This window comes from Bacillus rossius, chromosome 15 (genome assembly GCF_032445375.1).
Source record: "Bacillus rossius redtenbacheri isolate Brsri chromosome 15, Brsri_v3, whole genome shotgun sequence".
NCBI classification, from domain to species: Eukaryota; Metazoa; Arthropoda; class Insecta; order Phasmatodea; family Bacillidae; genus Bacillus; species Bacillus rossius.
This window is the reverse complement of record NC_086342.1, coordinates 6,921,323-7,065,501: the sequence shown is the minus strand read 5'-3', so window position 1 is coordinate 7,065,501 and position 144,179 is coordinate 6,921,323. Positions and strand designations below refer to the sequence as shown.

Here is a 144,179-nt window from a genome sequence, read left to right as displayed (position 1 = left end):
CAAATTCAAAGATGAAGATCTAAGTCTTTGTCAAAATCAAAGTCGAACATCACTTAAATATTTGGCTATTTTAAGAAAAATCCATAGATACATTTTTGAATGTTGAGTTGGTGTTAAATTTGCACATTCTTCATACCACACACAATGAAGGCAACATGTAGCAGCTATCAGATTGCCACTGCTTGTAAATAAAACAAAAATTGCATAACCAAAAACAACTTACGTAAAAGCAAGATTAACAGTTGAAGTACTTTTGAAATGAAATTTTTATTGCATATGACAGCATCTTTTCAAATATCTTGAAAACAAGCTGTTGTGCAACTTCTACTATGTCAAGAATTTTCTTTTCTCTGTTAAATTTATAAGTATACAACTTCCAATTAACATAAATAGTCTCAAAATTTGTTATAAATAATTTTAATCTCTCTTTCTGCTATACATACAGCGTTAAACGAGCTAAACAATTTAACATTTACTTGCACTTAATAGAATCTTCCTCTGCTGTATGATCATATAGATAATGCAACTGCTTTCGAATTTTTAACACAAATTTTTCACAGTTCATTGAAAAGGGTACTCTGTTCATTTTGAATTTGAGATTTTGACTTGTAAAATTGGGATCCAACCTATCACTAGTATTTGACAGTTGTGTGTTATCAGTGCATGAATAAAAGAGCTGATCTTTAAATAGTCTCAGGCTGCTCTGAACAAACTACGAAATGAATTGAGGGTCTCAAGGGTCGAGAGTGGTGCGCGTGCGTGCAGTTCATCGACCTGTGCATCATGATGGGGTGCGACTACTGCGACAACATCCGGGGGATCGGCCCCAAGCGCGCCATGGACCTCATAAAGCAGCACCGAAGCCTGGACGCGATCCTCGAGAGCCTGGACACCAGGAAGTACCCCCCGCCGGAGAACTGGATCTACAAGGAGGCCCGCCAGCTGTTCCTGGAGCCGGAGGTCGCGGACCCAGAGTCCGTCGAGGTGAACCCCCGAGGGCCCAGTCGGCTGTATCCCCAGAGAATACTGCTGTTAGGGATGGCAACGGTGTATCGATAGATCGGAAATATCCATACGGCAGGTTCAAAATACTTATAATTAGGTATCAATATTTTAGTGCCGATTTTTTTGGTATCAATATTTTGTTCCCATAAATCAAAATTTTATCAAAATAACATTTTTCAAGTAAAAAAAAAAATATTAAAATTACATATCTGTAAATAAATTGTAAGAGAATAAAAGCTTAGATAACTGAAAAATAAATATACTTCAGAGTTTGACAAAAAAAAAAATAGGAATATATCTATGCGGGCTTCAGTCGATTATAATTCAGTTACCTATAGAAAGTTTTGCTCTTACCAGCAAAATCCAATACAACTAAGTAATTTTTCAATTTTTTTATTATTTATTATATTCTCTTTTCTACTTTTGTTTTGCTTCTTTTTGACTCAACATCTTCAAAATTCTATAACAATAACAATTCATAAATATTACTTAAAAAAGTTTAAAATACATCATAGGAAGCAAAGTGTTTATTTAGATTGTAATTAAAAATTAAAATATGGGTGGGTAGTCAGGGTGACTACCACTATGTTTTTTCGTGAATTTGATTAAGGTACATAGTAGGATATGATTTCAGGGTTGTCCACGTATGGACATTAATTGTATATTCAATGCGTTATCGTTGGGTTGGTTTGATGTAGACGGCTGCAGCACTCCGAGTGACGTATTTTGTTGTGTGCACTCACTTTGGACCACCTGGAATGAGTCGGTTGCATGGTTTTGGGCTTCATTCTTTCCTAATTGATAGAGTTGACATCTCTCTGCGTCGGAAAGTATAGGTGGCTGGTTAGGAATTGGTGTCACTTGATGCTTCTTTGATTTTTTTACTTTTTGTGTGCAGGTATTATTCCTTGCTACTTGCGAAAGAAATATTGTGCAGAAAATTTTGAATTTTTTTTTTTTTTACAAAACTTAGTTTACACTCTTAACATAAAGAATTAAAGTTGTCTTGGAGCAAATCGACCAAGTATTTTCATTGCTAACTCGCTTGCGATTGAATGCGAGCCGCGCCTACTATGCGTTTTAGCGTTCCTTGCCGCACGGTTGCGTCATTGCGGGGGATGAGTGGCGGGGAGCGTCGGCGCCAGCAGTTCCCGTTGCCATCAGTGGGGATTTACGATGGTATAGTTATAAATAGCCTCAAGTGTGTAGTTCGGCCATAGTGGACGTTTCAAAGTATCCTATTTCCGTGTCACCAAGACTCTTGTCATGAACCCCCCCCCCCCCCCCCCCCCCACACACACTCCCGTACAAAACATAAGACGTTCATCGTAATTCACTTCAAAATTAATGTACGTGTTTAGGTAATTTAATGTTGATTGCTATAAGGGATGATATCCAGTTTTATCTTGACTTGCTACTTTCATTAAACACATGAACAGTGTCGTGCGGTCTGTACTGTTGAACAGCTGAAGTGGGTCGATCCGGACGAAGAAGGCCTGGTGAAGTACCTGTGCGGGGACAAAGCCTTCAACGAGGACCGGGTGCGCAACGGGGCCAAGAAACTGGCCAAGGCCAGGACCGGCACCACGCAAGGTCGGCTGGACTCCTTCTTCAAAGTGCTGCCAACCAACAACGCAGCCAACAAGCGCAAGGTAATGTTCTGTCGCTATGCAGTACTTCCTGTGATATAATTCTGTTCAAGTATATTTTTGTCTAGCACTGTTTGTAAAAAGAAAACACTTAATAGTTTTAAATTGAGGGTTTTTCTTCACTTTTTTTTTTGTCTCTCCCCAGGTGGAAGAGAAGAAAGGCACCAACAAGAAAGCTAAGACTGGCGGAAAATTCAAAAAGCCCAAGTGAAGTGTGGTGAGACATTTGTTTCAATTTTTATTTTTAACATGTACAGTTTCTTTCTTTACAAAAAATAATTCAGTGTGAAATACATTTTTTTAAATAAATAATTTAAAAAAGATAATTTGATTATTTATGATTCCAAGGACAATAGTTGTTTTGAAATGAAAAATTATTTTCATTCCTCCCTCCATTTCTCTGTGATTAATATATATATATTTTTTTTTGGTTAGTATAGTTGATTGTGTAGAGTACCAAAGACAACTTGGTTCCTAATTGGACAATCACAACAAATCTAAATTACAGATTAAACGTTCAGCAAGATCAAGAGTTGACTAATGTAACATATCATCGCTTAAGAAACAGCACTGCCTAAGTGACTTTGTTTTTAAATTTTTTTTCTCCGTGGAAACGTAAGCATTTAGCATCATCTCACGAAATGAATTTGCCGTAAATCCAATAGAATGCGCTGCTGTGGTCTTTTTTGTAACACCGGCTATCGGTCAGCTCCAGCATTGCGCATAAAGTTAATAAGCTATCCTGAAAATTTTACTTTTTGTCACATAGGCGGCGATGACATGTTCATTCCTACCATTTTTCAATTATTACTAGCATAGCACAATAAATTAACTATAGTTCTAAAGAGAACTGGTTTGGATGTACAATGATAATGAGTTCCTGTAATATGTTAATTATATTATAATTTAACTTTAAAAGTCCAAAAGTAACAATAAGCATAACAAACTCAAACCAATAAGTTTTAAAAAATTGCTGAAGAAAACATATTTTTAATTTTACTTTGTTCAAAACATATGAAATAGGAATTTAAAAAAAAAAAAACTTCTATTGACCATGTGTATAACTATGGGGAAATACAAAGAGCAGATTTTTGTTTTGTATTTTTTATTTGTTCAGTGACACAAAAGTTCTTAGAAACGTTTCAAGTTTGTAAAGTGTCTTTTCAACACTGGCATCAATGCACATACTGCATTGCCAAAGCCCTCAGGAAGCGAGATTTTCTTATGTTGGCAGCTTCCCTCTGTATTTCTTCGTTGTTGTTTGCATTCAGCTCCAGCAGTCCAATCACCTTCATCTGCAAAGAAAAAAAAAATTATATAAAGGTATACGTCAAGATTTATAGATAGATCGCCAAGAGAGCTGAAACCATCACAAGCCACATCACATAACAACAGAGTAATCAAGTCAATTGTGAGCTAAGATAAATACTTTACCATTACTTAAGTATTTTATAGTAGTATACAAATGGTTGACCGGCACCAGGTTTTAAGGCTTTGAGATAGTGGAGCTGACCCTCCATCTTTGATTGTGATGTCATGGTGGCTGGCCATCTTGGAATCAAAAATGACTCAAAATTTCTAATAATGTCATTATTTCGAGTAAAAATTTCCAGTTTTGTTCCTGAAGAATTCAGAATACAAAAACCTCAAAAGACTTTTGCCTTAAAAAGATCCAAAATTCCTCAAAGTGGCTTAAGACTCCTAAAAGAAAGCTGCCCCTAAAATTCAAATTCTTTAATTTTGAACCAAAAAAATTCAAAAAAAATATATATATATTTTAAAAAATTGTTTACATATCAGGTGTTGGTGTTAATAAAGAACTCTGTCGCTTTGACCCCACATTCTCGCCGATGCGAATCGAAAGAAGCCGATTTTGCCAATATTTAGTTGAATCTATGTTTCTGCCTTTCATGACATGCTTGTTAATTTTTGTCCGATATTATTGAAAAATTATAAGTGCCTGTCAACCTAAAAATACTTTTTGTAATACTACATACTTAGAACTTGCATCAGTTCTTAACTACGTGTGCCAGCCGTACATACCAAAACATAGTATGTTTTATTAACGTTCTTGAATATAAATCATTGTAAATTAATGTATCATTAACACATTAAAGTTAGGTAAGAACAAAAAAAAACCGTAAACTGCTACTACTGCTTGAAATGCAAAGAAATGTTTGTGATATTGTGATAGAAACATTTTTAATTAACTTACATAAAGATTTTACAATTGAAAAAAAAATAGTAACCAAGTAATATAGTACTTCACATAACGTAAATTACATTTACTGTTTCCAGTGCAAAGTGACCACATTAAACACATTTCCGCCTAAATGTTTGGTACAGTAAATGGCATTGGAATTCCCTTTCTTTACAATATGTATCTTGCAATTTTGCACATTTTGAATTAATTTTTTTTAACTTCGTATTTGGTAAATCAATAAATTTTATAGTTGCCTATTAATAAATAAATTTTCCAGCCTCCATTAGTACATTCATTTTTCCATAAGCAACTAACGGGACGGTAACAAAGAAATGCAAACGAGCTATTAATACGAATTCAAAATAGGAGAGGTTATGCTCAATTTACAAACCAAAATGCATCTGCATTGCAAGCTTTTCTTAGAATGAGTTATTTTGTGTGATTTAATAAATTAAAAAAAAATATATATATTTTTTTAACCAAAATGTGTTTTCTCCTGTATCGGTATAGCTCTAATCCACACTATTAATTATCTTAGATTTGTATGTGTCTGTCTGTTAAAAATGGCTATGTTTTAAAGGCAGAAACATTTTACAGCTTGCGAATAAGTTAATTACGATTGGTAAGTGGCCTATCTAGTGATGAAATTCATAACAAAACATCAAAACAAAAATTGCATTTGAGTGACATGAAATGACGAACGTGACCTAGAAGAGGATAAGTGTTGGTGGGGGGAGTGGGGGGGGGGGGGGGGGGGGGGGGGGGGGGAGGGAAAGAGAGAGAGAGAAAGAAAGAGAACGAAAGAGAGAGAGAGAGACACACACACACACACACACGAGACGACAACTGAACGACCCAGCTCGAGCGAGCGGACACGCTCACCGGGCGGCCGGGCGAGACTCACCACCTGCTTCCTGCGCTCCTGCTCGCCCCGCTTGGTGTGCAGGTGGACCAGGTACTCCAGTATCGTCGTGTCCCAGATGCACGGGTAGTAGGCGTCCATGGCGTCGCTGCACGAGCTGCTCTTCATCTCGCCGAGGCTCTTGAAGGCCGTGGCGTAGTCCACGTCCTCCAGGAACTGGCACAGGACGGCCGCCTGGCGACAAGCCCACAGCTCGCGGTGTTTCACGGTCGATGGATGAGCGGGTTGCGGGACCCGCCCGTCTGAGCCAGCGATTACACGCGTGACGCTCTCCGGTGCTTCTAGCAGTGGACTGGCACGCAGAGGGAAACTACGAGATCTGAGCGGAGACCATAACATTACACGGCAGAGAAATGAAGATAAAGATGTACCAGGTGGTTCATGCCTAACATTTAATCTGAAAACATGAGTTTTAGCAGTTTTCACTCTTCTAAAATTACGGTTAAAAAACTAAATCGGGCAACAAAATTGCTCATCTGCCCCTCAGCGTGTTATTAAATGCTTTTCGTAGAAGGACCACACTAGTATGATATGAAAAATTTCCGAATTACATGGTTTCTTACGAAGCCAAGCAAACTCTATGTGTGCCCAGGTAGGCTAGGTCCTTAAGGGATGATGTGTGAAATGAGTTTGGAGCAGCACCAAAATTACTGGGAGGGGGAGACAGTAGTATTTCTAGAAAAACCACCAGCTCATGGGATCATACACCACAAATTCCACTTGCAAAAATAGTCCAAGTCTGAACCCGAAATGTCTTAGTGGGAGGCCCATTACCTGACCATTCGACCAGTATGGCCAATTTCTTGCGATGATTACTTCTCACAAGCTAGGTTGCATGGGTGTGTACAAACAGCAAGTACAGCTCTAACACAGTGATGGGCAGGGTCCGCAAAAAAAAATAGTGAAACAGATGATTTGCGAAAAACTACATAATTCACTGGAAGTGTTAGTAGGTATTTGAAGTTTAATCGAGTACGAACGGTTCATTATTCGTATTAGAAAATTTGAATATTCGCACAGGGTAATAATTACAGATTATAAGTTGCATATAAAATCAATGTATGTATCATAATGCATAAAATAAAATTCTCAATAATTTTTTTTTAGCTTATACATGTAACATTTTTTCATTTTTTCAATTAAGCTTTTTTTTTGTGAATGAGCCCTATTTGGTGATGAATATTTAGACAAACATTCCCTTTGGAATGTAGTATTTGGACTCAAACGCTCGCAGCCCCTAGCGCTGACCTGCGTGTGGGCCTGCAGGTGGGTGCAGCACTTGATCATGCGGCGGTACACGTGGTCGTCGACCACCGCGCGGGGCATGGGCTGGCTGAAGTAGTCGCTCGCCACGATGCCCGCCTCCAGGTAGAACTGCAAGGCCTTGGCCCAGAACCCCAGGACTGCAAGACCACAACGCACCAGCCCCCTTACAGACGTCGCGACAGTGTTTCCAAGGGTTCAAAAGTAGTGATGGATCAAATCGCAATTTTCTCAAATCCAAATCTCGAAACTGAATCCCAGGTAGTACCTCCAATATACCCCTTTGAATCTGAATCTAGGTGTCAAGTGTAAAAAATAAAATAATGTACAATAAATGAAAAATTTTACTATGGTAATGATACTACATCCTAGTCTTTAAATGGTTGTTCCACAAACTAAGTTTCCAGAATCAACACATTATTTTTTTTATTTATATAATTAAATTTTGAAAATTACAAAATTTTAGGAAATGGTAACAGCATAAGCAGGGTGGAAAAAAAAAATTGATGTAAACTTGAGAGGTTATCAGTGTTGAATTTTTTATAGTTTACTTTATTTCCTCTAATATTTTTTTTTCAAATATTGAATTTTTCGAAATCATACTAAGGATTTGATTGGCCCATCCTAAAGCATTATATAAACACTATAATAAACTAGTTTGAAAATAGTGTGTATAAATTTATTAAAATTTTAAGTTGCGGACATCAATGTGACTAGTAAGTTATATATATATAGTCTTGTTATGAGAGTGAATTTTTACAGTAAAAAAAAGGCTACATAAAAATAATTATTACATATGTACTTTAAAAACTTATACTTTAGTGATTTTGAATAGTGGAACATGTAACTAAAAAAAAATCTTTATTGTGAATATTAATGATAGAAGTTTTCAAGTGTATTTATTAATAGACAGTGAACAATGTCTCTTATCTAAAGTTATCTAAAACGGTGCCTGATGAGAGGGGGGGAAAAAACTTACCAAAGTTAATATCGCCCATTAGCTTCAACCAGGAAATGTTTGTAGGATGGTACTTCAAGGCTATCTGCACCAGCTGGGAAAGTATCTCTGCTACCCCTCGCGTGTGGTACGAGTTGGCACTGGAACAGAACACACACCGCTTTCAAACACTCGTTTCCAAAAAAAAAAAAAAAAAAAAAAAAAAACGCTTGGAGTCACAGAACCAAAACAATTGATATAAAGTCAAGTACAATTCATTATCTCGCTCTCTAAATGACCTACGAGATGATAACAGTGGAACCTCATCAAAACGTACCTGAAAAAAACCCACCTTCTTGTAACTTTATGACAATTCTTTTATACTGAACTGTTACTAAATGTAAAACATCTCATTGGGACCTGAAGATATATTATATTTTAAAGTGAGAAATCCTTTACAGTGAGGTAGTTTTTAATGTGATTTCACTGTAGTCCCTTAGGTACTTATTCATAAATAAATTTAAAAAAAATCATGTGAGAGTTTGAGCACCAGTGTGTATGATTTGGACACTAAGAAATATGACTCAAAAAAGATTTTAAAAAAAATATTATTTCCCTATAGTGTCTTCCAGCTAAACTCAGCATTTTAAATTAGGCTTCGAAAGTCATTCATGGCAAAACAAATTCTCTAAAACTGAACTAAAACATAGTCTCTCTTACACATGTGCCAACTAACCTATGAAAAGAAAGTAAATTAATTTTTCAATGTCTCCATGTAGGCATATGAGAAAATTTATAATCTTAAATATCAAGACTAGACCTATGCAAATATTAAAAATTTAAATACCAAAAGAAATATTTTATATTCACAATAAATTGATTCAATTTCAAAAACTGATACTTTGAAATAGTAAATACTGCCTTATATCCAAAGTGTAGTAATGTGAAAACTTGACACTGTCACAGCCAACAAATAGAAGGCACATGATGTGTCAAGAGTATCATTAGGGTATTTGTTTAAAATAGTGTCACTTCTTGTATCTACGTAATATGAGAACTGTTTGATATTGGTCTTCAGCATATCAGTAGGAAACACAATTTTATGGTGAACTGTTATAAAACAAAAAATGACACTAAAACATAAAATTGAAAAAAAAATGTATGTAGTGGCCCGGGGACCAGGGACCGGGGACTCACATGCTGACGACGGCCCGGGGAACGGGGACTCACTTGCTGACGACGGCCCGGGGAACGGGGACTCACTTGCTGACGATGGCCCGGGGACTGGGGACCGGGGACTCACTTGCTGACGGCCCGGGGACTGGGGACCGGGACTCACTTGCTGACGACGGCCCGGGGACTGGGGACCGGGGACCGGGGACTCACATGCTGACGACGGCCCAGGGACCGGGGACCAGGGACCCACTTGCTGACGACGGCCCGGGGACTGGGGACCGGGGACTCACTTGCTAACGACGGCCCGGGGACCGGGGACCAGGGACCCACTTGCTGACGACGGCCCGGGGACTGGGGACCGGGGACCAGGGACCGGGGACTCACTTGCTGACGACGGCCCGGGGACTGGGGACCGGGACTCACTTGCTAACGACGGCCCGGGGACTGGGGACCGGGGACTCACTTGCTGACGGCCCGGGGACTGGGGACCGGGACTCACTTGCTGACGACGGCCCGGGGACCGGGGACCGGGGACCAGGGACCGGGGACTCACTTGGTGACGACGGCCCGGGGACCGGGGACTGGGGACCGGGGACTCACTTGCTGACGACGGCCCGGGGACTGGGGACCGGGACTCACTTGCTGACGGCCCGGGGACTGGGGACCGGGACTCACTTGCTGACGACGGCCCGGGGACTGGGGACCAGGGACCGGGGACTCACTTGGTGACGACGGCCCGGGGACTGGGGACCAGGGACCGGGGACTCACTTGGTGACGACGGCCCGGGGACCGGGGACTGGGGACCGGGGACTCACTTGCTGACGACGGCCCGGGGACTGGGGACCGGGGACTCACTTGCTGACGGCCCGGGGACTGGGGACCGGGACTCACTTGCTGACGACGGCCCGGGGACCGGGGACCGGGGACCAGGGACCGGGGACTCACTTGGTGACGACGGCCCGGGGACTGGGGACCGGGACTCACTTGCTGACGACGGCCCGGGGACTGGGGACCAGGGACCGGGGACTCACTTGGTGACGACGGCCCGGGGACCGGGGACTGGGGACCGGGGACTCACTTGCTGACGACGGCGGGCCAGAGCGCGACGTGCTCCACGCACAGCTCGAGCGCCGGCTCGTCGCGCAGCACGTTGTGCAGCCGCGCCAGCAGCGAGACGACGACCGCCAGCACGGCCGCGTCGCGCAGCCGGTCCAGGAACTGCAGCAGCGAGGCGCGGCTCTGCGCGGAGCCGAATCCCGTGGGCGAGTCCCGCTGCACCAGGGACACTGCCCCGGAGCTGCTGCGCTTCTGCTGCCCGCCCGACCCGAACACCGGTAGCACTGCGGCCAACGTCACGCGTCTAGGCTCCCGGCGCACGGCGCTTGGTAGCATTAACTTCGTACAAGCGAAACGGAAGTCAGTGAACGGAAATCGACACAAAGATGGCGGACCGACGTGTGGCAACATAAACCCATTTATACTCACTTTTGTAAACATTAGGGTACATTAAACATATTGGTGTGCCAAATGAAACTTAATGTTGATTTAACTACCCTGGAATATATATTTGGTAAACTAAAATAGGTCATAGTAAAAAATTAAAAGTAATCACAAAATTTTCTCTTTTTGCTCTTTTCCAAAATATAACAATTTGTAACGAGCGTAACTAAATACTCGCAACAATGCAAATAAACCAGCACGTAATTGCGCATTACAAAAATGTTCCAATGTCATAAATGTAAAGTTGAGTTAATAAGAACAATTAAAAGATTAACAAAAAAATAAAAAATCTATTTACTAGTTCAATTTGGTGATTTCAATGAAATTTTTAATTCAAATTGCTGATTACTCGACGATTTCCGCTGCGTTTCTTTGTTTTGGTTTCATCGCGGTTCACGAAGTGATCGTGTGTCTAGCGATGGTGCAAGTTGTGACTCAAAACAGATAATGCGGAGCACGACGACGACAATACAGATTACGTACGCGTGGATTCAACTACGAAATTACACAATACTCTGAGAAAATAACGATGGCAACACAGGCTGACAAAGTATGTAGGTTTCTTGAGACACAGCATTCATAAACATTTTCGGGAACAGAGAAGTGTGCACCCGTCCCCAGGCGCGCACACACAAACTGACAGAGAGGGCGCAGAGTCGGCATCCCCGCGAGCTCACCCAGGTCCCAGGCACACACAGACTGACAGAGGGCACAGAGAACATCCCCGCTAGCTCACCCAGGTCCCAGGCACACACAGACTGACAGAGGGCACAGAGAACATCCCCGCGAGCTCGCCCAGGTCCCAGGCACACACAGACTGACAGAGGGCACAGAGAACATCTCCGCGAGCTCACCCAGGTCCCAGGCGCGCACACAGACTGACAGAGAGGGCACAGAGAAATCCCCGCGAGCTCACCCAGGTCCCAGGCACACACAGACTGACAGAGAGGGCACAGAGAACATCCCCGCGAGCTCACCCAGGTCCCAGGCACACACAGACTGACAGAGAGGGCACAGAGAACATCCCCGCGAGCTCACCCAGGTCCCAGGCACACACAGACTGACAGAGAGGGCACAGAGAACATCCCCGCGAGCTCGCCCAGGTCCCAGGCACACACAGACTGACAGAGAGGGCACAGAGAACATCCCCGCGAGCTCGCCCAGGTCCCAGGCACACACAGACTGACAGAGGGCACAGAGAACATCCCCGCGAGCTCACCCAGGTCCCAGGCACACACAGACTGACAGAGGGCACAGAGAACATCCCCGCGACCTCGCCCAGGTCCCAGGCACACACAGACTGACAGAGGGCACAGAGAACATCCCCGCGAGCTCGCCCAGGTCCCAGGCACACACAGACTGACAGAGGGCACAGAGAACATCCCCGCGAGCTCGCCCAGGTCCCAGGCACACACAGACTGACAGAGGGCACAGAGAACATCCCAGCGAGCTCACCCAGGTCCCAGGCACACACAGACTGACAGAGGGCACAGAGATCATCTCCGCGAGCTCGCCCAGGTCCCAGGCGCGCACACAGACTGACAGAGGGCACAGAGAACATCCCAGCGTTCTCACCCAGGTCCCAGGCACACACAGACTGACAGAGGGCACAGAGAACATCCCGCGAGCTCACCCAGGTTCAGGCACTCTCAGACTGACAGAGGGCACAGAGAACATCCCGCGAGCTCACCCAGGTCCCAGGCACACACAGACTGACAGAGGGCACTGAGAACATCCCGCGAGCTCACCCAGGTCCCAGGCACACAGACTGACAGAGGGCACAGAGAACATCCCGCGAGCTCACCCAGGTCCCAGGCACACACAGACTGACAGAGGGCATAGAGAACATCTCCGCGAGCTCACCCAGGTCCCAGGCACACACAGACTGACAGAGAGGGCACAGAGAACATCCCCGCGAGCTCACCCAGGTCCCAGGCGTCCTTGCATGCCTTCTTGCTGCCCTTGTGCCTGGCGACGTCGGCGCAGGCGCGCGCGACGGCCGCCGTCAGCTCGAAGTAGTTCCAGCGCTTGTCCAGGCCGGCCAGGAAGTCCCACTCGCCGAGGTTCAGCAGGCACGCGGCGCACTGCTCGCTCACCTCCACCCGCGGCAGGACCTGCTCCCCGGACTTGAGCGCAGACAGGCAGGCCTTGCAGTCCGCCGCCACGCCCTGCCGGTCTGACCGCATACGCACGTCACCAGCCACACTCGCTCGGCACCGCAAACAAACCAACCTCAATCGGACGTGGTTGTGCGAAAAGGAACCAACCCACAATGAAACCTATTCCGAGAAATTTTGAAGTTAAAACTTAATCATAAATTGTAATTCTCAATATTGATAACATAATGTGGGTATAATTTTGATGGTCAATGTATAAATACCGATATTATAATAATAGCAACGACGGTACGATCGACCTTGTTGTACTATTTTAATTTATTTTCAAAATAAAATATAACAAAATTATGGGTTGGTTCCTTTTTTGCATAACTACGTCTAATTTTGCATGCAAATATTTAATATAAATAAAATAATAAAAGGACTGGAATGTTATATACATATAAGTATAAATTAAAATTAAATAAAAAAATATAGATTCAGTGGTCAATATTATATATATATATATATATATATATATTAAATAATAATGTAATAATTTACAATGCGCTGACAACACCCGCTCCGGCAGCCCTTGGTACACATCGTATTATACTAGGTCGACGAGGAACAACAAAGTGACAAACAAAAGAACCCTAACAATGATTCAAAACAGATCATATGGAGCACGACGACAATACAAATGATGTACACGTGGATTCAACTACGAAGTTACACAATACTCTGAGAAAATAACGATGACAACTCAGACTGACAAAGTAGGTAGGTTTCTTAAGACACAACATTCATAAACATTTTTGGGAACAGTAAATCTGCACCCATCCCCAGGCAAACACACAGACTGATAAGAGGGCACTGAAAATGGAGGGGGGGGGGGGGGAGGGGGTGTTTGTGTGTACCCCGTCAAAGCAATGTAAAAAAATTATAAAAAAATTATCCTATCTGGACCAGGGGTTGGCAGACTTTCGAGTGAGATGAGCTAAATACATATTAAGTAAACAGATTCTCCAATTTTTTTTTTTTTAGAAAGCTGCAACATGTATTCAGTGACGTAGCTGAGGTGACTGGCGCCACTGGCCAGAATTGAAAATGGCAACCCCTCTGGATTAAAAAAAAAGGAGGGGGGGCGAGGTCAGTAACGCGAAACCGTCGTGGCGCCCCCCCCCCCCCCCCCTTGCTGCACCGTCGCCCCTGGCGGGGGTCATCCCTGCCACCCGCTTGCTACGCCACTGACTGTATTTTCTCTGCATCTGCATAGAATTTTTAAAATGGCCAGTCACTGTCCCCAGGTACTCGCACAGGCCCACCGCGTCGGCGCCACTCACTGATCTTGGGGCACGGCCACTCGGCCAGCAGCTGCGTGACCCTGATGAGCAGGCCCTCCCAGCCCAGCAGCTTGGTGAGCTTGTAGAGCGCGCCGCTGGGCACGCCCGCCGCGCCCTTCGCGCGGGCCTCCACCGCGCCCAGCATCGCCTGGGCCGCATCGAAGTCCTGCGCCAGCGACAAAACCCGTACACGAGCACAGTACATACTTCCAATCGTGCAGCATTGTTGAACGTGCATCCGTCGACATACAACTAGGGACGTAGCCCAGAGGGGAGGTCCGTTGGGTCCGAATCCCACCCTTACAGGATTTTTCAATAATAATAATAATAATAATAATAATAATAATAATAATAATAATAATAAAATCCTAAAAAAAATTACAGCAATGTAAGATACATAAGATTACAGAGATATTATTTAATATTTTGGATTTTTTTTTGCCTTAGTGGTCTACATTAATGTACACCTATTTTTCACTTAGCACGACTAATTTGTTCCTAAGAATACTCGTGTTTTTCAAAATTGTGTATTCTGAAGCCATAGTTTCCATGAATAGCAAGGCTAATTTTTTAAAATATGTTCCAAAATTGTGCAGGAATATACTTTTATGTAATATAAATGCGTTGAGTAACACTCGACTATAGATATGTCACACCGTTTATCTTTATATGCCTCCCATCGCACTTTGTACGACAAATACCGACACTGCGTAACGGGAGATACGTGGTTATGTACTTTATCGTCAGTCGGCTGGCTGGCTTGCCCGCCCGGGCGTGACCTTCAACTCACGTCGCGTACTTTTCCAAACCATCCTTTTTCTGACAGTGAAACCGATATTACTGTCGGGATAGTTATAATTTAATTTTTCAAAAATTGAAGTGCTTATTTGTGTATCACCACCTGGTTCACACCAATCCTTTCAAGCCAATTTTTTTATTCAATTCAACATTCATTTAACAACCTTTTCCACGTGAATAATCTGTTCATTTCTGTTTCGGTATCTAATGTCAAATATATTCCCGCTAGTACAAACAACAGCATCAGACTTATATAATCTTTTGGTAAGAGTCCTTATTTTATACGATTGTGCGCACAGTTGACTTGCTTAAAACTAAAGTGCGACCAACATCAGCGTGGTCTTCATGACAATCTGTAATACTTCTAGTTTTGTCTCAAATACTAAACACGATGCATTATGAGTGATCAAGCACGTACAGTTACCGACAGCTGAATGGGCAAACGTTGAATTTTTTTGAGTGAATTCTCTGCCACTGGCTAGACTGAGTTCACGGCCCGGTCTGTGGCCAGGCGACAATGGTACGGCACAGCGGCATACGCGCGGACATAAAAACATTAGGTACTTTACATTCCATAGCCGCAATTTAACTTGCCACAGCTGATGTTTGTACAACAGCCGATAGCGTAGACAGTCCTGCATGCGATTCTCTCTCTCTCTCTCTCTCCCCCCCCCCCCCCCTTGTTTGGCTAAATGTATCCCACATCACATGTTCACAGAAGTTGAAACAGACTTTGTGTCATCGTGCTCGACTTTTTTTTTTTTGCCTACCGAGATTTCGTGCTAACTGAGGTTTACAGAAGTGCCATTTAGGACTGGGGCAGTAAAATTAAAATCGCGCTAAATGAATTTGCACAATCTGAAGCCGTGCTAAGTGAGGGATAGGTGTATATCCTCCCCAATATAGCCAGACATGCCTCACACACACAAAAGCGGCTGGTATTGTGTTTCCAAGTAGTCTATGTTTAATTACGATTTGCACATTTTTATACGCATTTCTTTCATACAAACGTGACATGAGTGTTTCATGTATTCAACAACACACACGCACGCGCCTATGCATGCACACATGCACACATTCTGGAAAATTTTCTGCAAAAATGGAATAATATTTAGGTAAATTATACTTTCACAGAAACACACAATACTAAATGTAAAACAGTTTTATACAAATGTAGCAAAATTACCATTATTAGGTGGTAAAGAAAGACAAAATATACCATACACATGTGCATATTCAACCATTCTATACCGTAGTTTACCGTTACTATAATATAATGATAATGTTATTTTTTACAAATAGTTTAAAAAGTTTATACGTACTTTGAATGGTTCTTGCAATGGAAAAAAATTATTTAAGAATTTTTTTTTTTTACTGTACGTCATAAGAAACTTCAATAACAGACAGAAACAAACATTTACCTTCAACGCGGTGAGCTCCCGAGACTTTGCCAGCAGGAGGTACACAAAGTCTTGCAGGAACCCTCGCGGCAGACTCATGACGACACTTTGCAATGGAATCGGCAGCTCCCACTGCGTCAACATACAATGTCAAATATTATCATCTGTTGTTTGCTAAAGAAATGGATGATCCCACACATAACAAATGTTATATAATATATTTTACAGCTTATCTGTAATATTATTAGCCTACAATTAGTCAGAAGTAATCTGGCAAAGAAACACAATATGATGGCCAAAAAAAGATCCGAATGTAACTGGTTAAAACAGGCTACTACGTATATAAAAATATTTCTGTAAAAAAATAATAACCACCCTACATAAACACTTCCAGCTTGTAGGCATGATTTATAAAGTGAGTAAAGATGCAATTAAATTGAGATGCTAATCCATCATTCATAAAGAAAGAACTGATTGGCATAAACAACTAACTTTTCACCATCACATTGGTGAATTTGCAGGCCTAGCTAATTTATTGCGAGTGGTAATCATATAATCATATATGACCAATGTGTTGAAGTGATTTTACCAAGCAATTCACCTTATTATTTATCCTCCACTGAACTTTCATGGGATTTGCTGGGCAAATTCTTTTCAGGAGTGCTTCGATTTCATCTGTGTCGTAACTGAGAATGAGTTTCTGTTCAAGGCTGCCATTTTGCAGCTGCTGATTCTCTGGATAAGAAACAAAAATCAATCAGGTGTGTTAGATTTTGCTCATTCAAAAATTATAAAATTACGGCTGTCCTATTTCAAATTTCAATGGTGAATGATACATGGTCCAAAATTGGCCAAAAAAAAGAAGAGAAATATAGGAGGGAATAAAGAAAAGATAAAAAATGAATAATGGGAGAAGCGAGGTTAGATCAGATAATATTTAAAAAAGGAAAAGGTAATAACTGGAGACCTGCAAAATTCGCAGATTCATTCGGTGATAGGCTAGAATTCAAACACATATACCTCTTAGATAATTTTGCTATTGGCTTACTGTTCATCTGGACGAATCTCAACCAGTTATAAACCCTCAACCAAAGAAGGATCGAATCACAGACAAACCAGCTGAGACGACTTACTAGTCGGAAGCCAATGAACTTGCGTTATTTGCCCGAGTGTACAGGGGTATGTGCAGTCTATCCTGAAGGCCATCGAAACCGCGAATTTTGCATGTCTCTAGTAATAACAAATAATAACAAAGCAAAAGATAGGGGAGGGAGAGGTACACTAGACATGAAGAGAATAATGATAGATACAAGAAAAAGATGAAGAGAGATGGTTTATAAAAATTTTAAGAGCAGAGGTTTTATTTTCATCGACAGTACATCTGAATCTACTCTCTAATCCTAAAAAGAACTACCCGAACGCAATCCCACCTTGCAGTAAACTTTCCGGAATATCCCAGTCTGAGGTGAGAAGCAACTGCGGAATGTCTTCCTCCGGGGCTTTGGCGGTCCTCTTGGAAAACGTGTGGAGCTCCTCCGCGTCGAACAGGTTCCGGAGCTCGGGCGTGGACAACACCCGCTCCGGCAGCCCCTGGTAGACGTCGTACTCCACCAGGTCGACGAGGAACATCTTGACTCTCTGCTTCTCTGCGTCCGTCGCCACAGACAGCACCGGCTTGAGAGCCTGCGCGCGACCACAAAGCAGTTACCACCCCCGACAGACAGCAGACCTCCTCGTGCGAGGTTGAAAACCCTCGTTTAAGGGGAAACCACCCGATTCTCTCTGGTGTAGCCAGCCATACATCCTTCTGAGGAACTAACACACTCACTACTTATCCGACATCAACAGACCGGTAGAAACTCAGAAAATGTCGGATAACAGGGAAGTGTTTATAAAAATATGTTATAATTTTAACACATTACAAACCAAATAATCGTGCTTCACAACGAAACTGCAGAAAAAAATTAAGTGAAGAAGGAGTGAGTAAGGGTGGGGTGAACGTGACACACAGAGTCATAGCGCACAAGGGCACGCCACTGTACAGTCAGGGTAACTAATTAGTGCAGCGGAGTCAGGAGCAACAAAAAAAAATAGATTGCGCTCACACTTGCGAATCGCAGTTCTTGTTCCCAATTTAAGAGTTTATTTTGCGTTGGAACATCGGATAAAAATGAATAGCAAAAAGAGCTGTGACTGATTGGCTCCGGCCCGGCGGGAACAGGGGACAGGGGGACAGGAGGCCGGCCACTCACGCTGACGAGCGCGTCGAGGGCCCTGGGCGCCGGCAGGGCGGGGCGGCGGCCGCTAACGCTGCTCCAGTCCACGGCGCCCGTCACCACGCGGTTCACGGCGTTGAGCGTGGTCACCTGCAGGGGCAGGTCGCGAGCCACCGTGAACTTGCCGCTGGACATGGCCCCCTGGATGTCCAGCTCCAGGATGTCGCGGTGCACCTGCGGGATCTCGTGCTTCAGGTTGTCCTGCTGCAGCACCTGGATGATCCCCTGGGAACCACCCCCCGCCACGCCTCCGCTGTTCACCCGGCACCGGTGCCTCGCGTCGGCCGATACTCGGGCCGATCTGTTATCCTGCTTTTCTTGAGCTTTCAACTACTACTACCTTAACCAGGGGCACAACTAAATTTCCAAAGGGAGGGGGGGGGGGAATATACCTTTTTATAAAGAATCATCGATCCCCCCCTATAGAAGCGGGGGGTCCGGGGATCCTCCCCCGGGAAATTTTTTATTTCAAGGTGGAAAATGGTGCTATTTAAGCAGTTTTATTATATAAAAATTGATCACACAGCACTTTCTTTGCCCCCGTTTGCCCCCACTTCAAGGTTTCAGAGGGGGGGCAAAATACCCTTCCCCCCCCCCCCCCTTTGTTGCACCCCTGACTTTAACTATTGCTCAATTTGAAAATAATCTACGAGTACATTAGAATCCCGCTAATCCCAACTCAACCCAATCCGAATCACCAAAAGTGCGGATTGCCTTAAAACACACGTAACACTAGTTTTAAAAGGGTAGAAAACTATAAAAATATATTTTTTTTATATAAATAAAACTTTGAGTTTTAATACTACGTACTGTATAGTTAACCTACAAACTGAAGTACTGAGATTAACATCAATAATTTGATTGTACAGTACAAAAAAAACTGAGTAAGTTTCTGTAAAACAATATTAAATTAGTAAAACATACTTTTTTTTTTTTTTGTTTTAATCCAGATGTCTGGACGCGTATGATCCGGATAAGCGGAACTCTAGTGTATTAATAAAGTAATCATTTATCAGTTCCTAAGATAAAACTTAAATTCTAAATAGGGTCAAACTTTGTTTCAAAAAAACCATAGATAGCAGAAAAAAAATTTAAATCAAAAAGGGGTTTTACAATTAACAATAATTAATAATATAAATCACATGTATTTGACAAGAGTCATTAGAATGCATTAATATAAAAATGCAGTGTTTAATGAAAATGATTCCGTTATAACATAATTTAACAGCGTTATTATATATCTTAGGCTTCAGTTCTTTAAATTTTACTTTGCCTGTAAAAATGATCTTTACACACGCCTAATTTCCAGGTTAGTTCCTAATCAAGCTTGACTGACTATGGACCAGTTCACAGTCGATCAGTAGGGGCGTGCAGATTTCGCGAAAAGATCTGAACACTTACCGGACTGCAACAAGGTGTACCCGCGCCTGCTGGTTTCTTCCTTGTGATCGGCAGGCCGTCTGGCGAGAGAAGTCGTTGCCTTGTCTGACCGGGGCCACTCGGGGACCGCGTTTACGCCCGCAAGGAATCACCGTGATCCGTGTTCGTAACAATCGACGTGTACCTTTGGAGTAACTCGCCCAATCACGAGAAACACAGACGGTGCTACGGTGTTTTGACTTTCAGCTGGTCTCGGAATCTTTCCGCGGAATCTGCACGCCCCTGCCGATCAGCGCTGGAGACGAGACGCAGAGACGTCCAGGGGAGGACCACCACCCGAGGCTACGCCGCAACTCACGGTGTACTGGTCCCTGATGCAGCGGTGCATCTGGTAGAGCAGGTTCTCCGACGGGGCGGGCGGCACGATGTCGCAGGCCTTGCCGTAGCCGTCCAGCTCGCCCGGGGACACCACGCAGTAGCACAGCCGGCCCGGGTCCAGCTCCCGGTACAGCTCCACCGCCGTGCGGAAGTGCTCGCTCGCCGGCCCGTACTCCGCCCGGTAGAAGTGGAACCTGCCCAGGTCGAACAGCAGCTGGAACGGAACCGGATCGAGCTTGATGTCACGTCTGCATCGACAAGGACATGAGATACGAGTGAACTCTCCTGACTGCTCCACTATCCTATACATGGTAGAGTAGCTGACCGAACTCTCCTGACTGCTCCACTATCCTATACATGGTAGAGTAGCAGACCGAACTCTCCTGACTGCTCCACTATCCTATACATGGTAGAGTAGCTGACCGAACTCTCCTGACTGCTCCACTATCCTATACATGGTAGAGTAGCAGACCGAACTCTCCTGACTGCTCCACTATCCTATACATGGTAGAGTAGCAGACCGAACTCTCCTGACTGCTCCAATATCCTATACATGGTAGAGTAGCAGACCGAACTCTCCTGACTGCTCCACTATCCTATACATGGTAGAGTAGCTGACCGAACTCTCCTGACTGCTCCACTATCCTATACATGGTAGAGTAGCAGACCGAACTCTCCTGACTGCTCCACTATCCTATACATGGTAGAGTAGCTGACCGAACTCTCCTGACTGCTCCACTATCCTATACATGGTAGAGTAGCAGACCGAACTCTCCTGACTGCTCCACTATCCTATACATGGTAGAGTAGCAGACCGAACTCTCCTGACTGCTCCACTATCCTATACATGGTAGAGTAGCAGACCGAACTCTCCTGACTGCTTCACTATCCTATACATGGTAGAGTAGCTGTCCACACACAGAATTCCAAAATGGCATGGTTCCGTACGGAAGTGGCTTCCAGCATACAATGCGCAATCACGTTAGTCATCGCGCTCTCGGAAAATATTTGAATATTTGCACAAAAGCATTGTTGCAAGGGGGTACGGGAATCTTTAGAAAAGCACAGATGGGAGGAAATAATGTTCAGTTAGGTAAACCGTTAAATGTTCCATGCACATTTATTTCTGTGGTACAATTCTACAAAAGTAGCTTGGATCCTGGGTTATAACCACGTCAATTGGCGAACAATTCACCGACGTTTCGGTCGACATTGCAGTCGCCGTCATCAGGGAGCAGTTGCGTACCTACTGCGAACATTATTAACAATTCTACGAATTTAACAGTTTCTGCCTCTGACCACCTCAATCTTCTCCAGCAAACTGAACACCACTTGTTTGTGAAATAACTTGCCAGCTTTTACTAGTCTGCGTCATTGCAGGCTGGTGAGCCGTGTTGTGGAAAATGAGCACACGCATTTGGCCGGTGGGGAGGGGGGGGGGGGGGGTTCGAATGCCGGGATGGGGAGCGACATATCGGGCTCAGAGGGGTGCGCCCCGGGACGACAGTCATCCCGGAACCGCCCGACAAACGTTCCGAGCAGGCGCGGTCACCTGGCAGTGGAACTCGGCGAGCGACACGGGCAGGCACCGGCCCCACTCCTGGCAGTCGTCCGGGCCATGCTCGCGCGGCACCACGAAGGAGTCTAAGGACGGGACCCGGGCGGGCCGGCCCGAGACAACCACTCGCCCCAGCACCTCGAGGCTGGCCTCCGCCTGGCCCTCCAGGCTCAGCAGGAGCTCGTCAGTCACGCTGGGCGGCACGAACATGGGGTCCTGCAGGCCGGGTCTGCAAGCACACTTTCCCCATGTCCCCCCGCATCTCTGCAGCCTAGCCACCAGCACCTTTCGTCACACATTATTTTTTTTTCCCCTGTGTTTTAAATAAAAAAAATTTAATTTTACTTTAAAATTCAAATGAAATATTTACATAAAGTTTTTTATAAATTATAGTTTCTTTAAAAAATAAAAATTTTTTTTTAAAAATCTTGCAGTACACCTACAGAGAGTTCACAGCATACTAGTGTAACTGTGTGGCAGCACAGTGGTTGGAAAATACTGAGGCACACGCCACACGAAGATTCCCAAAACATTTTTCGACTGTGACCTGAAACCCGAAATCTTATATTAGCCTTGTGTGCAGGAGTGACCTCTCCTCATGATTCAGTAAAAAATTATTAATTTTTTTTTCACCCGAGCCTTAAGCTGAGACACAATATCACATCATGTGCACCAAAAAAAAATCAAGCAAAACATTTCTCCTCAACAACCAGCTAGGCAACCCGTTAACTGAATGAGTTAAATAAACGACAGATGTACCTACGTTAAACAGCTTACGCAGAACTACTAAGCCTACCTCGTGAAGAAAAATCCTCGAAGGTATAATTGCTAGGTAACATCTGTCAGGGGCATAGCCGAGGGGAGGGGGGGGGGTGGTTAGGGGTTCAACCCCCCCCCCCCCCCCTTAGCATCAAATCTTTAATTAATTTCTTATTCATACCTCAAACAAATTTCATATTAAAAATTAATAAAAAAATTTACCATTACAATATTTAAATTTAAGTACCGAAAAACTGCTAAAATAGCACTATTTTACACCTTAAAATCCAAATTTTTCCGGGGGGGGGGGGGGGGGGGAGGACTCCCGGAAACCCCCTGCTTTAATACGTTGAGCGGAGGGGGGAGGGGGGAGGGGCATGCTTCTTAACAACCCTCCCCCAAGACACAAATCCTGGCTACGCCACTGACATCTGTACATTCATATAAAAAATGGATGTGTTGGGTCACGGACAATCGAGGTTCTGCTGTATTAAGAAAGTAAAATATCACGTTTCCGACTGAGCCGTGGGTGTTGAAGGACGTGCGGACGCTGGTCTGGAGGTGATGACCAGCGCGACTCACATGGCGACGAAGGCGGGCCGGGGCTGGCGGGCGGCCAGGCGGTTGTACATGAGCGCCCGCAGCACCCACGTGTGGTACAGGGCGACCGCGAAGAGGGCGTGCCCCGGCAGCGTGCCGAGGTCCAGCCCCGGGTGCTGGGCCGGGTCCGCCTCTCGCTCCAAGGCCACCTGCAGGAGCGCCTGCATCAGGGCCACCTGCATCGGCAGCGGCAGCCTGCCACGGGACGCTCACGGTCACCCATCCACGTACACCAGGGACAAGGCTTTCACAACTTTTATTTCTCATGTGTTATGTGTTATGGTCAGGGCCCCCACATGGCCGATGCTACCGTTGCTACGGCAACGGGGCCCGTGGGTCTAGGGGGCCTGCGTAGGAAAGAAAAAAAAACTTAAAACAAAAAAAAAGTAGACAGTTTTAAATAAATCATAGAAAAAAAATTAAACAGTAAGGCCTGAATTTAGTTACCGATGAAATATTACACCAGAGTAATATTATTCGGAATATGCTGTGTGTACAGAACGTGTCTGAATCTACAACTGCGAGTAAAAAAAAACCACCACCAATTGTAGTGACACCATGTTGACAGTGCAGAACATTTACACTCATTTATTTGCCATTATTCAAAATCAATTTACGTTGACAATCGAAACACTGACTTAAAACTAATTTTAATGTGTTTTTAAAATAATTGTGAAAAGGTTAAAAAAAATATATAATTAAAACAATGTACATAAAGAAAAAAAAACTTTTTTTAAATCTCTGTTATAAAAAAAAAAGGGGGGGGGGGGGGGCATGATGACTTCTAGCAACGGGGCCTGGTTATGGTTCTTTAACCTTTGATAGTGTTTTGTCTGTTCTGTTGTTATATCACTGCTAGTGTGTGTGGTACTCTTGCTCTCGTCTGCTGGCCATCTGTAGATGTTTCCCTCCCATGGTACCGACGGAGGTGGGAGTCCATGCACTGGTAGTGATAACTGTGTTCCTGTTACTGCATGTAGTGCCCGCCACTAAAGTCTATGACTGTTGGTGGGCATGTGACAAATTACAAATAAAAAAAAATATAACATATTCAACAAATATGACGCTCAAATGTTTCATGATATTTATTTTACAAAAACAGTGTGTCATTTTGACTGACACGTGATGCACATTTACAATATAATAATTTGTAATAAGCATGTCTAGGAGAGATCTACTCGGGAATAAATATAAATCGCCAAGTACCTATTTGTTGTTTGAACAGCGTAACGATGTCGTAATGTAAAAATCAGTTACAAAGAACGATCTACTTACTGCATACATTTTGGTACAAACTTCATTCTGAATAAATTACATTTTATTGTGTTTACTATTATATTATAATATTAGCTTTTTGTGAGCTGAGTTAATTTTTGGTTATAAATGTTCAATAGTTTCATGATTTTTAGGTGCATTTTGGTGCTTTATGGTGTACGGACATGCTTTCCAGTGTTATTTATGGTTAATCAAAATTCACCATATAATCTTGTCCCTAGTTGTAAGTCAGCTTGCATGAAGGTCAAAACTATTTCTAGAAGATGAAATCCAGTGTAGCGGTCAGGTCCGCTACCATCAAACTTCGCACATCAGCACATCTTCACCCCCTCCTTCCCCCCTCCTAGTGTGTGTTTGATTTCTCCTCGCCTCCCCTCCTGGGGTTGGCGCATGCGCGCTGTGACGCACCGATTTAATATAAGCTGCTGTCAGGTTGTAATTCGGTCCTGCTCCCAAACACCTACCGCAGTCCCAGCCATGTTATGGCCCTCCTCGCATCTAAGCTTATAGGCTTTCACCAGAAAGAAAGAAAAATATATGTAAAGAAAACCTTACAATTTAATTTAAATTTTCAGCTTGAACTGTTTTATTTTCAGACTGCAACAATAAAAAAAAAAAACTGTATGAAAATAAAATTGAATTTTCCTACCTATTATTGTTTTTGTCACCATTAAAGCCTCCGGACTAGGTAGCAGGCCTCTTAAACTGTAACTGCTCACCTCGGACATGCATACAGGTATTTTATGGCATAACATCAGCACCAGCAAATCAAGTATCCAAATTATTCTTAACAACGCACGACTAATCGCCACACACTAAATACTTACTTGCTCTCTATAATGGTCAGATTCCATCTTAGGTGTGCCGCAACCTTGAGTGACAAAATTTTCAGGGCCAAACATTTTCGGTTCGGTTTCACAGCGGTTTCTTCGATTTTAACAGTGTCTACTGAGTCCAGGGCTTCAGTTAACTTCACCTCGTCTTTGCGATCCAGGACGATGGAGAGGAACTTCACAATCAAGTCTGTGGGAGCAGGATCTACAAAGAAAAAGTCCAAAACATAACAAATGTAGTAAACTAACCACAAAAAATTTTTAAAATAAGTAGCCATTACCAATTTTTGATTACTTCATATGCTTATTTAATGATTGTATTAATTAAACACAATTTGAAAACATTCTAGATGTCATGTCAACACCAAAAACTAAAAAAACTGAAAATTATTTTGACATAATGTCAAGCAAAAAAAAAAATACAGTTAATAATGTCTGGTGCTGAGACATTCTTAAATTACAAAATAATGAATGAAAAATATTTGTGGGATTAAGAGGTTTTTTGAAGGCAAAAATAAATAAAATAGAATTTTGAGAATGGTCTAATTGGGTGCTGTTGATATGTATCAATTATTACACAAAAGCACAATTTAAATTTGGATTTTTTTCCTCACCTCCATAATACACCAGTTATAATCACAAATCCTGACATTCTGCTTCACGAAGAATTAGAAATAATTGTTTTACTTGTTTTCTAAAAGGTAAGAGTGGAAAAGATGGAAACAAAAAAATCTTGCAATCGAGCATTATCTTGGTGGCAAGGAGATTCCACCTCAAATAAATTCCTGAAATATCCATTTAAACTCTCCTAACACACTCCCTCATGCCTCATCATGAAAGAATGCCTCTCTCTGTCTTTCTGACCTGCTACAAACCATTTGGAGTTTCCACCTAAGGTCCCTCTTTTCCCTCTACGTCCCTACCTCCGCAGTCTGTTTCCCAGCCCTCCTCATATTCCCTTACACCTGACCTCCCACTCTGCCGCATTCCACACCACGGGTCTGCAACCACCGGACCATCTGTTCATCTTCCCCTCCCCTTCCTCCTGACCACGCTGCATTTCCTCTAACTAACACACTTCCGTCACCAAACACAGGTCCCATACTGCAGCCACATATTGGCCTAACTGGCATGTGTATTCCCTCCCATGCTCACCCCTTGAAGACCTCCCTTACCTGGTAACCCATATGGTATGCATAGCTATTAGAAAAATGATGCGGTTTGAAAATTGCTCTACATATTAAAGTGGAGTCTGTTTACTAAAACAATTTAATACCCTGATGGGGATGAGTAGTTCTGTTTCCGTAATTCCTTTCAAAACTGTATTTTGGAAGAGTGAAAATAGCTGAAACGCAAGATTTCTGCTCAATTTTTAGGCATGAAATATTGATTACAAATACTTAAAAGCACTCAAGGGAATTGCATTCTACACATTTATCTTCATTTCTCTGCCATATTGTTATGGTTATCGCTCGAATCTTATAGTTGCCCTATGTACGATGAGAAGAGTTGCCGGCACCAGCGAGCACCTAGAAGCACCAGCGAGCGTCGCACTTATAATCCCACATCACCAACACAAGTACCCCAAAAAAGAACACCTTAAAGGGTTCCTTACAAGCAGTCCAAGAGCAACATACCCCTTCTACACCATCCTGTGTACTTGCTTCCCCCAAACGAGATCCATCCGCAAAGACAAACACCTGCACCACCTTCCCATATTTATAATAATACGTCTTTCCTGTGTCCTTTTCCTTTGTTTTTACAAAACAGCTCCAACCCCAAAAACAATCATTTAATATCATAATGTGCATGACCCATACAATAATCAAATAATCAACTCAAAAGGTAAATAAATGAGTTATTTGTAGAAAAACTACCTGGGTTCTGCTTAGATAAGTGTTTTTCCAGCAACGCTGGATCAAGGAGAAATTCAAACCACAGCAGAGTATCCGGTGAAATGGGAACTGTTCCTGGTCTTAACAACTCCACTTCCATTTTTAAATTGTAGTTTATGCAGTATTTAAAGAAAACGCTGCACAATTTAAGTTTTGTTTATAACCACCCCGCATATGACATACGACATAACGCAGGTTATGTTTAATATTTATTTACAACAACAACAAACTATAGACACTAAATAAAATAGGTGACACTTTGAACCAAAGATTGTATCCGAAACAGCAAATGCAGAACGTTCCAAAATATTATTTGGGTTTGGTGAGAACATCACAAATGGATAGCTTACATTATTAAATTTTACTTTCACTAATTTAAATAATTCATATCACTGGAATTTTTAAGACTAATGAAAAATGTGACTTGCAGTCTCATTGCCTTCGGTTATCTTTATCACCGTTTTTTAACATAGTTGCTCAACAAATTAAAATATTTGTGATGGTAAGTGAGCAGCGAACAGTTCATTAACTAACTCTTTATTTATGTATTAATTGACACAAATCGCCATGGAACTATTAAATATGCATACCAACGATTGTCGTAACTGTAACCCTCATGCTCTGCAAGTACGCAGGGATGTGTTCTGACACCGAAAATTAACGAGATGCGTGTTGGTGTAGCACAATCTACAGGTACTTTCGTGTAATAAATCAACATCGTCTCACAGTTTTCCTGTTCCATTCAATCGCTGTTGTCTTCAGGAACTCTTCTTGGGATCATGCCGGGCATAAAAACCAATAATCACAATGAAACAGCCCATACGACGACAAATGGCGCCCAACTAGTGTGGCGTCGAACTGTAGTTCAAATTCGAAACTCGAAATTTTTTTCTTCAAAATTTTAGCAGTTTTCAAAAGTCTCAATAATGCAGTGGAAGCTCATGTATGCACAGGTGCAGTGCAAGTGAGGGAGCTGGTGCGTTAGGATGGCATGGGATCATGTCACCTGGCACCTTGTAAATAGTAACTTAACTTTAGGAACAGTTAACATGTTAGGGGCATTAACGACAAGTGCATATGGCAAGATGAAGTATGGCAATCTTTCATGTCCAGATGGCATTTTTGCATTTTTATGTGGGTGTATATTGTGACCAGTGGCGAGGCGTGAGGTGTTTACATGAGGGGAAGCAACAACTCCGTTCACATCAAAATATGAGGGTGGCGGGGCTCCGGAGGCCCTCCCCCGGGAAAATATGGATTTCAAGGTACAAAATGGTGCTATTTAAGTAGTTTTCTTAACTGAACATTGACTATTCCACAGGTAGAAAAATTGACATTTTTTTTATATAAATTATTTTTGAAAAATAATGTTTGACTTACATTATTCTGATAGTAAAATACCTACTCTACATTACTTATATACTAAGTGGGAGTGTAGTATCATCGATATCTGGTACAAAATATATAAACAGACAACACATGGCAAAGTAAGTACTTAAAATAAAGGGAAGAACCTCATAAAAATGTACTAGAATAGTAAAAATTAAATATTGGTATTTTTCGTACCAACACAAAAGAAATTATCTTCATACGTGATCAGAAACTCTGTTAACTGTGACGTCGTCCGTCCGAAGGCCATAAAGCCCGGCCTCCACCCGCCAGTATTAAACCCCGCTAACGGAACGCAATCCTAGTCCAGGTCACGTGAGTCAAGCGAGCCGATGACGTCGGTGAGTGTTTAAATAGATTACGCCCGTATGCCAACTCCACCAAACAACTCTTATGCTTCATTAATTACGGGGAGTGATTAAGTGATTTTTAATTATAAAAACAACCCTTAAGAGTGAAAGTGCGTCGTAGGGGTGCAGCGGTTTTCCCCGTGGGAAACCGCAATTAATAAACGTTCGGAACATCCCTTGCGGCCTTCCGCCAATAATTAACAACAGCATAAATCAACCTAATTAACCTCCCCGTTTTCACCTGCAAATAGCCACTGGAGTAGTCAACAAGTGACAGACAGTCTCCAGCTTGACTTTCTATTTTCAAATATTATTAATCTCAATTTTATTATGTATTATTATTATAGGCCTTCCGCCAATTAATTCAGACAGATGTCATTAAATTACGAGGGTCCTAGAAATAAAAATGTCTAATTATAATTATAAATTTGGAATAATGGCACATTAGAAAGTTCGGCGCGTCATGACGCTTCCTCCCCCCCCCAAGCCGGCACAAAGCGGCAGTAGAGTTTTACTCACGGGCCGGGGCGGACACGTGATCCCGCGGGGAGACTTCAACTTTTGTGCTACTGATCTCTTCATGCTGGTAAATATTATAATTCATTAAAACCTCCTTTTTCCTCTCCCCGCGTGCCCCCGTGCCCTTTTCCGGTGCAGGGCTTAACCCGGCCGCGTTAATTTTTGCTCGTCGCGCAACAACGGTTCGCGACGCAGTCACCTTACGGTCCGGGCCGACTCCCGCGAACAGAACTTAATTTAATTCGTCGAGCAGACGCCTGCCGGCTACAAACGTAAAGACTTTTCTTTTAATATTACTTTCGTGGGCCCGCGACTCACACAGGTGAGCCCGGGCACGAAGCTAATTCCAGTTTATCACGGGAGTGGCCGTTAACCCACTCAAACTCTGCGACGACCCCCAAGCCCATGTAGGAATCTTATTCGCAAGTGCCGCAACGTAACACGTATTTAATTATTCAGTGCGAGTGTGTGTAGTGTCAGCGTATTTGTCCAGTGTAATTGTATAACTTGTGCCCATCCACACTTTGTGAGATGCGGGATTAAAAACCAGCACCTAATTAACGTGTTCTTTATTTCGTAGACGTCCCCTGAACAGTTAGGAGACAGTCCTCTACACTGTTTAGGGCCAGTGAGTATTAAAAGCAGGGACTCCCTCCCACCATCAACAGCCGCCGATCCTAGTGGAACACGCAGGGGCAAAAACCCACGACCACCTCGGTTAATACTCAAATTAACCTGGCGCCCGCCGGAGATTTCATTAAGAGCCACTAAAACCACTAGGACCGCCCCGAGTCTCGATCACGAGACCGCGGGTGACGGCAACTGGTACGTGTACCAAGAAACTGGCACGTCAATCATTCCTGAAACGCCACGATTTTTTTCCCTAGCCTAAATTATTCTAAGTGTGTAAGGGGAGGGTCCAGGTTAGGGGAAGACATAAGTGTGTTTTAGGCCGAAGCCTATACACTCTACCATGCGGGTTTTTAACCATGTGGGACAAGGGCGCGTGCATCGTGTGCTATTGAGGTTTACTGCGGCCAGCCATGGCTGCGATTGGCGCCATGACTGACGCTCCATTGGTCGCCTAGCTTAAAAGCTAGCTAATGTGACCCAGGTAAAACCTGCATAGACACAGGGAAAACCCTGGGCTGGGTCATGCGGGGATCAATTAACATGCATTAAGCAAGCAGGTAACTACTGGACAAGAGGGAAGAAGGGTCCAGGTAAGAAGAGTTGGAGGGGCTGAAAAATCAACCATGCTGGAGTTGGGTGCTTGGGCCTTGCAGCCCGCATTTAAATGTTGGGTACTCCTGGGTTATTATTAACCAGGGGCGCATGCGCCCCCAGGGGCGGGTGACTTCACTCGTCAGCCCAGCCCAGCTGACCAGGCAGCTACAGTTAAACCAGATGTGGGCAGACGAGCCAGTAAACCGGCTCGAACTTCGGGCGCACGGGGCGAAAGGCAGCCTGACATTGTACCATCTTCATCTTCCTTCTTCCAGTTAACAGCCAACAACCTTTCAAGCCAGGGTGGGAGTAAGTCGTTTAGGCGAATTAAGTATCTTGCGAGTCGGAACCTCTTGTCCTCCAAAATCTCGGGACGGTTGAAGGTCGCGCCGCCCAGGCTACCACTGGCTCCAACAGGGCCCCAACTTAAAGGCGCCACCATCTCTTCCTTCAGAGTTACGATGCTGTTCAGTTCCGTTGCGCGCGCGGCAGTTCACAGCTCCGCAATTTCCAGCCCGCTGTTCGTATACACTTCGCATCTAGGGCACATCGAGCTCTCCTGCGGTACCTTCGCCGACGGAACTGCTTTCTGCCACACGCCGAGCTGCATTCAGGCTACCTTTCACCCCGATAGCCCTAATAACGACTCCACAGGTCGGCCATTGGTCCGCGGACTGCTATTGGTTATTCACAGTCACCCCAGCGAAATAGCAACTCTCGAGCTAGGCCGCCTCCCGTACGCCCACAAATCCCCCACGCACTGCCAGCCAACAGCCCGCGAGAGAGATGCGCACGCCCCGAGAGACGACCGCCGACTGAAACGAAACCTCGCCACCTGCCCTGCCAAACTGTAGCAGACATAGCCGAAGCAGTCGGTGGAAGAATTCCACCGTCTGCTTCGGCCATGTTCGCTTCAGTTTGGCAAGAATGCGCTACCTTCGTAGCTTCTACCACGTGTTTATACAGCCAATCCCCTCCCTGAACCTTTGTACCATGCCACCCCCCCTTCCGAAAGGAAACTACTGCGGCAGCCTTCCTGCTGAAAGCGGTCCTACCAGCGCTTCTAAACCTAGCAACGATTCTAAAACAGCATGTTTTGTGTGTCAACGAGTTCTTTTCTTATAGCGCACAGTATTGGGTCCCAAGAAGATTGTGTAAAAAATACATACACCTAACTGCACGAGCCAAAGTAAAATAATATTCTGAATAAAATATTTATTTAAAAAATACAATGTCTGGAAACTGCCTGGGCAAGCACTGCTTGCCTTGCTTGCCATGACGAGACGCCACTGATTGTGACCCAGACTTCAATGATTAGGCATCAGTCATCAAGATGTTCTCTACTGTTTCGTCTTTGCAGGGCCACCATTTAGGCAAAACGCAAAATCTATTCTTTTCAATTAATACGGCTCGAGGACTTTCGAGGCCCACCCACATCTTGTTCCAACCACATGGCGAAGTTCTTATCTTATGGTGTTATGCCATGACGTCGTACCGACCATGGCCTTTAAGCCCGTGCTCCGCACCGCCAGTACCGTATCCCGTTTTCGGAGCGCGCCCCTTGCCCAGCCGGATTGAGTCAGGCGAGCGCCTCGGGCGTGACCCCAATAGACAACAAACCTCATTAACAGTCACCGCGGTCACTGGCCTTAATTAAAATGCCCATGACTATGATCAAGTCAGAATAGGAGAAATCCCTCTAAAACAATTCACAGTGGGACAATATGTTAGTAAATTTACAGTCGCCAACTTGATGTCACAATTTAAATAATTAAATACATTAAAACCATTGTTAAGCCTTAAGCACCCAATTACCAGGTGCTACATTTTAATTGGGCACCTGGAACATGTTTTAACTGGTCATAGAGTAAATTCAATTAATATAAGTTTTTTTGACGCCGACTCACAAAGAAGAGAAAGTTTCTCTTCCTTGCGAGGCGGCCATGTCCGGCAGTCTCCAACCACTCCGCGCCGGGAACAGACGTGTGTCCGTGGGCAGCATCCAAGTTTTCTTTCTTTGATTATTTTATTCTGTACTAAATCTTTAAATTTAAAACCTCTTATTAATTCATCGCTGCCCACGTCGACTCGGCGCGTATTTTACGGAACCGGGCCTATCCCGACTGTCTTCATCGTGATACCGCGCTGCGGATCGTATCACTCACGTAAGTGTTTCACCGAACTTAGGAGCCCGCTCATCGACCCCCCCCCCCCCCTGCACCCGTTAACTTTCGGCGCTGGCTGTCTCCAGCGAGCATCGACCCACGTCCCGCGAGACTGCCGCGGTAACCATTGTCACGTAGTGTTGTGTTTAGTGTTGGTGAGAATTTTTGTAGCGGGACTGAACCGCGGAGCGGACTTGTAGAGTGTACCGTGTACCCACATGGACCCCCGGTGAAACTCCCAAATTAAATGTATTCTCGCCAACTCGTATATCATTTTCTGTAATTCCCCATCCTCCACACGGCCGAGCGGCCTTCACAGTCAAGGTAGAACCATTCAGGTTACATTCAAGCCGTGTACCTGGCGAGGCACGCGGGGGCAGAGTACTCACGACCCCACACCAACGGCCTAGCAGCTCGCTAGCCTGGCGCCCCTCCGGACAACAAGAGCATCGCGACGCCCGTAGCGCCCGTCAGGTACCCCCCGGACCTTTCACAGAGGTCGGGTGACGGCAGCCACTGCATTTTTTCTGTTAAATATATAATACTAGTAGCCCACGTGTCAAGTGGTTATTTTGTATGTCCTTAGTGTTCAAGGATTTTTGTCTTTGTTGTAGCCAACACTTGCTTCCTGCTGGCCACGTGGTGATGTCATGCATTGAAAAAAGGTAGTCTCTAGTGCACTGTGAACTAGCACACTGATATAACTGCTAGTTAATGCCTAAGGCAACCAACATCATTTCGATCATCGTTTCCTCGGCAGAAGGTGGCAGGTCGACAACTTTCGTTCTCCTTGACCCTTTCACAACTGCACCTGGCAAAACCATACTCAATTTTTCTCATTTCTCCATTAGTCCAGAACATCAGAATCCGACACTACCCTCCAAAGGATAGTGGTTCGACAAATGATTGGATGATATTATTAAAGTTATAGAAATTTATTAATCAAAGAACCCCATTGTTCCACACGAAAAAAATATAAGTCACAACAAAACAGGCTGCAACTTCAGGCACTTCAGGTAGACAAAGAAATTACGTGTTCTACCTTCTCCCTCAAAAAATTCAAAAAATCAACAATAAATAATAAAAATATCTTATGACCTCTAAAAATTTAATCTAATTATATACTCGACACATAAATTGATCCTCGGACTCTATGGTTATGTGCAAGAAGGTTACATAAAAAAAAATATATTGGGGGTGGGAGTCGAAGGGTTTACGTTGGGAGGGAGTCTGGGAGACTGAAAATATTGATGACTGCATTGTATGCGGTTAGCTAGAACAGTAGTTTTGAAGAGAGTTCGTTTAACGTATTTATCCGCGTTTATGTCTATTGTCGACCTTACTCATATGCAACGTTTTCGATTACGTTTGCAGGTAAGTCTGACATCGTCAATGTTTTTATATTCTTAATATAATTAGGATGATGATAGTTGATAAGTGCCGCGCTGTCATCCGTCCGCGAAGTCCAGTTCGAATCCTGACCGTGACAAAACCGAGGGAAAATGTTTGCATGTGTTTCCTTTGATTCTACAAATACATTTTCAGTTCCTTCTTGTATTTTCACATATTACACTCCTCTATTATTTCCACAGATAGGCTGTTGTATTGCCATATACCTTGGCCAAATATTTCCTGCTTTATTTGCAATCAACAAATGAAATGTCACTAGAATTCTGAGGTATTTTTCAGCTTTATCAAAATTAATTAAATGAATCAGTTCTAAGATGATATAAAATTTACACAGGTATTATACATTAACCATTTTAAAAGTTTCAGCATAACTGATATGTTTTCGTAATTATCACTGCCTGTCAAAATTCTCATTTTATTTTGGAGCTTCTGCAAATTTACAACAATGTTCCATAAACCTAAGAACAAAACTGTAGAACATTATATTAAATGTGATAATACTTTTCAGTTAATATGCTATAGCCAGGCATTTGTTAATATTCGTATGTCGCTGCTATTCAATAAATAACAAATCACAAAATTATTTTTTTGAAAACTGTTTACCTTGAAAGCAGCATTTCTAAATTCCTACTGGTTTTTGAGAAATCACCATTTTTAGTTAACATTACAATTCACATGAATTGTGCAGCTGTCACCATTTTTTTTAATGTTGTTATTCATGGAGAATCACAGGATCGGCAAACCTAACATTCACAACAGTCCATTCCGAGGCAGCGTTCGTGTATGTTCGGTATAAATATTACAAATTTGTGACATTGTGAGAATGGTCGATTATTGTTCTCTAAAACGTATACACACAGACCCAAATGGGACAGCAACAAATGGTGGCAGCCACGTCATATAATTCAACAAAGTCATATGTATGTATGTATGTATATATATGTGTATATGTGTGTGTATATATATATATATATATATATATATATATATATATATATATATATATATATATTAGGTATGGACTACAGTTTTCTTAACTTATCGTACACATGTGCAGATGATCTTCAATTTGTTAATGCCACAGCACATTAAACCTGCTGACGCAAACAAACAACCTCATCTCAGTAGAGTAGGCAGAATTCCATTGCCCTCTGTTTATTTTCCAATTCTTTTGTGTTTTTGGTAGAAATAATTGTTTTCGTAAGATTGTTAGGATTTTTGGGGGTTAAAATCATATTCTCTTTAGGGACAATTTTTTGAATTACTTTGTTCGAATAGAGAACCAACAAGGTATTAATTTTTTTTTCCATTATCTTTTTGAGAACATAATTCAAAATTTATAATATAAAAATAAGTAATTGGAATTTTTGCATGTATTAAATAATTTAAATCTTGTTTTTCTTGTAATTACTAGAAATTTTATGTATAATACAACTATAATTTTTTATGATTTTAAGTAATTTTTCGAGCACTAATTAGTAGCTAATACTGATTTTTTTTCTAGTGCTATAATTACTAAATTGAAAATAATAAAAAAAAAGTTTTTACGATAGGAGGTAAACTTATCTCTGATGCATTTTTCATTTAATTTGTGCTCAAATTGAGGTGTAATAAGATACAATATTGCTCTTGAGAAATAAAATTATAAAACATCACCAATCATAGGATTTATTTATAATGATAACATTCATTGGCTTATTGTTTGGTAAAGTTGCTGTGTAATTAACTTACATTAAAATTTTTTAAATTTCTTTTTAAGTTATATATTACTACTAGCTATTACCTGCCTACTTGGCTAGGGATAAATTAGACTTAAGAAATAATTGAATTTTGTTTATGTTTTCTATTCTATAAATTTCATGATAATAAAATTACGAGGGATACAAAACTATTAAAATAAAATAAATACCAAAAAAAGATCATTAAAATTTGTAAAAAATTATCATTAATTTCAATACATCTTGGTATACAATATTATACTATATACTATATTAGGCAAACACTTGCAAATTTTTAGGACTTTATTCTGTAGAACTACCTACGTAGTGTGACATGGTGACCCAAATGTAGACCAGCTGCTTTCAGTGTTTGGCCTTGTGACTTATTGTCATTGAAAATGCTAACTTTAGAGGAAACTGTAACATTTTGAACTGAAATGGTAGATTGTTATTGAAATTATTAGGATGTGAGAAATTAAAACTTCATTTCTTTTCGCTGTACCAGTGAGAATAGGGGCCTTGATTATGTAAATTTCTTCCTAGCTCTTTAATTTGTATTCTTGTACCATTGCATGACCTTGGGGCATGTAAGTTAGGCAACAGAACTGGGACACCAACTTTGGACTCCAGTTTTGTGAAACAGTATGTACTTCTAATAACTCCAAGGAGTTAAAAAAATTCAATTATTTAAAGTAATTAAAATGAGCTCATATGAATAACTTAGTTTTTATTGTTTGTTTTATTTTATTTTGTGAAAGATAATTTTACAAATGTCAAACTTTATGTTTTATAACTGAGTACATGTGATAGAAGTGGAGTTTCTTTGGCAATTCAAACCTCAACTTGTAAGTATCTCTCTTCGGCCAAATACCTATAACAAAATGTTTTTGGTATCTGTGCAGCCTTTTGAGCCTGATTGAGGAACAAACATTCAAACAAACATAATTTTAGCAAATTGCATTAGGATTAGGATTATAAGAAGTATCCTATGTCCCACGGCCGTAGCCATAGCTTTCACATGACGGGTGTCCGCGGGTAAAAGCTAAAAATTTAAATGCTCAAATCATAGTCATTTAACAATTACTTAAACATGAAATGGGTACACACTAGTTCAGCTACATACAATTAAGCTACATACAAACAATAGTTACTTTAATTACATTAAAATAAAATTTGTAAGTAATGTCCGTAAAGAATTCATTTTACTATAATAAAAGTAACAAAGTAGAAGAAAGATAACATAAACATTTTATTGTATATCAATAGTTTTTTTTAACTACATAGGTATTTTTATTCTATCTTTGTTTGTGATGCTTTGTCTTTTATTTATTTCCGTATTGCTCAATCAACATAAAACATTTTGACATAAATAATACTACAATCGTTTAAAACATTTGGCATAAAAAAAACCTTCAAAATAAAATAATAAATTAGAGGTAAAAAGTTAAAAAATTGAAAACTTCAAAGTATTAAATTTAGCCTTTTACGTCTTATGCCAACATATTTATGATTTAATCTGAATCCAGTTCAGAAACTATGTCACGATGAACGCTCATCAACGCAAGCCCAGTTAGTCGTTCATCTCCCATGCTGTTTCTCAAGTAGTTTTTTTAACCTCTTTAGGGTTGAAAAACATATTTCTGGGGTTGCTGTGGACACTGAGAGTGTGGCCAAAATAGTGAGCAGCTTTTTTATAGTAGGAAAAAATTGATTCTCGCACTGATCTAGACTTTCTAGTGTGGTGGATGGTTTTTTCGCCATATGTTCCCAATGATTCTGCCATATTTCATACTCACTTGAAAAATTATTTGCCTCAGTTCCTCCCAAAAATAATAGTGCTATTTTTTTAAGCCTTTCTCTTATCCTAGATCCTTATTGATCTTCTCAGGCAGAAACATTTGAATCCCTTCTGTTGTTTTTTCATGTGGTTTAAAGCTTGCATCAAGTTTTGTAATCACATGGTCAATGAAAGGGTAAAATACATTTCGACAATAATATATCTCAGCAGTTTATCCTGGAACATTACTGCACTGAGTTTGCCTTCCAGACGTTCTTGGAACATTTATGTCGTTTAAACTGATATTCTTTGCTTGCTCGAAAAGGATCGCGAACTCGTTTTCATTCCGAATATTTTGTAAAGTATTTTTTATTGTTTTTACATAACTGCAAATATTGGTCAAATCGACATTGAACTTTTGCATTGCCTTATTTAGATTTACTGTATATGAAAATACTTTTCTCAGTACAACTAATGACACGATGAATTGGCTGTTTTCCATAGCTGTTTGCAGTTGGTATGCTTCAGTGCTGACATTTATATTAGCAGAATCCTGATGTGTTTCAAGTGCTGTGCGTGCTACTGGAAGCATTTCTGCGAATCTCTCAACAGCCACATGTTTTTCTGTCCATCGGTCTCGCAAAGAGAGATAAGCATTGAATGAGATGAGTTATTTTGATCCGCAATTTTCTTCATAAGACTGTCTCTAAGTGGAGATTGACGAAAAAAAGTTTACTATACTTTTTATGGTTCCGATACAGTTTCTTATCATAGGTACCTCACTTGAATGCGCTAGAACCAAATTCAGAACGTGAGCCACACAGTGTACGAATTGCGCTTTTGGGTATTGTTCTGCGATAATTGTTCTCACGTCTCGTAAGCGACCACTCATAACTGTAGCACCATCAAACCCTTGCCCAATAAATTTATCCATGTCCAAATTATAGCTTAAGAGATGCGTTATAATAGTCTTTGCTAACGCTTGAGCTGAAACATCTTCTACGTTGATGAATTCTAGAAAATCTTCTCGGATGACAGATTTTCCAGTCGAACAGTCAGTCTACTTCTTCAAGGTGGGATTTCACTCTCTCCTTTTTTTCAAAAAAATCCAAAAGTGATACTTGGTTTGATGACCGTTTCATAATAAATTTTTATTCAAGAGTAGATATTTAAAAACAACAAAAGATGGCTTGAAAAAACATGTTGGATGGCGATGGCGCGTGGTTCCATCAAGGTCGCGAGACTCGACTGTTGTGCGCATGCGCAGTAAGTGCGTCGCGCAGAAGGCGGGTGCGGCGCATGCGCAGTATGAATGGTGCGCAGAAGTCGGGAGGGGGGATGTGCAAGGCGCAGTGTCCACGTAGCATATATAGGTAGTTCATTGTTGTGACGCGTACTCATATTTTGTGGCACAGATTATATATCCGTCATCAATATTCTGCTAATTTTAATTATGTCGTATGCTAAGGGGGGGGGGGGGGTCTAGACCCCCTGAACCTCCCCCCCCCCCCCTTATATACGCCCATGCTATGTCCTATTCCACGATGTAATTAGAATCCATGCAGCCTGTTTGAGCCTGATTGAGGGACAAACATTTAAACAAACATACTTTCACATTTCACATTAGGATTAGCATTATAAAAAGTATCCTGTGTCCTATTCCAGGACGTAATTGACTTCTATACCAAATTTCATTAGAATATGGATGAACATTTAAAAAACATACGTTCACATTTATAATATTACTAGGATTTTTACTACTTTAACATTTCTATCTGATCTCTAACCGTGGGCTACTTCTTATCAGATTATCTTTTCCAGCGATACAGGTGTGTCATAGCATGATGGATTGGCCTGGCTTATGCCTTATCTCGGCTGTGCATTTGTGGTAGCTGACGTGTTAGTCAGCCTGGCTCTACTCACCCCACTGCCCGTGTGTAGTATACTGCTGTATGGGTACAGTTTGTGGGCTGTATAACATGTATAGTGCATGATGTTTACCCCATGAAGTGTATTGTACCATTACCATTAGACGCGCTGGAATTTTGTGGGTTCATTTATGTATTTGTGAGGTTGACTTTTGCATCGTGCCAATGACTGGACCGTTAGATTCGGTGGTTGTGGTTTTCTAGTGGGTGGGTCAGAGGCATGAGATTTGATTCCCTGCCGGGTTAAATAATTATATGTTTAAAATATTCCTTTCCAAAGCTGAGGAATGCTTGTTGAGATATAATTTTGTTTTCATTCTTGATGATAGTTTATTCATTTATTTATTTGTAAATTCCATTAACCCTTTGAAGATGGTAGGTACCATAAGGCTATGGAACAAGTCATTTGTACATGAAGCATTGTAATATTTACAGTTTACATTTCCAAAAGCATTCTAACACAAAGTAAAACAAAACTGCAATATACATTAGAAACAAAATGATGTATACATACCTTTAAAATATAAAAAGTTTCAGAATTGTTTATATTTTGTATATATTAAAAAAAATGGTTTTTTTTCAGGGTCGATACATGTTATAAATTTATGCATGTTTAATCTTAGCAGAATTTATTATGTATGAACTAAAAACAAGTATAATATAATTACTGTTTACTTATATACTATGGAAATATATTTTGACATTACCTTTTGAAGTCATAAGCCTGCAATGACAAGCTGTCATATAAGACAAAATCACAGGAGCTCACAGGAACAAATAACAAAAATTTTGTGAGAAAATATCGGCCACTGATGAAGGAAAATTGATGTATTTTTTAGAGATGATTGGGAATTTCAGCTTCTCACTGAATTAATCTGCAAAACTTTCAGTTATTTACTAATTTGTGTTTTACACGGAAATCTAAATGAAAATGACAAGCTTGATGATAGCAGACCCAAGTCAAGTTTCCTTCAGTTGGTGCGCGAGTCAGCGTAACCCATTTTGATAACTTCCTCGACGGTAGAAACTCCCTTCTACAGACTTCATCAGCGGTGGTCGAGCATTTATTCTGTTTTGTTTCGTTTGTGTCGACGTCTGACGGAACTGTCGGTGCAGGTAGTTTCCCCCGGGAGAGCTCTTGCCGTGCGTGGCGGTCTGGCGGGGGCCTAGCGATCCCGTAGCCAGGCTCCGGGACTGGGCGTGAAGGGGGCGATGTAGCCTCCGGGGCCGGCCCCTGACGCGCACGCCTGGGGAAGATGCCCTCTGGCCTGCGCCACATCGCCACGGAACCAGCCAGCCTCAGCGGCCGCTACTTCAGCATGGACAAGAAGAGGAGCCCCCAGCCCAGGAGCAAGACAAAGTCCGTCGCCGGGGCGGGCTCCGACTCGGTGAGCAGTCCGCGGAGATCGCAGAGTTGCCTCCCTAGTGCCTGCCCCCCCCCCCCCCTCCTTCCCGCACGGCCTGACGAACCACTCCACTGGTCCAACTGTGCCCCTGCACAGTGACATGTATTGCAAACATTCGGCTACCAACTACTATCTCAAATAAAGTTTGTTCACACAACCTACCGTTATTCTTTTTTTTAAATTTTTGTGGGTTTTTACCTCTATAAAGAAAATACAATCATCACCGACTTCATTTGGAACATTTAAAGATTATATAACCAAAGCAAAATCAAAAATGAGTATTAAATAACCATTTGGTATAAATAGGTAATCATTGTTATGTAATTTAGATTGACTTTATTTCTATAACATTGGCTCAAATAATGTTAATTTTCACTATTATATGTCACGTGCTTATACTAAAAATTAACTAAGTAAAGATAAGAAAAAAACAAATGTAATTGATTAAATATTATTCCCTTGTAGAATAAAAATTATGCTAATATGTATTTAATGAAGGGGTTACTATAATAGGTAAGATTATAATTTAAATATTTATAATAATCTAGCCAAATCACAAAAAAAAAAATTTATAGAAACATGTCTGGTTTGTGTGTCACATCTCATTGTGCATTTACATTTTACAGTTATACTCTGAATTAGCTGTAATCAAAGTTGTAATGTTACTATGGCTCTTTCCCTAATTACTGTGTAGAACTTTATTAATCATGTATTGGAAGTTTGTAATATTTTGTTGTTCAGAACTTATTCGGCAAAACAGGCTCAAATGTTTGAAGAATGGCATAAAGCATGAATGGGGTTTTCCTCCCCTACTTCTCCTCTAATCCTTCCTCACCTCTGTGTAAATTACCTTCACTACTTGTTGCAACAACAGTAGCAACTCTTTTATTTGCTTGGAGAGAGAAGTTTCCATGTAGCAACTATTGAGGCTAGTAATTTAAATGGTTTGAATGAATGGATGAATGAATGAATGAATGAATTAATGAATTGAATTAACGAATGTTAGAATGGATGTTCATAGTGACAAGGGGGATGAGATGAGACTGGAGAATCGTTGGAATGAATGGCTGGAGTAAACAGAAGCACTCTGAGAAAATCCACCGGCTCAAAAGAAACGTCCGCAACGTTTCCTACTAACATATCCCGTTTCAACCCTGACGGGAATCAAACCCAGACAACAGGGGCGGGAGACAACTCGACCATCGTGATCATATTTGTTTTGAATGGGTGAATTTTGGTGACTTGTTTATTTGATGTAAATTAAGTTTTATTTTACGTTGTATGTCTGTTGTAATTTACAAAAATGTCAAAATATTGTAATAGGGTGGTGGTAACTATTTTAGCATCAGGAATAAATGTGATTTTTTGCTATAAATACACTACACCCCGCAGTTCATGACAAAAAGTATTGTTTTTATTAATACTTTTTGTGATTCATATGGGCTCAGAGATGATGAGTAAGAATGAATGGAACTTTTTTGAATTAATCTTTCAGCAAGATACTGGCAGCTTCCAACATTTACATAGGTTAAAGATTTTTTTTTCCACGACGAAAGATATTTACACCAAATTCTAGTCGCCTACATGAAATTTTGAACAATAAAGAACGACCTAAAAATGACAAAATCAAAGACTGCGATGAAACACTTGAAGCTGACATGATCGAAAAATTTGATGACACTTCTGAGGCTGACACGATCGAAGACTGTGATGAAGCACCTAAAGCCTTCGTTGGATCATCCTTTTTGTATTGATAACAAGCAGACTAGCTCAGTATACAAAAAAACCATATGTAAAAAGATATTAGATGAAAGTTAGAAAAAAATTAAATCACCATGTATAAAAAGGACAATATACTCAGTAAAAAAAATTAATTTGGGTTTTTAGCAACTTAAAAAAACTTTTCGGAATGCTCTTAGAATCTTTTAAGTGATCCTGTTGGCAGCCCTGGAGACTTAATGTAGGGGTTGTCGGGCCACACTCATATCATAGCGTTATGCCCCGGTGTTAAGGCACTGAACTCATATTTCGGAGGACTAGGGTTTGAGTCCCAGCCCAACTATCCTGATTTTGATTTTACGTGTTTTCATGCAATAACTCCAGGGAAAAATTTTGGGATTTATTCTCCGATAGCCTAATTTGTGTCGCAGTTATACCAGCTGTAATTACCTTTCTGTCAACAGGATGTTAAACTCAATAAAAAAAAAGATCTGTAGTGTATCTAGAAATGATTTTAAGAATGGGAGGGTTCTAAAAATCAAGAAATCATTCTTCTGGGGTCTAAGAGCCCTTTTGCTCGGGCAACTGCTGAGTGATTTTCTTGATAGGGAATTCCTGAATTCCTGTTGAGCGTTCACACGGGAAACACTTTTCAACTGTCGGACAACTCTTTAGTGACAAAAAGAATGTGTTACGAAATTTATGGACTTTTACAGTATTTTCAATTGACTTTTAATTGGTTATTTATTATCAAGGACAAGATCATATGGTGAATTGCAATGAAACCGAAATAATACTAAAAAAACATGTCAAAACACAGAATAACACCAAAATGAAAGTTCATTCACCATATGATACAGTACCAAAATGCAAATTATATTATGGAAATAAGTAAAATTTTACCAAAACTCAATTCAAATCATTAAAAAAAAAGTTATCTTTTAATTTTCGAAATCCGGACAAAAAAATTTACCCAAGTGCATGGATCAGAATAAATTAATTTCATTTGTTTTATTGTGCATCTCTTATTGAATTACTTTCAAACAAATGCTTGCTAATTTATTTTTATTGTTCTGAATGCATCTGGAAATAATAACTTTTATATTGGTTTTGTTTTATGATTTTTATAGTAATCAAGACTAAGTAAAAAAAAAAACTTTTAAATGGTTCATGTATTCACTTGTCGGTTTGAGAAATTACTGTCTGTGGAAATGTGATAAAAGTAGAAGTGACTTCCAATTTCGAAGGAGCCAGATTTAAAGTGGATTTAATCTGAATGTGGGTATCAACGTGAGTGTGATAAGTGGGATGTGGAAACAGAGGAGCTATCTCATGACAGGAGAGATTCTTGCGAATCCACAAGCCTGGCTGCTGTCTTTGATATGAGGGGTGCATGTGGTTACAAGGTGCCGTCAGTTGTCAGCTGCAACGCTTGCTGTCAGCCGTCTTCGAGAACTTAAGTTGTAGTCCAGTTTACGGCACCCCATCGTAGGTCTTTTTTTTTGTTTGTACGGATATCGGACATGCCAATTGGTGCATAAATACAATGATAGAATGACAAGGAATCAAATAAAGAATATTATTTTGACTTCATTTTTTTCCTTTAACTATGAATGGCTTGGTAGTGAGTGTAAGCAACCTTCATATGTCGGAAGAAAAAAAAAAGGAGAGAAAATATCAGTTAAACAGCTAAATTTATAAATGCTTTTGTATACTTATTGATTATAACACAAATATTGAATGACGGAATAGAAGGAATGAGTAAACAGGAGGTGTTGAGTGGCATTAGCCGTGGCAGTGTGGGGTACAGAGGCTGATGGATGGGGGAACACCTTGGCTCTGTCACGGTCATTATGCGAGGATTCGGTGCAATGGAGAAGGGTGCTGGAAGATGCACCACAGCGGCCAGGTCGCAGTTTCGTCGCCTGTGCCAGCTGTGACATCTGGTGGTCGATTCAACCACGTCGAGGCCAGTTCAACCATCATGGGCGTCGCAACCGGGGGGATGGGGGGGACACGTCCTCCCCAATAATAAAAGTCTTCAATTTCGTCCCCTCCAATAATATATTTAGTTTCGTAGTTTCGTAGTTTCTCCTGATGTTTAAATTAATGATTTTGTGTGGATATAGCACCAGCAGATATGTTAACTGTGTTTTTACAAATTTGTTCTCTGAAAATATTTTTTATAAAAAATAAACTATATATTGCAACCAACTATAATTAGAATATTTAGGAAAGAAAAATGCCTAAAGACCACCTTTCTGCACCTTCAAACCCCAAATTTTTCCGGGGGAGGACCCCCGGACATCCGCTTTTTTTTCCAGGGGATGGATATTCCTCAAACAACTAAATCAATTGAAGTCCCCCCCAAAAAATATATCCTTGCGACGCCCATGCAACTACGTCCTGTCCCAACTCTCATGGTAGAGTTTGCTTCGGCTCTCGAGCGTTAACAGTCTCTTTGACACTGCAAACTCGTGAAAACGGCGAAGATGGCGATGCGAGATTTTGTCTGTGCTAGTGAGTGTAACACGTGGAAAATCCTGATTCCTTTGTGACGTGAGTAATGCAGTTGTTTCTTTGCAGGTTGTAAATGAAATAGCAGGGTAAAAGAGCAAGTAAGGTATTTTGAATGTCAGGTGTTATTGGAGTTTGCTGTTTGGTGTTCGTAGTTCCCATTAATAAATGAATAAATAGAGCCTTATTTAACGCCAATCGACAGATTTAAGTTTTCATTCCTGATAGATTTAGAATGAATAGTTTGGGTGACAATTTTGATTAAAAAGTGCATGTGTAATCTAATATTTGAATACCATTGTGATTTTCTTGGCCGTGATAAGGGTGTGGTATCTATTATGTCCAACATTATTTCCAGCAAGACCTGGGAAAATTAACTACATGGGTGATTCGTGTGATAACTGATTGTATTGGTACATAAATACCAAATATTTACTTGTAAAAATACTAAGCCCTATGATAGTGAGCTGTGTATTCCTGTGTGTTATTTATAGTGTGTTTTTGTATATACATATATGTCAGGTTTGTGTATTTAGTGTGATTTTTTTGTAGCTGCTATTGCTGTGTGCATGTATGGGTGAATGTGTGTGTGTGTGTGTGTGCGTCAGTTCTTACATTTCAGCCATTCACCAAATTTAGGGTGCAGATCAAACTTTTGTAGTTTATAGCTAAATCTATTTTAATTCTTTGTTCTTTTTTTTTTTAATTTATGTTTTTTTAAAAAAAATGGAAGTGGCGTATCTTATTTCAGTAGCTGCTTAACCTTAGAACAGATTAGTGTAACAAACTTGTAATGCAGATGGAGGGAAACAATATGAAATATTTGCTGTTGTAATATGGTTGTCCTTTACTGGTGTCCAATTGTAGCTTGTACGTGACTTATCTGCATTTAGGGAACTTCGAATTTCTTCACTGCTGCAAGCCGTATATAATTTTTTTTGTCGATAAATTAAAGTTTAAAATGCTGTAGCTGTTGTGGGGCCAAAACCTAAAAAGTCATGATATGGATATGTTTTTCAAACGTATCATTCTTTGAATGATTATTGCAATGAGGGAGACTGATTTAAATCATTAATTTGGACATACGCCATTGCCAGATTGAACTGTATGTTTTAAAGGAAACCCGAATAATGGACAAAGAAAGATAAGTACACAAATACACAAAAAAAAAAAAAAAACAAGTAAAAATGAGCCCGTGTGAAATGTTAAATGTAAAGAAAGCACAGAAAATTCCTTGGGAGGAATTAGTCAGAACAACATCAATATCATAGCACCGACGAACGATGTGGACTGACAACGACGAGACAGTTGAGGCAAAAAACATCGAGTACAGACGAGCAACAACATTGGACAACACAGGAATGGACAGATGAACCCAAAGAAAGATGATTACAAACAGATAATCTGGAAAAAAAAAACATCGACAATACAGCGAGGCACATGCGAACCCATCGGTGAATTTAAACAGGTATTCTGACTGCACAACGTCAGCACAGATGAACACAAAAGGCTTTCCACGTTTACAACATCGTTGAACATATATGTTTTTGGAGAAAACTTCTATTTTGATTGCAATAGCCGAAGCTTTAACTTGGGTTTATGTCTTCTAATACTGTCTGGCAATGAATTCCTAGTGCTAGCTTACAGTGAATTGGAGGTACATGAAATTGCATCAGCCTTGTGCTAATTGTTTCACAGGCAGTTCAGTGAGAAGAACTTAATGAAACAAGGTTAAATTTAGTGTTACCGAAATTAACAGCTGTGGTTGATAACGTGTTTGTACAGATCAAAAGGTTTCAGTTTCGAATGTCTGGAAAACAGTGGTTGGATGTGTGCTAATTTTAGGTATAAGGTTATGTCAGAAAATTTTACTTATTTCCCCCACTAATTAACCTCCTGGGATAAAACAGGGATATTAATAATCCTAACTTAATATAATCAAACAAATATACTGTACTGTCACTGGTTTAATCCTACAGCTACATTGTTTTTTCCTGTAAGAAGCATAGTAACATGGTGTTTATTTAGTGTATAAAAAAAATGTTTTCATTGCCTAAGTAAATCAGTTGTTTGTCTGTTAATACAGTACTTTAGGCGTAGTTGTAATTACAATACCCTTTAGTGATACATAACTCTGCCTTATTAACAAATGTTTTATGGGGTTTATTTGGATAAAGTTTGAAGAAATAATAATTTTGGTATTTCGGTCAAAATTGCAGTCGCTGTCTTAATGGTAGCAGTTCCAGTGTCGACAGAAACTTAGGAGATTATTTCTTCAAACTTTACATCACAAAAATTCACAAGCTATGCTTATTCAAACAATTTTTTTTTTTTGTGGCTGGTGTGAACAGATTGTTGGTAGTCGGCATGGGCATGACGTTGGGTTTCTCTCTATGTGGAACTTTCAGGAGATGAGCGTGGAAAGCAACAGTCTCTCCGCAGAATCCAATAATGACTTGGTTCCTAAAACTCCGCCCAAAGACAAGGAGACAGTCGGTATGTAAAGTTCCGCTTGAACCCACATTGCAGTTAAACTGTTTTGTTCTTAAGGCTCTGTCGCACAACGTGTTTTTTTTTGTTTTCTTCTCATTACTATATTTGAAGGTACTCCTGTCACTTTATCTCGATAGCTCTCTTGCAGTTTATTTATTTATTTATTTATTTATTTATTTATTTTTTCCCAGGTTTGGCCACCAGAAATTAAGTAAACATGTTTATTTATTCCCAGATATACAGCTGCTATACATCAATTTTACCCAGGATAAAAGCATAATTTATATTAACATTAAACACTAGGTTTTCTCGTTTTAGCAGTGGTTGCATACTCGCTTGCTTGTGTAAGTAAAATAGTTATTGCTCTGTCAAAAGTGAGGTTTTATGTAAAACATGTTTTAACAAGCTTAATCCTTTTGAAGCTCCACCAATGAATGAAATTTTGCAGTGCACATTTCAGTATTTTAAGAATATTGAACCTAAAGGAAAACTTTACAAAATAAAAATATTTTTTGAAATTTTACCTAATTAGATTCACAAATTAATTATTCCGTGTTATACCATCTATGCTGCGAAAAGAAAGGCATTGTTCGTAATTGTGTGACTTTTTACAGGTTGCAAATCTATATAAATAAAAATGTAAATGTTCGTTAAGAATCTTAAATCTCTGAAAGTTCTTCACTGATTGGTTTGAAATTTTGACACATCTTTGCATTTGAATACACACACATTTTTATGTACCTACATCACAGGTAAAAAGATAGATAAATATGTAGATGAATGTTTTGTGTGTTCGTTTTATATTTTGTAAAGATAAAGATATAGAAAGGAAGATATAGACATAGATGTATAGAGAGATAGAGGGAGATATACAGATATAGAGAGATAGAACAAGGGAATTAAATATAGTTATATATAGAGATTTAGAAAGATATAGATAGGGAGATGGATTGAGATATAGATAGAAACATAGATACATAGAGAGATATGGATATATAATATATAGTGATATATATGTATATATTTATAGAGAGAAATATAGTGAACTTTATATAGGGACATATATAGAGAGATGCTTTGTATATGTGTACCTACTTCAAAAAAATTACAAAAAAAAATGAAAGAGGCATAGCAATGCATGCTGGCATTAGCTAGTGTTTAATAAATATCTGCTAACGAAATATGTGACCAAACAACAAATTCAGTATAGCTATCATGGTAAATTCACAAGAATAGCCATTAAATTATAGTACAGCCGAGTTTCGATTAACAGAGGTTTCGTTTGAAACATTTGCTTTAGGACTTAGTAAATGATCTAACCCTTGTTGAAAGCCTCACTAAAATTAACTTCAGTGATGCAATTTAAGCGAATCTTACAGTGACATGAAATAATTTACACTGAAGCAAAGCTGGAAAAATGCTACTCTGAAAATCAGTACATTTGCCCAACTGAAAACGGTGATAATTTTCTAAACATGTACATTTTATACGAGACTGCTCATCCAATGTCCACATTTACTCTGTTTATCAAGACTCCATTTTAATGCCAAGAACAGTATATAATCAATGTTGCGAGTGAGACTGGGCCTTAGTAACATGACTAAATGTGTGTTTTCAGCCCTGCCTGATACACCTAAATTTGAATTCCTGTTTAGCAATTTAAAAAAAAATGTTCTGTGTGTTCAGATTGTAAGTGCACTAAACTAACATGTGCATTTTTCCGCCTGAGGCAAGGTTTTAATCGATGGAATGGGGCTGATACAGGCTGAAAAGACTAAATTATGTTAGATGGAAATCTGTTCAGGAAAACAGTGCAAATAAGTTCTATAAACAACAACATGTTAACTTTTGACTATATAAGATATTTCATAAAGCTACTGACAAGTAATTTAATAACTTTTTTATAGCCCTAAAAAGGATTTAAAAAAAAAAACTTAATTTTAAGAAATGTTTGTATTAATTTGACAGACAATACAGGCTGTAAAAGTAGTAAAACTACAATTTTTCAGTAATTTTTTTTTTTAAATATTTGTGGCATTGGAAATTTATTCTTTAGCTGCAAGACTGCTACAAAATAATATATTAAAGTAACATTAAATTTTGGAATCCTATTTAGATATGGAAGTTTGGTACTGTGTTGTTAAAAGTACGTAGTTTAGTAACATGCACAACTTCCCCCCCCCCCCTTTTTTTTTAATTGCTCCTTAAAATATAAGGAAAACTACTTCAAGTCTTGTAGAAGACAAATGACTATATGCCAGTTCAGTTCACAAGGCATCAGATTCATAAACCAACGTAGCTCTTACAGATTCAGTGCTTCTGTATGTCAAAGAAGTGCACAATACTGAAACCTCAACCTTACAGCAAAGCCACAGTCCTAATGAATTACTAAATATTTAAAGAAAACTGACATTAAGTTAGATGTACATTATGCGTATTTATATATTGCTGTGTTCAGAATTTGCAAGGGAAACAATATGTTACAGCTTGTTTCTAACAAGTTTTGTCGTAGTTTGGAGTGAGGATGCAACAGTTGTTCGGCACAGCGAACCTATGGTTAACATACAGTTGCTTTGCCCCGGGACCAGTGATGGTCAACAAGAGAACCGCCCGTCGAGGCTCGGAGTGGGAGATTCTCGAGGGGCTGAAGGAAGGACAGCGTTACGAGAAGAAGCCTGACATGTTCACCGGCTACCTTCACAAGAAGAGGAAATGGCCTCTCAAAGGTTGGCACAAGGTAAGAGCTAGTCTTCGACTTCCCACGCTTCATTTACATTCCAGCATGATTTCGTACGTGGGATTGGCTTAGGTCGTGAAGTTTATTATGCGTCACCTGATGTAAAGTTCAGTATTTACTGAATGATTAAAGTATATGGTTGTGAGCACCTCTAGATAACCTAAGCTAAAATGTGAATCTTTTTGTCTTCCGTTAAATTCAGAATTCCCGGTTATTACTGATATGTTACTGACTTCAAAGATAGAGTTTTTGCTTTTGACGAAAGCCCAGAAGGGGGAACTGCATTTTTCCGCCAAAGATATTATTTTTGTGTCAGGGAAACGGAATCTGACCATCACAAAATTTTTCCATGCAATTGGACGGACTGAACGCTCACCGGAACAAGCTGTCAGTTGGTCAGTTGACTGGAGGGAGCCGAGTTCCCGGGGCTGGGCCCCAGGACTGGTCACTTACAGCAGTTAGTCCTTCAGACATGACTCGTGGAAAACTGAGTTGTAAACTGAGCATGTATGGAGCCTTTAAGGTCGACCCTGTTTGTTGTTGAGCACTTGTGTTTATGTGTTTATTTATGAGTGCTTGCTTTTACTCTCGTGTATATTTTTTTTGCTACATTGATAAATTTTTTTTCCACAGCGGTATTTTGTGCTGGACAAGGGCCTCTTGATCTACGCCAAAAGCCCTGGTGACATTGCGAGAGGGAAGATACATGGCTCCCTCGACATTGGACTGTCTGTCATATCGACTAAAGAGAAACGTCGACGTCTTGACATAGACGCTGAAGAGTTCATTTATCATTTGAAAGTAAGTAGATGTTTACAATCTTTTATTATGTTTTAATGATTGTGTTAGATAATAGTAAATTATTTTCGTATTCCCATTTTAAGGACCGAACCATGTTTTTATATGTAATGCTTTTTTTTAAAGTGATATTAGTTTTTTTCCTGACTTAAATATAATTATCTTTTTTATCTCAAGTAATTTTAACTAGCTTACCAATTCAAGAATTTTTTTAATAATATTTTTAATTATTATTTACATACTCATCGTTTAAAATTTAATCTGTTTCTATAAAGTGCACAATGTCATACAATTCTACTTAAATTTTAGGGGCATTTTGTGATGTATGAGTGCATTTTGATTATTCTCGGTATGTCAACCGTACTTTTTGTGCAAGTTTACAAAATTTACTGTGTGTAGAATTTTTACCGTGCACATAATGAAGGTATTTTTTTCGACAGATTACACTATCAAATGGGATGAATGTCCTGTTTGTTTACGGTGGTTCTGATAGTGTTTACCATTTGCACGGCACAGTTCCTTTGTTCGCACGGAAACAATCTCGTTTTGACCGGATGACCGCGCATTAACTTGCAATGTAGTTCATCATGTCTATTAGATTGTCCACTCAGGAGCCACCACAATAGTCCCGAATCTCGCAGCCAGAATTGTGTGCACAGCACAACGTTGCAAACCACATGTTCCGCAGCTCAAAAGTTTAATTTGTTGATTCATCCCATTTCCACCTAGTTTACAGTGTATATACACAACAACAATAGATTAGTTAAAAATTTTTTTAAATATTTTGAGAACGAATGAATTCCATCACATACTTCAATCTCATGATGTGATCATTCACTTTTGATGAATTACTTTCAAAATTTTTGTGTTTTTTTTTTTCTATCCAGGCAAAAACGTTAGAAACATTTACCAAATGGGTGGAACAATTGAAGCATCACCGTCTCTACCGTCAACACATACTGACTTTCGGCAACAGAGATGCGGCATCTATCTGCGCTCAGCGAGCTACGAGAGGAGAAGACAGTCCGTCTGCCCTTCATGGCAGTGAGTGTCCTTTCTTGACATTTTCGGAAAAAAAATTGTTTAAAGAATGTGTGGTACTGCTCTTGTACTGGTTATGTAGAAAAAAAACTTTCCAGGGGAGCCACGTATATGTAGTGCTTAAAGCAAAAGCCTTTAACGAAGTGGCTTGAGCTGGAATCTAGGCAGATTTAAGCTCTCTGTTTTTATTTTAAGTTGGTTCGTGCTGAAATGAGCAATTATCTCCCTCCTTAGCAAATATTATATTGCATTTTAATATTTTTTTTTTATTAAAACACTTATCCCTATATGTTGTCTATTGGAACGGGTGCATGCCTGGCTACATTCAAGTAGATATTATTTTATACGTTTTTACACAGATAAGTGAATTACAAGCATTCAGATTTATGTGAATGCAATTTTTTTTCTTCGGAAATTTGTTTGACATTGCCTTCATTGGTTGGATACTCTATGCGTGTGCTATTTGAATCATAGTTTATATACATGTGCTTGTACGTGTCCTCCTGTTTGTGTGAATGTATCACGTGTTATAATAGCATAATCTTTTAGTTAGAAACAACACAAGGAATTTTTTTTTTCTTATCTAGGATTAAGTAATGGTATGATGAAGTGTGTCTGCATCTTAAGAAAATGAAGTATATAATATATGTAGTTGACCAATATACAAAAAGAAATTTGCTATGTTTACATAGTGAAATATTCATAGGGTTTGTAAGAAAACAGAAGTAATAACATGAATGAATTTGCAATCAATAACCCAACTGTGTTTTTCTGTTATCATTTTTGTGTTTACTGTTCTTGTTGCTACTGTTTTGTTAGTCTGTGCTGTAATTTTTTTCTGACTAAGTACTTTCCGCGGAATTCTCCGTGTTGTCCTGGCATGTGATAATTGATGTCCAATGATATCGGCTCGTTCTCCGTGCGGTGATGTGTTCGTCTGAGGTTTCTTCTGTGACGACCAGCATAAAGCAGCTTTGGCGTACGTCCAAGATATCATCATGAATCGGTGTTGGCAGTTGCGGGAACCGTGGGAAGAGCGTAGAGCGGGTGACGCCGTGTGTCGCAGAGATCCCGCTGACGCCCCCCGACCTGACGCCCAGCCGGGACGGCTCTCTGCCGCGCACCAAGCCGTGCGCTTCGCTGGGGGCCTCCGGAGGGGGCGGGCGCCTCGCCGCGTGGGTGGCGGACTCCTCCCCGGCGCTCGACTCGCTCGCCAGGGAGCTGGGCCAGGCGTCCCAGAACCTGCAGCAGCTGGGACGCATCCTGGAGCAGATCGAGGCCCTGCCCTCCGCGGAGGTCGAGGTGGGCCCCGCTCGCTGGCTCTGGTCCCGTCGGGTGGTGAAGTCACGTTCGCGGCGGAACTAGCTCCAGGGGTGAAGCCTCTTTCTTTCTGCTAGCCAGCGCAGTTTGAGTAATTTTTTTATATACACCAGAAATTGGGCCAGTCAAATACCATCAAAATCTTCAGTATTCGAAGGATTCGATATCCGAGAGAAAAGATTATAGAAGAAAATTACCACAGGAAATCAAGTAAATTAAAAAAAATTTCGACACTGATAAACCTCTGAAGTTTACTAGCTCAAATTTTTTTTTTGTTCGTACCTATCCAGTTACCGATTCCCCCAAAATATTGTACTTTTTTTAAAATTTATATGTATTGATTCTGGACACTTAGTTTACCATTTAAAGGGTAGAATGTTTCAACACAATAGTTAATATTTTTCATCTATTTTACATTATTTTATTTTTTACCCTTGAAACCTAGGCGTGGATTAAGGCATTAAGGGGTATATTCAAGGTACTCTGTGGGATTCGATTTTAAGATTCGGATTCGAGAATACTGGGATTCGACCCATCACGAGGATTTATGCATTCAGCTTGTTGGAATGTTTACAAGAACAATAAATTTATCAGTATAATTTTCGTAGAACAAGCTGGCAAGATGCAGGAAAGTGTGCAACGTAACATACTCAGAGTATATGAGCAGTACCTTTTGAATGCCACATGAATGGACCGTTAGGGTGTGCCTTCGAGGTTTATCTTGGTCGTGTGGTCCTACCAAAATTCTCGACTGAGCAGTGCGGAAAATTAACTGCATGTGTTATTCACCTGATGTTTGCCTTTGCATTATTGCAACTAATTAATTTTTAATTTTTAGTTAAAGTCCTTGAATGAAATGATTCATTTCTTCATTTCCAAAAAGAAAATTTATTTTTTCCTAAAAAATCTTTGATTTTCAATTGTTTTGGTTCAAAGGTTAAAAAATTAAAGCTTTGTTTATCATTTTATTAGCATGGATCAGTTTTCTATGCTGATCCTTGGAAGAACTATGAGTAAATATTGCTCTGTAAATAAAACAACATTAAATTATTTTTAAATCCATGACATTATTAAATTGGTGGGGCTAGTTCTATTCTAACCAGGTCCATCCAAACATTCTAAATTCTTACAATTTATTTAGTTTGGACATGAAGATAGTTAATTGAATGGGATTTTTTAAAAATATTTTACTGCATTTTCTGAGAAGATCTGTTTTTTTCTGGTACAGATATTTTCTGTAGGCACCTGGAGTATAGTTAGATTTAATTGATGACTTCACCACTTACTGTACGGTTATGATTCAGGCTTTTACCTTAACATATTTAAACACTACTGAATGTGGAGCTTCAGTTCATTTGCTATTTCTTCTAAGCTAAGCTTAGCTTTTCACACATTTGTTTACTGGCATAGAGTATTGGTAAAGACTTGTAGACATATTCTTCTAGTAACGTTACTATCTTTTCCTTCTTTTCCACTCGAATAACAATGTGACTGTCTTTACTTGTGTAAAAAAAAAAAAAAAACTGCATGCATACTTTTTTACCTATCACTTGATTTTGTGTCTTGCGGTTTGCTAGATAACGTCTGAAGGTTTTTCTCCCAATGTGAAGAAAGACCGTAAGAAATTTGGCCTTCGCAAAAAGAAGAGTTCGAAAGGCAGCTCGGTAGATCTGTCCGGCTCGAGCCCGAGCAAGAACACCGAGCCAGAAAATGCATCTCCCCTCTCTGTAAGTCTCCCCTGCGGGGGTGTGAGCGCTCCCCCTCATCCCCCAAGTTTTGAAAACCCTTTTGGAATGTTGTGTCCTGTTGAGTTTTTTTTTTCTTCTTTTCATTTTGCAACATTGCACCTCTTCCATTTGAAACCCTAGCAGAAAATTACTACAGTACTACATTCTGCTTGTATCCTTAGACTAGAGAATTGATTTTTTTCCACGTATTTCGTCTTAATATTTTACTGAGTGCATATTTGATGATGAGTAAAAAGAAAAAAAAATCAATTTAAAGTTTTTTTTACATTAATAAAATGGATATAGTGATCATATTGCAGAATATTTTTAGCTTAAACAGTTTATTATTAAATATGATGACAAAAATTATTTTTCTATTGGTACATACATTCTAGCAAAAAACATATCACTTGCTTTCACTTTTTTTTTACTAAAGGGAAGGAAACAATTAATTATATAATTCACCCCAGCCATATGCTTTGTTTGTTGTGTACTCCAGATTCAAGAATTAAATTAACTGTATGAAGTTAATTCAAGAAGTTTTGTAATATCATGTTAGTTGAAGTTTCAATTTTGTTTTAACATTCATGGGTTAGATAGTTCAACGTTTAGGACTTCCAATGTTTTTAATATTTTATAACTTCGTATTTTATCTTGAATATTTTTTTCTTTTCCCATTTGCATTTTGTATTATTTTCTGTTGTCTGTTTCGCAGCATTTCTCTTGTTGCTATTGTGTTCTTTACTTGTTATTTTTCCATTAAGTCCCATATGGGCATTTCAGTTCACTATCTTTTATCTTTGCTGAGGGCTGAACTTCTTTCTCCTGATAAAGCAGTTACTGCTTTTCACCACTGTCTGATGCTAATACAGCTGTCTGCTCTCTGCCTGTGTTGTATCGGGTTATCGTTGGTTTAAAACTTTTGAAATTAACATTCTTAAAACATCTGTAACAGTATCTGCAAATAATTCTAAGTACAATAGAACCTTCATGTTATTACCCTCATTTACACCTTCCCCTTAATCTGATTTTCTCATTCTCCAACTCGCTCCCTTTTCTTGCCAGGGTTGTTGCATAACCATCCCCCTGGCATTCGCAAGGCGGGCAAACAACCAATCGCAGCAGTGTGTTACCTACCCTAGAAATGTGCTGGTATTTCTGATCCATTTTTAACATCATGGTTCTCTACCCCGGTTAAAAGGCATTTAGCCCAGCACCACGGATGCTATTTGTGGCCTCAAGCAAGGGTGGCAGTTTTGGCATATTCCACTCTAAGAAAAGATCTTTGGAATCTAAAGAGTTTTTTAAATTTTTTTCCAAAGTTGAAGAATTTTAGTCTTTGATTCGACTGGGACACACCCCTAATAGTTTGACGTTTGATATGTTTTCCTAAATAGTACCTTAATTTTATCGGAAATTTTTTCTGATAAGCGAGACATATACCAACTGTAGGAATTACGCTCAGTAGTCATCATTTTGTGTAGGTGGCGCTGCAAGCGAGAAAACAACAAAACAGTACTCACGCACGCGCATATCTGAAACTGTTTGAGTTACTCTGTAATTGTGACCTTGAACCAGCACACTACAATGTGTGCAGTTGATACCATTAAATTTTTACTGTGACATTCTTTAATGGACACTTCACAGGTACAGACACGCAATGATTTTTTTGAAGACCAAATCTGTGTTTTTTAAAATTTCTATAGAGGATCTTATTACAACTGGTTTTGAATACGTATTATTGAACTGTATATTAATATTTCTGTGGTATTATCGTTATAACTATATTGACGTTTGATAATCTGACAAAATCGCTTAACTGATAAGGCCGTGAGATAGAACTTGTAAAATTAATGACGGTATATTCTGTGCACCTTGTTACCTACTCATGTCTTCGTTTTATACCTGCATGTGTGTTGTGTTTGCTTGTTGTGTTGTGCATTTCAAGTTCCTAATGCACTATCCTGAGTTTTCTGATCTGAGAATTATAATTTATTGGATAACCATTTCATAATCGTATTGATTAGAGATTTTGTAAGTGCTTTGTAAGCTTTAAATGTTTTCAGCTGTTAGAATATACCTACACACACTAACTCAAGTTTAACTACTCTAAAGCTTTGTCACTAACATATTACATTCTTAAAACTATATTTATTTTTCTTCAAATATGTATATAGTCTGATATACTTGTCCGTTGATAAGTTCAGGAAATATAAATGCTTATCTTGCTTATAATGTGTTTCTTAAATGTTGTACAATTGATAGAATCACATGTCCATAACATTAATAGAGCATCATACAGCATATTGTGAACAGTTAATTGCATTAACGGGATGTCAAAACTCAAAATAGGCCAGTACAGCAGTAGTTCGTGATGCACATTAAATTAAAAATTTATGTTTTTTATACCCATTTCGACATTGCCAGTTATTGCAGTTTACGTTAAAACTCTAGAAAACGGTGACCTAATTGGTTACGGCCTGTGGTAAAGACTTAAGGATGCATCCTAGCTTTTTTCCCTGAGATGAAGCCTGGAAAATGGAAATCAGGATGACTGTACCTGGTTTGAGCCTGACTAAGTCTGCTTGAATTGTTTTACCTTTGGTCATATCACTCAGTAAGTCAGTATGGCCTGATTTGATTCGTGTTTTAGCTTCCCTTATCGATGTTGATAGTTGTAGCTGGGAAGCATGCAAATTTTCTGTGGAAGTTGATTTAGGCTTACAACTAGAAGTTTGGTGCATTTTATTATATATTCATTTTCATTGAGTTGTTTCTTATGCTTAAGTTGTGACTTTCGCTTTTGTTGTCTTTGATGCATGTCCGGTGAATGTTGTAAGGGCTATTACTTAATTTTTTTTTCATTTATGTCTTTTCTGCACTCTCATCCATTTTTTTCCCCTCTCCTCCATTTCCTCCTTTCTCAATATGTAACAGTAACTTTGTCTATAATAAGGTATTCATATATCATGGAGCACAAGGTATGTATTGCTGACCAGTGTGTCATTTATTTTAGTGTAGATAATGTTTTAAGTTAAAATTGTTAATTATACTGGATTAATAATGTGTTTCTGAAATCAACTAGAGATGTCAGTAGGAAAATTTTATTTTTAGGTAATTTCTGGAAATAGTTCAACCACATATTTTACTGAAAATTTTTCCTTTTTTCTATTACCAACATAGATTTTCATAATTTAAGATAGGTTAATGTACATTATACATTAATTTATTTTCTGTAGATTGGGAGGTACTTTGTAAACAACTTTTTTTTTGGTTCCTATCTGTTGGTAGAGGGTAGATTGGGTCCTATGCAAATTTAAAATGTTAAATGAGACATTATGTTGTAAAGAAAGACAAAATTAATGTTTTTTTTATAAAAAAAAGTTGATAAAATTTAATTTTTTGGGTTTTTGTGAAACTATAACTCAATGGAAAATTTTCAGGTTTTGCAGAAAAAATTTTCTAGTAGATTATCGAAAAATTTTCTCAAATACACTTTCTGGAAAACTAACATCTCTAGTACCAACTAGAAGTTTAGGTTCACTTTCTGCATTCTTGTTGCAGAGCAAGGAACAGTGGGTTATTGCCCAACCCAATATGTGACTGATATCCATTTGAGACTCCAGTGTTTGCATTAAGTTGACTTGGAATATTACTATATAGATATACATATAGTTTTATAGTCTTGAAGGTCAGATCACATTGTGCATTTCCCCATGTAACCAATTTGACGTAATACCGTGCCTGGAAATTAAACTAGAAAAGAAGACAATTTTTTTTTTTTTTTTAGTTTATTGGCTTTTTAAACACTTAAAATGCAACCAGTTCAATTTTAGTTTCTTTTATTTGTAAAGTAAAATCAAGGTACATACTTGGCTGTATGATACAGTAAAAACATGAAAAATTTCTGAAAGGCTTCAAAAAATTTAGTAAAATTTTTTTTTTTTGATGGATAAAAAATATGTATTTATTTGTGAAGATACAGTTTTTGTACTTAGGTACTTTTGTACTTTTGTACTTTGTACTTAATTTTATCAGACTGCTTTCATGCCATAAATTTGGCTGCGCTCTTGTGTTAACACTGAAATTACCTTGACTATGGAGGTCACCTCTTCTAGAGGGACAGACATTGTGGTAGTAAATAGGTTTTTTCACCACACGCAAATATTGAAATGTTTGGGGTATTGATGATTAAGTCGATCAAGGGATCCCCATGCCCGGTGACCTTCTTATCGAGTGCTGGGTTCGTGATGGTCGAGTGGTTGATTGACTTTCCTTCCACCAAGGCAATCCAGGTTTAGTCTGAATCTTATCTCAGGGATGGATCTAGACTTTCGTCCGGGGCAGAAATTGGGATTTGCAGATTAGCACCCCTTTTACCTCCCCTCTCCCCCCTTAAACAGCAATAAATTTATTGGGTATAATTTTTTTTTGCGTCCGTGTACATTATATCTAAAATTATTTTAAGTTTAATATTTATCAAGCCTCGTGTACTTACAATTTTATTTCAAGTTCTGTATTTATCCTATTTATATCAGTAGTGTAGTGTTTAAAGGACTCTGTCCATCACAAGATGCGATAAAGTACCATCTATAATTTCGGCACCTATGCGTCGCACCTTACCTTTCCTTTTACAGATGCCACTGCCCGATGTTCTAGAAACATTTCAAACACACTATGGATCGTATACAAAAATTTATAGTTTTTGAAAATAACATTTGAATGAAACAACAAAACAATGTAAAATCACACTTATGTAAATAAAACCTAGCAGGAAAAGTGAAAACCATTAAAAAAAAAAATAGTCTAAACGTTTTTCCAAAAAAAAAATATATATATATCGGTGATAAAATATAACTAGGTCACTATGACCTTGAACTTGCGTAACCAGTTCAACCTTGTAAAGACGAAACATAATGTTCGTTCCTTCAAAGTTGCTCCTGGAAGCTGGGGAGGGCAGGGTGTTGGTTGGTTGGTTGGTTGGTTGGTTGGTTGGTTGGTCGGTCCGTCCACTCGGTGGCTGAGGCCAGGGTGCCGTGCCGTGCGCAGACGTGCTCGTTCAGCGGGCTGTCGCTGTCGCCGCCGCCGGCCGTGCTGAGCTGCAGCAACCCCTCGCTGCCGGCGGCGCGCCCCCAGAGCCTGCCAAACTCGGACCACCTGCCCGTGTGCACGCTCGACGCCCGCCTCTCCAGCACCCCGGACAACCAGCTGCGGGAGGACTACGCCATCCTCGCCAAGGACGGTAGGCGTGCCTGGAAACACCCCCCCAGTGATAGCGATTTTAGGGGTAAAATTACCGTGCTCCAGCCCGTAATGCCCCCGAGCTGTGCGGATTTTCCGTTACTATTACTGGGTTTGGATGTCCTGTTACAGAACTACGGGATTGTTATTTATTCACATGATCTCCACGTCCTTGGAAAGTCAGGGAAAGTTGAAATTTGTAAGCGAAAGTCAAGAAGTACACTTTTAACACCTGGAAATTTTTTTGGAATTCTTCAGCGATGGTAATTTGAGGGGGGGGATGTGTCAGGCTCTACTAGTTTGTGCGGACACCCTGAATTTCATTACGTAAACAGATTGTGTTCATACCAGAGTTTCGTACTGTGAACATCGCTAGCTCATCCAGCTCACGTAAACAAAATATGATTCCCAAAATAAATTTGTTTTTGCAAAAATATGTAATTTTGAAATTGTTGAATGAATAGACCTGCTTGTTACTGTGTAGGAGTGGGTGTTGATTATTTTGAAGAGTGCAGTATCGGCGTAAACTTAGTAACTTCTGTTTTAATGCCGGTTATTGTATGCATAAATAATGTGACTACCGAAGGGTGTGCCTGGGAGCTGGCAGTGCTGAGTCTGCCATCACTCAGACTGTAAACATTTTTTTTCCCCTAATTGATGTGCTTGGTCTAAATTGGCGTTAGCAAGGTTCTGTTAGAATGTTAGAAATAAACTGGAGAGAGAACTGGGCCAGCCACGGGGATGTTAGGTGCTGGATTTTCTTTTTTTTTTTTTCTAGTGATGGGTCAAATACTAACTTTCTCGAATTCAAATCCCAGAGTGTACCTTAAATTTACCCCTTGAATCAGAATCTAGGATCAAGGGTAAAAAATAAAATAATGTACAATAAAGGGAAAAATATTAACTATGGTTTTGAAACATTCTACCCTTTAAATGTTTCTTTCACAAATTAAATTTCAAGAATCAATACATTCTGTAATTTTATTTATATAGTTACATGTTAAAAGTACAGTATCCTAAAATTTTAACAGGATGAAGGGGGGAAAAAAACCAAGTAAACTTAAGAGGTTATTAGTGTTGAATATTTTTTAATCTACTTTATTTCCTTTTTAATATTATCCATCAAATCTTTGAATTATATGGTAATAATTTTTGATGTTATTTGAGGATTTGATTGACCCATCCCTATTTCTTTCTGATTATTGCAAAAAAGTCAGAAAATTTTGAAATTTTTGATGAGGGAAAGTCAGAGAAATTATATTACAGTGTTGTGCTGAACGTGGTTGTGGTTGCAGTCCACAACAGCTTGAAGCAGACCATGCAGGCCCTGAGCACGGAGCGTGACCGCTTGAAGACGGCGCTCGAGTCGGACGCCAGCGCGGCGCCCAGCGTGGGCCCTGCCTCGGGCGCCGTGACTGCCGTGCTGCGCGGCTCCCTCGCGCACGCCCTGCAGCAGAACGCTGACCTCAAGGCGCGGCTGGCACGCATCCACGACACCGCGGACCTGAGCGACCTGTCGTCCGTGGGCCCGGCGTCGGAGGTGGTGAGTCGTCTGTCCGTGTCGGGGCGAGTCGTCTGTTCGTGTCGGGGCGAGTCGTCTGTTCGTGTCGGGGCGAGTTCACTCTTCCTTTGTTTGTGTGCGTGCAAGAAACAATGTTGAATAGTCAACATTCTGAACCATCATTTCAAACTCCCTGTCATCTCGAAACATGTTCATTTATACTTCAGTTTATACAGGATGTGTTTGTAACATATTTGAGTGCGTGTGTGGTGCATAGGGAGTTTACGAGTGTGAAGAATTTATTTCTGGCATGTTGGTATAGTAAGTAAATCAGGAACGGAAGTAACAGTAACAAGTCGAATATGAAGTGAAAATTATTTGATGAGTCTTTAACTTATTTGGAACTACCTGGGACAAGTAAAATGCAATGAAATGTCTTAAATCCTGTAATCTATTGTTTCGCACATTGTGTAATCTCGCACTAATTGAGACAATCACATTCATATATTTTTTTTTTTCAGGTTGATTCCACATGCTGCTTGTTTTGCATTACCGTATTTTTAGTTCGCTCAGAGTTTATAGTTACCTTTTATATCAGTACCGATTTTTTTTTCTGTTTTCTAGCGTGTCTCATTTCACATTTTCACATTGGGTGTTCCTTTTAAAAGAATGTTGATGTTTGATGATCCAGCACGATCTCTAATCCGGCTTGGCCTAAAGTCCTGAGCATGTCGTACTAAAGGCCTTCACAGTAGCGGGAGGACGTGGACGGGACGGTGTACGTGGTCCCACAGATGCAGAAGCCCCTGCACGCGTCGCTCTCGTACAGCTCGTCCTGCCTGAGCGCGTCGGAGTTCTTCGACGCGGAGGAGTACCAGGATCTGGAGCGGGGCAACGCGCGCGAGGGCCACAGCGAGACGTCCTCGGAGGCGGGCAGCCTCACCAGCGAGGAGGGCAGCGTGAGCAGCGAGAACAGCGAAGTGGGCACCGAGTACACCCCTGCGCAGAGCTGTGAGTGCCTGTTCTCGCCCGCCCCGACACTTACACGGCCCGTGTTACCATCTCAAAAAATAATTATTTCAATTCTACATTCGTCACCTGATTGGCAAAAGGACGAATGTTACAAAATCGTAATTTTACAGGAGGAACAAAAAACTGTTAAAATATTAACAAATACAATACAGGCAATAAAAGAGACATCGGAATAAAAACACCAGTTTACTTTTTATGTAGGTAGTCCCTTTAGCCAAGATGTGTATTAAATTTTAAAGAATTTTACCAACATAAAACTAAAAATCGTAAAAAAATGTAACATTCGCCCTTTTGCCAATCAGGTGACGATATGTTTCGACTATGAACTGTGCACACCATCTTCTCGACGGAATGACTTAATGTGGCGGCGTGACAACAGTTTGTGCTTCTGTAGCTAGTATGGTGGGAAATTCAAGTTTACACACAGTCTTTGTACATACAGAGTTGGATTGGAATGGATTGCAATGGATTTCATGGTATTATGCAGTTTGCAACAATTTTCTGAATCAATATGTAAAGTAGCAGGCTGGGGAAAATAAGGCAAATAGGAAGTGAAATGAAAGGTTTGGTAGGGTGGTTGGTTAGTTTAAGTTATGTTAGCTGCTTAATCAAAAACACAATTATTTCATAATTTAAATAATTTTCAACAGACATTTTACATATAATTATTGTAGATAACTGCACTTAACCAACCTTCACTTTAGTATTATTTGTCTAATTTTCCAGAAGTTGTTACATGACGTAAAAAAATGTTTTTTAGTGGGATTATAATTCTCATTCTTACTATTCAAATTAAAAACTGATATTCACAAAGGCCCATTAATTTGTTTTCAGCTCTGATGTAACCAACATAATTATCTAAGTTACATGTATTTTTAACTTATTAACATGTTATGAAATTTCTTAGAAAACCTTAAAAATCTTGGGAATATCCTAGAATTTGGTTCTGCCAATAGAGTGGCTGTCCTGAACCAGCTCCCAGCAACGTCTACCATGTTTCCAGCATTACTATCGAATCAAGTTTCATGAATTCACTTTCCTATGTGATACTGCAGATACCACACTATATCATTGTATCAGTGGTGTTGAAAGGTGTTTGTCTACGGACCACGAAATACAAGAACTGGACATATAAGTCATGAAATAGTCCGTAAATAAACAATAATGCTGCCATATTTTTTTGCTAACTTGGACTTTGTTTTTTGACAAATCACATCAGTTTGTAGTTAAACTAAATTTAAATGTGTATTTGAGAGTTACCCACTTAAATCATGCGAAAATTATCTCTAAAAGGTTTTTAAGTAAAAATCTACTTGTAGCTACTAATAGTAGATCTGTGTGGTGTTATTATTAAGTTAAAAATAGTTAAAATTAAAATAGTTTATAATTGAATTATTTTTTTATTGAATTTCTAAATTATTATTATTAAATATTTAAATAATTGTTTGTTTTGTTTGAGTATTTCTTTGTAACTACTGGACCGATGTTGATGAAACATTTTGCATTTGAAATAGTGATGGCCCGATATCCAAATCCCGATACCGATACAGATTCCGATATTTCCAAATTTACCGATCCGATACCCGATACTCGATATTCCGATTATAGGCCTATCTCATTTCTAATACTGATTCTATAAAACTGTGGTTCTGGAGTATTGTTAGAGACAATAATGAAAAATGTTAAATATTAATAAAACATACTTATGTGAATGTATATTATTTTTATTAATTGTAAAATATTGCAAATTCACATTAAATGAAAGCTAATAATGAAATTATCATAATGGCTTACAAATAACAAATAAGCTCTCTAAATTCAAATTCACGAGTCACTGCCTGTACTTAGTCCAGTGTCTCAACTGTAATCTAAGAAAAATACCGTCCGAAAAACATCAAACTTTTGTACCCTTTGTATAATTTCATCAATGTAAACGACATGCTAGAATGGAAGGTCTTCAATTAGCAAATTTTGTGACCATTGTTCAAGTGTATCACTCCATTTATTGGTGGGAAAACATGTTAAAAATACGTGAAAAGTAATTTCAATGCAACTTTGAAACGTACTGCAGATATTATAAAACCACACATCTTTATTTATGTTATTGGCACTGCACTCAATATAGCCAACATAATACCTTTGCTGCAACTTGCCCTACTTAAACACTTTTCATATTTTAGCTTTTGTAAAACTTACGTAACGTTATTGTATAGAACAGCAGTTGGCGACCATGAAACGACACGCAAAGAAAATGCCTGTTATCAAGCAGCAACTTTATTCTTCTTCATGTTTACTTACGGCTACATCACTTATTAAATTAAATATCGTAATTATTTTCGTTTATGTTTTCAATATATGTACTCTCAGTGAACTTCGAAAATTCATCAAGCGAAAACATTTTGCGAATATCTGAAACGCATAAATATGCACTAATGACTGGGATTTGTGTACACATGGAAGAATTGTACCGTCGGGATGCATTGCAGTATCAGAAAGAAGAAATAGGCTTGAAATTGTTTCAGTGGAAAATATGCTTGGAATTACTAGGTAATATGGTGACGTGAAGAAAGATAAATTACGCCCGCGGAAAATAAGCTTGGAATTACGGTTAAGGTTATGTGAGAAGTATTATTGGCGAGAGCAAACATCGGTTATCAAAATATCGCAAGTATTTACCGATGTCCGATATTGAAAAATGTGCCGATATTACCGATCTCCGATATTGAATATTGAATATTGGGCCATCACTAATTTGAAAGCTTATGATCAGCCTTAAAAGCTGGTGTATGTTTTATCTCTCTACGATGATGGGAGCCGGAGATAGATATAACAATAAAACCACATTTTTTTTTTTTCCACAACCAGGTGCCACATGTATGTGAGCTACCATTTCTACAAACACCACACTATACGAATACTTCCATGTACCACATACAGTGGCGTAGCCAGGATTTGTGTATGGGGGGTGTTAAGAAGCATGGCCCCCCTGTATTAAAGTGGGTGGTCCGGGGGTCCTTCCCCGGAAAAATTAGGATTTTAACATTTTAAGGTGTAAAATAGTGCTATTTTAGCAGTTTTCAGTTCTTAAATTTAAATATTGTAATGGTAAAAATTTTATTAATTTCAATATGAAATTTGTTTGAGTGATGAATAAGAAATTAATTAAAGATTTGGTGCTAGGGGGGGGGGGGGGGGGTGTTTGAACCCCTAAACCCCTCCCTCCTCCCCGGCTACGCCCCTGACCACATACATACTTAATCTGATTTAATTATTCTATCACAATTTACAATTGATAATTTTTTTTATTATGTGGTGTGAAAAATAAAGGGAAAAAAACCTGAAATTATTTGCACGAGGACGCAAACTAGTCATACATAGAATAATATATTTGAAGGCTGTGGGAAAGAAATGAAGTGAGATTGGTTGTTGACGTGTGCAGCGGTGGTGTGCGCGGGGGGCAGCATGAAGTGCATGACGGGGCGGCGCACCAAGCTCCCGGTGCCGCGCCCGGACACCGAGGGCCTGTCCTTGTGGAACCTGCTGTGCAAGAACATCGGCAAGGACCTGTCCCAGGTGTCCATGCCCGTCACGCTCAACGAGCCCCTCAACATGCTGCAGGTGCGGCGCCGTCTCTCTCTGTCTCCCTCTCTCACTCCCTCCCTCTCTCCCTCCCTCTCTCTCGCTCTCTTACTCTCACTCTCGCTCTCTCTTGCTCTCTCTCGCTCTCACTCTCTCTCCCTCTCCCTCTCTCGCTCTCTCACGCTCTCTCCCTCTCTCCCTCTCTTGCTCTCTCTCTCTTGCTCTCTCTCCCTCTCCCTCTCCCTCTACCCTCCTTTGCTGTCGTGCTCGTTCTTGCTCTCTTGAGATCGCTCCAGGCAGCGGTTTCTCACTACAGCGTGGCCGATTCCTATCACTATTATCTGGTCTGTGTCATCAAGCACAAGATCTTACGGTTTTATTTTCAGGTCTATTTCTTTTTTATGCATTGTTTTCATTCATGAAAATGTCGCAAAGAGGTTAACAAGGGGATGAGTAGGCGTCAGTTGTCGCTAGCTAGGGTAGTGGCGAGAGACGGCGAGTCACGGGAGGCACGGGTGCGGAGAACACTTCCCCCGCCCATGTCTCGTGCAGGGTTCTTATTGAGGCAGGGGTTCCACACCAAGATAGGCCGCTAGCAGCACCAGTGGGAGTCCCACTTATCATCCCGCCTCACTAACATGAACAAACACAGCCCGCTGGCTAGGCGGGCCCTGTAAGCACCAGTTCATTCATTCAGTCCAGTCATTCATTCATCCATCCATCCATCCATCCATCCATCCATTCATCCATGCATTCATGCATCCATCTATCCATGCATCCATTCATCCATTCATCCATGCATCCATTCATCCATCCATCCATGCATCCATCCATCCATGCATCCATGCATCCATGCATCCATCCATCCACATTGCGTTGTGACGTTGGGTTCCAGCGCATGTGCGAGGAGCTGGAGTACAGCGAGCTGCTGGACAAGGCGGCCGAGCTGGACGACCCGTACGAGCGGATGGTGTACGTCGCGGCCTTCGCCGTGTCCAGCTACAGCTCGTCGTACTTCCGCGCCGGCAGCAAGCCCTTCAACCCGCTGCTGGGCGAGACCTACGAGTGCATACGTGAGGACATGGGGTTCCGGTTCGTCGCCGAGCAGGTAACTTCCCTGTTTTGTCTTGTCGAGGCTCGGCGTCTCCCACTTCGTTGGTTTAGTGTTCGTGCATTTCCACTTCATTAATCATTACCAAAGGTCTCAAGATTAATTCCTAATTTTAACAAATTACAAAACCTGTTAAATTAACTGAATAAGCATTATCTATAAAATTTCAGTTGATGTTTTTACTAACTTATTTATCGTAGCCTTTTATTAACTTTGTATTTATCTTGCTTTCTTAATAATCTTGCGTATATTCACTCATTAATTTTAATTCTTTCATTTCCTTTGATTGGCATTAATATGGTGTAAATGTTTTTATTTATAATTTTAATTTAATCATTGTAGTATTTATCTCTGGGTGTTTTGTCCTGGTTTGTCCTTTGTCCTTGTTATTAATTTTATTAGTATATAGTGTTTGTGTTTGTTGTGCCTATCAAATAAGGTATTCTTAAACTGTAGATACGTTTGTTACAATTAAATAAATAATTAAATAAAAATGATTTTATGGTTTTATTTTTAGCACAATTACATTTTTAAAACAGAAAATTTAGGTGTTTGTGTTTTTATCTTTATACATTGTATATGAATATAATTTAAATGTAGAAAAAATATTCATATAACCAACGTGGGTGGAACAGCAAATGAGGGCTAGTGTTGTCGGCAGGTGAGCCACCATCCTCCGGTCAGCGTCTGCTACGCTGAGTCGAGGAACTTCGTGTTTTGGCAGGACGTCAGAATCAAAACCAAGTTCTGGGGCAAGTCCATGGAATTCCAGCCAACAGGTGAACTATCCTTGTTCCATTCCGTTCCACTCTGTAGTCAACATAAAACTCTCAGTATTTATTTCATTTTAGTGTTAAGTTCGATATTATCAACTTTGTAAATCTGTACTGATTTTTAAATTTTGTAAATTATCTTTGGTTATAATGGTTATTGAAAGATAACATGTCGCCCGGCAAGTAAAGAGCCGGCAGTAAAGATTTTACATCACATGCTAGTAAGATTTTCTGCCATTCACTACATACTGGGTTGCGTTTCTTGAATGCCAGAATTATAATCAGAATTTTATTATGTGTTGATAGACATGTAGTCAATTAATAAAAGGCAGCCAACTTTTGAAGGTCTAGGAACCGCAACCTGCGACATTAACATTGTTCCTGATGAAGAAGTATGATTTAATTAACGCACATTTTGCTTAACGGTCAATTTCCGGAAACGTAACCTGTCCGTTAATCGAGGATTTATTGTATTTTTATGTATGTTGCATTAACAAAACAATTTGCAAATTTAACATTTTCTGGTTTAAGAAAATGATTGCCAGGTTTTTTTTATTTCTCACATTTTATGCATCTCTGTATTATGGTTTCATGTTTATATTACTGTCTTTTATTTAATTTTTCATTAATCTATCTTGGACTCCAGTGAAATGTGAAAAAAAAGTAGGTTTCTTGTATGGTAAACATTAATCGGACGTAGTTATGCAAAAAGACACCATCCCACAATTTTGTTATATTTTATTTGAAAATAAATTAAAATAGTTCAAGGTTAATCGTACCGTCATTGCTGTTATCGTATCAGTATTTATACTAGACCATTGAAATTATACCCACATTGTGTTATCAATACGAGAATTACAATTTATAATTAACTTTACCTTCAAAATACTCAGAATGGGATTTCTTGTGGGTTGGTTCCTTTTTGCATAACTACGTCCAATTATAATAAATACTTGATATTGGGAATGATCTTATATTTGATGATAATGAAAGCACGTGAGTTGGCGGAAGCCCGGCGGCCGTGTGTGTCACGGGGCGGGGCGGGTGTTTGCGCAGGCACGGTGAACGTCCGCCTGCCGAAGCACGGCGACCAGTACCAGTGGAACAAGGTGACGACGTGCGTGCACAACCTGTTTGCCGGGCAGCGCTGGGTCGACCAGTACGGGGAGCTGAAGATCACCAGCAGCAGCAACATCAGCTGCAAGCTCACGTTCGTCAAGGTACTGACAGCGCCTTGTCTTCCTAGGCCAGACGCGGAGGTGCTATCGTCGTCATGTTACAGATACTTGATGTAGGCACCGATTGTCTAGCCCCTGAGAGAGCAGTGGCGTAGCCAGGATTTGTGTATGGGGGGTGTTAAGAAGCATGGTCCCTCGTATTAAAGCGGGAGGTCCGGGAAAATTTGGATTTTAAGGTGTAAAATAGTGCTATTTTAGTAGTTTTCGGTACTTAAATTGCAATATTGTAATGGTAAAAATTTAATTAATTTTAATATTAAATTTGAGTGATGAATAAGAAATTAAATAAAAATTTGGTGCTAAGGAGGGGGGGTTTGAACCCCTAAACCCCCCCCCCCCCTGGCTACGCCCCTGTGAGAGAGTAAGGTTTCTGAAAAACCATTTCTAAAGCATTGTACTGCAACGTGGTGTGAACGAAGAAAATGACAAAACACCAAACTATTCACACCAAGTTACACAAGGTGCTCATATGAGTAGAAGTGTAGAATTCACCCTTTCTATTAAGGGTACCTAGCAGAGAGTGTCTTGTAAAAACAATATATAATATTAATATAGAACAAGAATAATACGTTTAATTGAATTGTCTTCCTTTTAATAATGTTTTCCATAAACGTTCACAAAATACATGCAAAATACAAAATGAGATTATGCCGGTCCACAAGGACACAAAAAGAGGACAATAATTCAGACATTTGCTTCACCAACATATGCTCCATTAAGGCCGCAGCCAAAGTTCAATTAGTATGTAACAAATTCGTGATGCGACCTCAATACTCATGACTCATGAGCTTAAACTGTCATTCATTTTACGCAACAATTTGCGTTAAATAAGTTACATAACATGTTTTTGAATAAATACAACAAACGTGTGCGTTGCCCAATAATTAGACACCTGCGAGTACTCGAAATTCGAGTTTCGAGTCGAGTTTTTTAGTAATACTCGAACTCGAGCTCGTGGTTTTCAACAACTCGAAATTCGAGCGAGCTTTTCTTGCACTCTACCTATAGAAAAAAAAACTCTCATTATATCAGAATAAAAGTCTTACAACACTATTATCCTTTACTTTATAATGTAACATGATCGACCGTATACATGAACACATCATTTTTACGTACCCGGGATTTACGAATTTCCGTGATTAATTTTTTTTACTTCTATAATTTTCCGCATAGCATTAATGTATCACTTTCCTGCTTTATGCGGAAGTATTTCCCGCTTTATGCGGAAACATTTCCCGCATTTTACTGTAAAAAGCGTTTAAATTGTCCGGGGTCTCATCATTTACGCCATTAAATGTGTGATATAAAGTCCCGTTTAAAAATTTTATGAAAGTTCCTGCCAGTAATGGCGCACGTAAATATAAATATGAAGAAAAGACAAATGAACAACAACTTACGAAGAAATATGGATGATGTACCATAACTGCAGTACAATTCCAATAGTTATCTTAAGATAATTACCATAAAAAGAACTAAAGATTCTTTGTAGATACCATAACTACTGCAGAAGCATGATAGTTACCACATTTGCACTATAGTTGCCGTAATAACCGAGAAGTGTATTTACCGTGATGGTAATGTATTTATTTAGGACATATTAAAATTAAAGAACATTATTGAAAAAAAAAGGATGTTAAATCTTGATATGTACGGTTGGCACATGTTGCTAAGAAATAATGTGATCTGAAAGAATGCAGTACTACTACGAAAAGTGAAAAGGGTACTCGTGGATTTTTAGGTTATGGCAGTCTCTCTTTCGTTTTTCAGTAATATCGGCCGAAAATTAACAAGAGTATTGGAAGTTGGCAGAAATGCCGATTCAACTAAATATTGGCAAAATCGGCTTCTTCAGTACAGCTCTACATTTGATGACATGAGTAAACATATTTCAGACTACAGGACATTGAAAAAGACTTTAATTTCCATGTAGGTTTATTGTGCGTAAGTTTTTTTTGCAAGTGTAAATTGAATTAAGTAAAATGCTTCTATTTTTATTACTTTAAATTGATTAAACTTAATGACAAGTTACAGATATTTGACACTAATTTTGAGGTTAAACAATTTGGTAAATATGTAGAGTAACGGTATATGCGAAAAAAAATGCTAAAAATCTATGCTCTTTCACTTCCTCTTTTCAAATCAACCGGCGGAGATAAGAAATTCCAAATACTTTAGGAGATATAGAATTTTTTAATTTTGCAATACAACACCTGTACAACCATTAGACCGACGCCATTTTTGTTATTTTGCCGTATGTTCGTGAATGCTTAATAAATAAAATGGTCGATTAGGTCTGGTCAGTTACATTATTAATACTTTCAAACTAAGCGGACATAAAAAATGTGAATTAATTTCAATGGTTCTTTAGTTTTAAAGTATTTATAATGTAACTGACCTGACCTAACAAACCCGGACAAATGATGAACATTAACAACTCACGTAAAATATTTTTGTTACTTATTACTTGCGCAACAATATCCAAATAAAAAATAAGACTTTAAAATTAGAAACGTTAAAAACCCACCTAAGTTGGAGGCGGGTACATTTCCTTTGCCATTAGAAGGAAATGATGTAGTCGTTCACCTACGTCGCGATACCTCCGACGGAACATTAATAAATAAATAAATAATCACGTAAGGTTCATTTGAATACTGGCCAATCACGGAACTGTCACGTGACAAAATTGTCCAATAAGAAACATAATAGATACTCGTAAACCAGAAACAATGGTGATCGCCGCATGAATACCCAGGTATTGTGATGAAAATTAAAAAATTCGATATTCCTAAAGTATTTGGAATTTCTTATCTCCGCCGGTTGATTTGAAAAGAGGAAGTGAAAGAGCATAGAATAAAAGTATTTTCGGAATTTTAGCATTTTTTTCCCGCATATACCGCGACTCTACATATTTACCAACAATTTTACTAAAGCATTCCAGCCACACAGGTTGCCAGCGAGAAATGCTTCTCATCTGCTGTAAACACCATCTCCAATCGTAGAGCTAATTTAACTCCTGAACGTGCAGAACAAATTATTTTTCTGCATGATAGATTGAAGAACAGAATTTAATACTCTATGACAATCTCTCTCAGAATTTTTGTGCTGAAAAGTGGAAATGTTGAAACAATGTGAATGTACTTTTCAAACAACATGATTTTTGGTGCTCAGTTAGTTGAAGCTCAGTAAGGACTCCAGAAAAATTGACAAGGATGAAATTATTCCAAAGATATGTTACATTTACACAAACATATACGTACTTGTAAACTGTGGTTATGTTAGTTGGATGATATCAGTTGCTAATGAACCAATGGAAACAGGTTAGATTCAATGGAAAACATGTTTTTTTTCCTAGCAGTGCAAATTATAAAAGCACTCTGTAAATAGTTACCCAAAATTAATAAGCCCACTTCATTTTAATACTTTATTCAAACATTATACCTACTAAGTTTAAGGTAAAAATAATTTCCCAAAAGTGTAACTGTATCACAAAAGCTCAAGCTTCGAGAACTTTCAAGTAAGCTCACTCGAGCTTGGCTCAAAGTAAAATTCTTAGGCTTGCAGACCTCTAATGTAGGTCTATCTATTTAGTAGGCTAACAATGATAATGGTTTCTTTTTTTATTTCCATGTTTTTCTCAAAAGTTCTCACATTTTATTACTCCATCACAGTAAATTTATGTGCAATAAACTTTAAAAAAAAACTCGAACTCGACTCGATACTCGCGAGTATTTTAGCAAACTCGCTCGAGCTCGACTCAAAGTGAAAATCTTCTGCTCGCAGAAGCCTACCAATAATGAATACTATCTCTAACATGATACAAGCTACGTGCATATGAAGCACCCATACATGATACAGGACAGAAATTTAGGTTTACTTTTGAAATTGTACGAGCATTTAACAAAATATTACATAGAGTACCTCGTGCTCCGTGCGGAGCTATAACAAGCAAGTTACAAAAGAAAATATTTAAAAAAATGTAATATTTAAAGAATTGTAACATGTAGACTAGATATCAAGGCCGGCATGGCCGTTTACAGGTTCCTACGAACAACGAGCTCTCCATACGTAACAAGTGCAAGGCCCGAAGGAGCACTTACCCTAGACGTGGCGAGAAACAGATAGGAAAGACAAAAGCAAGGTAAAGTCACTCAGGCAGGCAACTCGTGACACCGGCACTTATGGTGCTTAAAAAATAAGGGACAACGACATCAGGAGACAATAGGCATGAACGGACGGCAATGCAAACCGCGGCATGAAAGAGAGAAAAGAACCTGGAATAGATGAACCATCGAGGTCCCAGCAGCCATACCAAGACAAACTTGCATGATGGCAAACAATTACCTTACTTTAAACGCTGGGATCCTCGGAGCAACTGTAGCTACTGTACCACACGGCCATCTCGTGCGAACAAAAAAAAAATCAAACCACAGCAGTCTCTCCCTTGGCGCCGTCACTGCCTAACAAACTGACTGATCACATGCTTATCACAGCTCAAAGTATGCTAAGCTAAAGAGGCCGAGGCACAGCCGACGGCTGCTTATAAAGCCTCGCATAGAGCGCGCTGCGGTCGGAGCAACGCTGGGGAAGCTGAAAAAAGGAGGGGGGAAACAAACTCACAAGGAAGAGAGGAGAGAGGGGTGGGAAGGCTGTGACGTAGCGACATACGAGGCGGCGGGCCGCTTCAGTACATCATTTTACTTGCTGTGTTTTTTTTTTATAAAAATCTATATTAATTATATGTTTTATTCCCAACTTCTAAATGTTTTATTTTAAAACTAGCTGAGCCAGTGACTTTTATTTTCTTGGACAGAATTATTCGCACTGGTTATTTAAATAGAAAATATGGACGATTATTGTTCATTTATACGCACTAAAGTTTAAGGTAGGTTATAGCCATCTTATTTGGGTTTCTAAATACGAAAGAAAAAAATTGCTACTTACCAAAATGGGGGTACATAAGTTCAGCGGGAGTATTGATAATGTGATAATTTAAAAATCAAAGACACACACATTGAATTTATTTATTTGGCTTTATTATGTGTTTTATCAGCATGCACACAGTAAATATAAAATTATAGTATGCAGTGAAATTATAACTCCTAGCTTTAAATTCTTTTTATGTATAGTTAAAATATTTTTAGAACAGTTTTAGATATTAAAATTGAATGACATAATTAATCCTTAAGTTATTATCTAACTTTTTTTTTTTAATTTCAAGTCAATGACTTGTTTTTGGGGGGTATAACATTTTGTACGTACAGTAAAATAAATTTTTTTTTAACGTTAGATTTGATTATGGTGTCTAATTTGGTGACAGGAAAAAGATATTTAATAATTAATAACCCGAAAATCACAAACACTTAGATTTTATTTGTTTAGTGTTGATTGTAGTTCATGTAATTTGGAACACGAGCCTGTCTCGCGTGATGTGCAGGCCAGCTATTGGTCGGCGAAGAGGCACGAGGTGTTTGGCGTTGTCACCAACTCGGAGGGCAGAGCCGTCCGCAACTTGTTCGGCAAGTGGAGCGAGGCCCTGTACTGTGGCGTCGCGCCGTCCGCGCGCTGCATTTGGAGGCAAGGTTAGCATTGCTCGCTCGCTCGTAAGCAACTCCAATCCGAATTGTTTATGTTCGTTTTCTGTCCATCAAGAGTTTGAACCCCTGGATGTAAAAGTCACAAAAAAAAGTAAGGAAACTGAAGGACTGGTAACGAAGGTCATGAGAGTGTCCCGATGTAAACAGCTGCAGTGCTTTAAGTTACAAATTTTAAATCTTCAGCAGCCTTTTGCTGACTTGAATGTTTGTCTGTCCATTAGGCCTATGGGAATACTAGATGTGAAGTGAATATCAAATTGAATCCTAAAAATATTCACAAAGTCAAATCAAACACAATTGGTTAGTGATTAGGTGTTGAATCAAAGAATTTTTTTTGTTATATTACTAAAACTTACAGGTAAGAAAAAAAATAAGCAATATAACAAAACCTCAAAAATTAATTTTAAATCTTAAATTAATATAGTCAAACATATGTAGTATATGAAATACAACTGATTCACTATTGGAAATTGGTAAAATGATGCTGGTGCTCTTAAATTTGAAGTGAAAGTAATTGAGCATCCTTGGATCTAATGCTTTTTGTGTTTCACACTTTGCCAAGTTTTGCATAAAGTTCAGTACTTCAAATGAAACATATAGCAGTTTTTCCTTGCAAAGCTAAATTATATATCTTAAACAGCTTCTGTTAGATTCACTTAGTCGCTTGAAGCTTTCAGCAAGCCTACCATCCACTCCACGTTAGGTGTTGAATGTATTCCTGACTGGAATGTCACTAAGCTAGTATAGGTTTATTTTTTTATTTTTTTGTTTTAGGTACAATGCCCGAGGAGTATGAACTGTATTATGGGTTCACAAGATTTGCCATGGAGTTGAATGAATTAGACGAAGACATGTCTAAATACTTGCCTATCACAGATACCAGATTTCGGCCAGACCAGAGGTAAGTGTTTGATGTCAACACCTTAAGTAGACAAACACTGTATTCCTGAGGGTAATACCTGTACTGATTTGACTGTATTTTTTTATCAAAAGAAAATAAAGATTGCTGGAACCCTTCAATTAAGTTTGACTGAAAGGGGAAAAAAAATATATATTTTTTTTAGCTATTATACAGTTTAAATTGTGAGCAAAAAAGAACAGGGATTTGAAAAAATACAGTATGTGCATTGACTGACTCTGGAAACATATATTAATTTAATACCTGTAACTTTTACAGCTTTGAATGGTTCATTCTAACTTATGATTAATTTTTCATCTCGTACTTATTTTTAGGAAACACTTTAAATGATCCGTCTCGTCCGTCCATCCATCACCTGTCCGTACGTCAATGAACCGAGCGATTCACATTGATCCCCATGACCATCTAATACTTTCCAATTTAATATTGCCAAAAGACTATAAATCTTGAATACAGCTAAATATTGATATGTATTGTATAGATATATTGATGATCGTAACAGTTAAGCACTCTATAAATCATTAAATTCAATTTTTTTTTTCTCTGATATTTATTAAAATATTTTCAGTTGTTAAAAATAGTATGTTCAAACTTAAGTTAATAACATTTAATGGAAGCAGCTAAACATGACAAAAATGCTTAAAAAACCTTTTAAGATAGTAAAGGTTTGCCGGCAATAGGTATCTTGCTGATGTTTTGGAGGTTATTTCATCTGTCCATCCGTCGAAAGTTGAAGCTTGGTAAGTGTTTGACGGGCGGACGGACGGGCCGGATGATCGTGGAGGGACGGGTGATTGTGCTTGTCCCAGGATGCTGGAGGAGGGGAACCTGGTGGGGGCGGAGAACATGAAGCTGTACCTGGAGCAGGCCCAGCGCGACCGCCGCAAGAGGAAGGAGCAGGAGAGCTCGCAGCACCAGCCGCTGTGGTTCAGGTGAGGCGGCCGCAGGCTCTCCGAGTGTCGTCTTTGAAAGATTTGTGCGATGGGAGTGCATGACTTGATGTGAGCTTTTGGACATACGCCATTGCTATGCTCATGTATGTCTGTAGAAGAAAACTAAAAAAAAAAAATACCAAAAAGACAAAATGACACAATGTCATTTGTGTTTTTTGTAGTTCTCTTCTACAGACATACATGAGCATAGCAATGGCGTATGTCCAAAAGCCTAGATCAAGTCACACAGTGTTGTAACACTGCCAGACTAGGGATGTGCGAGAACTACACAAGTATTACACATTCATGAATAATTCGGTATTCAATCCAACATTTCAAAATGTGTTTATATATTTTTGAAATTATTCCTTCTTGAGGCACATTGATAAGAGTGGATTTTTACAATTCGCGCGCACCATGCAACGAAATTTTCACAGGAAGATGGCGGACCCACGTGTATGAACATAAACTTATACATAGTAAATTTCAAAGAAATTAGGGTGCATATCAAACATATTGGTGTGCCAATTGAAACTTCATGATAGTGAAACCACCCTGAAATATATTTGGTAAACTAAAATAGTCATTGTAAAGAGTAATTTCAAGTTTTAAAAAAAGTAAGGATTCTGGTATTACAGCAATTAGGTATAGTACATATTTTTCTTATACTCTTCTGTCAGGCTTAGAAGCGCAGTAGTTATAGCTATAAAAACGTGGTTCAAAGCCCTGCAGTAATTTTTTTCTTTTACTTTTTTAGTTTCACATTACTCGATTATACAAATTTTGCTTTAAGCAAATATTTATGAATGCATTTTATTTGTTTATCGTATAGCTATAATATTAAATACATAGCTCAGGCCACTGGATTGATTATTTCATACTAGGTAGGCATATATCCTCTATTTTTACTTAAAGTAATGTTAAATTAACTACGTTTGTTAGGAAATGAATTTCCATGAATTCGCACAGCTAAAAAAAAATAAAACAACGATAGTAAAACTATTCTTTAATACTTAATTATGTTCATCTAACATGCGGAAACTATATAGAATTAACTTAAGAATGAATTTTAAAAATGTGGGCAGTATTTTAGTAAAATTCCTTGTTAAAAATCAAGTCCAGGCTGGGGTTTCGTATTTTTTCAAGTCTCTTTCGTTTTTATCGGAGACATTTCATTATGTAGTTTAACCTTTCACTCTGCAAATCGAATGATTCGATATTTGACGTAGCTGTTCCGGTAGCGAATTCTAGTGGCAGGTGTGGAACTACGTGTGTGTCATGTTTAAAGATTTAGGGATTGATATTGAATACTAGTTGATATAATTTAAAACATTTATTGTGTTCAAAAACATTTTGATATGTACTTTCAAGTTGTATTAATATAAGTGAGGTTATGTTCCCGTATGTTTAATTTATTAGCATTATATATTATAACATTATTATTTAATAAATAATTAACACTAATAAATTATTATATACTTAAACATATTTTTTGATTTTAGTTATAATTAAAATTTATCTCTATTTTACTAAATTAATTTTATACACATATTTATATATTTTATATTAATATTGAGTACTGAGTCTTTATTTAATTAATTTTGTTACAGTAAATATCAAAATAGTTCAGTGTCTTAAATCAAAAAGAACTTTAATTTTTAATGTAGGGCCTATATAATACATAAGTAAACACTTTTTTTTCTAACGTGATGTGGGACTCATTCATAAAAAAAAATATTGAAAAAAATGTAACCTGTTGCTAAGATGATTTATTGAGAAATATACGTTTAATTTTTGCAACATTGTGCACATATTGCTTTTAAATATTTAAAAAAAATCAAAGTCCATGATTTAAGATTATAAATAATACTTATATATAATTAAAATTATTTTGAAACGTAAATGCATTTACGGTTTTCTTTAATTTGTCTTCATTTAAACCTCTTGGTTATGGTTCCATGTATAGTCCTCTCTTTTTTTTTTTTTACTTCATTTTAAATTAATTTTTCTTGGACTCTTCTGTGAATTGTAAGAAACAAATTCCCTCATGTTAAAATCTGATTAGAAAAATTTACGATATTCGGGAATATTGTGATATTCGATTCACAAATTTAATTTGAATGGAAAAAAAATATAGTAATTGCAGAAGCCTAAGGGAAAAGTCTTAAATCCAGCATGTACGGGAATGTGGCTGTGCCGCTTTAGCGATTTTGCCAGATTCCAGCTATAAAACAGGAAACACTGTTCTGAATTAAAACCTGTAGTATCAATAAACTCTGAGCGAACTGAAAATGCTGGCGGCCAAATCCACCAAAAAAAATTCTGAGTGCGAGTAGCTAAACTGGTTCTACGGGATGTCCGCACTCTGGAAAGTCAGGGAATTTACTACTTTAAAACGTGGAAAAGTCTTGGAAATTCCTGTGAGTGTAATTCGAGGAGAAATGTCATGCTCCAATCTGCCATCACACAGACTTTGAGCACACTTTTTTCCCCAGATGGTGTTTTATTGCGTAGTCACACACACTGTAAAATGCCATATGCATGGTTCTGTTTGAACTTGTTCAGATGTAGGGATGGTGGAGGCTGGAATGTGCAAAATAGGTAGATTATTTCGAACAAATTCGTCAGGGAAATTTGCAAATTTGGGTAGCGGGAAAGACGGGGTAAATTTTCGTACAGAATTTTTGCGTGGACCCCTGTGCCAGATTGCGGAATGTGCCGAAACGTAGAATGTTTGGATCAAAGAGCTTTCGCGGTGCAGCATTGTGGTTTCTTGGCGCGTCCGTCGTGTTCGCGGACTGACGGGTCTCGGTGGGCTGTGTTCCGTGTGTCGCAGCAAGCGGACAACGGGCTCCGGGGAGGAGGTCTGGGAGTACACCCACAAGTACTGGGAGTGCCGCAAGAACCCCGGCTTCGTCAACATGCAGCTGGAAGCTCTGTGGTAGCTGTGGCCCGCTCACCACTTCACACTTCACCTCAACAATTGTTTCCTATGTTTTCTTACAGCAGACCACTATATATATTTTTTTAAAAACAAAAGTGTCGAAAGTTTTTCTGTGTTATTCTACTCAATGCTTGAAGGTGGTACACGTTGTGCAAATTGTACGTAACATTTATTTACGTTAAACTTCATAGTATCGTGGATTTTATATTCAAATCAAGTGCCACTGATTTGGAATGAACGGTTGATTTATTAAAACTACATAATTTGGGTCAAGTATTTAAAATTTACAAATACATATATTAAAATTTTTTAAAAAGTTTGTGTTTTCAACTTTAAAAATAAATTTATTTTTAATATAAATTTTTTGCATAATGCTTGGTAAATTTCAAGTAGATATGTTTGTTTATTTCCCCTGAAGCAAAGAATTTGACCCTTGCCACTTTTGATTTTTTTTTTAATGAAGCTAATGCTTACTCATTTGAATAATTATTTTTTAAACATATTTTTGGTTTTTATAAATTTATGACTATAAATGTAGGAATGCAAATTGTGAATGCAAGGAATTTTCTTTTCTTAAGTTAATGTTTGTATCATCTGTTTCATGAAAACTATTTTTTTTATTACCAATGTAGATAAAATGTAATTCAACACAAAAACCATTCTTGGTAGGTATTGGAAAGTATTACTTATTTTTTTTCCTTTCCATTTTTGAATCTTCAAGCATGGAGTGGTTAGTTATAAGTTTACACTTTATGTTTTTACCATTACTTTATTAGGAAAATATTGGAGTGTCCCTAACATAGAACTGTTAATTATTAACTAATTATAATGCAAGTTATGCTTTGTTCATTTGCCAGATCTTTATTATATAAGTAATATTTTTTTGTGTAATTTTTTATTTTGTTGACGTAGGTACTTGCTATCACAGAATTGTTAACAGACAATTTTTCTCCTGCCTTTGTGGAGTTTCTTAGGGATGAAGTTTGTTGTCCTATGTAAATGCCATGTGGTTTGTGAGGTTATGTCTCATAACTGTGCTTGTGGCATACGCGCCTGCCCCAATCCTGCTCACTTACATTTTTATATACATTTTTAAGTTTTTTGTCTTGTTGGTGTCTCAAATGTGTTGGACTTAGCAATTTGATGTGTTTTTTTTTGTAAATGTTGATTTGCTACCTTTTATTATATTATAATTCTATGTTATTCACCAATTTTAACGTTCCTAAATGTAGTATGTATTTGTGATTTTGCTTTTTAACTATATTGTAGTATTTTTATTCAAGGGTGCTCCTCTTTGTCTACCAGGGATCTTTGAATCTATCAGAGTTGCCACTACCCAAACAAGGATTTATTGTTGCCTTTTGTGTTGTTTTCTCACAAACACCCCACCCAATTACTTTGCACCTTTTTTTATTTTTGTTTGTGCCTATGAATATAATTTTTTTTAATTTTTGTTTGTGCCTATGAATATAATTTATTTTTAATTTACTTGCCACTTGCCATACTAAGAGCTGATGTCTTCAGCTGTTTATCTTATGGTACAACTTCTGCTGTTTTGTTTTGCAATACATGTACATAATGTATCTAATGTACAAATTAACCAGCTGTTGTTAAGTCTGTATATAGGCCATATGTACAGCATAAAAAATTTTATTTTATTTTTTTATTGTTATGGATTCTTGAATATGTATATAGATTCTTATTGCATAGACGTTTAACTGCTAACAAGTTCTATGAATGTGACAATTTTGAAAAGCAAAAGCATTGAAAGATGCTATGCTTTAACAAAATTATCAAATAGCAATGTCTTGTTTTGAAATCAGCCTGCTGGCAGTTTTGATTCGTCGTTAATATGTACTTAAATGTACCTAACTTTGTTCAGTAATAAAGAATTGTGTATAATGATGTATGGAGGATACAGTTCTGGCATCTATATTATGTATCTTTATTGGTAGAATTAGAGGTGTGAATTATGTTTGTTGAAGGAATGTTGTTTGGTGCTGCAATTGTCTGATATTTGTTGCTTATTCATTTGTTTGTTCTTATGCACATTGTCTTGTAAAACTTACCTTAAGTTGATTTTAGAATCAGTTTCATCTTTTAAGTTATTAGCAAGTACTTTACTCCAAGTACAATTTTGCCATATGTACATTTTATTTACCAGTTCTTGGATACTTACAGTTAAATATGTAATACAGGCAGAGCTATACTTACTTAAGAGTTGTTAAATTTTCAGGATTTTTACATAACTCAATAAATTTAGGATTACGGTTGATACACAACCACAATTGAAACTATTTTGACTCTAGAATACAATATTGACTTTTATGTGCTAACATACCTTATATCGTAATATGTTGAATTTAAATTATTTTTAACCCTTAAACTTATAATGGCTTAAAACAACATTCCTAGTACACCCTCCCCTCAAAGTAATGCCCTAATTTGTTTCAGGAAAATAGAGCGCTAATCAAATGTGTTTTTATTTTCCATAAGAGAGCATGTTAATCAAAATAATTTGATGTGTGTTTTCTGACTGCTATTTCAATCATGACAATGCTCCTGTTAAAATCAATAAAGTGTTAAGTATATGTCTAACTGTATTCAAACCAACATTTGAATTATATTTTGAGAATAAAATTCAAAAACTAAATTCCATTGTAAAAAAAATCACTAGCTGAATTGCTCACATACATTGACATAACAACATTATTGAGCTATGAAATAATTATTAATTTAGAAGCTCTGTTGAATGCATAATAGAATTAAATAAGCATAAAAATAATGTTTTCTATTTACAAGAAATTTTATTTAACTTTTAAACGTAATTCTCAACTGTGTTGTTTACGAAATGTGTGACTCCACGTAAATTGCTAGCAACATGACTTTCCACTAGAACAACCTGGTAAATTCAAGCTAAAATGACCCTGACTATTTCTGGACTTTATTGCAAAACTGCTGCTGACATATGAAATGGCGTGAAATAAACATTGTGAAACACACACGGCCATTGAAAATATTTCTGAGAAGTATATATCATTTTACCATATGAATTAGGCTCAAAAATTAAGCAGTGAAGGATGGAAATACCTATTAAATAAAGTTAAACTGTGGTTTTAGAGAGACATTATTATATTAAATTGTTTCATTGTGTTTACTGTTACACGAGTGTCGTTGCACGGAAATTAAAAATTCTCATAAATGAAAATGAGTGCTAGTTTGAATCTATAACCGCACCACTTCAAATCATTCATCATTATATCAAAAACACTCATCTCAAAACAGCGTTACTTCGAGGAGTGGATATTAACAAATCAGTTGAAATATTTTTGTTGTGGTGGACAATTTTAAATTAAGCATATATAGAATATTTATGAGTCACGTTCTTAATTCCAAAATATTTTGTGATTTTTTTGGATAATGATCTTGAGAGTTTAGATTGGTAAGGATGAGTCTCTTTAATTCTATATTGAAGTGGAATGATTTAATAAATAAATCAATCAGTTTTGTGGGAGCATGTACTTAAGATGTTTTACTGCATACTGTTTTATAAATTTTTTCTAGAATTATCTGGTTTCTCTTTTTTCCCAGCTTCAATTTGAAAAAAAATAATTTATGCCTGAATAATTTAGGCATTTAAGTAACTTGATCTTCAGAAGAAGAAAGCTGCAGTGAAATTTGTTTACAATTGTTTAAATCAATACTGCAAAGTGTGTGAGTGTTTTGAAGATATACGTAGAAATGAAAACCTATATCCAATATCACTATCTTTTGTATTAATAAATGCTAATAGTTTTTTTTTACTTGGATATTTGGCCTAGCGTGAGCCTAATTACATTGACCTTTAACTGCTCAGAAGAGGTTTTTCATCTATAGAAAAATATGGTCTTCTAATGATGGTGTAATTGTTTTGACAATCTTGAATGAGATATGAGTAATTGATTAGTTTTTTAGATGAATGTGATTTTTCCAGTTGTGTATTGCAATGTACTCATACTTACACTCATAATAGTATATTGTAAGTACTTGTTTAGAAAAATTACGTAACATACCTAATTGAGTACTTTTGTACAAGTATCTAGACAAGTGTTAAACAATTATTTTCTGGAAAGAATAACTCCGAAGATACAATTCAAACTATAGTACTTCAGTAGATTTTTTTTTTTTTTTTAATGGTTTTGAACAAGTTATGAATGTATTTTATTAGTTAGAAGCAGCAAAAAAAAATAAAAATTTAAGTTAACATAGTCATAGTACAAAAAGGATGTCGAAGTATTATTTTAATTTATTAACTCAAATTGTTGGAATTCCTGCAACAAAATTGTGAATGAAATAGGAAGTATTCTAAAAATGTTTAACATGTAATACATACATAAAATGACTATTGTGAACAAAATTTTGTTCATATCATATTTAATTAAATATGGCCCATGTTTAAAAATCATTGTGATATTTCTGTAGGTATCAATTTTTTAAAAAAAATTGAAATATGAGTTTTGAGTTTTTTTCATTTTTCATTTTATTGAAGTCCTTTTTTTTTTGTCATAAATTAAATAGTTCTTTTTCCACTCTCTCTAAAAATGTGCAGTTTGCAATCTGTTCACTGGTTGGAGATCTCATTAGCCATGATCGCTAATGCAGTTATTTTCATAAAGTTCACTTCCAAACTTCGCCATGACACAATTTATGAACAGCAGGTCACAATTATTTTGGAGCATGGTTTATATAAATATAAGGCGATTTTGTACAAAAACCTGTTGAAACTAACAGTGGGGGGTCGCAATGTAATCGCAAACTTGTAGCTTGCCAATGGGAACAGCTTAGTTGAAAAACTACACGCTCTGCCCGTAAACTGTGTCACGTATGCCACTTTAGCCCGGAGCCTCCTGAACCTCTGCACGGGCGTGACAGATGAGAGGAGAACACTCGGAATGTGGGATGAGGGAGAGAGTGCAAATGTAGTTAAGTCCACGGTTCCTCATGCTTCTCTTCTGAGTGGCTGCTCTACCCCCCTCCCGGACAACACTGCATTCTTTACTTTCTGAGTGGCTGCTTTCCAAATACAGTCATAAAGTCATAAAACTTAAAAAAACGCAGCTTGGCGTTTAATGAGGCAGTTTAAATCGCTCATCTGACGGAAAGTGGCACCAGAAAAGGTTTAATAAATATGAAATAATTTTTTTTTATTTTAAATTATTTAAAGTTCTAAAGACTTGAATTGTGATTTTCACTCCATAAAGTTTCTTCCTTAAACTTGTAATCAAAAAGTGTGGGGTCGCATTATATTCAGAGTCGTGCTATTTTTGGGTCAATACTGTTATTATAGTACATAGTATGTATATGTGTGCAAGTGTTGTAATAATTAACAATTTGTATGCTCTGCTGATTAAGTTAAATGTTATTTAAGAGGCATGTTGGAATCAGAATAGTTAGATTTTTGACTACTTAAAAAAAAAAAATATCTTTTAAGTATTTTTTTTGCAAAGTTTTTTTTTTTTTCCTAATCCATTCCAAGAAATATAGTTAAATGACTTTTTTCCATAACTAACATAGTTTAAGAGACCTTTTTTCAAATCCCAGGTAATAATTGTATTTGTGTACCTTATATGGTTTAAGGCAGAACTTCACCTACCTTCAATGACTAGCCTTAAAATTTTTGTTTTCTTAATAACCATTCTATTTCCAGTGAAAGTCTTCATATGTATGTAATTTAAGAACCATTTCAAATCTTCCTCCTCACACAATAAAAAAAAGCACGCTAAAATTGTATTGCATGAAATTAAGGATAAAAATTACTCAGATATTGTTTTAGACTAGATTTATTTTTGTCACAAACTCATTATAGGAATGTTACAATCAAATAGAAAACTGGCTTCAACATGATGGTTTATAGTAAAAATAGTACAATTGTTGCTTAAATTCCTAGAAAAATTTTTTTTCCTGTTCTTTGTCTCATGGTTATAAGGCTAGGATAGATAAATATTTATCACTTCACCTACTTACATTTACACATTCCTAGCTAAGAGAATTCTTTTATCTTATTTTGAAGCATAACATAATATTTGGTTTGTAAAAGTTTTGAAAATACTTTTATTGTTTTATGACTGATTTCGTTGCAGTCATTTACAGTTTTTAATGTTTGACATTGTTTATTAATGTGGTTTAATCAAACAAATTTTTTTAGTATAATAGCGTAATTTTCTTGCGCATTGTCCACTTGTGTGTGTTTACCAGACTGATAGAATATATTTTGTGTGGAGTAAATCAATTGATATCACGTATGTACTACGTTATTGTTAAATATCCAGCTTTAAGAGTGTTGACGTAGAAACTTTTTTGCGTGTGCTGTTACACCTGTCTTAAATCAGTGCTGTTAAAATATCCTGTGTGAGCTTTCGATTTTGCGCGAACGTTTTGTCTACTAAGCTACACACACACACACACACACACACACACACACACACACACACACACTAAACTGTGAGCAAAGATTTTTCTTATTCGTGCACTGCTGATTGTGTTATGTGTTGTAGGCTATATAGTCGTGAACGTTGTATTTTGCTTTCTGACATGGTGTTTCTCCTATATGTGCTGAACCAGTCTATTTGAGTTTGTGTTGTGTGTTAGAAGTAAGTGCACAGTAGCATTAAACTTGCCATTTGTCACCATCTCCTATTCAGATTTTACTTTGTGGTGTTAGGAACTTTGATTAGACATCTGTGCTTGTACGGGAATTGTCTCTTGCTTCACACTTTTGTGATGTGTTGAGTTGATTTGTTTGGTCCTCTTTCATCCACTGTGCTCATGGAGTTCAAAACTGTTAATTTTTTTGGCTTTAAAAAATTGACAAACTTTTTTTTAAAATTTTAAGTAAATTTTGTTTATAATAATAAATAGCTTATAAAGATTAGGGCCAGTTTAATATTAATTGTCTTAGAGAGACAAAATAAATTAACTTGTTTGTGTCGGTTCTGTAGCTACTGAACATTGAAACTTAAATAACTGTATTTAGTTTTAATAAAAAATAATTTAGATTTATATTTAATTTAGATCTCGTAAAATAAGTTAAAAAAATTTTTTAACTTTACTCTTTGATTGATTGTTTTAAGACTTAATTAGTGTCTATTTACAGTATTATCACAGTAAATTGTTGGATTTAAAAAAAAAAGATGGCATCTTTCAATTATTAATCCTTAGAAGTAAATAGGTAATGAATATCATCAGATGATGCTCTTGATGAAATACAAAAGGAAAATGTATTTTCAGAATTCAAATCCCAAAAGTGTTGAAGCTAGAGATCAATGTGTGTAGTTATTTCTCGTGAGGGTTGTTAGAAATGGAAGTGCTTCTGTACCTAACTGTTAAGCGTAATAGCCTACCGCTTCCAAAGAGTTCTGCATGATGTGAACTCAGCAGTGACAAGTTTCGCTGTGTTTTCTGTTCAGTGTACGACATCACGCCGAGGATGCGACACTTTGTGATACTAGGAACTGCCTACTGTTTTTCCAACCAATGTTTTACTGTACTGTTGATTCCATAACCATATTGTTTGGAAGTGTGCGTTGGGTAGGGCGGGTCAACTTACAAGACGCGGAGGCTTCTCTACTTGTGGTTGTGATAGGATGAGCTTGACAATAATGTGCTCTGTGTTATCGCTATACGTACGTTGACTTGTTATCGTTATATCTCAAGTTTATTTAACTCTTTGCTCGTTTTATGCATGAAAATATTGTTGAAATGCATATGTACAATGTAAATAACATGGTTAAATTTTAAAATTTTTATTAATACGTAATTCAATGTTTAATGGACTGTAATTAGGTCACAACATTGTTATCGAGTTGGAGATTCGCAAAAAGGGTTGAGTGTAGCAGTAATTAGGGTTACTACTCAGATACGGAACACCACAATCAATTTTGACGTAAGTGTTTGATGTTTTTATTCAATTACATTTTGTGTTAGCGTGTGTGTTTTGCTGTGAAATAAACACAAATATCTTTTTGGTGTTTTACATTGCTTGTGTGTCGTTTGTGGCGTCATTAGTTTTGTGAAAGTTACATGAAGCTGTTTTTGACCTGTTCAATCTTCCATATTTTAGGAAAATTGTTAAAATGGTAGTCAGGAGGCTAAAACATAGTACTAAATATATGTATTTGCAAAAAAAAAAGGAAGGTTGTGTAGCACAGTATTATTTTGTTATATTCGTAGTGCCTTATCTTTTACACTCCTTTTCCATATTTACCGGTGTTGTAATAATTCAGTGTGTATTCTGTCCGTTATTTTGGTAATCAATTAACTTATAATATAATACATTCTGATAGTTGTTTTCACTTGTCAATTTATTTGTTGTTTTATAGCTATTCAGCACGTTCTGATTTTCTTACGTAGTGTGTTAGCACGCTACAGTTAATCATTAGTGTTGGAATTTTATAGATTGGTATTATGTATAATTGTACTAAATTACTTGGTTAATCCTTATGGAATTGTAGTTAAGTCTGTAACTAATGTCTGATACTTGTTATCTAACATTTATGAAACCTCAGCTTTGTGTGAAAGTCCATTTAGATGAATAAATATATTATTAAAATTTTGGGAGTTTTATTTTTGTTATAAACATTTACAAAATTTACAATCCTTTACCCCCGGAAGGTACATCCCCTTGGAATTGAGTTTCGTGCCCAGTACATGCATGTAATATCTCCATATTAATTACAATGACTGTTTCCGTAACAAGGATTTGTCATCTAGTATATGAAATACATTTTTGATTCCATGAAATTGTAGTACAAAATTGTATTGAAACAAAAAAGAATTTACTTTTGCAATTCATGTTTAGAAACTTAAAACCATTTTACAAGAAAAAAAATATGTTTATTAGTATTATTATTTATTTTTCTTAATAGGACACTAGACAGTTTTTTTGCTGAACTAATTTTTTGATATCTGATGCTGATGATGCAGCAATTTAAGTTAATTTACCTAATTAATTACAACTCACCAATTCTTTAGTTTTGTCTCGATATTCATCTTTGAGAACCACTTTACCATAGGGGTAGATTCTGCCAAAAAATGGTACTATGATTTTGGAGGTTTCATAGTAAATTGTTAAAATATTTAGTTTAAAATTTATCTTTAAAATGTGCATTACACTGTACTTCAGTAACCTCAGTTTGCAAATTATTTAATGCATCATATACTTTTACTCTGTGGAATGGAAATATTTTTAACTAATTTTAATTGGCTTTGAAATGTTTAAAAGGCTAAACAAACTCTTCCTTTGGATCAGATAGTAAGTTTTACATTCCTGTTTTCAACTTTATTTCAGCCTTTGCACTGGGACAGGAATGGAGGCTGTAAGCGAAAACAATGCTGACAGCTGTTCAGAGCAATAGTTACTGACATCTATAGAACCAAAGTAATTTTTCTGCAATTTGACAGGTTTGAAACTGCTGAAATTTCTGTTTTAGAGATAACCTGTAGAAGTAAGAAGAAAATATTTTAGTTTATAGGTGAAAGTTAAGTTCTAAACATGCAAACGAGAAGTTATTTATGAATAAAATTGTAGTGGAAGCTGTTGAACACAAATGCAAATAATTATTTTCAAGCTTTTTTTGGCAATGCTAATTTTCTGTTATTTTTCAAAAATTTGGCTTTTTTTAAAGCATACTCAGTATTGAAATTAGTGGAATTCCTGAAGTTAATCAATGACTGCTACAAATAGTTTTCCCTGTACTGAATTTATTTTTTGGGAAAACTATGATAATACTGTCAAAATACACTGAAGTGATGGGTTTTGAAAATCTCTTCTTAATGAAGGTAAATTTTCAATATTAAACATAAAAACTGTTATGCCATCCTTAAGTGAATCTTATCCCAGCATGAATGACAACCCATCGTTTAAGATGTCTACTGTTTCGTACTGAAAACTGGAGAATAAATTAGCACCATCATGTAAGACGTGAGGCAACTTCGTCTTTGGCATGGAAGCAGTGCAACCTTGCTTATCCACAGGATGTCTATAAATTTTTGGGTGAAATTTTATGAGGAAGGTACGAGAGTGTAGAAAAGCTAAAACACTGCTTTTTTTTTTATCTCCCTCTTTACTGATAAGAATCAAGGATTTGACAGCAAGTGCTCTTAACAGAACAATGAAAGGAAGGCTCGGTGCCAGGAATTTGTCTACCAGCAGTTTTATAAACAAAAGGGAGATTATTCAAAATAACTTTTTTTGATTCTGCAGCATATAAGAAAAAGAGACCACGCTGTAAAGTAAAGCACGACATGCGGAACACCCAAGACGCCGAGGGTTACAAGAGTAAAAACAGGGCTCAAGAAAGAAGTCATTTTATTATAAAAATTTCTCTCCCTTCCCATCTTCCATGAACCAGGGAAAAAATAATTCCTTCAAATGTATTAACATCCAGAAAAAATAAATACATATTAACTTGGTAAAAAAAAAAAAGTGTGTGTGTGTGTTTTTTAAACACAAAAAGTTAGAATGCAAAGACTACATGGCTTCTTAGCTATTTTTTAAAATCACAACCCTTACGTTCCATCAGGGGCGCAACAACTAAATTTGCAAAGGGAGGGGCAATTTACCTTTTTATAAAGAATCATTGATCCCCCCCTATTGAAGCGGGGGGTCGGGGTCCTCCCTCGGGAAAATTTGTATTTCAAGGTGGAAAATGGTGCTATTTGAGCATTTTTATTATCTAAAAATTGATTACACAGCACTTTCTTTGCCCCCGTTTGCCCCCACTTCAAGGTTTCAGAGGGGGGGGGGGGGGGGGGGGGCAAAATACCCTTGCCCCCCCCCCCTCCTTGTTGTTGCGCCCCTGCCTACCATGAAGCCTCATAGACATCTTTGTAAGTCAAGTGTTGGTGGGTTGCCACTTCAGAAGTTGTAGAAAGGGAACACCATGGCTATGTTCTTCTTGACCTTGAGCACGCGCATCTCGCGCGGCGTGAGGCGCGAGACGAGGTCCGGCCGTGCGGACGGGCGCTGGAGCCGCCCCTTCTCCACCTTGGCGTACAGCGCGTCGATCTCGTCGGCCGAGAGCCTGTGCGCGTCGCGGCGGTCCCCGGCGCTGAGCACGGCCAGCGCCACGCCCAGGCCCTCGATCTTGGCCGCGGCCTGGCGCGACGCCGCGCCCGAGTCCCGCTCCAGCGCTGCGCACAGGTCCTCCACCAGGTCCGTGAACCGGCCGTCGTCCTCGGCCAGCCGCCGGCCTGCCTGCACGGCTTCCCGCACGGCCTCGTCCGCGCCGTCCAGCCTGAGGGCGAGCCTGCCCTCCGCGTCGTAGCGTGCCAGCGCCGCGCCGATGCCCTCCAGGGTCGCCGTGGCCTCCTCCGTGTCGCCGGCCGCGCCGTGCAGGCTGGCCCTCAGGCTGGCCAGCACGTCGCCGCAGACGCCCTCAGACATCAGCTCCAGCTCGGCCGTGCTGCTCTGCAGGCTCGCCGACTGCAGGTCCATCGTCTGCGACAACACCACGACACAGTCTTGTAACCTCCCGAGACCCATCATGGCTTATGAACTTTTAAACTTACCATGTTTATTAATTTTAAAAAAACCCAGATAGCAACTAGTAGCACAAAACAACAGGAAATGTTTTAACTATTAGAAACAGCTCTGGTGAAACCCCAGCTTTGGATATGATTTTCAACAAGGAATTTTACTCAAAATACTGCCCTTCTTGTTAAAATTTCACCTACCAGTTAATACATTTAAGTTTCCACACAAGTTAGAAGTCATGCTCGTATGGCATAACTAAAAAGTTAACCCTGAAACATTTTAAAACACATATTATAACACTAAAGTATATGTTTGATATTTGTTTTTGCTTAAGTGACTCGAATCAGTCTTTAAATATTTCCTACAAACAAAACTTAACCTTACTGAGCAGATTCAACATCATTATAATTATATTATGATGTAATTTAAAAAAATGTTAAAAAATGTTCAGTGATGAGATTTAAACCAAACTACTTGAGGTCAACAAGTGCATGCTCTACCACTGTGCTGCTAAACCTCTCGGAAATTTTGAAGGAGAGTATGTATTATAATCATTGTAATGCCAGTTTTCTTAGGTATTTTAAAACTTGTGGTTGCTTTTTACTATGTTTAAGTTTACCAAATATATTCCAGGGTAGTTTCACTATCATAAAGTTTCATTTGGCACACCAATATGTGACTATATGGGTATGTTGCCTTGTGGGTCCGCCATCTTTGTGTCACATTTCCGTTTATTGACTTCCCTAATGTTTTCACGAAATTACTCCTACCAAATGCTGTATACCAAGAACCAAGATGTTTACATATGAACAATATATTGATTTTTAATTATTTTATTGTTAAAAACTTACTAAAGGTACTCTCATATGAGTACCCAAGTTCTTATATACACAGACATACGTATCTACAAAACTATGACATGGGATTTTCTAGGATTACCGAACGTCACGTCAATATAGTTTAGACAGGAATACCAAATTTGAAATGTGACCTGCTAGAAAACAGGTAGCAGTGTGGGGTACTGAAATAAAATCCTACAGAAACGAAAAACTCTGAGCGAACTGAGAATGCCAGCAGCGCAGTAATGAAATCGGGAGGCCAAGGTCAACAGCCAGAATTCACCTTAAATAATCTGAGCCCAAGCAGTTTGACTGGTGTCGGATTACGGAATGTGCTGGACCACGGATTGCCGGAGTAAAGACCTTTCCGCCGTGCCGAGTTCCCTCGCGGGCACACCTGTTCCAGTTTCTCCTTGTGCTTCTGTGCCAGCTCGGGACCTCCGATGCAGCGCTCGTCGCTGAACATCTTCAAGATGACAGCTTTCACCGTGTCGTCGATGCTGCCGACGTAGTCCGGGTCGATGTAGCAGCTCTCGGCGCCGCGGAACATAATGCTCAGGAACCTGAACTGGACCTCGGCGAGTTGCGACACCACCTTCAAGTTGCGAACGTCCGCTGCGGCCTGTGTGCATCGCCAACGAGCAACACCCTTTCAGACACTGTGATTGGTGTAGATTAACAACGTCAGCAATGGAACACTTTTGAAAATATGTTGTTTAATGAGCTCAGGCGTTCGGTTTAGTTGTAGGGGCTGATTTTGTCAGGGTCTCTACAAATACCTGATGATCCGACCTCAAGAAGTTTTAAAACCTTTTAATAAAACTTTCTTGCAAATTTTGTTAGATTAAATGGCCACCATTTTTATTTAATAAACACAGTTAAACATAATTCAAAATAAATAAAGTATTCCCAGAAACATGCCGATATTATTGTTTGAAAGTTGAAAACTGTAGGACATGATTTCACACGATTTAAGCAGTCTCCCAATTATTTGCATTCAATGCATGACTGTAAACTGAAATGAGGTGTCAACAAACAAATTGCAAGTTAGCGAAAGGCTGGCGAAAATTAAAGTTTCGTTACTGCCAATGTCGTCACTGTTTATTTTGGGACTTTTCTGTGAATTTCGCAACCAGTACAGTTTTGGTAATTTTTCATTTTCTTTTTGTGACTTATTGACCTGTAGGCAGGATGTTGATTCGTTTGTCAAAGTTTTGTGATGATCTCGACATAGGTCTGCAAACATTATTAATTAAAAGGTAATTTTCTATATACATATAACACTACAATGCTTTACAGTAGATGCAATTAAAATTTATAACTAGAACATTCTTTTATGTTTGATATTCCGGAGGACCGTGGGACAAAACCCAAAGAAACGCTTCATGCAAGACACTCACTGGGTAGCGACCGTGAACTCTACCAAAGGAAACGGGACTCCCACGCCAGGAGGAAACTTGGAGTATATATCCAAAGAGATCTGTAATGAGTAGAGACCTGCAAAATTCGCGGATTCATTCACCTCTAGGATAGACTCCACAGTCCTTTAAATACTCGCGGAAATAACACCTGTTCATTGGCTACTGACGCGTGAGATGTCTCAAATAGGCTGTCCGTAATTCGACACTTTCTTGGTTTAGTGTTTCCCATTGGCTCACAGTTCCCCGGATAAAATGTGGGCCAATCGCAGAAGCGGTACGAAGGTATAGGTGTTTTGATGCTAGCCTATCGCGAAATGAATCCGCGAATTTTGCATGTCTCTAGTAATGAGCAGTCAGGACGTGCGGTGACTCCGAGACACAAGTGGGAGGGTTGCTCACCGCGGAGGTGGGCTTGGCCACGGGCAGCTGGCGGCTGCTGAAGAAGTCGACATAGGCCTCGAAGAGCTGGCACAGCTCGCCGGCCGTGATCGGGCGGCCCTGGGACACCTTGATGGAGCCCTGCAGGCTCTCCGGGGACAGCAGCAGGGGCACCAGCCTCGCCAGCTGATCCCTGAACTGCGGCCGCGCGTCTGCGACCACAAAATCCACCACTGTGTTCCCAGTCTACCACAAGTTGCCTATATAGCTTCAGAAGAACTCACGCAATGTAAAATCTGCTCAATATATGAGTCGTGTATTTCCAAAACCGGCCATCTCCACAAAAAAAGAAAAAATGGTTTTGTTCTAGAAAATCAAATTCCATGGTAACCAACAGTGAATAAGGAACAGTTAATTACAAAAGCGGCCATATTCATTTAATTAACTGTCTTGAATGCCACATCATGGAATTGAGTAAACAGGTTTCCTCGATTTCTCGCAAAACTGTTCTGAGGGAGATGGCCAGTTTTGGAAATACACGACTCATATGTGAATACTGTCTGTTCACGAAAGAAAAGCATTTAACAATAGTTTGAGGATCAAACAGTAGTATTGTTTTTTATTTGACTTTTAAACTGTATTTTTTTTTGGAGAGCGGAAATGACTTGAGTTACAGATGGTTTTAGAATAATATTTAGTCATGAAACTCTTAGTAGAGATTCTTGAAAGCACCAAATGGACTTGTAAAACATGTTCATACCTTCATCTTCATTTCTCCAACATATAACGTTATGGTTACCACTGACATCTCATAGCTGCTCTACGTATGAGGTATGACAATAAGACTGCTGGACAGTTCAGAGTCTTGCGCATAGAACTTGAACTTGCGCTTTTCTACTTCCAAACCCCAGCACTTTACGAAAAAAAAAAAAAAAAAAAAAAGTCTAGGCTTGTCCAAGCTTGAAGAACACATGGAAATATAAAACAGACATAATATTTTCTTTTAAGTCACTAAATACCGCCTGTATACTATTTATTGTATAATTTCACACTTTTTGGTGTTCATTTAATAAGTGCATTAGGCTCTGCCAGAGAACCTTATATAGCAATTCATTTTCAAATAAATTTTTAAAATCTTTAAAAAAGATTAAATAAGAATATCTATTATTTGCTGAAACCAAAAAAACAAACAAAAGAATACATTAAATGGTGTTTAATTCAGCACATTCGAGTGAGGCGTTTGCCACAGCCTCATTGGTAACTTCCTTACTGAGTATTTTATTTTGTACTAATTATTTTATTAAGTATTCATTTTCTTTATTGTACTTTTTTTTTTATAATTCAGCCCTTATGTGATTTCTTGTTGTATTATTCGTTTTTATGCACTCACTATTATGCTATTAATTTTCTTAGTGTTTTGTGCACTTATTATCTGGGTGAGTCTTATAACTGTACCACAAAACTATCGCTTGTGTACCGTAACTTTAGGTAGCAGCTTGTTTTGCGTGATTGCCCCTGCACGGTGCGCGGAGTGCGTGTCCGAGTCCTGTAGGGCGTGAGGAGCGCGGGCAGCGTGGACGGAGCGAGTTAAGGGTCGCAGCTTGACGGTGAACGGGCAGCTGGGTTAGGCTTGTTGCACGCTTTTTGACTCCAAGCATCATGCGATTTTAGAAATGTTGGGACGGAACAGCCTGGCAACCAAGCTCCACCCCAAATCTCTTAACGTGAATGACTCAGTTGGTGCTGAATTACTGAACGTGCCTAACAATAAAATGCGAGATTTAAGACCTTTAAATTTAAATGAATGAAACAACAAAATACTAAAACTTCTTTTCCAAAAAAAATGTGCAGTACAATTATAGCGTTTTTTGTGTCATCACCACAGTAAACCATGTTTATAATTAAAACCAAGTATGTAGGTGGTAACTTGTCAGACTATTAAAATTGTTTCTAAAAATTGTTTAACCTTGGATCATGCAATAAGACTTAAATGTTTTGAACTGCTGTGCCCACGTTGTGAATCCACCGCGGATGGTAGGGCGACATACCTGCAATCTTCCCGTTGTAATTCTCTTCGATGGTCACTTTCTTGCCGGGATGCGGCATCAGGTAACAGGATATCTTACTGAAGGATGAGCGTATCCTGTTTCTCATCCACTGTGCCTCTTCAGTTTGCTGCACATTAGTCTGAGGGCAGACAGTGTAGCCTTAAAAGTGAACCACAAACATATGATGCCAACTGTAATCTCATTTGACTAAACAATTTGTCACTGAAGCTTTTTTTTGGTGGGTTATGTTGCAAAATTGTCAAAAATATTGATATTGAATTTGTCTGCAAATAAAAAAACTCATTTAGTATGCAAAAAGTACATTTTGGAAAATGTTTCTTGCGAGTGTAACATACTGATGAAAAAAAAAGTACAGACCAAAAATCTTTTTTCAAATGCCTACATCATGTATGAAAATTAGGATTTAAAAGCACCAATATTATAGTATCATAAAGAAATAATTTACCAGTAACAAATATGTATGTTGCTTGACTAGCAGGTCAATACTTAAAATTGAGCTCTAGTAGTAGTAGTAATTTTATCTTATTACTGTTCACATTATTTTACATTTGAAGAAAATGATAATTAAATTAAATCATGGTTTCTGTGCTTATTTACATCGTCGATGAATTTAAGAATTTTTTTTTTTGTGATAGTTGATTTACTAATTGATAGTTGATTGATAATTTAAATAATTAAATTTTATATGAATTTATACTTTACCAACCATATTTATTATATTACTCCAGTCCTTTCATAAATTTATTTCTATTATTTGCACGCAAAATTAAAGTTAGTTTTTTATTACACCAAGTTAAGTATAACTTATAACATGCGTACATAAGTACATATGTGTATGCAATCATTTTTATTAAGTTTTTTTTTCTTCTAAATTTTGGACTTAAGGGTTCCGCCTACCCGGGCACACATACGGTGCACAGAGCTTCAGGAAAAACAACGCAATTTCAAAACTACTCAAGATATCCGAGTGGGGTATGTTTACGAAAAGCATTTAAGAGTTCGCTGAGGCCCGAAAAGTACCTTTAATTTTGGATCATGTTTTTAAACTGTATTTCTAGAAGAGTTAAAATGGCTCTAAAACGCATGTTTTCAGAGTAATTTTTAGGCGTAAAAAAACAAGTACAGATTATTAAAAGCACTTAAGGGACTTGCATTACACCTTTATCTTCATTTATCAGCCATATAATGTTGCGGTCACCGCTAAAATTGCACAGTTATCCTGCGACGACGAGAAGATTGCCCGTCAATTCATGCCTTGCGCTTAGAGGCGATACCGCGCTAGAAATAACATCGAGCGTCGCACTTATCATCCCGCCTCACTAACACACATACACCCCTGACGAGGCGGGCCCCTTAACATTAAACTGAGGGTTTTTCCATATCAGCCCACAACCCCCCACTGAGTACATCCTGGCTTCTAGCGGGATGACGAGCACCCTCAGGGCTTCGAGGGCCGCACCTTCATGAGCTGGCCGAACAGCTGCTGCCCCCCGTCGGGGCCAAACAGGGCGAGGTGCGGGGTCGCCCAGTCGCGCACCAGCAGCTGCAGGGTCTGGAAGGGCCGGTCGCAGTCGTCCCCCAGCGGCTGGCGGGCGTACTCCGTGAAGAGCTGCCGACCCCCACCACACCGGTCACACTCGTGTCTTCCGGCGCGTTCCCGAGCCTCCATCACTCCACATGATCACGTAATCAGACCTTTTTAGATTGTTCAATGGTAGGGGCAGGAATAGCCATAAAACCAAATTAACAGCAAAATTCACCTCAATTACTCCATTTAAGCTATTAAAAGAAATACAATGTTATGTACTAACAAAAAATATTAGTTTCTATCTTTCTATGTTGCTGTTTCTTAAGTAAATAAACGCAGTCTATATCTGATGCCATATAGTCATGGCTGAAGGTCTACAGAGAGACATCACAATGAAATGTATACATATATGTAATGATTTTGGGCTTTTAACACTGCATACTGACTTTTTGATTATCACATATTTTATTTGAAAATTTTTGGTTTAACTTAAGCTCATCAGTATTTTTATTGTGTTGTTTAAAGACTACTAGCCTTTAATTTAGAACAAGTTATGCTCATAAAATGAAAGGTCTTTAATCTGGCAATTTCAAGACCTTGGCAAAAATGGATCAGTGATTTTGCCGGATAAGAATTCCGTCAATAGTTTTAAGAGGATGCCAAGTGTGAACATGTGAAATGTAAACCGCTATAAAACAGTAAACACTGCACTGAAGTGAAAACCTACAGTAATCACAAACTCAGAGCAGACCTAAAACACCGGCAGTTCCAGTAATGCCACCTGGTGACCAAGGTAAGCAGCCGGAATCCACTCAATAAAATCCAAACATGAGTGGCTTGGAAAAAAAAATTACGGTAAGCGTTCTGCTTCACACAGTTACGGACTGTAAGGTAGATGACAAAACCACCGTGACAACAGCTAGTTCTGAACCACTTAGGGTACTGTAGACATGAGTTATGCCAGAGCTCAGACAGAACTTTGCATTGTCTAATGGGGGGCCTTAGTAGTGATTATGTACTCAAATTGAGCTAAACAACTAAGTTCAAATGGTGAACACAGAGGAGAAACTATTTCTGGTAATCGAGGACAGGGGCAGCTCCCCTCCGCACCAGATGGCACAGCGACGGGATTGGCTACCAGCAAGTGCTGCAGGTCGTTCTCGGTGATGTTGCGCGACAGGTTGAATATCTGCACGGAGCTGATGAGCAGGCTGAGGCTGATGACGGTCGCACACTCCTGGACGATCGTCTCGATGTCGAACGTGCCCTGCGTGTCGATGAGGATCACCGCCACCTGCGACATCACAGTCGGTTGCCGTGGACACTTGTCCGAGCTCGTCATACCGACAGCATTCCACAACCTCGGCACATCATGCCATGCTAAGCCACAACATAACTTTCAAAAGCACTTCAAAGAGAATGATCATTTTCAAGTTAGTAATAATGATTCTTTTCATTAAACTTTCAACAAGTTTCATCTAGTTTAGTGCCTTATTTATCTAGTAAACATGCATTAAAAATATAAATATACACAATGCTGTTATTTACCAGAAACAAATGCACTTTTAGGTAGATGTATTTGTAACATTGAAGTAAGTACTACTTCCATGCCATCTTTTACACAAGATGCTTGCTTGAATTGTTTGTGTGCATTATGTAAAATAATATGCATGTTTTTACTTATGATTACTAAGGTACTTAACTTCCTAATTTTTTATTTTTTTTTAAACTTTTAGTCCTAAAATGTGTTTCTTATTAACATTCAAATATATACTATATAGTCATTTACCTTAACAATTAAGTTAGTTAAATTCTTAATGTTATTCTTAAAATCTTCAATACCATACAAATAAAATGTTAAAAATACTAGAATATCTCCTCATCATCTCAAGAAGAAGAGTGAATCACGCAGTCCGCGGGAGGGGGGAGGGGCGCGCACGCACCTGCTCCCCGCTGGGCACGGTGATGAGGAACGGCTGCGACCACATGAGCAGGCCAGTGGTCTCGCGCTTGCTGTGCGCGCCCCACGAGAAGCCCTCCAGCGGCACGTCCTTGTCGTCCAGCCACTGGGAGCTGCACTGCACACAGCCCACGCCACCGTTCACCCCTGCACACGCAGCTCTCCAGCTGACTCATCAGTGCCCGTCCACAATAGCAATGTCCTAAACTGTGTCAGAAGGACACTCGTCGCCGATTGGTCGGCGTAACCCTCTGACGTCTTGCGTCAAGTGGGCAAAGGTCCGAACCTACCTGGTCCGAAGACATTCGTCAATTTGAACTTTTTGTCCCAACCTGTGTACTTAGGACACAGAAAAAGAACAGAACACTCGCGATATTTGAATTTCCGGTTCCCGTTTGAAAACGTGGTGTTTGTTTTTGTTGTTGAAGGAAATGGAAGGAGTTGTAAGTCACTCATAACTTACATAACTTTCATAAGTTCAATCTCAAACTACAAAGCATCAAAACAATAAACAATAACATTTGGTTTGGCACATTAACTGCACTCTGGTGACAACTTTAGAAATCAATACATTCGGACATCGAACATCGCAATTGTGGACAGGGCAGTTTTCGGTGAGACAATGTGACGTCACTCACATTCGGATAAGGACACGGACCACGCACAGGTTCGGACTATTGTAGACGGGCTCTTAGTGTCGGTGAGGCGGGATGATAAGTGCGACGCACGCGGTGTCGCCTCTGAACTGGCGCACAGCCTTTACAACGTGCATAGGGCAATTGTAAGATTTAAGGATTAACCATAACATTATGTGATGGGGAAATGAAGGTAAATGTGTATTTTAAATCCTTTTCAGTACTTTAAAGAATAAGAACCAAGTGTTTCATGCTTAAAAAACACTCGTTTTACCCATTTTCACTTTCCTAAAAATACAGTTTAAAAACGAAGTCCCGTTAACAGAACTCCTGAACCGCCCTCAAAGTGTTTTTAAATGCTTTTATGTACACAGACGCCACTTGGGTATGCTGAGCAGTTTCTGCTGAAGTTCTGCACACCGTATGTGAGCCCAGGTAGGCGGGACCCCAAACAAGACGTCAACATCTGGGTCATCACCCCATGTTCATGGTGATTGACAGAATGCATGGAAAACAATAATTGTATTTTAAAAAACTAAATACACACTAAATAGTTCATAAATTATAGTTTAAAATTGTAGAATACCGGTCCAACGTACCTCATTACATTTTTTTTATTATATTTTTAATGCAAAATTGTTTCAGTTTAAAGTATCATAATTTTCACTACTAGCGTGGCAATATTGACTTAAATTGTTAAATAAATTTCCAACTAAATGACTAATGTTATAGAATAAACAAATATAAACCAATCATACCACCGCAAGTAATTTCTAACCTCTAAAATCTCAAAACAAACCTTTGCGCACACTACCATAGATTAACATATTTAATATGCAACGTGAACAACACAAAATCATTCGATACATCGAAACACTGAATACTAAGGTTTTGGTAGTATTTGAGGATTTGATTGGTCCATTCCCTACTTTAAACCTTTTAGTATGTAAAATTGTTACAATAAAGTTTTTGTCTGTATCAGTTTGATGTGGAATTAAGCTGTATTCCGAGCGTTAGTTCGGAGTCGAGGGGTCTGCGCACTCACATGGTTGTACAAGTAGCGCAGCATGTAGTTGAGCAGGAAGGACTTCCCCTTGCCGAAGATGCCCGATATGGACACGATCACAACGTGCTTGTCCCGGACCTCGTCGAGCGTGAAGATGGCCTGCAGGGCGTCCCGGTTGAAGTGCGTCACGGTGTTGTCCTGGGTCTGCAGGATCTGGATGGCTCTGGAGGCCATGATGCCGTCCTCGCGCGTCGTTGCACGTCGGCGAGCCTGGGGACACGCACTTCCTCAGACGGAAACCACCACCAGAACATAATGCATTTGCCCAAGTTATCTCGGGATTCCCGAGAGTTTCTAAAAAAATTTGCCCAAAATAAATTGGGTTGGGCGAAATTGTGTGTGTATAAAATTTTATTTTCCCGAGTTAATTCGTTGTTTTTCTCTGTGGAATTAGTTTATTCCTTATTCGCCAGAGAGCAGCCTAAGCCTATATTGTAATGTGTTTCTACGTTTACCCGATAGATGGTAGGAGACATCATTTACTGCGGCAATTATTTGGCGATATTTAGTTGCTCTGTCGCGTAACAGATCACTCTAGAATAACTCAGTACATGTGATAGAAGTGAAACTTCTTTGGTAATTCAAACCTCGACTCTTAAGTGTATCGTAAAGGGTAAAACGACAAAAAGAGAGATAGAAAGAAAACAATTTTGTAAAAATAGCACAGAAGTGTTTTTTTTTTTTAAATTTATTTTTCAAGTATTTAAGAATCCTAACCTTTTTATATTTGTAATAAATTTGAATAAAAATAAGAATAAGTTAGTAAACATGAATAAACAACATTATTATCGAAGTGCTCAGGATATCAATAATTATTAATCAACACAACATTTTGAAAAACACCATAGAAAAAACTGTGCATGTTACTGTTTCTTCAAACAATTCTGCCATTTGGAACATGCCAAATCTCCGAATGTAATATGAAATTCATAACAGGTAGCGCTATCTATGCGGTAAATGCAGGGACTGTCTCAACAGCACTCTCTACGCTGCTGTTTGAACAAGGAGGAACGCAAGCACGCTGCTAGCAAAAACAAAATTCAAGGTATTCACAGCAGATTGTATAGGATACCTATATCTATTTTCTGAAACAAGCACAGTCGTTCACTATGTCTTATTCTTTCATTCATCTTTCTCTCTCGGTTATTTTTTTTTGAGCAAGGGACAAATCATCGCACAAAGATAACAACGTATATACCATAGTGCTCTCTTTATATTTATTTGGTCAAGTACCTATTTCCTGTATGTCCTTTTCGCTTCAGAAACGTTTCACAATAGTTTCACGAAAATGTTGCATTAAAATTCAGCCATGAAATTTTACTCTAATCGTGCCCAAATAACCACTATATTCAACTAAATGCTCACTTAACATGAAAGGTCGCTCAGAAATGAATGAGAGCTGATTGTTCATAGTTTTGGCTATGGACATTGATTCTTTGTGATGTTTTACCTGCAAGTAAAACTAAAAAGTATATATTAATTGTTTGAAGAAAAAAATGAGCAAACTGTTTCATTAATTACTTATTTTGCAATTAAATTAATAAAAATCAATAACGGTAGAATTGGCTCATGCTATAACAATAATAAACTGAATATATACAATAAAAAAATTAGTACAACGTACAGAACCTGAAAAATAAAAACACTTTGTTTGGTTATTGACGATGTAAAAACCTTTTACTAAACTATTGCCAAATGTAAAGCATCTTGTAGAGATCAGAAAGTATATACTTAATAGTGAAAAATCCTCTGAAGTGAAGTAATTTATAATGAGGTTTGATTGTCTTTTCTTTCCAGTTCTCTCTTGATATTCAGCTTGTTTTTGTTGAAGAAGAATAATGGACACACACAAGAACCAAAATTGTGAAAAGCTTATCATTGAGCTCCTAAAACTTCTTTTTCACTGCTGCAGAAGTCTCCTACATCTTGCATCCATTTTGGTACCTTAATGTTGCTTACCGGTAGAGTTTGTCCTTAAAATATTCCAGCTCATAGAGGTCTCAAAAATTAAAAGTCTTATTATATGTTACTACAGACAATCTTTAATTCGTCTTTATTACATTTTTTTTTTACCTTTATATGCATATTTTTAGATACATTTTTATTGTAAAATATAAAAATTTGTCACTGTATTACTGTTTAAATTATTTATATATTTAATATTGTTGTATTAATTTTTTCCTTTATATTAGAACTTGTATTACTGTTTTACAAACATCTGTGTAAACTTGTATCTACTTCTATCTTTAGAGGCTATATTATTACCTGTAATGCTGCTTTTTTTCTCATTGTATCTTAATTTTCCTGTCTGTAATTATTTTGAATATTTATCTTATACTTTGACATGTCCTATACGATTGTGTGAAAACATTTAATGGACAGGTAGATGAAAATAAAACAATAAAATATAATATTGAAGAGTTCTGCCCCAATGTTGACACCCCCTCTCTCACGGTGTGAGCAAGTGTCAGAAACTCACCTGTGAGCTCCCACAGAGAGCAGTGATGCACGGACAGAAAGCACACAGCCGGCGCCGGACTCACCAAACAGTCCGTGCAGGGCGGCGCGGACTACGCAGCGTGATAGGCGTGTCCGCAGTGAGCACGGGCGCCTGAAGGTTGCATTTCACACCAGGCAGCCCGCGCGGCGTGACTAATGCCGCTGTTAACTCCTCCATCTGACAGATACGGGCCTTTATCTAGAACTCTCACAGAGATAAAGAACCAGCACAGATATCGTCCGGCAACGGTGCCTCGTTTATCAACCAGGCGGACTGGTCGTTTCATTCCACAATAAATGTGATCAATCATTTAAGAAGCTAAATTACAACTGTAATCAAAATTAGCCAGAACTCACAAAAAAAAAAACTTTATAATTCTAAATGTTTTATTTTTTGAGTATAGAATTTAACCAAATACCTAACTAATAACCCTACAGATGTTATCTTCAACAGAATAGTTTTGCCTGTGAATAATTTTAGCCTACTTGGTAAAAGTAGACTGCTTAATTTAATGTGTGCACATGATGTAAAAAAATGAAAATGGTTGTTGGTTTGACTAAGCCTCCATTAAGACTGGTGAAAAGGGCCATTGAATAATGAGGGGAGGGGGGATGCACACAAGGGAGGCCCAGTTGAGTTGCGAGATAGTTTTTAATGCATGCTTTTATGCAGATAGTTGGATGAAAATTACAAATTTATTGCTAACAGAATCCATTGGAAACCTTAGCATTTATGTGATAGCCACAGGTGGTAAAGTTTACAGATATAGCTACAGTAACAGTTAAGGAAAAACAAAAAAAAATATATATTTTTTTTCAATGTTGGTTTTGAAAATTTGCACTTCAAGTAATGAGGAGGGGACCCAATGAAATTATTTGTCCCCAGGCCCTAGTTTCTCTCAATGACTCTGCTTGTGAAATGAACTAGTGCCCCTAACAAGTGATCTGTGCATCTCTTTCTTCTTCCTTACTTACTTCTTTCCCCAGTGAAAATTTTACCACAGTAGGTATGCCGGCATGAGTAAAAACTTTACATGACATAATTAGAGTATATTAAAAATAGTTTTATGTGTGATTTGTGCCTAGTTATTGAAATGTGTCCGGCCATTTGGTCCGCTGGTGCGAACTTTCAGGCTGGTGTGCCAAAAGTTTCAGGTTCGATTCCCATCGAGATTTGGGATCTGTACACTCATGGAAGATTTCCTTCTCAGGCCCAGGACTGTGAGGACTGTGTGTTGCGTCGACTCTTTATCTCCACACTACCACGACAGGCAAAGGCAAACCACCGCGGACTCATGCTGCCACGGGATCCTCGAAGTGTCGTGGCTTCCAGCACTGTGGCGTTACATGGAGTCACCACACTTACGTCATTGACGTGGAGGCTGCGGTGGTGGAACGATGAGACTGCGCACCTTCGAACCTGGCGACAAGTTCAGTTCCTGGCTGGGATCAAGCTGCGATGTTTCACTGCGAGACGGACTCTGTGTGCGGGCAGGTTTTCTCGGGGTACTTCCGTGTTCCTGCCTCTGTTGTCGGTCTCACCGCGATCCTACAGAGCAGTGCTTCCCAAACCTTTTGAAGTTGGACTAATTTAAAATCATACCAACAATTGTAGGCACTTCATATACAAATTTCTGAGAAATATGTTATAGCAAGTCAAATATTACACAAAAAATTATTCAATAAAACAATTAAACATATTTAATGTTTATTAATTTTTTGTTTTTATGAGGAACAGGAGCCTGATGTTTTCTGGCGATTTCTTCAAATGTTTAAGTGTATATTCTAATGAAATGGTATAATTGAGTAAATATACAGTAGAACCTTGATTAACCGGGGTAATGGGGGGGGGGGGGGGGGGGGGGGAAGGTCAGCACAGTTAAGTGAAAATCACGGATAATCATGTTCAAAAGTATTTAGGTTATACAATACAGCAAAATTTTGTCAGTAATTTATACAAAACAAATTAACAAGTATTACTGATGCTAATTATTCATTTATAAACATATGTATGAATGAAATTATTTGTAATAACATAAAGACACAGTTTTAATGAAAAACTTGAATTATATTTACAATTTTAAACGTGTAGGTACGTGCAATTTAACGAATAACTTGCCTTGAATCAACAAACAATTCTGGAAATATGTAGTACATACATACGTATGTACTAGTTACGTTACACTTCACGGGCTCTTGGTTCCTCTCCCCTTCCCCCCCTCTAAAGTTTAATTTTTAATTGAGAGTCCGGTTGAAAGAATGCCCTGTTAATCAGGTCATGGATAATAGAAGTTCTGCTGTACTGAGTATACTGGAATACCACAGGACGCACCCGGACAGCTTCTAGGGCACACCAATGGAGCCTAGCGCACACTTTGAGAACCACCGCTATAGAGCATCAACCCACGGTACTCCTCCAAGAAGGAAAGACATCGATTTGTATCTTCACTCCCATTCTTTACTTTATCAAGTTACAATTTTTTTCCAGCATGTTTCTGTCTAGCTAATCGGCCATAAAATAACTTTGATTCTTTTTTTTTTATGAGCATGTTTTCTTCCCAGTTTGTTAACAGATACAATTAAATTTTTTTTCATATATATCATACTTATTTAGTCAGAAGATGACCCTATAGAGTGTCATATGGGCTAATTCTTCTGTTTTATATACAAACAAGCTAGGCACCAAAGGAACTTAATGTTAGTTTACCTTAAAAGTGAGACACATGTATGAAAACATCCTACAATCATTTAAAATAACTGTCTTTGATATGTTTCAACAATTTCATCTTGGGAACATGCAAAGACAAATGCACAGGCATTTTCTTATAAAGCAGGTTATCATGAAGTTCAGCTGTTGTGTCACGTGTTGGCTCTCCGTTGGAGTCTTGGCTGTGGCACGGATCCATGTTATCTCTTTCCACACTTTATGCTGGCAATGTAACACGTTTAGCCATCAACTAGAAGGCTATCTACTAGGGGTGAGCCACTCAAATCCTCAAATAACATCCAATCCTTAGTATTCTAGAATTCAATCTTTTGAGGAAAAAGATTAAAAAAAAAAAAAAAAAAAAATGAAACAAAATAAAAAATTCAACACCACAAGATTTTTCTTCCTACTTTTCATGTTGCTTATCCACCAAGATATTGTACTTTTAACATGCATTTATTTAAATAAAATTATATGTATTGATTCTGGAAAATTTCTTTGTGAAATGAACAATTAAAGGGTTGAATATTTCAACACCATAGTTTTATTTTTAATTTCTTGTTCATTTTTTTTTATTTTTGAACCTTGCCACCTAGATTTGGATTCTTGGTGGGAAGGGGGGTTTAAATCCAAGGTACTCTTTAGGATTTGAATTCAAGATTCAGATTCGAGAAAATTGGGAACTGAACCATCACTATCTACAAAATATTTCCGTAAATGTGTTTGTGATTTTAATGATCACGTAAAAGTTCATTGGTACGCTATTCACAGGCATACCTAAATAAATGGATGGCCATTAACAACGGTGGTCAAAATGCCAAAACCAAGAACTGAGATAACAGTAATTTGCAAACCTTCATCGTAAAATCTAAATAACAGCTATTTGTCCAAAATAAAATAAAAAAGTAATGGAGCATGCAACCAAAGCAAAAAAATCACAGTTGTTTATAAAGCACGCAAGTTGCAAGAGTTCACCAACCCTATAACTTAAAATTATAAAACAATGGAAAACAATTTTCTAACATGGGATTATTTTGAAAATTAATATTTAGGTATCATTAAAACAAAAAAAATTGTCACTACTTTAATTTTAAAGTGTTATTTATTTTAACTGTGTGAAAGTGTAAATATTGTGTGTATTATAAAATGAACATCGTGTTCTTCTATGTACGTAACATCTGTGTTTTTAAAATTTTTCGGAACACTTCTTCAAATATGGCAGTCGAAAACGCAAGCCAAAACACAACAATCTTGGAAGTTGAACAATACTTGAATTGCATAATTGCAACTTGCGTAGTTTATAAACCAGGCCCAAAACAAAACCTTGCTGGAAGTACAGAAAATAAACACAATCACAATATTTCTGTTTTGGCACTGGGGATGATTGTTGCTGATCGCCGTTCAACGCACGGTGATGGAATGCTTGGGGAGCAATGACGGGACAAATGGCTGAGAGGAACAAAACTACATCATGCAAAAAAATTGACCTGCTCAGTTCAAAATTCTACGACCCTTGAACTTACTTTTTTTTTGTTATATTTTGTCAATCCATTTTCATAACTTCTTATTTTTATTGTGTGTATGTTGCAGAAAAAAATATGACTTTCCAATAAAACTAATAAAAAAAAAATCAACTGTAATTTTTTTTTTTAAATTGTGTCTACTATAAATACGGACAAGATTATATGAGTTGCGATAAAACCAAAATAACAGCACAAAGCATATCAAAACAACATATAACGCCAAAATGCAAGTTAATACAACATTTAACATCAAAAAAGTAACAAAAAACATCAAATCAGTTTGCAATTTGACAAAACTTAACTCAAACCATAAAAAATTTATCTTTTACCATGGTAAATTCATTGAATGTAATTTTTAGCATTATTTTATACCCAAATATATAAACTAAATGGATTGGAAAAAAAATAATATGTTATTCAATCTTGATTCTCGTATTATTTACATATTTTTTTACATTAATCATGTTTGCAGATATTTAAAAAAAAAAATTGCCAATTTTTTTCTGAATACTTTTCAAGGCATGCTTATTACAAATCATTTTATTGAATAAGTGCATCATGTGTCAGTATAAATTAGACTAAGCAAAATAAGTATGTATTAAGAAATATTTAAATATTTCAAAAATAATACATCAATAAAAACAATGTACGAAAATAAAAACATTAAACACCCAAATCTGCTGTTTTAAAAGGGAATTAAACCTAAAAATAAATCCATAAAATCTTGTCCCAACCTACAGCATAGCATTTACGCACTAAACAATATTTAAAAGTGTAAAAAATCTTGAATTGTTAGGAATGTATTAGTTAGTACATAAAATCATAGGTGGATTACATTTGCACAAACCTAAGTAAGCCATAGGTTTTGCTGATATATTAATCAATTGATCAGTTCATTAAGACTTCTATCATCACCAGTTCAAGGCAGAGGAATCAAGGAAATGGACATGATGTTATTTCTTTAGCAAATAAAATACATTCTAAGACGGCACTGTGATGTTATTATTCACTGTTACATACCATTAACATTTACAACCTCATATAACTATAACTGCCAACGTTTAGATGAAGAAATATTCTTCCTTATTTATAACATATTTATACAACTGAGAATTATAGACTAGATAAAAAAAAAATTATACTCTTTAGGTGAAAAATATTTTACAAATTCCCGGAACAGGACAATATTTTGTGAAAATATTGTACACATATAACTTGCGAATCTTGGAATCAACAAAGGTGACAGTTTCGTCACTGAAGACACAGATAGCATAAGCTCATTCTTTGAAGAACTTTGATGCAGAGTTCTCTATAGCACTGATTGTGTTTTTCGATCAAAGTACAATAAATTTGGGCAGCAAAGTAGCTTCCATTGTGCAGTCAATTTTCCAAAAAAACTTTTAGCCATCACAGAACTCCACTCCAAGGTAAAGAAAATTATTTAGTTTAAAAATTTATTTTTAAATATTTTTGAATAACAAGTAACTTCAATCATGGAAACAAATAAGGAATTGTTTGAAATTACCCTAGGTATACCTTACATAAAAAAATGTACATATGTTTATCAGCATGTCTTGAGGCTGAGGGGGAAAAAAAACCACAATTCACGACTTAATAGCCTATCATAATTGACCTATGGATACTATTACAATACAAGTATTTGACGGTGTCTTGAAGTGATATTGAGTAATTGGTAATATGCATGTCACTAATTATATTTTCCTGAAACCATCCATTCTCGTACATTCGTACATAGACATCTCGTGGTCGGAACGAGAGGCATATATATACTATGTATCTTTCCACTTGCTCAAAGCTATCCTCTTGTACATAACTTGTAAGCACACTATAATCTTGCAACAGTCCCGCCAAACTTGTGCCTATGTCAATATGTCTATGTAGTGACATATCAGTTCTAGCGTAATAGTTCACCTGAGGTGACATTCTACTTGGTAGACTACACTAGTAAAATGGTTATGCAATTGGTTTTTGTGAATAAAAATGACATATTTTATTCAGCACTGTGGAACCCCCCTTTTATTACAATGGCCATTGAAAAAATATACCAAAATAAAGGTAAGTGTACAACCAGGGAAAGTAGGTAATAATCAATTCCATAGTATTTTGTCTTCTGTGGCTACTGCTGAATCATTATCATTGAGTTAGACTATGCACTTATCAACTGAGCATAATTTACTTAAATTTTTTAAAATAAAACATTTTAATGATATGCACTTTTGGAATGTCAATTACAACTCAAAAATTTTAATACAATAAATACATTTTAATAAAGAATTACAGAACTGTGAGCTAAATCAATTGACTTTTAAATAAAATTTCAAATGGTTTAGATATAATCACGTGGTAAAGAACGCAAAACAAATGACCAAATGGCAGAAAATACTAGGTTGACATGCAGTCGCAGGCTTGATTTGGCTATAAAGGTCGAGAATGAACGATGACCAAATGAACATAGGGGAACTTACTCAGCCAAACGTTATTTTGGTAACAAAGACACAAATCACTTATTATTATGCACACAACAATTCTAAGTACGTCTAAAACATTCTAGAAACTCATTCCATGTGTTTGAATTAAAATTCACACTAAATTTGCTGCAGAAACAGTGGGAGACCAAGTGACACATTAATAACTTTTGAGACAGAATTTGTATCAGTACATACATATTTCTTATATGCTGATGTCAACCAGGGGCTATGCCCCTCTATAAGCCCGATGTGACCTGCAAACAGTCACCCTTCCATCCCGCCCCCAAACTGCTTAAACCTGCTGCCTGCACGTGTGTACATGTGTTGAGTAATTGTTATGTAAAACCAGTGTCACGTTCCCTTAGTTATGATCATAATTACATTCCAAAGTGTAATTTACATACTTTTAAGATGAAATAATTACATAACTAAATAACATAATTGTAAAAGGATCTCTGTTTTATTATAAGGATATCATTGAAGGGTTTATTTTGCTTTGCCCTCACTGGTAGGTCATCCTGCTCTGAGAAGCAGAAGCAAAGAGCGTGAACGAGTAAGTAAAAGGAAAAATAGTAGTACAGGGTAAAAAATTAGGCAGCTGGCCCAGCAGCTGAACCACAAACTGGAAGAAATACGCCGACGTCGGCCAGTTGACGTTTTTAAATGTCCGCCCTGCGTTCCGGACCCACGAGTTGCCTCTGCACGCGTACCAGTGGATTTCAACATCACACACAAACATCTGTTTAACTAGCACCAGCAAACTGTACAACAATCACAATCTGGTGTTTATTTTACTGTACAAAACTAATCACTAATAACATCCAAATTGGTCTGAGATGACAATGAAACCATAAGTTATTGTCCAGTATTTTTATACTACTTACACAGCTGACGTACACACAAAAATCCTTGCCTAAGTCCACGCACAATGCTCATTTTTCAATCAGCAGGAGCACCAACTACGGATGTACTGTGAAGTTACTAAAAAAAAAAGAATGTTTCTTCGGTGCTTTTGGCAACTACATACATACACAAAATAATCTGGGTTTGACAAAACATTCTAGCGATTCTCCACCCCAATGGCAGAATACGAACTACAGCATAAAAAGATAGGCCTACACTACTTTGGAATGATGATTGGCAAAAAGTATGTAAATAACTGTGACAAGTAGTGCCCTATTTTCACCCATATGTACCTTCATCCAACATTCCAATGGGTACACTGTATCTTCCCGCCAACACGGCCAACCACTACATAGTTTCTATGCAAGATGCTCGTACTTCTGAAGACTAAACAACATACCTAAATTTCCCAACATACAATCACATTTATAAAACTATTAAAAAAACTAACATACAAGGAACTCATGGTACAGTGTGCAAAAAACAATTTTAAATCCCCCAAAAATTTTTCATCCAGAGTTTTTATGCCATTCCCCAAAAACTGTGCACAAAAAACAACAGGCCTATTCAATAATTCACAAATTTGTGCTTGATACACTTAACGCAGAAAAAAGTTTTCCAAAACATAACAATATAACTTACATCAATATTTATTGCTTTAACAAAACCATTCATATTAAAATTTTATTCAATATTGCACTTTTAATACCATAAATAATTTTCTTACGTCACATCAAAGATCAAGTTTTGCATAAAATTTTTACCACTACATGTGTGATGGTTTTAACTTTGTACCAATTTATATGAAACGCAACAATTTTCCTAACATCAATATCTTTCACGAGGAAAAAATTTCCTCCTAATATAAAATACATTTTCCCAGCAAATTCTCTATTATAAAAGGTAACTAGTTAATACGTGGCTATTTTGCAAACCAAACTAATATTGTCATTACTATGTACAAATAGTTCTTTTGCACGACAGATAATATAGTTATAAAATGACAACTTTGCAAAAAAATGTATCCAACAACGACCTTGTTAAAGGGCTGCACCTGTGACGGCGACTGAGTATTAGCTCGGCGTGTCGAGAACAAGGCTCCTGAGGCGCGGGCAGATCAGCTGGGCTTGCGCGGGGCCGCGGCGGCCTGGGCCTTGCGGCAGTTGCACAGCCACTTGATGATGCGGGCGTTGCGCTCCACGATGGAGGGCTGCTCGCACGGCCGGTGCTGGTTGGGGCCCGGGGCGACGCCCCCGCGGAGGGACCCCCCGCTCTCCAGCCCCGGGCCGCAGCCCGCCCAGGGCCCCCAGGCCGTCACCGAGTCCACGGAGCTCACGCTGGAGAAGTACACCGGGGAGGAGGAGCCCGTCGCCTGCGACGAGAGGCACCTGCAACATCGCCCGGGATTGGCTGTGGACTCAGTGGCACTCGCAGACACAACATGGACAGATACACATATGCACTAACGTAACATTAACATAACATAACACTAACACAACATATAATGTAACATTAACATAACACTAACATAACATATAATATAACATTAACAGAACACTAACGTAACATATAATGTAACATTAACATAACACTAACATAACATAACACTAATGTAACATATAATGTAACATTAACATAACATATATAACAGTCACAATATGCATTTACATAACATATTCTACACACAGAAATACAAAATGCAGTTTCATAACATATGTAACAGATAAAAATTGCACTTACATAACATACATAACATGCAGATACATAATATGCACATTTGTAACACACAGGAACACAATATGCACTTACATAGCATTTGTAACACACAGGAACTCAATATGCACTTACATAGCATTTGTAACACACAGACACACAACTTTGCACTTACATAACCTATGTAACACAGACATAAAATATGCATCCACATTACATTTTACTCAGTGATACTCAATATGCACTTACATACATACGTAACACACAGATAAAAAATTTTATGCACTTACATATTATATGTAACACAGATACACTATTTGCCCATACACAATATAGACTTACACCATACACATGATTTCAGAATAATTAGTGTTTGGTTTTTATTAACCGTATTTATTGGTTTACTAACCATTATGGTCATTACTAAATAAACATAATTATTTTTTTGCATTAACTTTAGAATGACTTTGTTTAACCCTGAAAGAGCACAAACACGCAGTATTTCAAAAATGTATTAGTATCGGTCAGTGACGTAGCCAGGATTTGTGTATGGGGGGGGGGGGGGTGTTAAGAAGCATGGCCCCCCCCCCCCCCTGTATTAAAGCAGGGGGGGGGGTCCTCCCCCGGAAAAAAATTTGGATTTTAAGGTGTAAAATAGTGCTATTTTAGCAGTTTTCGGTTCTTCAATTTAAATATTGTAATGGTAATTTTTTTTATTAATTTTAATATGAAATTTGTTTGAGTGATTAATAATAAATTAATTAAAGATTTGGTGCTAAGGGGGGGGGGGGGGGGGGGGTTGAACCCCTAAAACCCCCCCCTCCCTGGCTACGCCCCTGGCATCGGTTCAACGACCCCTGGGCACAAGAAGCGCACCACGTGGGGACCACGGGGGCGGAGCTCACCTGTAGTCGTGGTTGTCGAGGCCCAGGTGCTCGAAGAACAGCTCCAGCTGGGCCACGGAGCGGGGCTGGGGGCGGGCGGGGACCGGTGGGGGGCCCCGCGAGTACCGGTGGCTGATGTCCGACTTGGAGCGCAGGATGGGGCGCCTGCCCTCCCCGGACCTGCTCCAGCACACGTTTCAGGTTGTGAGGGAGCAGTTGGAACAGACACCATTCAAACAGGACCTCACATAAATCTGTAATTAAATTTCCCACGTTTCCTGATTTTACCTAACAAAAAATTTTCAAAGTTTCATTACTTAATTTTTTTTTTTAAATAACTCATCTATTTTTCCGATTGCTCACTCACCACACATATGCAAACATCTGTGAAGTTTCACTGCCAGAGCGTTATATATTTTTTTGAGGGTTTCCAAAGTTAATGTTTATTATTAATTATTGTTGCGTGATTACTATCTAAAGCTGATGCCATGTTCCCTCAATTATATAATTATAATTCGATATTGTTAAATTTTCACTTATCACCCCCCCAAGTTTATGTGTTTCTTCTCTCTCAGCACTTAGAACAATGAGGTAGGACCAGTGCTTGGAACGCACACCATTCCGAATTGTTCATTTACAAACTTTTAAAATTTAAATAATTGCATAAATAAATAATATATCGCTGTAAAAGGATCTCTGTTTCATTATAAGAATATTATTGAAGGGGTTTATTTTTGTTCAGCTCTCACTGGTAGGTCATCACGGGAGACAGCTGGAGGGGAGCAGACACTCGGCGGGGGGCGAGGCACTCACCTGACGAGGGTCGGCGAGTGCACCTCCTCCGCCCCGCTGTCGCTGTAGCTGCTGGGACTGCCCGCATCCCGGCGGCAGTCCTGCCCCGCGCGCCCCTCCCGCCTCTCGGAGCTGCCGGCACACACGCAAGTACAGCGGCTGGCACAGACACTCGAGGATACACTTAAATAACGTATTAACTGTATTCACGTCCCTGCAACGAAAATTCCTAGCTGACACAACCAACCCATCGAATTCTGTCAAGTTGTTCGGACTCCATTATTGTTTTTTTTTTTACATTCTCATAATTCACGCACGATGCATCCTTTTCCTGTCCTCTTTAAGATTTCGCTGCAAATCTATTCCGACGGCTATCTTGCATTGGTTTTTTTTCCGTCACAGATTTCATAACCGGCTATTTACCAAGCGTTATTTTTGACCCGTAAAAAAAATCACGCAAGTTGTCACAAATTTGAACACAGACGGGACCCTTTTCAACTATTAAATAAATAATATTAAGCAGAAATATTTGGGGAATATTTGAGACGAAACATAAAATGCACTAGAGCTTTCAGGATGAATTCACACGGAATGACAGAATATCAAAATAACCAACACTGAGAGTGAAACTGTACACTGTACAGTGAAAATGGCCAGAGGAATGTTTTCACAGTTGACTTAAACTATGAATTACAAACTAGCTAAAAACATTTAAAAATTGTTCAAAATATGTTCTTCGACCACAAAACGAAAGGTTTACCGATGTATCTCACGTTTGTGGTCGGGTGCTAACGGAATGTCTGGTAGGAGTGGTAAAGGGCTATTAATTAAGGCTATTTATTTTTTGCCTCGCTTCTTCCGCCTTGGTCTGGTCGTAGTTGAAGCTCGCTCATGAAAAGTCACATAGGTCAGCTTCCTCCGCACCCTACCGCACCGCACCAATGTGGTTTCCCTCAAAACAGTTTCAATTCGACAAGCAGAAGATGTTCGAAGTGCCATATTCCAAGTGTCTGACGATCAAGGATGGGGGGACGGGGTCTCACCTGCTGCTGGCCAGCTGGCTGCTGGTGGTGGTGTGAGACCGGGAAGTGTTGCCACTGTCGCTGCGCTCCGGCCGTAGCGCGAACACCTCGCTGCTCTGCCCCGCGCTCCCTGCAGCAACAACAACAATCCTAGCTCGCGGCACGCCGAGGTGTCGCCGCGCGGGCCCCAGGGATGGAGGGGAGATGTCACACGACGGGGAACCAACATTTTCAAGTACCCAACAAATTGTTTAAGGATTAAACGATGTTCAAACATATTTCCTAAATTACCAAATGCTAGTATTACTGTTTGTTAAACTATTGTATGATATCATATGTTAAACTCAGTGACATGATCGTCATGGCGTAGTACAGAAAAGAACCAATAGATGGCGATGTTAGTTGTGTTTTTTTTTTTTTAAACTCAGTGACAAGTATTTTTATAGGTTTACGTCAGTGACAGAATTATGCGAATTTGCGAATACAAACTAAAATTGAATTTACTTTGGCTAGGATGTGTGGATTTTACTGATTTCGCTTTGTGTTTTTGGATATCGAGTTTTCTTTTTGTGATTTGTGTGCCCACTTATTAGTTTTTTTTTTATATGAAGTCTTTGTCATTTTTTAAAGTTATAAATATGGAAACTGGCGTTTAGGCTTCTGTTTGTAAATAAAAGTCAGTTGTATCCAGGGGCGCAACAACTAAATTTCCAAAGGAGAGGGCAATATACATTTTTATAAAGAATCATCGATCCCCCCTATTGAAGCGCCCTCCCCTGGGAAAATTTGTATTTCAAGGTGGAAAATGGTGCTATTTAAGCAGTTTGATTATCTAAAAATTGATTACACAGCACTTTCTTTGCCCCCGTTTTCCCCCCCACTTCAAGGTTTCAGAGGGCGGGGGGGGGGAGGCAAAATACCCTTCCCCTCCCCCCCTTGTTGTTGCGCCCCTGGCTGTATCGAGGTTCTTGTAAAGTCATCAGAGACGAGGATGGTGAAATCCCGTCGGGCACACGGCCAGTTGCGAACGAGGCGGTGACCCACCTGCCCGGTGCCTGCTGCACTCTGGTTGGCTCTTGTGCGTCCGGCCCCCGGACGACACGGTGCTCATGGCGTCGCGCGGGGTCGAGCTGGCCGATCGTCTCCGCCGCCTCTCGCTGCTCGACACACCACACCCGCGCCCTCAGCCGGCTACCACTGTCGCGCTAACAGGGTAGCTATCTCACAGGCTACCACTGTCGCACTAACAGGGTAGCTATCTCACAGGCTACCACTGTTGCACTAACAGGGTAGCTATCTCACAGGCTACCACTGTCGCACTAAAAGGGTAGCTATCTCACAGGCTACCACTGTCGCACTAACAGGGTAGCTATCTCACAGCTTCAAAACACATTCAACTTTTTTAGAATTCAATACCTTCGAACTTTATATAATGTTACTAAAGCATCATAACAACTATCATTTTTATGGCATGTAGACTGAATGCTCCCATTACATCAATCATTTATAACAACCTTTTTTCTGTAAATTGAATGTAACCAGAGAACAGTATTTTTTAGACATTATTTGAAGCGAGTGTGCGCATGCTCTTATTTGAGAAAATAGATGTAGGTATCCTATACAGTCATCTGTGAGTGCCTTGAATTTCATATTTGCCACCAGCACGCTCACATTCCTCCTTGTTCAACCAGCAGCGTAGAGAGCACTGTTGAGACAGTCTGCGAGTCATTTGAAGAAAAAAATAACACACGCACACTTTTTTCTTTATGGTGTGAGAATTTCAACAGCGAGTAATACATATATTCTCTCTTTCTCTCTCCGACGTTTTACCCCTTACGCTATACTTACAAGAAGTCAGGGTTTGAATTGCCAAAGAAGTTTCACTTCTATCACACGTACTGAGTTACACATGCTTTTTTTGTTTTATAGAGTAGCTTTTTGAAAATTTAATTTAAACACCATTGTACTATATATCTATTTATAAAGTATATTCCTGCGATGGCTGTGGTCAGAGGCGTAGCTAAGGTGACCGGCGCCCCTGGCCAGAACTGAAAACGGCACCGGCAGCCTACAACTCACGTACATAGTTTCGGTCCCCTACCACGTTCGTGCAACTTCGGATTTCTCTCAACAAAAATTGAAATTTAAAAAAAAATCGAAAGGGTAGGGTTAGGTTAGGTTAGGTCAAGTCAGTCACAAACACGCTCGAACTTCTGATTTAGCGGCTGAAGTGGCGTTTTAATACCTCAAAACAGGCAAATTTTCGGAAAATCTTCGGGAATTCTTGCCAGGGAACCGAAACTGCGCGAGTCGTAGGCTTCCCAAATGGCGCGACCCCTCTTGGATTAAAAGAGGGGTGGGGAGGGGTATAGGGGCGCCCCTCGCCCCCTCTGGGGCGGGGGGCCTGTCCCTGACGCCCACTGTAACCGGGAGGGCGTCTCACCTGGCGGACCACGACTCGCTGGACCCCAGGCTGGTGTCCGGGGAGGAAGGCGTGCTGGTGGCGGGACTGGCGTGCAGGTCCGGGAGCGACTTGTGGTGCACGCTGCAGCCGCCCCCGCCCTTGCCGTGCTCTGGCTGCCCGCGCGGCACGTTCCCGCGCCGCCCCTCGACCCCCACCGCCTGGGGACAACACACCTCGTGACCACCTACATGCTACTTCATTCACCGTGTGGCATCAATACACAACTTAAAAAATATAAATCATTAAATCTATCAGTATTTTAACCAAACCACGACCATAATCTAATGTACTGCATAATTTTTTTTAATAACGATTAAATAAAGCATATAATTGACATAAAATTACACCTTCTACGCCATAATAATAATAATAATAATAATTTAATTCCCATTTTTTTTTACACTTTGTTAACAATATTCACTTAATTAACGAGGGAAATTTAGCATTCGCAAAAGAAAGCTTGTACTTTTGAGTGCATCTCGTCACTTCAAATTACATGCGGTATTTTGACGATTGCAAACATTTGCAAATGTACAACAACCGAGAAATAAATATATAAAATGTAACCTAGGAAACTTTACATTAGTTATGTGAAGATGAAAGTTAAAAAAAGAGCAATTTATTAAAATTCAATATTACGTTTAAAGAAAAACATATAAATTATTATAAATTATAACATTGTTACCTGAATAAATGAAAATATAATTAAATAAAAAATTAGTATTTAAGTAAAGTACAGGTACAAAGTTATAACAATATATAAAGCTTACTTAAATACTAAAGCCATCTCTTCATCAGTTAAATTATGTAGCCAAATATTAACATATTTTTTTCATTTGAAAATGCAACTTTATTCACCATGTAGCATCAAAATACAACTTAAAAAATATATAATTAAATGTATCAATATTTTAACCAAACTAAAATCAAATCTAATATACTTGCATAATTTTTTTTTATAATGATTAAATAAAGCATATAATTAACATAAAAATGAGAAGATAGAGTAGTGTTCATCATATTAAAGAAGAATAACAAAGTTTGTTCTGACATAATTTTCTCTGCTAATAAATTATGAGTAAACTTGAAGAAAACAAATTGCATAAACTGTGTTAGCAGTTTTTTTTTTTTTTTTTTTTTAACTATTTGCTTTAGTCCTAATTTGAGTATTAAAAATTTATATGATCAATTGTTTTTCAATTTTTTTTGTTGCACTACATAACTATTTTTCATTGATATGAAATAAAACCACATGTTAGATTGTACATCTTGTGGTTGAACACAACGAGACAAAAAGCACATGTGCAATAATCTTCATCCAGTCCAATTTCCATCTGAATTTCGTTGCAAGCTTAAAGACAACAATCACCCATTTTTCAAGTATATGTCCTAATGACTTTAAATTCAGCAGGATGTTACTTATACAGTATGTATATATATATATATATATATATATATATATATATATATATATATATATATATATATATATATATAATATCCCAGTTATAAATTTTAATAGCATCAACTGTCAGCATTTTAGTTTTTTTGGTTCAAGGTAACAATTAAAGAGTAACTCAGTTTTAGGTAAGCGCATGCGCGACTACTGCTTCGTTGTTTTCTCCCCTGCAGCGCCACCTACGCAAAAAATGGCGACTCCTGAGCGTAAAGCGTTTTGTGTTCTGCAAATTTGCTAAGGAGTGAATCTGTAATTTCAGCCCTCCACACTGGAATATCTATTTACGAGAGTGGTTGAACGTCCAAGTCACTGACCTTTGGATCGAGAAGACCGAGCTCTTTTTTTTTCGCTGGCCTCCACGTTCAAAACTGTCATTACGCCATGCGATTCTTTTTTTTTTTTTGGGAAATTTTAAAAGATAGTTTCTACGTTTTGCCGCTGTGGTTTTAATGATTTGACAGAGATGGGACACAGACCTGACTTTATGTTGTAACTATAAAGATGCATATATTGAACATTTGTAAGAAAAAACTAGGTTAGTTCACCTTCAGTTTGATGAATGATTTTTTGTAAAAAGTGTTATGATTAGAGACCCGTAAAATTCGCGGATTCGTTTCGCGATAGGATAGAGTCCAAATACTTTTGACATTATTTTGCTTCAGTGATTGGGCCACAGTTTATCTGAAGGACTCTGGGCCAATGAAAAATCTTTAACAGAATAATTAGCGAATCACGATCATTTCAGTCAACAGGTGTTACGAGTCGGTAACCAATCAGCAGATGTAATTTGCACGAGTGCATAGAGGATCATGGAGTCTATACTTTAGGTATTTGAAATCGCGAATTTTACGGGTCTCTAGTTATGATATAGCAGCATTGTTTGACGGGGAGACTCTGTGTTGCACCAGCTGTGAAGGGTGGAGGGAGGAGGGAGGCTCGCTCACGTCATCGTCGTCGTCCCAGAGGCGGCGGTAGCGGCGCTGGCGGTCGGCGCTGAAGAGGTTCTCCTTGGAGTCGGCGTTGAGCAGGCGCCGCAGCTTGGTCTGCAGCTGGTCTCCGGCGGCGGCGTGGTGGGGGCAGGAGCGCCTCTGCGCGGCGTGCACGAGGCGGGGGGAGCGCGGCGGCGGCGCGGGGGGCGGCGCGGACAGCGGGGCGGCGCGCGGGGGCGGGCTCAGCACCACCACGTGCTGCAGGTCTGCGCGGCAACACAGCACCTCAGCCACTCAGGGCTACACACAACGTCCTTCCTTCCAGTTACAGCACCACCACGTGCTGCAAGTCTGGACAGCAACACTTCAGCCACTGAGGGCTACACAGGTTATTGTAATACAACGTACATCCTTCCAATTACAGCACAAGCGACAAAACTGCGTTTTCCGAGTAGTCTTTATTTGATGTCGCGTTGCACGCCTTTCATCCGTGGGACGTCACGGACAGGGGACAGGGGACAGGGGAAGGGGACATGGGACAGAGGACAGGGGACAGGAGACAGTGGAGAGGGGACAGAGGGCACAGGGGACAGAGGGCACAGGGGACAGGGGACAGGAGAGAGGGGAGAGGGGACAGGGGAAGGGGACATGGGACAGAGGACAGGGGACAGGAGACAGTGGACAGGGGACAGGAGACAGTGGAGAGGGGACAGAGGGCACAGGGGACAGAGGGCACAGGGGACAGGGGACAGGAGACAGTGGAGAGGGGACAGGGCACGAGGGGACAGGGGACAGGGAAAAGGGGTTACAGGGGGCTGGCACTCACACTTATTGTCGTCGGGGGGGGCGGGCGCCCCAGTGGCCGGGGCAGGGCCCGGGGCGCCGCGGCGCGCCTCGCAGGTACACGCCCGTGTCGACGGGCGACGTCACCTGCAGGTGGCCGCTGTTCTTCAGCTCCTGCTTGCGGTCCAGCACCGTCTCCGACTTCACGTAGAAGGCCTTCGACTCCTGGAGCAGCTCCACCGCGCTCTTGCGCTTCGCTGCGACAACAACACGTGCCCTGGCTGTAGCTGCGAGCCGCGCTCTCATACACTCTCACACACTCTCCACCTTCAACACACTGTGAATATGTACATATACATGGAAACAGGGGCGCAAAAACAGGGGGGGCAAGGGTATTTGCCCCCCCCCCCCCCCCCGCCTCTGAAACCTTGAAGTGGGGGAAAACTGGGGCAAATAAAGTGCTGTGTAATCAGTTTTTAGATAGGCTAATAAAACTGCTTAAATAGCACCATTTTCCACCTTGAAATACAAATTTTCCCGGGCGAGTACCCCCGGACCCCCCGCTTCAATAGGGGGATCGATGATACTTTATAAAGAGGTATATTGCCCCCCCCCCCCCCTTTGTAAATTTAGTTGTTGCGCCCCTGCATGGAAACAACTGTATCACTACAAAATAGCGTTCGCAGTAATACTTTGTTCGGATTATAACCCGGGCATTTATGCTTCGTTTTTTGTTCCAGTACCTCCAATAGTTAAACCCGTTCCCTGAATAGCTTTCTGGTATTAACTGCGCACATTAACAAGGACGTTAAAACCAAAATAAAGTCCAACTAATGCATATTCAATTATCTTTTCCATGGTTTAAAAAAAAATGCACGATTGAAACATCAATAAATATATAAAATTATGAGCCAATTTAAAAAAAAATATATATTCAGTATCATCTTGTTAAACGTATTAATAAATGCAAAAATAACCATAGCCATAGCTTTCTGGTAGTATTACAAACCATTTGTTGGCAACTGATTTCCAAAGGAATATTTTTTTAAAAGTACATAAATTTGTTTTCTGTGTATAGGATCCCAGCTCGCTTCCTTGCCCGCAGAGGCGACCGGGGTGGTTGTTGCGCGTGCAGGGGTCGACCTTACTGCCTCCTCGCCTGCAGCACCGAGTGCCAAGTGCTCCCCTCTTACATCCCCCCCCCCTCGTACAGCACGTCTTCCCGTCGTCGAGTTCAGAGAGGATGCGGGGGAGACGCCCGCCTGGATCCATTGTTTTCCTTCTTTTTTACCGCTCCATGAAACTACAGGAAACCATCTTTGCCGCCACTTGTTCAGCTTCTCCAGCTCGACAGAATGAGAAAAACAGTGTGATTGTAAAATGTTAACTTCGAAATAACACAAAATGATTTATAGCAGGCGACATGATAGAATTCATTTACTTTCTTTTTATTCTTACTGTACATTTATTATTATTGTTTTTAATGGAATTTATTCCCGTCCCTGCATTTTTTTTAGAAAATTGCCAATTGTCTCCCTTAAATATTTTGCAGTTCGTAACAGCTGCTGAAGAAACACTCAATTTTACTCGATCGCTGCGAAAGTCGAATGATAGAAGCTCACTTCCTTGCACGTAGAGGACACGAAACAATTACGATGCCCGCCGAAGTCGCCCTTATGTAGAGACGGGCAGGAACCGACGTACGTATGTCATAGATAGATTTTTTCTATCATTTAATATGGATAATTTGCCTTCGGTAGTCGTAGCCATTGTGACTTTACAGAGTAAACTATTTGTACACTTTTTTTTTTTTTTTTTTTTTTTTTTTGTGAAACCACCCTATTGTCAGGCATATAGGCAGACCACGGCCAAGATTTAAGGTGGCTAACGCCCCGGTTGGCTTCGATTTTTCAAAATTTCCAGGGGGGAGGGCCTTCATAACAGTAATAAACCCGGGGCCCCGCAGAGTCTAGGACCGCACCCGACTGGAGCAGGGAAGGGAGGGGGGGGGGGTGACGGCGCGCAGACTCAACAACCGCGCTGCGCCCTAGCGGCCCCCAGACACACTGTGTTTACACGGCCCACGGGCTGAATCCCCTCCGGCGAGGGACACCCCTCCCCCTCCCTCGTTCCCATCGCACGAGCAGCGCGCGTACACGCGGAGCTCTTTCATCCGGCACACGTTCCGCAGTCCGGCATCGAGCCAGCTCACACATTCACACACCAGCCTTTCACTTGCGGTCAAAGCACGTCCACTGGAAATGCACAATGCATCAAAATTGCCCTTTTTTTTTTTAGTTAAAAACCTGAAGTGATAATTTTTTATATAATTATAAAATTATTATTATTTATGAAATCGTTTTGCGTGATTGTGTGATGGCGTACCATGTGTAAACAAACGTACTTGTGATTTTCTATATCAGCTGTTGTCGTCCTCTCTTTTGGAAAAAAAAAATAACCAATGCTCGAGCCGTGCGACGCATGCCATTACCACGATTAGTTAACACAGTAACAATAAAAAATATTAATTTAATTAAAATCGGAGCATTATTAAACCCACGCAAACACTTGCTGATGTATCTATTCAGTGCTAACTTAGAACGTTTAGTACGCGTACTGATCGGAACACCTGGATCATGACCTTGTATCGCTAGCGGAAGTCCTAAGACGTATAGACCTTTATTCCTGGGTTCGTTGCGTTGTGCCCTTTCACGTCTTCCCGGTGACGTTAAGGCATTTATTTATTTTCCCAATCATGAATTGTTACAGTTATAAGCACGACATTTGACGGTGCACTCGACTATAAAAATTAACAAATTAACAAAATAATAAATTCAAAATCGATTAATTAAGATGTAGAGATATAATTTTTTTTTACGTGAGCGGAAAAAATTAAACTATCATCAACATTCGACATGTCTGTCAAATAAACAAACAAGACGCAAAAAAAAAAAAAAAAAGATCCACGTACGAGAGTCGGCAAGCCAGCCATCGTTCCTTTGTTTCAGGACTCGAACTACAAGGCGACGGTTATCATCTCGGGTGGCTGGTTTCCGAAACTGTGCGAGCTGGTTAAACCTTGCGCTACTGGAAACACGTAACGGGTTCGTGTTTTTTTTATTTTTATTTTTTTTACTCTTCGGAGGGCAGCTGCGACGCTTTGGGAGCCGCATACTTGGCAGTCGTCTCTTGGCAAGCAGGCGCCCTGATATCCGCTCGGAAGACAGCGACACCAGCCAATGGCGGTCCTCCAGGTCTGGGCTAGCGACGACACAACACGGTTGCTCGCTGTCTCCGGCGGGGGACGCACCACAACGCCGAACGTACCATAACGCCGAATGCCAAATTGACTACAACGCCGACAGCTAGAAAACTGCTGTATACCACAACGCCGAATTACCACAACGCCGAAATACATTAACACCGAAAAAAGTCATTGCAGGACTGCCACAAAGGTTAGGTTAAGTTAGGTAAGGTTAGCACACAAATTCATTCAGTTGTTTTTCATTTTGCTCCTGTGCCCCCCCCCCCCCCCCCCCCCGCATCAACATTTTTCGGCGTTACTGCATTTCGGTGTTGTGGTACACAGCAGTTTTCTAGCTGTCGGCGTTGCGATCAATTTGGCATTCGGCGTTATGGTATTCGGCGTTATTGTACGTTCGGCGTTGTGGTGACGACCCTCTCCGGCGCACGGCCACAGAGCCGTCCACGTCTGCTGACGTCTTTCAGTCACTCGCAGGCGATGTGCTAACAAACACCAATGACTTTACGGGGAAATTAACTTCAGGCATCGCACTGAATTATATATGCTGCGATTTAACGAAGACAAAATTTTAAAAAATTAAACCGAAACTGTCGAAACCAAGATTGCGTCTTTCGATCCCTATTACTCTTGGGGATCTCGTTACAAATATTTCCGTGTGAGTAAATAACAGGCTTAACCACAGGTGAAAATCTGTAGGACTTGCAGGGGGAAAAAAAAAGGTGTGTGTGTGTGGGGGGGGGGGGGGGGGGGGGGGGAGAAGAAGAGTTTAGCGCGTGGATTTTAACAGACACAAATCATATCTGGATAGGGTGTTTTTGTTATGTTGTATACTATCCATATGTTGGCCTGTATGTAAACGATAAGCATAAATATTTAAATATACAGAAAGTTTACCATAAAACATTGTTTCGATGTTTACATTCATCAATCCCGGTTCAGCGCAAGCAGGCCCCCTTATGCCCCCCCCCCCCTCCCCGCGGATCAACGCCGTGGGCTAAGCTATTCGACAGAAGAAACACGGGTGCTGTAGTTTGGAAGATGCTGCGCCTGGGAGGGCCGCTACCCGCGCTGCGAGGCCACAAGCCGGGTTGCATACACACCTCACGCGCGAACCGAGTCGCCCCATTCCAGTTCATTATTTTACATTTACTTCGAACTAGGTTTAAACTCGTATACTTCTTCAGTGGCTCAACTTTCACAAAATTAAAAATATATATACTACACACACTTTGCATAACCAGCGTCCAAAGATGCATTTTTAAAGGTTTGTGCAGTGTCAATTAGGAGAACCAAATGGAATATGTAAATGAAACTTTTTATGTTTAAAAGTAATGCTTTTGGCTACTTAGTGACATGGTTTTAATTAATTATTTTTTAATATTAACTGTCAACATTCTCGCGATATTTTACAAGGCTATTTATTAAAAATGAGAATTAAAAAATGATGCACTCGTTAAAGCCTATGTAGACTTTCAAAATAATAACTAGCATGCAATACCACAGAGGTTAAAATTTTGGGTCACTTCACAAATAACGAAAAATTGTGTTTTTTTGTTTGTGTATTTTAATCGGTGACTGTGGTAGCTGGGGACCTTCAATACCCTCAACATGTTCATTCGTTTGTAAAGTCGTGTATGAAAAACTGTTGTTAGCCTCTCCACCACTGGCGTTTCCCAGTGTTCAGAAACTGCCTGTATTAATTAAAGGGGATTTTTTATCAATAAAATACATGAGTATACAAGCGCTCTTTTTTTTTATTTCACGTTTATCTCTTCTATCCATAATTTTTTTATGTGAATCGTTTGAAATAGCTTTAGAGAGCATAATTTACAATAAAAAGTTAACAAAAATTAATTCCATTTAAATTGTATATATTTACATGAAGTATTTTGTCAGTGTAATCGCTTGCTCAATATTTTCCACGATTCGTAAAACAAATAAATTGCGTTTATCAGACCGTAACATTATATGGCATAGAAATGAAGATAAGGGCGTAGTGCAAGTCTCTTAGATGCTTTCAAGAATCTGCACCGGTTGTTTTACGCCTAAAAATTACTCTAGAAAACACGCGTTTTTAGTCATTTTAACTCTTATAAAAATACAGTTTAAAAAATTTAATACGTAATAAAAAGTACTTTTCGAGCCTCAGGGAATTCTTTAAAAAGCTTTTCGTAAGCAGACCCCACTCGGATATCTTGGGTAGTTTACAAATCGCGTTGTTTTTCCTTGAAGCTGTGCGCACCGCGTGTGTGTCCGGGTGGGCGGGGGCCTTTATTTACAAGGACCTGAGTAACTTAAAGGGAAGAGCTGCGCATTTTGCCGAGCTTGCCCGTACGGCAAGCGAGACCCGTCTCCGTACATCGTTCCCAAGGGCATGGCCCCCACAAGGGTGGGGCTGGGTGGACCCCAGGGCCCGGGTTCAGCCCTGTTGATTCTTTAAATGTTTTAACTATTACAATTTTTTACAAAACAAATAAAATTAAAAAATTTTTATCCAATGAAATTTTAGAAGATTTCATACACCTACAACTAATTTCATTTTTCCTGTGACTATTTTAATTTTTATCTTAGTGTGTGAAATACTTGCTGTGGTTATTTTAAAGTAAAATAATTTTATAACTGAAGCTTTGTTCGGACTTATAAAATAGTAACCATAATTATTATACCTTGTATTTTCAGGTTGAATAACATTCTAAAAAGAGTGTAGGTCAGAAAATAAGGGTCGTTACCACAACGCCGAAATACTATAACGCCGAATGTCAAAATTGACCTCAACGCCGACAGCTAGAAAACTGCTGTGTACCACAACGCCGAAATAACAACTGAATGAATTTGTGTGTGTTTCTTAAATGTGCCTTAACGCCGAAATACCACAATCAAACCTAACCTTAGCTAACCTAACCTAGCGTAATATAACCTAACCTAACTTAACCTAGCCTATCCTAACCTAACCTAGTCTAACCTAACCTAGTCCAACCTAACCTAACCTTTGTGGCAGTCCTGCAATGACATTTTTCGGCGTTAGTGTATTTCGGCGTTGTGGTAATTCGGCGTTGTGGTACACGGCAGTTTTCTAGCTGTCGGCGTTGTGGTCAATTTGGCATTTCGGCGTTGTGGTGCGTCCCCAGAAAACACCATGCAATTATAATGTGTGTGTGTGGGGGGGGGGGGGGGGCGCATGCCTCGCGCGGGCGGACAGCGGACCGGCTGACGGGGAGGAAGGAAGACAGGAAGGGCGTGTCTCGCCGGCTCCTCGCGCGCGCCTTATCGGCTGTGAACCCGGCTGCGCGGTCGTCAAATCTCCGCGGGGGTAGAGACGCGACGGGCGCACGTCCCGCGGCCCGGAAATTGGACGGGGGCCTCGCGGTGGCCCGTCGACAACACTTCCCCCTCCCCCTCTCCCTCCCTCCTCTTCACACCCCGAGGCACGCCTCCAGCCCCGCTCAGGACATCCGCGTCTACAAGAAGACAACTGCATCGCTACAAGCTAGTGTTCGCAGTAACACGCACAGGGTTCGTATTCTTAGCCCAACATTTTTTTATGCTTCGCGTTGCCTCCAGTACCTCCAACAGTTAAAACTTATTTGTAAAAAAAGGGTTCCCTGAATAGCTTTAAAGCATTAACAGCTCATCTCCCCAATTAATAAGCATAGTAAAAAAAAAACAACAGAGTCAAATTATCGAATATTCGATTATCATTTCCATGGTTTGAAAAAAATTATGCAACTAAAATTTTAATTTATGCGGAAATTTTGTGTTGTCAAAAGATGCAATATATTTCTTGTAGTATTACAAACTGGTTTCCAAAGGAATATTTTGTAAAAGTACGGAAAAAAAAATTATGTGCAACGCATGGTTTCCTACACACATTACTCTAGGCAACTGTCCTGGATTCCTCCTCTTTTGCTCTGTCCGACCAAAAATTCCATCCTTGTCTACCAGTCAATCTTGCAAGATTAGCAAATATTATGACATAGTGAGGAAAGATCGCGATAAGTCTTCATATCAGACAGGGAGGGTATGGACAGGGGGGAAATTCTGTAAACACGAACGGAACTCACTACGCAGTTAAATCATAATTCTTACACTTTTATTAAGCCTAAGGATGAGACACACTGTAGGGTGTGCCACTCGCAAATGTCTTAGTTTATAGCCAGGGCATTCAAGTGGAAAGAGTTGGGGGGGGGGGGGGTTATATCCCCGGTGCCTGCGATTTATGTTTCGAGATTTTTTTGACGGGTGAGTCTATCCTGATAGTATGACGAAAATTACGATTCTATTGCTCACAGAATCCCACTGGAAACCTTACAAGTTATGCGATACGTGCATACCACTTTACAGTTATGGCCGGTAACGTTCATAGCATGAAGAGTTTATTAAATTGTTATATTTAACCAGTTGTGCATAAAGTAATGGGGAGGGGGCCAGACGTAATAACTCACCCCCTGGCCCTTAGTTTCCCTCGACGACCCTGTTTGTGCTCGCGGCTTCGCACGATTGAATTTTGGGGTAGCGCAAAAACATATATTTTAAAGAAAAAATTTTCATGTGGTACATATATAGGTATTGTAATATATACAAACTGTATGAATTGATAACTTCTGTGCGTCTGTCCCGGGATAGGTTGTTCCCGGCCGTACAATTGCCGCAAATAACACATTAGTCATCGGGAGGTAAAAGGGAAAAGGGAAAAGGAATTTGATAACACGCCTTGTAGACTCAGAGGTTGCTTATCATACATAAACACGACTCACAAACTCTCTAACTTGCATTGTAAGTATGGGAAAGAAATCAGTTTTGCGCAATGTATTTTCCTGAAACATTGCTCACAACTCGCAAGACAACTGATTAACGTTCGCAGAATCTATAACGTACACGATAGTTGGTTAATTATTTTGAAATCGAATTTTAAAGTAGCGTAATTGTGTACGTCAGACGCTTTGGCATATTTTGAACGCTTTAAATAGGTTGTGTGAGATAAAAAAAAGGGGGGGGGGGGAGGTAGTGATGATGTCACGGTTGCGTTCATAGCGGCAAGGCGAAATAAAATCCAACAACGAACAAGTTTTATTTGCATGTATAGCGGGCACAAGGCAGTTTAACTTTATGATAATTTTAGGGCACCGGAGCTCATGAAAAGAAAAAAAAAAATGCACGGATGAAGGATTCGTGTTTATAAGAGGTTCAGTGCTGCCACGCTAGGCGCGATCCTCGCAGCCATAAAACTCCCGCTCACGGCTTGATAGCCCGCGCGCGCGGGTCTGTACAGCCACGCGCCATGCATGTTGCAACAGGCAGTTTCCTGGGGGCGCTGAGTTACGCACTGAAACAAGGCTTTACGGCGGCTTCCCGAGGCGAGGGTTCTGTGGAGGAGTGCAGGAAGGGCGTTATCGTCGCGAGAGAGGGCAGGGACCTCCATGCTCACCGCCCGAGGTCACGAGAAGATAAAAACCGAGCCTTCTTTTCCTTACTGTTTTTTTTTTTAATGAAATGCGAGCGGTCCAAATAACACGCTGCAAGAAAATAAAGTCTCTGAAGATTTGTCGCACCCGATTCGAGACGTCATAAATTATTTGACCTAATAAGCGAATACAAAGCAGTGATCCACAATCCATTGCAAAAAAAAATTAATAATTATTACCCCAAGATAGTTTTGAAAACACTTAGTTTATCGTCTCTTATTGGCGGGAAGATATATGTTAAAAATGACGACTAATCACGATAGTTCTATGACGCAGACGCTAAAGATAATTGAAGGAACTTATGTCGCTGATGAGATAACTACAGTCGACATTTCCCACTAAGAACCGACACCCAATGATGGTCGTTTACTCGTCACTTTGCAACTTCCGTGCGCCGTATACGTGGAGCCACGCATATTTCGCGAATTCATTTCACTCGGAGCTAGAATCAAATTGCCTTTTTAAGAGTGCTCATTGGTCGATAGCCAGGTCACGACCTATGGCGTGTCGCACGCGATTGGGTAACCACTTTTCCTCCTTGTTTATAACTGGCTCAGGGTCATAAAGAGCACTGTAGTCCAATCATTAACGTGAAGCAGCTGTATATGCGATTCAAGTATACTTTCCAAACCCAATGAATCCGCTAAATAATTGTGGAGCTTTATACAAGCAATGCAGTGTTCGCGCATCAGAGGGATCTCTGTAAATACCTGGCAAACCAATTTCAGCGACTTTCCGTAAACTTATATAGCAGTTTTTTTTTTGTATCACAGGGCTTTTTTTTTAACTAATCATCAAAATTAAAGATAATACCAATTGGAATTACTTTTCGCAGGAACGTGCCAATTTTCATGTTCGTTCCAAGATGATTTCCTTATGATTTAAGTGCGGTTAGTCTCAAACCATTTATATTTAATGAGAGACTAAAAACTGAAGTGTTAAGTAGAGACAACGCTTTTTCATGGGAAAATCTGACTTCGTTCAATAAGCTTCGTTCTCATGCCTGCAGTACTTGTCATCTTACTGGTTCCGTCCAGGGATAAGTAGCTTGTGAGGCTCTGGAATGGGCCAACGAGAACACGGGTGTAGCATCGTAGTTAAGTCCGAGATTCGTCTGGAAATAACTACGTCCATTAGAAAAAAAGTATTTCTTCTTGCCAAAAAAAAAGTAACGAATAATTCGCGGTGTTTTGTAGACTGTCTTGACCTGAAAAATGTTGGCAATAAATTATCATCTCTAGTGTCGCGTCAAAAAAAAAAAAACGCAAGATGGCAAAAAAGATTGCTGAAAATTAAAGTTTAGTCACCTAAAACACCCATAGTTAAGGGCATTTTTTTTTTTTGCGAAAACAAATCTGTTTTGTCATTAGACTGCAACAAACGATTGTTCCCTTGTGATTGGCGGTCGCCTGCAAGAGAAGCCACTGCCCTGTTTGGCCGGGCCATTAAGCACTGGATGTCTGTGATTGGTGGGCTGACAGCAGACATGCACATGGAATAAGACAAGCTAAACACGAAACACAGATAATGCTCCAAAGTTTCAACACACAACAGATCTGCAATAATTCTCGCTAAAAAAAAATACCACACAGGTAAGAAGTAAGGGAGTTGGTGTGTACAATATTTGCCATGTTAATACTTGGAAGTCAAAATGAGGACCTCAATTTCCTTTTCTTCACATCAAAACAATTTTTGGTTATAATGAAGTTTAACGCTAGTTTCTTGTAAATGTGTTGATATTATCGAATACATTAGGGACTAATACCGGACAGCTTCAGGATTGCTATGTGAAAACCTGGCGTCGTCGCCACGTCAGTCCGATAGATAACAGACGGCATGTCCAGTATGAACCATGGGGGGATTGTAGAGACCGGAAAAATTCGCGGGTTCAATGACTTTCAGGACAGACTCCAATATCCTCTACACGCTCGGGCAAATGCCAACTGTACATAGGCTGCTGACCCGTGAGTCGTCTCGACTGGGTAACCTGTGATTCGACACTTCTATGAGTGAGGGTCTCTAATTGGCCCTCAGTCCTCCAGATTAACAGTGAACCAATGGCAGAAGCCGCACTAAGGTATAATTATTTGAATTTTAACATAACACGAAATGAATCCGCGAATTTTTCAGGTCTCTAGGTATTAGTCTACTTCTTATCACCATGGTATGAAGAATTTTGAAGCTGTTGAATACATATAGTACCAACATTATGACAACGAAAATAACTTCCTTTTACGTTAGGAAAAACCATTTTTTTTTTTTTTTTAATAATTTGACAGATATATGGGGGAAAATTAAACTCAAATGCTTCAAATTCCTTAAAAGGAATTTAATAATGTTTGAAACAAGATAATAAAATATATAGTAGACACTTTATCTATAAAATATTTTTAGTCACACCTCTTGCCACTAGGTTATTTTTCACACTCTCCCCATGTGTTGTTAATATAAAGCTGTCCGGTGTTAGTCTTTAGTGTGTTTGGTATTATGTTTATTTAGCAATGTTAATTACACGATGGCATCTTTACGATTCTTCCTGGCGAGTCCTTCTCGAGCTATTAAACAAATTTATAGCATACCAGCTGCAGTGCCCGGCGTTTCCCGGGCCGTTTACTGACTAAGTTCTAAACTGAACTGTTATTAGCGTCGTTAGTTCGTTTAGCCGCCGCGAGATCCACTAGGCGCACGGGTCTTGTCGAGAAGGTCAGGAAGTTGCCAGACCTTACTGCATGGGCGAGTGGCGGATACACAATTGCTGTTTGTATGTCCATGACCTATGATTTCCTTTTTCCCCAATTGCGATTTGTTGAAATGATTTAGAAGTTGATGCGCTGGAGCGCCATCCAGCGGCGAGTTACGATGGCATCAAAAAACCCTTCTCCGTGGAAAAAAAAAAAAAAAAAAAACACTTCGATGTGCCAACTTTCATGGCGATCGGTCAAACGGTGTCGGAGTTTACCGACGTCATACATACCAACATCCTATTATATATATTTGCCTATAAACAGCTACGAGTTGTTTTGCTATCCAATTACTAACCAGTTGACTTCAACGTTACTTTGAGGCTGTATTTACCAGCACACGGCAGTAACCTATCTACGACCTGAGATGGTCACGTGATGTAAAAACAACCGGCAAGTATAAACAGGTAAGGTCAAGTATTTTTTTTCTCGTGTCCTTATATGTTTTTTTTTAATCAGAAAATATAAACACGAAAAGTCTTGTGACCGACACACACACACGGTCGCAACTTCAAAACAGAAAACCCTACTCCATAGGCTAATACCTCCCTGGAAAAAATAAATAAATAAAAAATTTTTTTTTTACAAGAAAAGGGAGTTGTCTGTAAAGACGGTTTACGGACGATAATTTTACGTGATAACGTCATATAATTTTTTTTTTAAATTGCTGCTTTTAAAAAAGCCCACCTTAACCTGTTTGATATTATATAGAAGATTTTCTCGCACGGTGTGGTTGGCCGGTTCTTTGCACGCTCGGCTCGGGCGGAACGTGACAAGGAGGCATGTTTTTTTCGTGCGTGCAGGCTCCGGCGTTCATCGATTTATAAGACGTTGTTATCACGTCAAAAAAAAATGCATGGTCCTTCCCATTACCTCCCGCAGTCATCACAGTATAGGTACTTGGGGGACTGTGTCGCGGTCCGCGCGGAGTGGAGAAGGGGGGGGGGCATCGAGGAACACAGGTCGATAAGCCCGAGCGGGCACCGGGCGTCGCGACGCCTGTGGCCGTCTGGTCAGAGCACCACACCACCTAACACTCGCTCCATTCGTTGTCTTACGTTATTTTACACGTTTTAGATTAATTATATTATTATAACGTTCCCGGTTTCAATGGTATATTATAACAGTAGCCTACTTATGTAGTCCCATTTTCTAAAATATTTCTTCGCAAACAATCTATGAATAGCAAAAACATGGAAATCCAATATGGCGGGTGAAGTAAAGCGGATATTGATGTGAGCAGATGGACTATTATTACTATTAATTACTATTTTTGCCATGGGTAAACGTAAATATTTTGTGTTTCTTGAATGAATACAGCCGTAGGCTTACATCCCGGTGAGGCAGGCCCCCCCCCCCCCCCAACCCCCTGGGAATATTAAAAAGCCCCTCACCGAGGAGGCCTACTTGTGCTTGCAAAGTGACTGTGAAACGGGTTTGATGTCAAAACTATGTGTCTAATGGGAAACACTTTCTGTGTATATTTTGAAGTTTCCTGCTTATTGCATGCACGTAGACCGAAATATAGGCAGTATACAACATACAAACACCGTATCCACAGATGAAGTGATGAAAATTTCCACGGGTCACCTCTAGTGAATCCTACAGACTTGAAACCATATAATGTTCCGCAAGTCCTGCCCCAAGCTTCATAATTATAACCAGGGGTGTAAATCTGTAGGATTCGCAAGGTGGAAAGGTGGGGGGGGGGGGGGGGGGGGTTGCGACCGAACCCGCAACACACGTGACCGTCACGCGTTAGCGATATCGTGACCAACGAGCACTCATGTATCTTAAAAACGGAGTCATATAGAAAAAAAATCTAAGGTGTGCTTCGACCAATCGGGGTAGGCATAGAAAAATCGGGGGTAAGTATTGAAGAATAAAGGGTAGGTATGGAACTATCGAGGGTAGGTATCGATTAATGAAGGGTAGATTTCTAACGATCAGGGGTAAACAATCGGGGATAGGTATTGAACAAGCAAAGGTAGGTATAGAAAGGCTGGGGGTAGTATAGAATAATCTTGGGTAGGTATCGAACAATCAGGGGTAAACAATCGGGGATATGTATCGAACAAGCAAAGGTAGGTATCGAAAGGTTTGGGAGTAGTATCGAATAATGTTGGGTAGGTATCGGACGATCAGGAGTAAACAATCGAGGACCAAAATCGAAAGAAAAAAAAAGAGAAAAAAAAAACAGAAAAACATGAAAAAATTGGCAATACTTAAAAATGGTAGTAATGAACCACATTTTCCTTCCGTGGAAGACAACCCAGACCCGGCGATGACGGCGACGGAGAGTTGTTTTCACTCGACAACATCGGGAGCTCAGCGGCTGCACGCACGGCGCGCAGGGGGGGGGGGGGGAGAAGGGAGGGGAGGTGGAGGATGCGGTCGATAACGGCCCCTGCGTGCATTGCAAATGCTTCCCCCCTCCCTCCCACCCCTTACATCCGCACCCACCAGAGCGGCCGGGCGCTGCGCCGAACTGCCTCGTCCTTCGCCCCTCGCCAAGCGTCGCTGCTGCAGATGCACTTCGACAGGACAATAGCTAATAGTCACTAGTCACTAGTCACTAGCTCCACCCTCCACTGCGCTCGCGTGGGACTGACTGAGCGATTCCGCCGAACAGTTCTAGAGCGATGCACGCGAAGGGATAAAGTGTCCCAAACACACACAGTGACTAGCCGTCAGTGGTGGATCCAGGATTTTGGTTTGGGAGGGGCTTGACCCAGCTGAGGCTAGGCTTTATTAAGGCAAACACTAAAACAATAGTGAACCCAGATGCTTTTGGAGGGGGCTTGAACCCCTTAGCCCCCCCCCCCCTTCTGGATCCGCCACTGCTAGCCGTCAATAGCTTTAACACCATCACGAAATTTGTGCGAATACGTTCCTGTCCTCAAACATTTTTAATATCTTTTATCATTTATAATTTCCAACATTTGTAGCCACCATCACACTTGATTCCCGCCGGGGGGGGGGGGGGGGGAGCCTCTCGCGGGCAAACGCGGCGTGGTACAGGAATTCCGTCGACGCGGGACGTCTTACATCTTCCTGGTGTCCCGAAATCTTCTATTACGGGATCTGCCAAAAACGTATTTTCGGCTTTTTTTTTTTGCCCAAGGTGCTTTTCCCGCCAAACCATGGTGCATTTGCGAAATTAGCAACTTCGAATAAAATACTGATTTCAAGTAATAGCTATATAATATGAAAAAGTCACGTATTATTAATCTTACGTGACATACAGCCCGATTAGGACATCTTGGCAGGCTTCGTTTCTGACCCACAAATAAAGGCAACAAAAAAAAAGATGGATAACAAGAAGGTTTATTATATTTGCGAGGGGAAGACCTTAACATTGGAATTGGATAAAATTGCACCATGGAGAAAGAAACTCATTAACCAACTTAAAATAAATAACGAATATACGACTAATTTATGACCACTGAATATGAAAAATTATACAGTAAGTCACCTCCTCGAACGCTGGAAAATATAATCGGATGTTTAACAATTGAACTTTATTTGGCTTAAGTATGCTTATTAATGCGCACAGTTAATAGGGCCTATCCAGGGAACAGTTTACAAATAACTTTAACTATTGGAGGTACTGACACAAAGCATAGATAATAATAATAATCCGAACCCATTATTACCACGAACACTATTTTGAAGTGATGGAGATGTTTTCAAGTAAATTTGCAAATTTACAATTAGTTGTAATTTACATTGATATTTGTTACATTAAAAAAAATTGGTTTTCTGTAAAGTCGGTTTACGGACGATAGTTTAAAGTGACAACGTCATAACAAAACATTGATGAAATGATTGCATATTTTTATGAATAAAATTGAATAAGTTTATTACTTTAACGAAGAGATTATTTTAACTATAACTTTTACACATGTTTGCTATTTAACTTCTTCCAATCTGTGTTATTCTGTTAAGGATAGGACGATGATAGGAAAAGTAGGAAACGAATGGTAGTGTTTCAAGTTTAATGTGCCTCGAAAAAGTCAAATCAATGGTTGTTCCAATCGAGTGGAAGAGAGATATATGCGGCGCAAGCGTACAATGAGCGTAACGGGACATATCGTAACGGGACAATGAGTCATCCTTTTTCATGCGTGCAGCCGGCATTCATCGATTTATTAGACGTTGTCACGTCAAAAAAAATTACCGTGTATCGCAGTTCCTTCGTCGCAGGGGAGGATGTGAACGGAGCCAGTGAGCCAGTGAGCCAGTGAGCCGGTGAATCTGCACGACGTGTTTCTCACGAGCCTGGGTTCCGGCCCGCTCGCCAACGAGGTCCTGGGAAGCGGCGCGCGTGGAGGAGGACAGACAGGCCTTCGCCTCAGACACGGGCCGACGCTGCCTCTCTGCCAAGGCCACACGGCCCGGGGTGCGAACACACGCCCCCGCCCCTCCCTTGTGGACGCAGCTGTCGCACGCCACTGGACTCCTTGCTCGACCATTGCTGCTCGCGCGACTGAAGAGTGGTGCTGCTCGGTGTCCGTAAAATTCACGAAGATCTCTGGACGATGTGTAACCCGCGTTCTTCGTAAAAGTGAAGGTGATTTTTTTTTTTTTTTTTTAAACGGTGCAGCAATGCGTTGTCGGGAAAATTAAAAGTATTTTCACGGTGGGATTGGGAGCACATCTGGCGACTACTTGCTGGGTGATTCATTTGCGAAGCGGGCTAAGGAGGGGGGGGGGGGGAGGTACGTCCAGGCAGGGGCGTGCCTAGGGGGGGGGGGACGAGCGGGACCGGATACCCCCCCCCCCAGGGCTAAAAATATTTTAATATAAAATTAATAAAATGAAAACAATAAATATTTAGTATGATATTAAAATTAATTCAATGACACAAGCATAAAAGTTTAATTAAACAGTATTTTTAGATAGCCTAAATCAGCAATATTGAACACGTATTTTTCAAAATTTTCCCGGGGGAGGACCCCGGACCACCCGCCTAGCTGGGGGGTATTCCATACCCCTCAGACCCCCCCGAAAAGGCCCTAGCCTTCTGCCTGACCACCCCCCCCCCCCCCCCAGAGCAAACTCCTGGGCACGCCACTGCGTCCAGGCGCCCAGGCGTCTAGGCGGAGCAAACAGCGAGGCGCAGTCTCCGTGTTTGCCGGCGGCCAACACAGATAACAGCGCTCCGCCGCTCCCGCAACACGTCTTCTGCGCAGCTGCAGTTAACCCACGCCTCGGAACAAAACAAGCATCGCGCGAGATAAAATGGCGCGTGGGATCCCGTCACGGTGGAAAAAAAAAAAAAATTCCGCCTTTAAGATTTCCTAAAACACAGGTTACAGATCACACGGGGATCTTGGCGAAATTTACCGACGTCTACGTCTTTGTAAAATTTATTACAAGCTATGAGCCTACTTAGGGCTATTTTTAAACATGAACTCACAAGAATTATTATCTTGAAGAAGTGATGCAAAGTCTTCAAAAACCTTTTTCCGGACATAGTGAACACATTCGTACACCTTCGCCGCGTGTGCTCGCCCTAACGACATACACAGAGCCAGGGGCGGCAGAGCCAGAGATAACACACCTGAATGGGACCTGCATGCGAAAAAAAAAAATGTAAATGTTAGTTAAAATTAATCTTAACATCAATAAAAACTTTACATTTAATTTAAGACTTTTTCTGCAATTAAATTAAATCTAAAAAAAAATTAACTACTTTTTGTTGTGTTAGTAAACAAGTTAAAACAAGCAATTTTACGTATACCTCCAATATGTACCTACTAGTATTTGAAATCAACAGGTTTCGTTTACAAATATGTAAAAACACGATAAGGTCGACGCTCGCTGGTGCTTCAAGCGCGGTATCGCCTCCAAGCGTAAGGCGCGCAGTAATTCTCGTCGTGAAACGTGAGTGGAAACCATATAACATTGCGCGACGGAGAAACGAAGATAAAGTTGTAATGCAGGTTCAACTTGGTTGCTTTCAAGAATCTTTACTGGGCGTTTCATGTCTAAAACGCCACGTTTTAGCCCTTTTCACTCTTCTAAGAACACGTTTGGAAAACGAAACACGCCCAACAGACGGTGCTGGGGTGATGTGTTGAGCAGTTTTTTTCAGAGCGGCGTTGTTTCTCCGGCAGCTGTCGGCCGGGTCGCGAGAAGCCCGCGTGTCGTCGTCGTTGTCGCGTGTCGTTGTCGTTGTCGCGTGTCGTTGTCGTGTCGCCTGGCGGCGGTGACGAGCCAGGTCGTCGCTGGGGCGGATCGATGCCCGCCCGTCGTCGGCGCGGGGAAGGGTTGCTGCGGGGGGGATGAAGGGGGTTAGTCCTCGGGGCGCCGCGTCGCGTCGACCCTTCAGCGCGTCGCCCCAGTGCCTTTGTGGGCCGTGTCTCCCCCCTTGCCATCGCTTCCTCTGCCAGGTCTGGGCGTTACACTGGCGGTACACTTCCTTGGGCGCGTTTACGATGCGCCCGCAGCGCGCCACACAGAAACTGACTCCAGGAAAAAAAAAAAAAAAAGGCTACATACAAATAAATAAATAAATATGTGCTTTTAAAACATATATACTTTAAAGACTGTAATTGAATAATGGTCCACACAATTTAAAAAAACAAATTAGTTATCGTAAATAGGGTGTACGAAATTAATGTTTATAAACTGTTTAAAAGTGATTTATAAAAGTTAAGTTTCCGTATGTATAATTCATACGCATTTTAAATTATTCCATAATAAATTAGAATATTAATTAGCATTTAATATTTTCATTAATTATTAAAGTATTTCGCAACTGTTTAGCTAAATTAAATAATTATACACGCATGTTTACATTTTATTTAACTCGGAGTATTTATTTAAAAAAATTTTAAACTCAAAATAATTTATAATGTTACTAATGTTATTTTATTATTTTATTTCTAGTAATTATTTGCATGCAAAATTAAAGTTAGTTTTTTTAATAAGCCAAGTAAGTGTAACTTCTACCGCGCGTACACAAGTACACGGGACCATGTTTTAATAGTGAAAAACGCTGTAGGAGAGCAAATCTTCCCTCTTTTTAACAACGTTTGTCACAGATGCCCCTTGCATCCCTCTTTTATCAACATCAACTGAAAGAATATTTTCAACGGTGACTTTAAACAAAAATAAGTTACGTAAAAAAAACTGCAATCTCCTTTGGTTAAATGGATTACTTTAACAAGAAAGTGAAAATCCTGTAAACACAGTATTTGTATAGTGTGCCGTATAGCCTCTGGAATATGACCCAGTCTAAGCAGGGGAGTTTTTCTCTGTCACTGATATGTCAGGTTTAGGCGCTAAACATTTCACGAAGCACGAGAAAAAGGTAGAAAAGTCATGTACATTTTTTTTGCACTCACATTTTGGCATTTATTCAACTTTTTCTTTAAGGCATAAAAGTTCTGAAATCAGATTTCATTGTGGCAGCCTTCGGTCTAGTCTGGCCAGCTTTTTAAGCAGTGAACAGTTACAGACGCGTGCTCGTCGTACGTAAACTGACTGTACGTACACACGAATGCGTGTCTTATAACAAAATCGAACTGGGAAAATTTTTTTTTTCACAGACGTCAAAAACTAACAGAACACTTATCACAGTCATAATGTTCGCAGGCTTTCACGGCCATTGTCTGAAGTAGCTTGGCTTCTGGGTTGTAGCCGTGTCTTTGGCGAATAATTCACCGGACGTTTCGGTCGACATTCCAGTCGCCATCAACCTACTGTAGGTACATAACTGCTCCCTGATGATGGCAACTGCAATGTCGACCGAAACGTCCGGTGAATTATTCGCCAAGGACACGGGCTACAACCCAGAAGCCAAGCTACTTCACTATCACATTCAGTTTTTTTTTGCCCTGACTCCCGGATGAAAAACTCTGCTCTCCTATACTTCCGTCCCGTTTTTTTTTAATCTCTTTCTCGTTTCACGGCGTTGCGGAAGGTAAAATGACTGCCGTAACAGCGCGGGAGGACAAAAAGCGAACACGGGATGTGTTCTTATACTTATGCGTGATGAAACTGAAGTAAACATTCTGGAGGCTGGCCATCGCATGGCCAGGGAAGACCGGGTGAGGTGAATCTTCCGCATTGAAGGGACAACACAACAACGAGTGTTGGACCAGGTAAGGAAATCATCCACGAGTGAAGAATTCTTGATGCAACCGGGAAATGAACCCGTGACCATTGTCTAACCAACCTGGAACAAAAGGCCCTGTCACACTGTCGAATTTTTCGTCTGTAACAATGGACAACATATTTATCCCTATTTCTTTTTTTCCAAATAAAGTTGGATGGATATGCTCCAAAATGTTGCGCCGCAAATTTGAAATATTTGGCACAAATTGATCTTTCACCTTAATTCCCTAACATAAACTTTGTTTATCATTGTACATCATTCACACGGGAGAGAATAAATAAATGGGGGTTCCTCGCATTAGTGTAAGAGCTGAAACCACACGAACAGCTGCGGAGACATGTCAGTGGCCGGACGTGGCGTGAGGTTGCACAGCGCCGCTCTAAGGGAAAGCAAATTGCGCTGGAGTGCCTCGCCAATCCCCTGCTATTTGTCTTCTACTCGAGGAAGAGGCGTAAACAGAGGAGGCGCTTCAAAACAAAAACAAAATTTTTTTTTTTGAAGGCGCTGAGGCAACGTTATGGAAGTGCTTGGTCCGGCGCTGGTAAAGTCGCTTTTTTTTTTTACGAGAACATTCCACGCCGTCAGTCTCGTCTCGCGCTTGTATTGCAGCACAGGGCAAACTGTTGCCAGAGTCACACTACCACGCTTTGTTGGCATCTAAAGTCTTGTTTTTCAAGCCATAGTTAATTATAATCAGTTATGAAACTTATTTTAATATTGATAGTTGTTGATTTTCCAAGAACATAATCATTACAGTTGTCATTCTTACAAAAAAAATTGGTTGTCTGTAAGTCGGTTTACGGACGATAGTTTAATTTGACGTCATAACAAAACATTGATGAAATGATTGCATTACTTTTATGAATAAAATTGAATCATTTTTATTTTAACAATAAAAGAATAAATACTTGAAATTATACTAGTAATAAAATTTTAAAATGCAAGAATAATTAACCTTTATTGCCGAAATTGTTGTTGTAATAAGCCATGAAAACCACATTAACTTTTCGTTAAATATAATTATGAACAAGTTTTCATATAAATAAATTGTAATCAAATATCTAACATAACCTATTATTACTGCACTCGTCGACAGATGCTACTTTTTTTAATAATAAAAGAATAAATACTTTGAAATTATACTAGTAATCAGATTCATTTTCTTACGTACTTTTGACGTAGAAATTATTTCATATTACACATTTATAAACAAAGTTTTAAGTTTTCACTTCTGTCGGTGCGGCGCAATGCGGTACAATGAGCGTAACGGGACACAACGTAACGAGACACTTTTTCGTGCGTGCAGCTGGCGTTCATCGATTTATTAGACGTCACGTCAAAAAATAATTCAATGCTTAACTAAACACCAATTATTATTAAATAACGGGAGAAACTATTTTTAAGCAGTCAGTGACTATTAATACAGGATGATCACACGAAATCTCAAATGAAAATCCCTGACTTTTCCAGGTTTTCCCTAACCAGATTATAATTTTCCCCGGCCCTTATTTTTTTACTGTTACGCTACTTAACTTTTAAGTATTCAACAGAAAAAAATGAGTAAACAAAGATTGAACTTAATTTTATTGAGCGCAAGGCTCTGAACTGGCGCGCAGTCTTCTCGTCGTCGCAGGATGACTGTGAAATTCGAGCGGTGACCGTAACATTGCATGGCCGAGAAATGAAGATGAAAGGTGTAATGCAAGTCCCGCAAGTGCTTTCAAGGAACTGCACTGGTTATTTGACACCTAAAAATTACTCTGAAAATAATGCGTTTTAGCCATTTTAACTCTTCTAAAAATACATTTTGAAAACTTCATCCGAAATCGAAAGTACTTTTCGGTCCTCAGCGAACTAATAAATGGTTTTCGTAAGCAGATCCCACTCGGATATCTTGAGTAGTTTTGAAATCGCGTTGTTTTACCTGATGCTCTGCGCACCGTGTGTGTGCCCGGGTAGGCGGGGGCCTTAACAGCTCTGGGACCCGGCCGTCCAGGCTAGCACCGGAGGGGGACGCACCACAACGCCGAAATGTCAAAATTGACCACAACTCCGACAGCTAGAAAACTGATGTGTACCACAACGCCGAAATACACTAACACCGAAAAATGTCATTGCAGGACTGCCACAAAGGTTAGGTTAGGCTAGGTTAGGTTAGGTTAGGTTAGGTTAGGATATGATAGGTTAGGTAACATTACGCTAGGTTACGTTAGGTTAGGTAAGGTTTGATTGTGGTATTTCGGCGTTAAGGTACATTTAAGAAACACACACAAATTCATTCAGTTGTTATTTCGGCGTTGTGGTACACAGCAGTTTTCTAGCTGTCGGCGTTGAGGTCAATTTTGACATTAGGCGTTATGGTATTTGGGCGTTGTGGTAACGACCCGCCCCGCAGCTGTGTCGCCAGCTGTCCGCCCCCCTCCGCCCCGGGGAGCACGCCCCGCGCAGATAGCAGCGGGACTCGCCCCCCCAACGAGCCGACAGTCACGTGTCGCGCGCGCTCCCGTCGGGGCCGGAAACACGCTCCTGCCGCGGGGAAGTGACGTCACCGCGCCGGAGTTCCTGCCCCCCGCGAGATCTCGGCGGCTTGCGGAACCCCCCCCCCCCCCCCCCCCCCCCACGGCCAAGCGCATGCGCAGTTTCAACAAAGCGA

At 39.4% G+C, this 144,179-nt stretch overlaps 5 protein-coding genes across 10 annotated transcripts in view; 2 read left to right on the top strand and 3 right to left on the bottom strand.

Moving 5' to 3' along the window:
* LOC134539227 (flap endonuclease 1) overlaps nucleotides 1–2,980 on the top strand; it is a 10,190-nt gene extending 7,210 nt beyond the window's left edge. Inside the window, exons 6-8 of the mRNA XM_063381020.1 lie at nucleotides 766–984; nucleotides 2,472–2,657; nucleotides 2,800–2,980. Coding sequence (XP_063237090.1) covers nucleotides 766–984; nucleotides 2,472–2,657; nucleotides 2,800–2,865 — 471 coding nt within the window. The 3' untranslated portion in view covers nucleotides 2,866–2,980. The remainder of the gene's footprint in view (nucleotides 1–765; nucleotides 985–2,471; nucleotides 2,658–2,799) is intronic.
* Nucleotides 2,981–3,742: 762 nt separating this feature from the next.
* Nucleotides 3,743–27,487, bottom strand: LOC134539226 (integrator complex subunit 8). 3 transcript variants are annotated; one of them, XM_063381016.1, is made up of 16 exons: nucleotides 27,233–27,486; nucleotides 25,350–25,560; nucleotides 23,230–23,442; nucleotides 21,883–22,117; nucleotides 20,311–20,544; nucleotides 18,549–18,797; nucleotides 17,727–17,979; nucleotides 16,898–17,031; nucleotides 16,318–16,428; nucleotides 14,099–14,264; nucleotides 12,581–12,832; nucleotides 10,235–10,496; nucleotides 8,022–8,140; nucleotides 7,028–7,182; nucleotides 5,762–5,953; nucleotides 3,743–3,949 (listed from the first exon to the last, which is right to left on the bottom strand). In XM_063381016.1, the coding sequence occupies exons 1-16, from the start codon at nucleotides 27,348–27,350 to the stop codon at nucleotides 3,830–3,832; spliced, it is 3,024 nt and encodes a 1,007-aa protein (XP_063237086.1). In that variant the 5' UTR covers nucleotides 27,351–27,486; the 3' UTR covers nucleotides 3,743–3,829. The 3 variants fall into 3 exon arrangements, with proteins under 3 accessions (XP_063237086.1, XP_063237088.1, XP_063237089.1); XM_063381018.1 differs by having other exon boundaries at nucleotides 18,549–18,746; XM_063381019.1 differs by lacking the exons at nucleotides 3,743–3,949; nucleotides 5,762–5,953 and having other exon boundaries at nucleotides 7,066–7,182; nucleotides 12,581–12,824; nucleotides 27,233–27,487.
* Nucleotides 27,488–34,098: 6,611 nt separating this feature from the next.
* LOC134539597 (oxysterol-binding protein-related protein 6-like) lies at nucleotides 34,099–86,829 on the top strand. 2 transcript variants are annotated; one of them, XM_063381765.1, is made up of 19 exons: nucleotides 34,099–34,274; nucleotides 40,850–41,121; nucleotides 47,784–47,871; nucleotides 50,457–50,605; nucleotides 51,239–51,406; nucleotides 52,291–52,447; nucleotides 53,511–53,746; nucleotides 55,342–55,491; nucleotides 60,541–60,733; nucleotides 62,028–62,275; nucleotides 63,028–63,244; nucleotides 66,705–66,883; nucleotides 67,740–67,952; nucleotides 68,617–68,734; nucleotides 69,785–69,948; nucleotides 75,401–75,545; nucleotides 76,335–76,461; nucleotides 77,289–77,411; nucleotides 80,248–86,829. In XM_063381765.1, exons 2-19 carry the CDS (start codon nucleotides 40,990–40,992, stop codon nucleotides 80,354–80,356), a joined length of 2,916 nt encoding a protein of 971 aa, XP_063237835.1. In that variant the 5' UTR covers nucleotides 34,099–34,274; nucleotides 40,850–40,989; the 3' UTR covers nucleotides 80,357–86,829. The 2 variants fall into 2 exon arrangements, with proteins under 2 accessions (XP_063237835.1, XP_063237836.1); XM_063381766.1 differs by lacking the exon at nucleotides 55,342–55,491.
* Nucleotides 86,830–91,155: 4,326 nt separating this feature from the next.
* On the bottom strand, nucleotides 91,156–106,000 carry LOC134539598 (atlastin-like). 3 transcript variants are annotated; one of them, XM_063381768.1, is made up of 9 exons: nucleotides 104,307–106,000; nucleotides 101,743–101,973; nucleotides 100,046–100,180; nucleotides 99,241–99,396; nucleotides 98,034–98,183; nucleotides 96,554–96,692; nucleotides 94,527–94,717; nucleotides 93,104–93,328; nucleotides 91,156–91,831 (listed from the first exon to the last, which is right to left on the bottom strand). In XM_063381768.1, exons 2-9 carry the CDS (start codon nucleotides 101,935–101,937, stop codon nucleotides 91,250–91,252), a joined length of 1,773 nt encoding a protein of 590 aa, XP_063237838.1. In that variant the 5' UTR covers nucleotides 101,938–101,973; nucleotides 104,307–106,000; the 3' UTR covers nucleotides 91,156–91,249. The 3 variants fall into 3 exon arrangements, with proteins under 3 accessions (XP_063237838.1, XP_063237837.1, XP_063237840.1); XM_063381767.1 differs by having other exon boundaries at nucleotides 104,243–105,999; XM_063381770.1 differs by lacking the exons at nucleotides 101,743–101,973; nucleotides 104,307–106,000 and adding an exon at nucleotides 101,297–101,456 and having other exon boundaries at nucleotides 91,157–91,831.
* Nucleotides 106,001–109,473: 3,473 nt separating this feature from the next.
* LOC134539628 (uncharacterized) lies at nucleotides 109,474–121,635 on the bottom strand. The gene is made up of 8 exons (XM_063381813.1): nucleotides 121,620–121,635; nucleotides 121,163–121,413; nucleotides 118,739–118,917; nucleotides 117,340–117,452; nucleotides 116,317–116,425; nucleotides 115,295–115,405; nucleotides 114,503–114,661; nucleotides 109,474–113,272 (listed from the first exon to the last, which is right to left on the bottom strand). The coding sequence occupies exons 1-8, from the start codon at nucleotides 121,633–121,635 to the stop codon at nucleotides 113,002–113,004; spliced, it is 1,209 nt and encodes a 402-aa protein (XP_063237883.1). The 3' UTR covers nucleotides 109,474–113,001.
* Nucleotides 121,636–144,179: the final 22,544 nt, after the last annotated feature.

What these genes read in the sequence shown, in the direction of transcription:
- LOC134539226 (XM_063381016.1), bottom strand. Translation starts at nt 27,350, where the DNA reads ATGGAAGTGGAGTTGTTAAGACCAGGAACAGTTCCCATTTCACCGGAT. An exon ending in CCCTCGACGCGCTCGTCAGC is followed by an intron (nt 17,980 to 18,548) that starts GTGAGTGGCCGG and finishes GGTCGCGCGCAG; the next exon opens with GCTCTCAAGCCGGTGCTGTC. An exon ending in TGGCCCGCCGTCGTCAGCAA is followed by an intron (nt 8,141 to 10,234) that starts GTGAGTCCCCGG and finishes GTTCTGTTCCAG; the next exon opens with TGCCAACTCGTACCACACGC.
- LOC134539597 (XM_063381765.1), top strand. Translation starts at nt 40,990, where the DNA reads ATGCCCTCTGGCCTGCGCCACATCGCCACGGAACCAGCCAGCCTCAGC. An exon ending in CAAAGACAAGGAGACAGTCG is followed by an intron (nt 47,872 to 50,456) that starts GTATGTAAAGTT and finishes CCCCGGGACCAG; the next exon opens with TGATGGTCAACAAGAGAACC. An exon ending in CTCTCAAAGGTTGGCACAAG is followed by an intron (nt 50,606 to 51,238) that starts GTAAGAGCTAGT and finishes TTTTTTCCACAG; the next exon opens with CGGTATTTTGTGCTGGACAA.
- LOC134539598 (XM_063381768.1), bottom strand. Translation starts at nt 101,937, where the DNA reads ATGGCCTCCAGAGCCATCCAGATCCTGCAGACCCAGGACAACACCGTG. An exon ending in TTACAACGGGAAGATTGCAG is followed by an intron (nt 94,718 to 96,553) that starts GTATGTCGCCCT and finishes TTGTGGTCGCAG; the next exon opens with ACGCGCGGCCGCAGTTCAGG. An exon ending in ACAAGGAGAAACTGGAACAG is followed by an intron (nt 91,832 to 93,103) that starts GTGTGCCCGCGA and finishes GTGTTGTCGCAG; the next exon opens with ACGATGGACCTGCAGTCGGC.
- LOC134539628 (XM_063381813.1), bottom strand. An exon ending in AGCGAGTCGTGGTCCGCCAG is followed by an intron (nt 117,453 to 118,738) that starts GTGAGACGCCCT and finishes TGTGTCGAGCAG; the next exon opens with CGAGAGGCGGCGGAGACGAT. An exon ending in CTCGACAACCACGACTACAG is followed by an intron (nt 113,273 to 114,502) that starts GTGAGCTCCGCC and finishes GCGATGTTGCAG; the next exon opens with GTGCCTCTCGTCGCAGGCGA.